Source organism: Pistacia vera, unplaced genomic scaffold (assembly GCF_008641045.1).
Source record: "Pistacia vera cultivar Batoury unplaced genomic scaffold, PisVer_v2 Contig212, whole genome shotgun sequence".
Lineage (NCBI taxonomy): Eukaryota > Viridiplantae > Streptophyta > Magnoliopsida > Sapindales > Anacardiaceae > Pistacia > Pistacia vera.
Window position 1 is genome coordinate 666,349 of NW_022196016.1, and position 105,835 is coordinate 772,183.

The 105,835-nt window shown below is 36.3% G+C and overlaps 14 protein-coding genes, 1 long non-coding RNA gene and 3 pseudogenes across 24 annotated transcripts; 12 read left to right on the top strand and 6 right to left on the bottom strand.

Annotated features, from left to right (window-relative positions):
• The first annotated feature begins 1,205 nt into the window (after positions 1–1,205).
• Positions 1,206–5,404, top strand: LOC116129499 (GDP-mannose transporter GONST2-like). The gene is made up of 10 exons (XM_031415236.1): positions 1,206–1,243; positions 3,084–3,257; positions 3,378–3,588; positions 3,700–3,839; positions 3,929–4,058; positions 4,140–4,238; positions 4,350–4,504; positions 4,585–4,701; positions 4,792–4,889; positions 4,991–5,404. The coding sequence occupies exons 1-10, from the start codon at positions 1,206–1,208 to the stop codon at positions 5,032–5,034; spliced, it is 1,206 nt and encodes a 401-aa protein (XP_031271096.1). The 3' UTR covers positions 5,035–5,404.
• Positions 5,405–7,247: 1,843 nt separating this feature from the next.
• On the bottom strand, positions 7,248–9,220 carry LOC116129500 (transcription factor MYB64-like). The gene is made up of 3 exons (XM_031415237.1): positions 8,769–9,220; positions 8,536–8,662; positions 7,248–8,066 (listed from the first exon to the last, which is right to left on the bottom strand). The coding sequence occupies exons 1-3, from the start codon at positions 9,218–9,220 to the stop codon at positions 7,248–7,250; spliced, it is 1,398 nt and encodes a 465-aa protein (XP_031271097.1).
• Positions 9,221–16,041: 6,821 nt separating this feature from the next.
• Positions 16,042–18,500, bottom strand: LOC116129524. The gene is made up of 2 exons (XM_031415257.1): positions 16,715–18,500; positions 16,042–16,344 (listed from the first exon to the last, which is right to left on the bottom strand). The coding sequence occupies exons 1-2, from the start codon at positions 18,025–18,027 to the stop codon at positions 16,086–16,088; spliced, it is 1,572 nt and encodes a 523-aa protein (XP_031271117.1). The 5' UTR covers positions 18,028–18,500; the 3' UTR covers positions 16,042–16,085.
• A 9,742-nt stretch (positions 18,501–28,242) lies between these two features.
• On the top strand, positions 28,243–32,005 carry LOC116129501 (cell division control protein 6 homolog B-like). The gene is given in 16 exon segments (XM_031415238.1): positions 28,243–28,452; positions 28,592–28,694; positions 28,796–29,016; positions 29,167–29,241; positions 29,322–29,431; positions 29,688–29,772; positions 29,774–29,954; positions 30,300–30,373; positions 30,562–30,612; positions 30,713–30,762; positions 30,887–31,010; positions 31,142–31,231; positions 31,352–31,414; positions 31,512–31,607; positions 31,728–31,817; positions 31,957–32,005. Coding segments are annotated over 16 exon segments (1,656 nt in total). The 3' UTR covers positions 31,990–32,005.
• A 4,115-nt stretch (positions 32,006–36,120) lies between these two features.
• Positions 36,121–39,708, top strand: LOC116129634 (cell division control protein 6 homolog B-like). The gene is given in 17 exon segments (XM_031415363.1): positions 36,121–36,364; positions 36,519–36,602; positions 36,704–36,924; positions 37,075–37,149; positions 37,230–37,339; positions 37,595–37,701; positions 37,806–37,865; positions 38,212–38,238; positions 38,241–38,284; positions 38,469–38,519; positions 38,620–38,669; positions 38,793–38,886; positions 39,047–39,136; positions 39,255–39,317; positions 39,406–39,469; positions 39,472–39,500; positions 39,613–39,708. Coding segments are annotated over 17 exon segments (1,479 nt in total). The 5' UTR covers positions 36,121–36,150.
• A 2,289-nt stretch (positions 39,709–41,997) lies between these two features.
• On the top strand, positions 41,998–48,065 carry LOC116129591 (anthranilate synthase alpha subunit 2, chloroplastic). Of its 3 annotated transcripts, none has more exons than XM_031415310.1 (11): positions 41,998–42,275; positions 43,960–44,144; positions 44,229–44,418; positions 44,886–45,037; positions 45,570–45,685; positions 45,786–46,032; positions 46,118–46,174; positions 46,370–46,522; positions 46,690–46,770; positions 47,079–47,165; positions 47,328–48,065. In XM_031415310.1, the coding sequence occupies exons 1-11, from the start codon at positions 42,254–42,256 to the stop codon at positions 47,649–47,651; spliced, it is 1,614 nt and encodes a 537-aa protein (XP_031271170.1). In that variant the 5' UTR covers positions 41,998–42,253; the 3' UTR covers positions 47,652–48,065. The 3 variants fall into 3 exon arrangements, with proteins under 3 accessions (XP_031271170.1, XP_031271169.1, XP_031271171.1); XM_031415309.1 differs by having other exon boundaries at positions 43,994–44,144; XM_031415311.1 differs by having other exon boundaries at positions 43,994–44,144; positions 47,290–47,388.
• Positions 48,066–48,889: 824 nt separating this feature from the next.
• Positions 48,890–56,045, top strand: LOC116129468 (probable NAD(P)H dehydrogenase (quinone) FQR1-like 3). Of its 7 annotated transcripts, XM_031415212.1 has the most exons (7): positions 48,890–49,012; positions 53,902–53,989; positions 54,127–54,220; positions 54,332–54,597; positions 55,231–55,415; positions 55,761–55,836; positions 55,935–56,045. In XM_031415212.1, the coding sequence occupies exons 2-6, from the start codon at positions 53,964–53,966 to the stop codon at positions 55,799–55,801; spliced, it is 612 nt and encodes a 203-aa protein (XP_031271072.1). In that variant the 5' UTR covers positions 48,890–49,012; positions 53,902–53,963; the 3' UTR covers positions 55,802–55,836; positions 55,935–56,045. The 7 variants fall into 7 exon arrangements, with proteins under 7 accessions (XP_031271072.1, XP_031271071.1, XP_031271066.1 ...); XM_031415211.1 differs by having other exon boundaries at positions 55,761–56,036; XM_031415206.1 differs by having other exon boundaries at positions 55,231–56,036.
• Positions 50,481–51,674, top strand: LOC116129472 (annotated as a pseudogene).
• On the top strand, positions 52,747–57,218 carry LOC116129471 (pleckstrin homology domain-containing protein 1-like). The gene is made up of 2 exons (XM_031415214.1): positions 52,747–53,249; positions 57,130–57,218. Exons 1-2 carry the CDS (start codon positions 52,842–52,844, stop codon positions 57,154–57,156), a joined length of 435 nt encoding a protein of 144 aa, XP_031271074.1. The 5' UTR covers positions 52,747–52,841; the 3' UTR covers positions 57,157–57,218.
• On the top strand, positions 56,587–57,218 carry LOC116129470 (pleckstrin homology domain-containing protein 1-like). The gene has a single exon (XM_031415213.1). The coding sequence runs from the start codon at positions 56,722–56,724 to the stop codon at positions 57,154–57,156; it is 435 nt and encodes a 144-aa protein (XP_031271073.1). The 5' UTR covers positions 56,587–56,721; the 3' UTR covers positions 57,157–57,218.
• A 1,218-nt stretch (positions 57,219–58,436) lies between these two features.
• LOC116129474 lies at positions 58,437–60,458 on the top strand (annotated as a pseudogene).
• Positions 60,357–64,137, bottom strand: LOC116129473 (probable LRR receptor-like serine/threonine-protein kinase At3g47570). 2 transcript variants are annotated; one of them, XM_031415217.1, is made up of 3 exons: positions 62,653–64,137; positions 61,417–62,562; positions 60,357–61,342 (listed from the first exon to the last, which is right to left on the bottom strand). In XM_031415217.1, exons 1-3 carry the CDS (start codon positions 64,082–64,084, stop codon positions 60,969–60,971), a joined length of 2,952 nt encoding a protein of 983 aa, XP_031271077.1. In that variant the 5' UTR covers positions 64,085–64,137; the 3' UTR covers positions 60,357–60,968. The 2 variants fall into 2 exon arrangements, with proteins under 2 accessions (XP_031271077.1, XP_031271076.1); XM_031415216.1 differs by having other exon boundaries at positions 60,360–61,342; positions 61,417–64,137.
• A 2,064-nt stretch (positions 64,138–66,201) lies between these two features.
• On the bottom strand, positions 66,202–67,457 carry LOC116129475. Its single transcript, XR_004127926.1, has 3 exons — positions 67,231–67,457; positions 67,027–67,102; positions 66,202–66,571 (listed from the first exon to the last, which is right to left on the bottom strand). It is a non-coding gene; the product is annotated as an uncharacterized LOC116129475 (long non-coding RNA).
• A 2,577-nt stretch (positions 67,458–70,034) lies between these two features.
• On the bottom strand, positions 70,035–72,254 carry LOC116129502 (LRR receptor-like serine/threonine-protein kinase EFR). Its single transcript, XM_031415239.1, has one exon. It carries the CDS (start codon positions 72,252–72,254, stop codon positions 70,035–70,037), a length of 2,220 nt encoding a protein of 739 aa, XP_031271099.1.
• A 6,578-nt stretch (positions 72,255–78,832) lies between these two features.
• LOC116129506 (probable LRR receptor-like serine/threonine-protein kinase At3g47570) lies at positions 78,833–82,269 on the bottom strand. Its single transcript, XM_031415245.1, has 4 exons — positions 82,173–82,269; positions 80,405–81,832; positions 79,369–80,268; positions 78,833–79,293 (listed from the first exon to the last, which is right to left on the bottom strand). The coding sequence occupies exons 1-4, from the start codon at positions 82,267–82,269 to the stop codon at positions 78,917–78,919; spliced, it is 2,802 nt and encodes a 933-aa protein (XP_031271105.1). The 3' UTR covers positions 78,833–78,916.
• Positions 82,270–83,108: 839 nt separating this feature from the next.
• LOC116129508 lies at positions 83,109–94,745 on the top strand (annotated as a pseudogene).
• LOC116129440 (villin-1-like) lies at positions 89,622–94,283 on the top strand. Its single transcript, XM_031415174.1, has 12 exons — positions 89,622–89,745; positions 89,925–89,994; positions 90,265–90,364; positions 90,537–90,605; positions 90,749–90,985; positions 91,448–91,625; positions 91,699–91,828; positions 92,188–92,353; positions 92,716–92,866; positions 92,968–93,053; positions 93,145–93,309; positions 94,095–94,283. Exons 2-12 carry the CDS (start codon positions 89,939–89,941, stop codon positions 94,281–94,283), a joined length of 1,527 nt encoding a protein of 508 aa, XP_031271034.1. The 5' UTR covers positions 89,622–89,745; positions 89,925–89,938.
• A 6,099-nt stretch (positions 94,746–100,844) lies between the features above and the next one.
• LOC116129608 (pentatricopeptide repeat-containing protein At2g29760, chloroplastic) lies at positions 100,845–103,590 on the top strand. The gene is made up of 2 exons (XM_031415332.1): positions 100,845–103,110; positions 103,222–103,590. Exon 1 carries the CDS (start codon positions 100,845–100,847, stop codon positions 103,053–103,055), a length of 2,211 nt encoding a protein of 736 aa, XP_031271192.1. The 3' UTR covers positions 103,056–103,110; positions 103,222–103,590.
• Positions 103,591–105,835: the final 2,245 nt, after the last annotated feature.

A 105,835-nucleotide genomic window follows, 5' to 3' on the forward strand; every position in this document is an offset into this window, starting at 1 on the left:
CACCCTTGTCACCGCCATTCGAACCCTCATCCTCCCCTCTACAAAACCGTACCCTTGACAGCCCCTTATCACTCGTCGAAATCGACCAGAATCCAACGAAGAATGAAAAAAACCTAACCCTGACGACGCCGTCGATTGGAGAGGTCAATAAGTAGGGAATCAGAGGGGTTTTGGACGACAGACGATGGGGAAGCTGATGGAGGTGACCAGGGGTTTCGCCGCCATCAGAAATAGCCAAGATCCGATGAAAATCGAGACAGTGCGCAGTCATTGAGGGGGTAATTGAAGTAATTTCAAAACAAGATGGTTAATTTTATAATTTTAGTAATTTAGGGGCTAAAATATAATTTACTAATTTAGGGTTAAGGGCATTATGATAATTGCACCTTCACTACCCCAAAAAATGTTAACAGTATTATTTTAAGAGTGGAAATCTAGAATAAATAGAACTTGGGGTACCAAATTAGAATTTCATCAAACCTTGGGTGAGAATATGTCGTTTACTCTATACTTTTAGAGTGAACGAGATCTGTTAACTTTAACTAAAGAATGACAGGATGATAAATTCATTGAAAATCGAAAAATCAACGATTAAAAAATTTCTCTCTCAATCAGCGTAGCAAAGCTTCCCAAGATGGCTTAGTGCCGCTCATGTCGATCCGTGTGGAAGGGTTTAAGGGTTGCTTTTAAGCAATTTCACGTAATTAATAATAAAATTAATGTATTAATTGGTTTTTAATTAAGTTTTGGTTCTTGGGTCTTGGCTATAAAGTAAAGTTATGTATTATTGTTTGTGCTCTCTTTCCTTTCTCTTTAATATTTGCTAAAGAATTTCTTCTTTCTTATCTTTAAGGTGAATTGAGTGGTCACTACTAGTTGTTCTATTCTTTTTATTCGCTTGACTTTATTTAGTTTTACGTTGTAATTTTATTTATTTTATATTGGACCTACATTTTGGGACCCTTGTCTACTCAATTTCCAAATAGTGGGTAACACCATCAATTATCATATGGCCCAACCAAGGCCCATAATAGAAAAATAGAGTTTATTTAGTCTTTTGGTATTTGGTCAATTGGTCAAGGTTTATGGTAAACAACTATTTGTAGATGTTGACTTGAGTTGCACCTTCTTTTTTTTTTTTTTTTTTTTTTTCTAATAATTGAGGTATTCGGGCACAATTTCTAGCCGAGCCCGCCTAATTCTCAATGTCATGGAACACATCTTATAAGCCCAATGGACCAAGGTATGTAATTCGAACACAAAACCCTTGAGTATAGCTAACTCTAGTGTCTAAAAGGCTTGCCATCTGCTGCAAGAGGAGAGGTTGATGTTCATTTTTTTTTTTTTTTAAAGTAAATAATATTGTTCATATATGTTATGCCTAAAAAATTAGAGTTGATATTAGCCTACGTTAGCAAACACCAATCAGAGTTCAAAAAGGCTTTGCGTTGTCTTGGAGCTACCACGTTGCTCCATGACAAAAAAAACTATGGTTGTCACCAACCTAGCACGTTCAGGTTTTGTCTATGAGTGACTGATGACTGCACACATGTCCAAACCCTAGATAATTTGAGGATATTTCCTAAGTTATCAGCCAATGGGAGGCAATGAAGAACTTGTACGACATCTATCCACCTGTAGATTTGTGATCATTACCTTGAATTTCTCTACTATAAATAGAGGACTCCCCCTCTCATTTTCCGGATTTTGATACTGAACTCTCATTCTAATTGTAACATTTATTTTTAGAGCAAAAATAACCCACGGGAAAGAGACTGACTTAATATTCTCTCTGAATACTCAATTATTGTACCTCTGTTCACTGTTCGCTATACACAACATCTTGTAATCTCTCATATATAAAAGAAACAGTAGACGTGGGATTCACTTCAAGCATCCAAACCACTTTAAAAATCATAACTCTTATTTATTATTCAGTCTTTGTATCCGATTATAATAGTTCACATGTATTTTCTAAGAACAACTTAATACTTTACACGTGTGAATCGTTAGTATCAAAATCACGCATCAACAATACAGAAGTAAACCAAAGTCTTCATACAATTGAATTTGAGTCAAGGCCGTGAGCCCAAAGGTAGCTTGAATGGGTAAAAGGCCCTTGTATTTGCATTCATATTTTCTATTTTTTATTTCCTCTTTTCTTTTTTTAAACAAAGCTTACAAATTTAAATTAAATCCTTCTTGGACAAGATTCTAATATGAGGAGATCGTGCAACAAAAAATATACATTCGAGATTAATAAAATAGGATTAAAATCACACCATATAAAGAGACTTATAATAGAGAAATAATTATTATTTAGTTAAAAAATCCAAAAAAAAAGACGTATAAATAAATAAATAAACCTAAAGAAAAAACAAAAGAAGAAGTGGTAATTAAATCTTTGGGCTTACTTCGTAATGGGCTGCTTCATGGCCCATTATAACAGCCGGAGCAGCGCCTAGATTTCGGTATTATGTCAAATTTTGCGCGCAAAGAGCTCAATATTCAAACTTTCATTACCTGGTTCAAGTGCGTCAACTTTGCTGCTGAATCCAGTTTCTATTTTTTCAAGGAATAACTCATAAATGTACATGGATCAGTGTTTGACTTTGAAGTAATCTCGAAAACTGTACAATATATGTATTACTTAATCTAAGTATTTAATTCTATGGACGGTTCTCTCTCCTGGAATCTCGTCGTTCTCCACTTATTCTTCTCTTTCTCTTCATATTCCATCCTTTTTTTTTTTTTTTTTTTTTTAATCAAAATAAAATCTTTAGATCCACCCTTTTGCTTACTTTGCGTGCTCTTCAAAAAGATATACCATACGCCTGCTGTCCTTGTATCCAAATTATTTTTGTCTACTTTCTGGAGTACCTTTGATCGTTTCTTTATTGCGCTTCTGGACACTTTAAAAGATTGTTGAAGGGAAAGGGTATATATCAAGCTGTAAACTGTACTTGTTATTGTCTTCTTTGTCAACTCTATGGCTTGTTAACTTAACTTCATGAAGTTTTGTTCATTCTTAGTATTGTCAATTGTTTCAATTAGCTGTTTTTTTTTTATTTATTTATTCTCAGGTTGGCGATCAATATGTCATCCGAGTTCAAGTTGGATGTGATTATGTCTCGTGATCCAGAAGAACCTGAATCAAGTTCTTCTAACGGAAAAATGATATTAAGTGAAAGTAAAAATGGGTTACACAGGATGATTAATGGCATTCAAAAGCAAGGATACAGAGGATTAAGTGACAGGTAGAATCTCTTTTAGTCTTTATGCAATTATTTCTTGATAATATGCTTCAATTAAAACATCTGCAATATCTATGATACGATACATGGTTGAAGCTTGCAATTCCATAATCGATTAAGCAGGTTCTTTAGAGGGAATCGAGCAGCATATGGTGGTGCTGTAAATATTGCAGTAGACATGGACGAAAGGAGAGAACATGGATTAGGAACAAAATCCGGACCTCTTCTGTCTGGAGCTGCTTACTGTGTTTCTTCCTGCAGCATGATTCTTTTAAATAAAGTTGTTCTGTCAAGTTATAATTTCAATGCTGGAATATCACTGATGTTTTATCAAGTATGTTACTTGTCTCAATCCGAATGTCGCATGTTGAGTGATCAATTTTCTTCCCCGCAAGGTTACAAATTTATCCAGCAATGAATTTTTTTTTTTGGTTTTGAACTGCAGAATCTAATTAGCACTCTAGTAGTTGTCATATTTGGGCTCTCCGGAGCAATTTCAGTGGAAAAGCTAAACTGGAAGTTGATTAAGCTTTGGATTCCTGTCAATATAATCTTTGTTGGCATGCTTGTTTCAGGCATGTATAGGTATGTCATAAACTGCAAAATTTTTGAGGGCATAAATAATGTTTGTGCTCAGCTTAATATTTTCTGGTGAACTGCATATTTCTTTTCAGTTTGAAATACATAAATATTGCGATGGTGACAATCCTGAAGAATGTGACAAATATTTTAACAGCAGTTGGAGAGTTGTATATATTCCGGAAACAACAGAATCAGAAAGTCTGGACTGCAATGTTTCTAATGGTAAATGATGCAACCTGCCAATGTTTTTTTTTTTTTTTTCATTTCTAATCTATTTTTAATGAATCTCTTCATGCTTTGCAGATTATCTCTGCTATCACTGGAGGCATCACAGATCTCTCATTTGATGGAACTGGATATGCTTGGCAGATTATAAATTGTGTTCTAACAGCAAGCTACTCGGTAAAATTTTTACTTTCTTTGCGAATTCCCCAAGTTTGGTTTACTGATCTCTTATTTCTAAAATTTCCCTTTCAAAGTAAAGTATCATTTAACATTTGCATATTGTGACAGCTTACCCTGCGGCTCGTCATGGACAAAGCGAAGCAGGCAACTAGATCAGGATCTCTAAATGAGTTCTCAATGGTGTTGCTGAATAACTTATTATCTCTTCCTTTTGCCATCTTATTGATTCTTTTATTTGATGAATGGAGATATGTAATGACTGTGTAAGTCAATTCCTTCAATTTTTATTAATTATTTTTCTTGCGTCTTTTCTGTTCTGATGTTTGTGGTTATTATTTTGCAGGGATGTAATAAATCTGCCTATGTTCTGGGTTGCTGCAACAGCCAGTGGGTTTCTTGGACTTGCAATTAGCTTCACCTCTATGTGGTTTCTAAAGCAAACTGGTCCAACCACATACAGGTAATCTTAAATCTCCATTTTATGCTGAAATTTTTGAACTACATACAATTAACTGCTAACTTCTGTCAACAAATTCATGGGTATTGACAGTTTGGTAGGTTCATTGAACAAGATTCCATTATCAATTGCTGGTCTAGTATTGTTCAAGGTTCCACTCAGTTTGCCAAATATGTTCAGCATACTTTTTGGTAATCAGAAACTCAAATATACTTATATTATGAACTCTTAAAAAGTTGCAAGGTTCTGTAATTTTCATCTGATACCCACCAATTTATGCTTTCTCTCTCAGGTTTATTTGCTGGCATATTCTTTGCCAGGGCCAAAATGTCCTGATTCAAGAACTGGGCACCAATCAAATACATTCCAGGAAACAATTTTTATATATATATAGGTCGATCATGCTGTTGAGATAATGAAGCTGGAAGAAACAGAAGATGAATTTACAAACAAAGAACATCCAAATATCAAGGGATTGGGAAATATTGGAGCTTCCTTAAGAATTACAAGTTCCACTACTTGAACCCAGCCCTATTTTCATACAACACAGATCATGAGAAATAATGTTTTAATTTGATTACTTATTATAGGAGCAAAATTCTCAAAAATGTATTCTTTTTGGCGGAACTAGCTGTTTTCTTTAATTGAGATTGTGGAATATGGACTAAAGCCATTTATGTTCTCTCCATTCGATCGGTTTTTTTACGTTGATCTTATATCACTGGAAAATGCTTCAATGGCTTGAGCAATTCAATAAAATTCCAAAAGAAAAAGGCTGAAATTTGGGGAATACTGTGAACTTAATTAACTTTATATGAAATAGTGAATGATGTCTCTCTTATATATGTCTTTAATGTGCCACCCAATACGACCTGTTGTCTGTCTATTTTAGATTCAAGTGTCACTTCGATTAAACAGGCTCCTAAGGCTAAGAGTAAATGAGTTTTTTCCACTCAAATAATGGTTTAATAACACTTTTTCACCCATAAATTTTTTAAATAATATTTGACTACTCAAATTTATATTAGGTTTCTAATTCCGACATCATTGAGACCCCACAACACCACAATTTTCTTCCCCGATCATCATTCATCAAAACCACTCAAACCCTACTCCCGTCACCCCCCCAATCGCCGACGATTGAGTGATTAGGGTTTGCGTAACCATTTCTCTCAAGCCAAATTATGATCAATCCCAAACACCAAAATCTAACTTTCCACCACCAAAAAACTCGTAAACATCTCCTCTTCAAAAACCCCAAAAACCTAAACTGAGCTTGCTCTTTTTTCATTGTTAAAATATAATTTTGAGTAGTAAAGTGGTACTTTAAAAGTCTGTATATGAGAAAGTGTCGTTAAACCATTATTTGGGTGGAAAAATGTCGTTAACTCAGCTCCTAATTGTAAAGTTTGCAAAACATGATACACTCAACTCCTAATCGTAAAGTATGCAAAACATGATACAGTTCCTATCTCCATCTTTGATATTATTTTTTCAATGGCATCAATTATTCTGTCAATTATATCCCATACTGTCCGTCAAAAAACAATTAATAATACAATAATTTTTTTTTTTTTATAACTGAGTTTTACAAACAGACAAAAATTGCATAAAATTTATGTAAAATGACTAATCTATCTTTTGTTCTTTGTCTGTTTGTATAATTCAGTTGTAAGTATATCATTGTTTTTAATAATATCACTTATAATACATTGTTGTAAGATTGGACTGGGCCTTGACCCGGTCAAGGGGCCAATTCCCAAATCGATCGGTCGGACCAGTGACCTTAGCATGCATGGCATAATAAAATTTTAAAAGTCTAGTAAATTTCCAAAACAATTCCATTAAAATCTAAAATCCAAATAACAATGTAACATAAATAAGATAACCCGAAAATCCAAATCTAAAGATGAAATGATAAATAAAATAAACCCAAAATACCAAAAACAATTTAGGGATTTTAATTTGGGGAATTTGGATTACGATTTAACCATCGGTTCTTTGACCTGGCGATTTGGCACTGTTCCACTGGTTTAACGTAGGTCAATTCGGTCTAACTACTATAACCGGATTTAGGATATACTAGGACCGGATAAGGGTCTATTTGGACCAGCCGATCCGATCTAGGTTTTAAAACAATGGTATAATAGCTTTTTATATAGATTAATTAATTTATGTATATGATGTGATTAAGATAATAAAAATTGAAATAGATTACGTAACCTTCATAATTAACTACGTAATAAAAATATTAAGTAGATATTCGTAAAGGAATGAAAAGATGAGGAGAAAGTAAAGAATAAGACGAAAAAAAAATTAATAGGCGACATGAAAATGATATCAGTTCCAACTAAATAAAACATAAAACAAGCACCATCTGTTTCCAAGTCATTGCCAGAAAACCATAAGAAATAAACGTTCATGGACAACCTAAGCACAATCCAAATTCCATTTCTAACCACTCTTGTTTCTCAAATTTTCAGTAACCGAACAAATATCCTGAACCCACTAACAGAATTAGGATGCTTGGTGAAAGCACAAGAGCAATATTACCTAGAGAACAGATGAGAAGAAGAAACCATCTCAATCAAGTCCATCTCTTTCTTTCCATATTGAAGGGCCTGATGATTATCTCCCTGGAAGTACTCCATGGTCGTGTAACTATTGTAGCCATAATCAACGGGAGATGAAGAAATGTTGGCTCCGTTCAACAGATGAGACAAGCCAAGATCAGAATACAGGTGGGTAGTGTGAGTGTCTTGCACTTGAAGGCCATTAAGGGATATGTTTTGGTTTAGAGTGGAAGAGAAACCACATTGATAATCAGCGACGTCGGTGAGTTGTTGATGATCAGAAGAATCGAAACCTGATGAGGAAATCATTAGATTCTTGGTTCCATCATATTGAATGGAGGATTGATTGTAACAGTTGTTGGCAAAGAAGTTTTGCATGAAGACTAGTTCTTCATCATATGTTTCAGTAATCATTGGTGGAGAATCATTGGTGGTGGTTTCAGATAAGTCCGGAAGACAGTAATTGAAATACGTTGAGGGGTCTTCCGATACGGTGGAGCTAGCTGGGGTGGCGGCAGCGGTAATGGTGGTATGTGTGGTGTTGATTAGATTTATCTTGCTTCTTATGTAGTCTTGAAGCACAGAAGATTGAGGCTTTGAATTTGAAGCCTTTTGCTTTTGTGTTTGTTTGTTTTTTCTCCTTGAATTCTGCCTTCTTTTTGTGGCATTCCAGTGGTTTTTTATGGCATTTTCAGTTCTTCCAGGAATGCACTTAGCAATCTCCGCCCATCGATTCCCAACTTTGCCATGAGCTTCAACTAACAATCTCTCTTCTTCTTCACTCCAGCTCTCTTTCTGAATCAAGAAATAAAAACACACCAAATTAAAGAAGCAAAAAAATGCATACAATAATAATTAAGACTAAAGCTCTAGCCTTATGGTATGCACGTTGACACTAATTGACAGAGATTAAAACAAAACCCTAGACACTTAATTTTCAAAAGATGCTACTTCAAATACAGCTTTCTATATAAATATACAGGAAAACTACCTATGATTTGTTCGTGGGAAGAATTATTTTTCAAATAAATCTAAACCCTAGTTCTAGAAATGAAATATCTGAAATATATGATCAAAGGTTTCTCATTCTTAAAGAAAAATATCTGAAATTATGTGATCTCTTACGTTAATTGAATATATAATCTAGGGTTTGATTATATACTTATATAATACACTTGAAATTGACAATAAAATATCTGAAAATCTAAATAAAATTTTATTCTTTTAATTAACAGAAATGATAATTGAGAAATTAGAAACAAACCTTAATATCAGGGCGCAAATGATTGTGCCATCTCTCACGACATTGCTTTCCCGCTCTACCAACCATCTTCTCAGCTATTTGAGCCCATTTTCGTATTCCATATTGCTTCACCAACTTTATCAGTTTCCTACAAACAAACCAACGAAACCCTAACACAGTTTAGCTTCAACTCAAGTACCGAAACCAAAGATGATAAAGAAATTATATAGAACCAGTTTTCCGTAGAATATCACCTGTCTTCTTCATCAGTCCATTGCCCCTTGATCAAAGCTTGAGAAGATCCTTTCTTAGCCTTTTTCACAGTCCCTTTAGAACTACTCTTTGGTGCAACTTTTGTTTCTTCTTTCGAATGCACGTTAAGGTTTCTACCATATGAACTGTTTATTAGAGCACTCTCACCATCAACAAAGCTCAACTCTTGGATGTTTGGCCACAAAACTTCACCTCCATAACCACTAATTGCACCACTAAATGAAGAAAAAGTACCACCACCAGTCAATCCATTCGGTGTTGTTTCTTTGTTTCTCGCATTGTTTTGTGGCTGCTGCTCGAAATTGGAATGACAGCTTTGACCCCATAAGAACCTGTCTATGGCTGTTAATGGAGGAGTGGATCGATATATGAGAGGCTTATTGCTTTGTAAACTTTCGTACCCAAACCCACCTCCCCTTCCTCCTGGTTCCATGACAGGAGCTTGAAGAAGATTAAAATTAATAAGAAAAGAAAGGACTAATATTAAAGGCGTTGAAATATGCTTGAATTTTGGGAGAGGTTTAAGTGACAATTTTTCTTTCTTCTTCCCTACTTGCAAGAAAACTCCACAACAGAAGCTAGACATAAAGCTTGTCCTAAGCCTTGTAAAGTGCCACATGACATCATAGCCGTCCATCTGGAGATGAATCCAACGGCTGAGAATTGTCCGTAGCTGTAACTCCTGAGCTTCCTCCCTCGGACAAAAGTAAATACGAAGGGAGACATTAGTGGGTTCGTTATTAAGCTCATGATAAATAATAATTTTTATTAAAATTCCAAAAATATTAAAGAAAATTAGAAAGTGCTCTTTGATTATGTTTAAAAGACGATTTAACCCTTGCTAAGTAAAATTGACAAAGGGTAGAATTTGTCCTGTAATTAATTAATTAAAATTGGAAGTTGAAAAATTCCAAATTATGGGGTGCCCAATTCATTTAATAACAATTATTGGGGTGATGAAATTCAGGAGAATTCCAAGCCCTGGTTTTAACTGCTTTAATGGCTACCAAATAAGGCATATTGCTTACGTGTCTCTCTCTCTCTCATTTATATGTACCACGTGTACAAATTAGGATTTAGTTTGCTACATCTTTGCAATTGTGTTGACTCAGTGATTGACCAATTGACCAAAGTTGACTTGCCAAGTATTGGCGTCAAAATCCTATGTCGTTAGGGGGTCTTACGCTCCGTTTGATTCATTATTCTGATAATTTTTAGAATAATATTTTGAAAAAAGTTAAATTAGGTGGGTATTACGATATAGGATTTAGAAATTAACAAAAATACTCGATGTTTGTTTATTTACTAAACACCCCTATAATAAAATATTAAAAGTTAACAAAAACACTCCCAACCCACCCATTAAATACGGACAACCGGCCACCACCGCCGGAGGGTGGCCGGAGTGTTTTTGTAATTTCTAAAAAAAAAATTTGGGAGTGTTTAGTTAAATTAACAAATTTAGGGAGGTTTAAAAGAAATTGAAAAATATATAATAATATTTTGAAAATAATGACATTTTAATGTTTAACTTTATTAGAAATACTAATAATAGTATTTCCAATAGCGTAACAAACGAAGCCTTAGTTACTGATATATCCTCACAACCCGGAGGTGTCTTTTCAATACAAAATCCTACGGACTTCAAAGCCCAAAGCAGACAATACTTCTAGAAACTCACTTACCATTTGTTTGGATCCTACATACATCAACACCGAGATTCAAATAAGACTTTCTTGTTGACAATTTGTAAATTGTCATACGACTGGTGAAATAGTTTAATAATTTTGATTATTAGAAAAAAAAAATAATAATATTAAAAACATTCAAAATTTGACCTTAGAGATCTCATAAATTATAGTACGTGTTGCGGACAGTCTTTTAATCACTTAAATGCATGCCTTTAATGAATCAACTATCTATAATAAAACTTTTGCTGAACGGTTACCAAAGTTAAATGGTAATATATTAATTGTGCAAGTTTTACTACATTTTTTAGGCACAATTTGGGTAATTAGGTCCAATGTTTTAGCCTTTGACTAGCTAAGTTAGTTGTATTTCTAGGCCCAAACTGCTTCCTTTCTGCGTTATTCGATACAAAGATTTTGTTAGGAATTTATGTCTTTTGGAAAATTCGGAAAGTGACAAAGCCTATATCGCCAATTTCTGCTCGATGATATGAAAAATGCGAAATGAAATGGTGTTTAGGGGAGCAAAAAATAATCCAATACAGGTAGTTCAACAAGTTAAAATGCTAAATGTGGAAGTCTGAATTATACAAGCCAACTTTAAATACGATTGAGCACCCAAATTCCACCTTCTTCTGTAATAATTGGATTTAAATTAATTGTGACGCAGCATTTAATGAGTACTCTCATAAAGCAGTGATGGGAATTGTAGTAAGAGACAACAAGGGTGTGCTAGTAAACAACAATGGGTTGGCTGAGTGGTAAAAGGCTTGGGACTTAGGGGTTTGCTCCCCTATGGTTTTAAGTTTGAATCATAAGAACGGTTGTTAATATTGTTGGCCATAGATCGCAGGATTTGCCCTATTTCAGAAACCTTATTTGAAATCAGAAAATTAATTAAGATGCACATAAGCTCTCTTGAACACCCTCAATAACCAAAAAACAAAAAAGGGTGTGCTGGTAACTAGGCGAACATCCAAATTTTTTGCTGCAATACTCCTTGTAGTAGAGGGGTTAGCTTTTAGAGGAGCTATAGCTTTGGGTTGCAATATGGGTTTGAATAAGGTCTTGCTAGAAACATACTGTTTATATCTTATTTAGGCTTACAGGGGGGAAAAGGTTTTTTAAAAGACAGGTGGAATTGTGAGAGATATTCACAATCTAGTCTAATTTATTAGCACATGAGGTTGTTGGGTTGGCAACATCAGATTCTCTACCTACGAATTGGTTGACTTCTTACTCAATGATTGAGAATTTATCTTTAGAATAAGCCATGTTAATATCTATTTGAATAGTTTGTTTGGTTTCTAGCTTATGGTTTTCATATGTATGATGTAATCTCATATGTATGTCATGTTTGTTTTGAAAATAATTTTTTATTTTTTTAACGATCGAGAGTGTTTGTACTAACTCGCACACATCTTAACTAATCCCTTAGACTATGAAATTATCAGCTAGGTAAGAACTCTAATAATTGCTCTATTAGCAGCCAAGTGAATCGAACTCAAGATCAATGATAACAAATCAAGTTAACAAAGTCCATATTTAAAAAAAAACTGGAAATATCGGTAGAAGACATGTACAAATACAAATATTAAATATAATGTAATAAGTAGAAGAAAGAATAAAAATCGGAAGTAATAAATGCGGGTATGCATTGTATAAAAATATATAATCTTAAAGGGAACTATAACCTATAACCATAAGGGTGCGTTTGGTTAAGGGAATGTTGGATTACTGAAATCTTATATTACCTTGAAGATTATTAGGAATCTTTAGGAAAATGTGTTTGGTTAGTTGGTAGGTATGTTATACTAATATGTTTGGTTAGGGGGAATAAATTGGTAGGTATGTTATTTAAATTACATAATTGCCCTCTTTTTAAATATTACTATAATATTATTTTCATTATTAATTTTGGAATAATTTCTTTTAACCCCCAATATTTCATATTTAGTTAAAGTACCCCCGCTTATATAAAACTTTAATTTATGACAAAATCACCCCTATCCCTGCCGCCACCGCAAACCACTGTCGGAAGTCTCCGAAATTCATCGTGAGTAGCTCACCGTGACCACAAGGCTCCGATATGGCAGTTTTCGACCATATTGATGGAAGAAAATGGCCATGTCCATGGTCGTTAACGGCCAGATCTGGCCTAATATGGTTGAAAATTGTCATATTGAAGCCTCTCGGAGCCTTCTAGCGAATCTTGGCCATTTTTAGGGACTCCGACGACTTTTCGGCGGCAGTTCATGGTGGTTGGTTTGCTATTGGCGGTGGTGGCGACGACGATGGTCTGTAATTTGTTTTAAATATAAGGGCATTATTGTTCAAAAACTTAATTAAACAAGGGTAAAATTGAAATGGTATATTAATGTAAATTTATTTCAAAACAAGGGCATTATTGTTCAAAACTTTTATTAATAAGGAATATAATTGTAACAAAAATAAAATTATCTTGATAATCTTACAATACCTAAAAAATAGAGGTAATCAGATTACCTCCAATATTACTACAGTAAACTATTGATAATCTTGATTACCTCCAATATTACTATAGTAAACTATTGATAATACAATATTACACTAAAATCTTATATTATTTAACAACCAAATATGATAATCAAGTAATATAAGATAAGATAACCCATTAATCTTCCAACCTCCGATCAAACGCGGCCTAAGAGATTTGGTGCAGAGTTTTGATAATTTGAAAAACTTGGATACATCATACATTGCACCAATCCAAACACGCAATAAATAAAAAACATTTTAGAGACAGAGGACAGGTGGCTAGTGATGGGTGAGAGTGAAGAGAGCCATAGCAGTAGCTTGGTTTCACCGTCTCTTCACGTGACAAATCGTCATTTCGCTGTTGGCCCGACTCAATCCCGAGACCGAGACCTGTAAAATTCTGCATTAGGACTNTGCTGCAATACTCCTTGTAGTAGAGGGGTTAGCTTTTAGAGGAGCTATAGCTTTGGGTTGCAATATGGGTTTGAATAAGGTCTTGCTAGAAACATACTGTTTATATCTTATTTAGGCTTACAGGGGGGAAAAGGTTTTTTAAAAGACAGGTGGAATTGTGAGAGATATTCACAATCTAGTCTAATTTATTAGCACATGAGGTTGTTGGGTTGGCAACATCAGATTCTCTACCTACGAATTGGTTGACTTCTTACTCAATGATTGAGAATTTATCTTTAGAATAAGCCATGTTAATATCTATTTGAATAGTTTGTTTGGTTTCTAGCTTATGGTTTTCATATGTATGATGTAATCTCATATGTATGTCATGTTTGTTTTGAAAATAATTTTTTATTTTTTTAACGATCGAGAGTGTTTGTACTAACTCGCACACATCTTAACTAATCCCTTAGACTATGAAATTATCAGCTAGGTAAGAACTCTAATAATTGCTCTATTAGCAGCCAAGTGAATCGAACTCAAGATCAATGATAACAAATCAAGTTAACAAAGTCCATATTTAAAAAAAAACTGGAAATATCGGTAGAAGACATGTACAAATACAAATATTAAATATAATGTAATAAGTAGAAGAAAGAATAAAAATCGGAAGTAATAAATGCGGGTATGCATTGTATAAAAATATATAATCTTAAAGGGAACTATAACCTATAACCATAAGGGTGCGTTTGGTTAAGGGAATGTTGGATTACTGAAATCTTATATTACCTTGAAGATTATTAGGAATCTTTAGGAAAATGTGTTTGGTTAGTTGGTAGGTATGTTATACTAATATGTTTGGTTAGGGGGAATAAATTGGTAGGTATGTTATTTAAATTACATAATTGCCCTCTTTTTAAATATTACTATAATATTATTTTCATTATTAATTTTGGAATAATTTCTTTTAACCCCCAATATTTCATATTTAGTTAAAGTACCCCCGCTTATATAAAACTTTAATTTATGACAAAATCACCCCTATCCCTGCCGCCACCGCAAACCACTGTCGGAAGTCTCCGAAATTCATCGTGAGTAGCTCACCGTGACCACAAGGCTCCGATATGGCAGTTTTCGACCATATTGATGGAAGAAAATGGCCATGTCCATGGTCGTTAACGGCCAGATCTGGCCTAATATGGTTGAAAATTGTCATATTGAAGCCTCTCGGAGCCTTCTAGCGAATCTTGGCCATTTTTAGGGACTCCGACGACTTTTCGGCGGCAGTTCATGGTGGTTGGTTTGCTATTGGCGGTGGTGGCGACGACGATGGTCTGTAATTTGTTTTAAATATAAGGGCATTATTGTTCAAAAACTTAATTAAACAAGGGTAAAATTGAAATGGTATATTAATGTAAATTTATTTCAAAACAAGGGCATTATTGTTCAAAACTTTTATTAATAAGGAATATAATTGTAACAAAAATAAAATTATCTTGATAATCTTACAATACCTAAAAAATAGAGGTAATCAGATTACCTCCAATATTACTACAGTAAACTATTGATAATCTTGATTACCTCCAATATTACTATAGTAAACTATTGATAATACAATATTACACTAAAATCTTATATTATTTAACAACCAAATATGATAATCAAGTAATATAAGATAAGATAACCCATTAATCTTCCAACCTCCGATCAAACGCGGCCTAAGAGATTTGGTGCAGAGTTTTGATAATTTGAAAAACTTGGATACATCATACATTGCACCAATCCAAACACGCAATAAATAAAAAACATTTTAGAGACAGAGGACAGGTGGCTAGTGATGGGTGAGAGTGAAGAGAGCCATAGCAGTAGCTTGGTTTCACCGTCTCTTCACGTGACAAATCGTCATTTCGCTGTTGGCCCGACTCAATCCCGAGACCGAGACCTGTAAAATTCTGCATTAGGACTCCCATGTCCATGTGTTCACTAATGCTTCTTTCTTCCTTCATTTATACGCATATGCACAAATGAAGCAAAATAAATAGATTACCAATTAGATTGCAGCGCATGCTTTCGATTGTTTTCTAGAACTAGAAAAAGGGGATTTAGGTTTGATCTTGAATCTGTCTGTGGGTTCAGCTTTATCTTTATACGTATATTTTTTTTCTGGGTATTTCATCCAAACAAAGGAAAAGAGATAAAAGAGGCATGAAAAACACGAGGATGTTTGCCGAATTTTATATTTGATTTCTACGAAATATTAACAAAAGTTTAATTACAATTTTGGAATATGATTGTGTCACCAAAAAACTGTGCGAAGGAAAAAAGCAAAAACCCAGCTAGCAAACACCGGCCACTCCCACTGATGCAACTTGCATATTCCAAGAGGCACCTCCAGTGGCAGTGGCAGAGACAAACACAATACGCCAGTCTTAACACAAATTGCCCCCACCACGGTCACGTCACGTGCAACCCTGTTCCCAAACACCCACTACTATTACTCTCCTAGATATTTCCCAAAACTAATTTTTAAAAAACTCTTCTTTCTCTCAAATTTTTTTTTTGTGTGCATATTTTTATTGTTCTTTAGAAACTCCCGGAAAATAACCGGAGAGGGTAGTGATATGCTTTGGTTGGTTGTACTTTTGTTGTGTATGTGTTTTGAGATTTTTTTTTTTTTTTTTTTTTTTTCACGTGACAGGATTAAGCTTCTTCTTGAGTGGCATCTGGAGAGTCGAGAGGGAAACACGTGTCCTCCGCACCAGTGTTCCATAAAAAGTGGGCGTAATTAGCCGCGTAGTAGGAGTTTGTTGGGTCAGCAGCAATGGCTTCCAGGAACGTCTCTTCAGCTGCCCATAAATCCTTCCTCGCTTTCCATAAAAAGCTTGCGTATTTGTTAAATGCCTCTGCATCTGCATCTGCTGGCTCCACCCCAATTGCTCTCTTGAAATACTCCTCCGCTCTGCAAATCACAAACAAACAAACAAATCAACATCTTGTCTTAATTACAGATTAACTAACGGGTGGTGATCAAATAGTTTAAACAAACCAAAGTCAACAAAGGGTTTTCCACTGGTCTAAGGTAGGTGAAATGAACAAGATCTTTCTTGTGAAAACGTGGTAAGTCACGCCTAAAGGTGTGATAGCTTGAAGAAGAAGAGCTTTACACCACTGATTTCGCTATCACTTTTTAGAAAACACCAACCCAAATATGAACAAACGACAAGTTTAATAAAACGAAGAGATATTCGCGACTGTAAAGTATCAAGATTCGAATGGCTACCACTGAAATTTAATTAATTAATTAGATAAATAAAAGAAGAGATTTATACCTGTCGTAGTCATGAGCAACGAGGTAGAGAAATTGAGCATAATTGGCGAGAAGAAGAGGGTTCTGGGGCTCTCTCTGCAAGCTTATTTGATAAAGGAGCTCTGTTTTGAAATAATCTGCGTACTCATCAGATTCAATGTTGGCCTTGATTGGTGAAACGAATCTTTGCATGGTCTCATGATCGAGAGACTCGTCTCCTCTTACTGAAGCTTGCATTTGAGAAGCTTCGTTAAGAATTGAATTCCACAAATTCATCTCTTCTTCTTTAACTAATTGCTCTGACACCGACTCTGCCTCTCTAGTCGTCCCAAGAGATGACAACTGTGAAGCACCGTCAGGCACAATTGTTCTAAAATGGTCAATCCGGTCAAACCCTCCATCCCCATCTGTGCCGCTAGCCACCGGCCGGATTTTCCCGCCACCGCCATTGTTATTTCCTCCAATTGACGTGGCTTTCCCACTTGAGGAAGACACTGTAAAGCTCTTAATCGATGAAGAACCAGAATTTAAATTCCTGTTTTCCTCAACCTCAATCACCGAAGCAACTTCAGTTGTTGGTGGAGAAACTGAAACTGCGAGTGCAGGGTTACTAGCCATTGAATATACTGTAAAATTCGCTAAAAGTATCATAACATACACCATTAAAGTTGGTGTATGAGAGAACACTTGTTGAAACAACCACACAAAAGAAGCGTGCATCTCTCTTTGAACCCTTACAAGAATCCCTTGTAAATCTTCGTAATACAGAATCTCTCTCATATGTAAAGTGAAGCTATGAAGCTCTCGGATTATAAACACCATGGATGAAAACGCTTTTTTAACTGAAGAATAGGCTGATTCTCCTGCTTCTATAAACCCGTCTTGCCATTTTAACTTTCTCTTTATCATTCTTAGCGATATCGGAAGGTCCACACTGTTAGCCTTCCGTTCAATACTCTCTGGTGGTTCATGGGCTTGCCATGAAGGATCTACGCCGTTACTGTTATCATCACTGTCGCCGTTTTCATCCCCGTCATCTTGGAACCGGAAGGCGTCCAAGCTGGCACTGTAAGTTCTTCTTAGTACGGTGAGTTGTGGTTTTGATTGTGGGTACTCGTAAGACTGGGACCTGCGGAGCTTCGTTAATTTTGCTCCGAAGAGAGATGATCGGTCAAGTCTCTGCACGTACCGGCACACCAGAGCTGAACCGTCGTGACGGCGTCGTTTCGCAGAAGGTGAAGAGACCGCTGAAGCTAGTGTTTGAGAAGACGATGAAGAGTGAGGAACAATCGGTTGTGACCAATGCAAACATGTGCTCGCTACTTTTATTCCCATCCCTCTAAAGATAAGATGAGAAAAATTGAATCAAAATTTTCTCTTTTGACAAACAGGAATCTGAATAACTTTTTCAACTCAGATCCATGAAAAAGTATTCTACTTTGCTCCCCTTTCACCTGAAAATGAACAAACAAATAAACAAAATGAACAAATGACAAAATTTTCAAACGAACTCGTTCCCTTCCACCACCATTTTCCCAAAAAGTAGGAAGTTTAAAAAATCAGTTCTGGTTTCCCAGATCGAGACCGGCTAAACCAGCACGACAACCGAAAAATCGAAGGTAGATCCGAGAAAATGAAAAATTCAAGAAAGATTACGCGGCAACACTTACGTTTGATTTAAACGTTGTTCAATGTTAACTCTCGCTTTCTCCGATCAAGATCCGGCGAAGAGTTCCAGTGAAGACTCGAAGCGAAGTACAAAGTACAAACCGTAACTTCGCTTTATCAATTCAGGAACACAAGAGCCCTACGAGTCTTATATATAAACCGAAAAATTGTTTTTTAAAATTTAAAAAAAAAAAAAATATCAGAATCTAACTTAAACTCAGAATAAAAGAAATGGAAAATAATACCGTATATAAATACAGTAAAAGACGGGGAGTTCCGGTCTAGTTAACAGAGAACTATAAGTGTGTTTAGTTTGGGGGTCCGGGTCAGTAGCCGGTTACAATGGAAACTACTTTCTGTGATATTTTACTCCAAGGCGGCTAATTTCACGGACCCAAGTGGATCTGATCTGGCCGCTTAGAATGCGCCACGTGTTGACACCGACCACCAGCTACAGCTAGTATTAAAATGTGGTTAGTGTTAAGATGAAACCGTGAGTCACACACCGACTCTGTTTGTTGAATGGTTGAAACGTGCCAGTTAAGACGGTATTTATTTAGCAAGTACAGTATTTTGTTAATGGCGGTGGAGCTTAATACGTAAAAATGGACTATTCTTGTTCAGTAATGTTAACGTAATACTACTTGAGCTTTACTTTGACCTTAATTCAGTCGCTATTCAACTGAAATGTCAAAACTACCCTTCCTTATTACCAAAGACTAAAGATAATTATTCTTTAACATAATTAGTTAATTACACTTAAATATAAATTATTGAATAACTTAAAATTTGTTACGTGTTGCACTTACCCTAACCAAATTACGTGATTTAGATTTTATTTATAACAAAAATTGAATTGAATTTCACATTTTTATTATAAGAAAAGTAAATATAGATGTGTGGTGTAACCATCACTAGGTGCCCTGATAGTAAAAAAGTAAATGAGGATCTAAAATAGTTTCTTAAGCTCGAATCCCTTTTATGGTAAAAGAGCAAGAGAAGGATCTGACATGGTATTTTGAGTTCGAGTTCCCACGACCTCTAATAGGGGTATCCATTGGAGCTCTTATTTGACCGTATATCTAGTGTTTTAGGGATTAGTTGAGGTGTGTGTAAACTGACTTGAATACCTTCAATCATAAAAGCGATCGGACATCCGTTCATAAAAGAAATATAGATGTGTCGTGAAAATGATTTGTGTTGTCTCTAACTGAATTATATTATTCAAATTACAACTAAGCAATGTGAGTTTATTATATGGGTTATTTTTAATGTTTGAATTGAATAAAGTTATTATATACAAATAATAAAAAAGGAATTTCTATATATGTTTAGTCTTCTTTCTAATTATCATAAGCAAGATGGATTATAGAAATTGCTTTAATTAAATGAAAGGAAAATAAATCGAGGGTGTAATGGTAAATGCGTATCTCAAGTGCTAATATTTTTATATTTTTAATAATTTATCCGGAAGATGACAGGAGTATGGAAAAATATCTGTTTGTGGCGAAAGGGTAGCGGTGAGAATTCGACGGTCCAAAATGAAAGCACAGGGAGCCAGCTTGCTTTATGAAACGAGAAACGACCGCTGATGGTGACACCAGTCGAGATGAACGGTTGATAAATAAGAGAAATGAGAAATCAACGGTCATGGTGACTCCACTGGACATGTACGGTTCATATTAACTGATTGAAATCTTTTTCAACGGCCGATATTCTTTCTCTCACATTGTCTTTTCTGTTTTCTTATTATTGGCGAGGGAGATTCTAATAATTATCTTCAAAGAAAAAATAATAAAGAATACCACAAGTCGTGTGCAAGTTGTACTAAGATGATCCAAGTCGCATTAATATGATTATGGTCCGTTTGATGCAGTATTAAAAAAAAGAACAAAAAAAAAAAAAAAAATTAAGAGTTGTGGGGGTAACAACGAGCTGGTAGGATTTAAAAATTACCAAAAATATTCATTTAGGTTTGTTAATTTGTTAAATACCTCTGTAATAAAAATTTTAAAAATTATAAAAACACTTTTATCTACTTATTAAATACTGGTAATCAGCCACCACCATCAGAGGATGGCCGGATTCCCTGTATCGATATATGACTAGCTGGATCTGGTGGGTCATGCATTGAAATGACATTTTTCAATCAGATCCATCGTGGATCTGGTCGCGTTTGGTCGTCAACGACGACCACATCTTGGCCGTCGTTTATGACTAGTTACAGTAAAAAATCTGGCTGTCAACAACCAAATCTTTAGTCGTAGATCTGACATTTTTCGGTCAGATCCACGATAGATTTGTCCGAAAAAAACTATATCGGTGTACTACTGGCCAGATCCAGTCGCTAGTACGATATTATACCAGATCCTGGCCACCTTCCGACAGTAGTGGCCGAAATCTGGCAAATATGGGTGATAGGGATGTTTTTGTCAATTTCTAAACTTTTTATTTAGTTAAATTAACAAACCTAGGGATTTAAAAGTAATTGAATAAAATATAATATGATTTTCAAAATAGGGAAACAAACATGTATTTTTAGAATTATAAGAATAGAATAGTGTAAAAATATTAAAACAAACAGAGCGTATAATGTTAATACTAATTTTCATATTATCATAATATAATATAGTTATGACAATATGACTAGATGACAATCCATTATATCATTGAGGTTAGCTATATGTAAGGGTCAGTCGCAAGGAAGATACCTATCATATTTTTGGACTATATCGAACATCGACAAAAAATCTTGTTACCGTGCTCGATCGGAGCTCTCTTTTGAGTAAGGAAATAGCTCACAATCTCGTTATCAGTCTTGTGTATAAATTCACTTGGACAATTGTGTACGAATACCTCTTTTGTAAGAAAAAAAAAAAATTAGGTAAAAATATTTGTTGAGGTAACAAAAGGGTGTGTTTGGATCGCTTTAAACATTATTAAAAGCATTTTTCTTTATACTTTTGTCAAGGTGATTTTCTTTTACCGGCTTAAAGTATATCTTTAGTGCCAATGTTTTTAACACTCTGTAAGATTATCAAGTACTCTCTTTGATTGTAAAAAGTGCTTCTTGTTTATTTATTTATTCATTTTATGTATATACACGAAATATACGTATAATTGTAATCCCATGTCAAATAAAAATAAAAATCTAAACCTTTTATTAGAATCCACTTGAATATCGTATAAATATTGTTATAAAAAACAAGAACAAATACAAATAAGTATTAAATTTAATAAAATATGCAAAAATAAAAAAAATATTATACACGTAGAAATATATAAATTTACGATATGATCAACGTGATGCACGTGAGAATTTAGACTTTTGGTATTAGTGCGAGAGGGGTTTACATATTAAATGGATGGTGTGTTATTAGTAGTGAGGGAGGTCAAAGTTGTAAACCCATACAAAAGGTTAGTAGTGAGAAAGATACCTATCATATTTTTTGACCATATCGAACGTTGATAGAAAATCTTGTTGTCGTGTCTGCTTAGGACTCTCTTTTGAGTAGGGAAATAGCTCATAATCGCGTTATCAATCTCGTGTATAAAACAAATACAAATAAGTATTAAATTTAATAAAATATGTGAAAATAAAAAAAAAATTATACGCGTATAAATATATAAATTTATGATATAATCAACGTGATGCACGTGAGAATTTAGACTTTTGGTATTTAGTGCGAGGGGGGTTTACATATTAAATGGACGGTGTGTTATTAGTAGTGAGGGAGGTCAAAGTTGTAGGCCCATGCAAAGGGCCCAATCAAACTAAAAGGCGAGGTTCGTTCGTCGCTGTTTCAACACACGACAATCATTCGACACCAACAATTGATAGACAGGCTGGCGCACCATAAGTGAATATGTTCCTCCTCTCTCTTTCTTCTCTCTCGACTCGAGAATTGATGGCAGATTTTTTCACCTCCCAATGGCGAAGCGTATCTCTTTGTTTGTCTTATATTCATTTAGATACTGACCCCGTATCAAATTCAGTGCCTGTTCTTAAACTCAAATCGCCACCCTCTTCTGTCCTTCATTTTTTTCCACAAATTAAGTTGTTGATGTTTGATTTTAGATACCAACGATTTATATGTATAAAATATTAAGAGAGTTTTAGAAATTATATATGATGGATTCATAAGATTTGAATATGGTGTTGAAACTATATATTTTATAGAAACATAAATAATATACTGACAAGAGAGGATTTTATAGTGGTTCAGATGCTTAAAGCAACTCCTACATCTACTGTTATTTTATTATTCTATAATTATTTCTATGATATTGTCTGTAAAACATACAAAGATTAAGAAATACTTTGTTTATAGAGAGAAATAATGAAGCTCAAATCTATGTCTAGCTCTCGTATGCCCAACCCCCCTTTCCGTGAAGAGAAGTGCTTATTTATACACATTTTAGGTCAATGTAATGAATATTTTTGTAAGTTGCCCTGACATGTGGGGATCACTTCTTAATCCTTATCAACTTTATTTTGATAAAGTTGAGACAGGTGTGCGGTCCTCATCCACTCACAGACAAAACTTGAATTTGCTGGGTTGGTGATACCCGTATCCCTTCTGTCTTAGGGTGACGTGGCAACTTCTGAATAGTACAAAGCCTTCATGAACTCTGATTGATTGGTGCTGACATCAATGCGATTTTTTAGACACAACAAATGTGATTTGACTCAATAGCAAAATTTTACACCCTTCTTCCTGTGATGTGTTTGTGTTTGAAGTTTTTTGCCCTACCTTCGATATATGGTTTTCTCTCAAATAATTAACTCACACATAGTCTACCACAGTGGAAATTTGTTCTTTATCAAGATAAATGAATAGAATCAAATCTAGAAATATTAATACAAATTTTACGACGTTATTTAAACGTTGTTGACCATGCAACGACTGAAAAAAAAAAAAATTGTACCACTTCAGAGCTTTCTGATGATGCAATAGTTGCCTTGGGAAAAAGCTTAGAATTTGCTCCGATGCAATGTTTGTGCGTTAGGCCTAGTAACACGATATTGACATTATAGTTGTCTTACACTTTATAGTTTATACCAACGTTAGGATATATTACTTTTAATTTCCTGCAAGCAGTGGAATTTGAACCTTAAAATCCTGTTTGACATTTAAGAGAGGCAAGCATGCATGCGTATGATAAATCAGTCACAGTGGGGAAAATAGTCACCCCCACTAAAACGCGGATCGCTAACACTAAACAAATAATGTCAAACAAAAAAGACTCGCAGAAAGAAAAAAAATGCCAATTTAGATGCGTATAACAGAGAAAATAATGAGAAGAAAACAACCAATAATTATCAAGAAATGGGAACAGAAAAGAGAAAGAAACATGCATCATGGAGTGATGAGAATGTGGTGGAGCAAGTTAATGTTTAGCTTTTCTTTTTCTCTCTCACTGTTAGGTGGGATAATTTGAGAGAAAGTGAAACGAACAAGATCATGTTGAAGAGACAAGAATTGGGCCATGGCGAAATAAAGACTGCGAGCTTAAACTTTTCACACTGTGAATCACGATTTCTGGTGATCTATATATATCTAGAAGTGGCCAGTAAGCAATAACTTTAAGTTCAAGAAATTGAATTATCATGTGATGAATATGTCGTATTGCAGATGGATGGCTAGCTCTTCTTGCTACTGTGCATTATTTTATCCTTATTGAAATCAATTCTCATAAATGTTGGAAAGAAATGGAGACATATGACAAAAGGTGAAGAAACAGAACCACGTGGCATGCAATGCGGTTTTCCTAGGGTTTTGTATCAACATCATGTGGAGCTGAATCTGGTACGAGACAGCAGCAAAAAGTATAAAGAACCCATTAGGGTTTTGCCTTTTCTTTTTTATACGAAGTGGAATCCAACCAGTCACTCTAAAGGAAGGAACGAAACCGAGTAAAGAAATTTAGTAAATGGAAGCCATGAGACATAGAAGATGCTAAAATACTGGGAAAAATGTTGTAAGCACACAGTACAGTGAGCATATTAATAGCCGTTTAATTAGATCGTTAATCTAGGTACTGGGGAGTCGTTGCACATGCCACTTACGCATAATTAGTATTAATAAGGTACTTAACCCTATTTAATTTGGGAAAGCTTCAAGGGACGACTTTCTTTTCTTTGAATTTAATTAACATAATGAAACTTTTTTTAGAATACAGTATACATTAATATCAAATTATAGAAACTAGTGAATAATGAAATTGTTGTGCAAGGATGCACGGTCAGTTCGGAGCAGGAAGTAGCTCGAGGCGACGATTAGATTGGAGCAAGTTGTTGAGTAGTTATTCTCCAAATCATGGATTGTATTATGTCCTAAAATTAAGCAGAAGATCACGAGAACACTCTCGAAAATTATGCCATTGTCCCTAAAATTTCTCTTGTGACTGTTGCAATTTCGTAGTATAAAAACCCCTAAAAATCATAGTAAAACAGTTGGAAAATCTTGAGAGGAGAGATAATTTTATTGTAAGGCAAAAACACTTTAATAACATGAGGTAGGCTTGATTTGAACTCACAGAACCATTTTAAAAATCTTCTTTGATTATTTTTCTTTGCAATTTAACTTATTTCTTGTTGATTACTCACATCTTACTCAATCCCTCCAAGGTCAATTAGGTATTGCGGATTGTTGTGGATTTTCGTAACAACATGTATCAATAACTATTAAATAGTAAGACTAAATTAAGTGGAAAAGGTTTTGTTTGAGACAAACAAACCAAAACGATTTGGAAGAACAAGCTGGAGTTTGAGAAAATCTTTAATCATTCAGTTGTTTGTTTAATTGATATGGTGTTGTAGAGAAGAGATGGAAGATTGGAAGGATTCGTGTAGCTAGACTCGATTGTTGGCATTAAGAGAACAGCCAAAACAAGAAGGAAAACGCCGTGAGGGACCTCTAATTCACATGGGCTAAGATCGGACAGAGACATGTAGACGCCAAGGCCACGCCAGTCTTCTTATCTTCTCATCTTCTCTCTTTCTCTCCCACTCACTTAATTAATAAAAAAATGCTTTGATTTTGATCTCTATCTTTCTGTCCCTCTCATATTTCTTCTTATCCTTCTCCTTCCCACTCTAAATTACCAATGTACTTTCTACTTACACCCACAACTTGCCATTAATTAGAAAACAAATTGATGAAAGTCTCTTAAATAATATACTGTGTTTCATGCATGAAGAAGAGGATATTTTGGGGAGGTTGAGAAACAGTGAAAATGTCTAAGAGGGGTGGTCCTTTTCGACATAGAAATTAATGGTCATTTTCACCGACTGAAACAAGTCAGTGTAGACGGGCCAGCTCTTGTTTTTGATTGGTTTCTTTGAGTGATTATACGCCACCGAGTTTAGGGTTGTTTGGCCATTCAAATCCATACAGAATCTACAGATATCGCTAACTCATGCGAGCCAGTTTATGAGTTTTTGGAGTAGTTGATGTGCTTACACGCGTGCATGTATATATATATATATATTGATGCTTGATTTTGACACTAACGACTCACACGTATAAAGTGCTAATCGGTCTTAGAAGTTACACGTGATATGGAAATATATAGCAAGAGTAAATAAAATATGGTTTTTAAAGTAGTTTTGATGTTCAAAAGCGATTCATATGTCCATTGTAGTTATATTAATAGATGGTTATAGTCAGGTCGCATGTAACGAGCTGAGTTATAATCTAGAGATAATAGAGAGAGAGAGAGAGAGAGAGAGAGAGAGAGAGTATGCTGTTTAAGATTAAAGATAAGTCAATCCTGTAAATGAGAGAGGAGTCCTCTATTTATAGTGGAAGGATTCAAGGAAATAATCATTAGTCTGCAGTTTGGCAAGTGGGGTATAATTCCTAACCTGCTTCCCATTGGTTGTCTGCACAAGAGATATCCTTAAATTGCATAGGGCTTGGGCAGGTGGACGATTCTTAGCCACTCGCAAGCCTGACACTTCCATCATTACGCAACGTAGCAACGTCTAGACTGTACAAAGCTAGAAAGCCTCCTTGAATTCTGATTGGCTCTTGCTGATGAAAGTCTACATCAGTTCTGAATTTTTAGGCATAACAATATATATATGATCAATTCTTGTTTTAGAATCTTATCAGTATCCAAGCATTTCCATTCATATATTTATGTAAATATATATTCATTATCTCACGTAACATCGATCTTCCTCTATTGAAAGCTCAGGGATGTTGTAGCAGAGCCAGACAAGTATTCTTCAATGACCAAAATTTATTCCTCTAGTTTAATGAGAACTAAAATGAAAGCTTGAGACTTGAGATTTCTACTTGTTCTTCCTTTCTTGAAGCTTAATATATTGGATGGATGAATGGATCCTACTCATTCACAACTAGTCTGTATCTTTATGTATTCTTCAATTGTCTAAATCAAAGGATGCTTGAGATTTGTATATTGCGTGGACAGATTCATTGATTCATATATAATTTTATTGTTTGTGGTCTAAATATGTGGTAGAAAGATGGTAGTGGTGACCACTACTGGGTGGCCGGGTGAGACGATAGAGACTTTTAGATGTATTACTCAAAATGTTTTAAGTTCAATTCGCTTTGATTGCTAATAGAAGTGGTCATCGGAGGGTTTACCTAATTGTTAACTTCAGAGCTTTTAAGGATTAGTTAAAGTGTGTACAAACTAGCCCGAGCACCCTTAGTCATCAAAAAAATAAAAAATGTGAACGGTCGATCATATATCTTTGCTTGGTTGTGTTATCTTTGAGTATTGGCATATTAATAAAGTTGAGTTCGGTTTTAATTTATGTGTGTTAGTATCAAATTGATTATAAATTAAATAACATTATTTCCCATATATATTTTAATTAATGTGATATTGTCTAGCCAATTGCTACACCATTAGAGATTTAAAATTGATATTTCAATTTTGTATTAATAGTTTTATCGATATATTTTCAAAAAAATCTATAATACTACCAAGTATCACGTTTTTCATATTATAATTCAATCACTTTATGCCATCCACATATTCTTTCTACTTTATCTACCCTTTTATTTTTTATTTTTTATCGGAGGTGTTCATACTAGCTTGCACGTATTTCGACTACCCCCGGGGGGGAAGTTCTAAAGTTAAATGAAAAATTGATTTTTTTTTTATTTTTTTAACCAAAGTGTTTAGGCTAATTTACGTACACCTTGACTAATCATCAAGAGAGCCTAACACATCAATCCACCTCCACAACTCTTCACTTAAATCGTAACCAATCTTTAGGGTAGACTAGAGCAACAATCCACTACCATGCCCTCCAACTCAAATCTCATATGCGCAGATGAGGAATCGAACCTGAGACCATATATCTATTTACACTATCTTTAACGAGTAATGCTATAGTCACCGAAGTAATGCACCGAATGATGTGACAAAATCAACGGTCAGGATTTTGTCACGTTTTTTGGTGCATAAATTTGATACACTACCTTCGATGACTGTATTATTTTCCATCTTTAACATAATATGTTATTATCTTGTGCTCTCGTAATATTATATTATTTATTTTGAAATTTTACAAAAATTAAGGAGCATGTCAAAGTACTTACATATGCTTTAATAGGATAATGAAAGAGAAATGCTTATGGGCCTAACCCAAATTCTGTCTAGCCTATATACGGCCCAGTCAAATCTCCGGCCCATTACTGTAAATACCTTGCTTCAAAAATACTTAAACGAGAGCGCGGGACTGAATTTGTTGCGTTTACATTTTCCCGCGAAAACAAGCCATTTGTCGACATTTTCCTTTTTGTTTAAACCCTTATATATACATAAGATTTTCTCAGAATCCAAACACATTTCCCACCATTTTACCCCCAAAACAAAGAGAATCAATTCCCAACAATGCCTGCAATTGCCAGTCGCGATTCCATCTCGGCCATCAAATCGGAGAAGTCTGGTGAGATCGCCAGATCCAACGGTGATTCAACTCCTCAGAAGCGGAGACTGAGATCTGATGCGGCAGCGGAGCAGAACAAGAGCCCAACTTCAACGCCGATGAAATGGAAATCTCCTCGCCGTAGCCTCAATTCCAGTCCAAACACTCCTATTAATGTGAGTTTTATCATTTAGTAATTTTATCCTATGTCAAAGTAAGTCAATTAAATAGATGCACAGAATTAGCTAATTATATCATGCTGTTTGTTTTTTCTTTAATTTAATTTCGCTTTGCAACTTAAAACAATTAATGCAGGGAATTAAAAAAAGTTCAGATGAAAAACTCGTGACGCGCAAATCACCGGTTAAGAAGAGATTATTTGAGAGTCGTAAAGCCAAACCAAATTGGAATCCTCAAGGCAAGTTTTATAAATTATATGAATACTTTTTATGTTTTTGTTTTAATTTTATGTTTAGGTGTTAATTGGGGTTTTGTTTTATTTTTGTTCTTTCTTTTCAGATGTGGAGCAAATGAGTGCAGTAAAGGAGGCTCTACACGTGTCAACAGCGCCATCGACGGTTGTCTGTCGTGAGGAGGAGCAGAAAAGGGTTTTGGAGTTCTGTAAGAAGCATTTGGAACAAGAGAAGGCTGGGAGTTTGTATGTGTGTGGTTGTCCCGGGACAGGGAAATCATTGTCCATGGAGAAAATTAAACAGCATTTGCTTGACTGGGCTAAAGAGGTATATGATCACAGCTGATATATTGCTTGTTTTATGGCTCTTTTTGCTGCTTTATGATGGGTGCTTTCAGAATCATTTGCTGTGTAGTGTTTAATTTATCACTTACTTTTCGAATGTTACTGTTCGCTGATCTCTTGATTTCTCTGCCAGGAGGGTTTTCAGGTGCCAGATGTATTAGCCATTAATTGTACTTCACTTACAAACACATCTGAAATTTTCAGCAAGGTACAGAGAACGGAAGGGTAATCCAATTTTTGTATAAGACTGAGAGACATCAGGTGCTAATATGCTAATTGTGTTGACAGATTATTTTTAAAATGCAAGGAAGGAAGAAAATCAGTGGCTCCACTTCACCTTTACAACAACTTCAGAACTTGTATTCTCAAAAGCAGCAGTCATCTGGCTCAAAAATGATGTAAGATAGTTTTCCTCAACCAAGTGTATCTTTTTCTTGTAAAATTCAGCGCGACATTAGTGATAGAATATGTGTAGCTTACAGAGCGTGTGCACAATGCTAATATTTAGCCGTAAAATTCACGATTACAATCAATTTATTTCGGAATTCGATGAATAATTTGTTGGTTGTTTCAGCAAAATTTATGGCATTTATCAAAATATAAAAATGCATGCCACCATAAGGATTGTTCTTTTGACCAATCTCGCTTTTGCAGGCTAATTGTTGCTGATGAGTTGGATTATTTGATTACCAGAGACCGAGCGGTCCTTCATGATCTTTTCATGCTTACAACTTTTCGTCTCTAGATTCTATAATAGTGTACTGTTTGTGGCAACTATCTCATTGACATGTTTCGCTCCCTTCTGTTTTCTCTATCTTAAAACTGCATGCCACTTTTGCTTACAATATCTTCGCTTTACAGGAATAGCAAATGCCATAGATCTTGCAGATAGATTTCTTCCAAGACTTCAGTCACTGAATTGTGAGTCATTACTTTATATCATAATGTTTTATGTAAATAAACATTTACTTTTGCTGGATTATGCTTTGGCCGAGATATTTACCTAGATTTTCTTCATAATGCTTATCCTCGCTTCCAAACGGCAATTTCATAAGGCAAATTTTCCATTTACTTCATCCATCATGATTCTCCCTGTTTGGCGTCGTCATCAATTTTAAATTAGTAGTGCAAATAATGGAAACTCATTTTTTTTCATACTGACAGCTGCATTTTGTTGAAGTGGAATCAGTAGCATACGTGCTCTCTGGGGTTGAAAAAATTTCCTTAATAGTACTGAATGGTCTGGTTCTACATTTCTTGTGTTAGGTAAACCTCTTGTTGTGACATTTCGAGCTTACTCTAAAGATCAAATCATCAGAATACTTCAGGAGAGGCTCATGGTAATTCCTTTGGTTTCCAACAAACAGATAGTTTGCTTTCTGTTTTATTTATAAAATGATAATGTGTTGGCATAAAAATAAACAGAGATACTGGCATCCTCTGAAATGCTAAACTTGAAATCATATTGGAGCAAAGTATTTCCTACATTCCTCGTCTTTTTCTCACAAATGTTATATTCTTCCAACAGGCACTTCCTTATATTGTCTTTCAGCCACAAGCATTGGAACTCTGTGCCAGAGTGAGTCACCATGCATAATACTTTAGTGTGCTGCAGTAAACCAGACTTTCTTTCTTCTGTTGTGCTATTATTAATTGATACTGACTATTAAATTCGACAGAAAGTTGCTGCTGCTTCTGGAGACATGCGGAAAGCTCTGAGTGTTTGCAGGTCAGTGTTTATTGCACCTCTTCTTTAATTATATGAAGTCAGATATGAACAGTGTAGGCTTCCTTGCTTTGAGCCTTTGACCTCAATAAAATCTTCAACATTTATGTTCTTGAATTTGTTTCAGGAGTGCAATTGAGGTGCTAGATACGGAACTGAGAGAGTCTGCAAGCAAAATAAACTCAACATCAGTCGAGAAAGGGTCCTTTGATCAACAGGCAGCTCCAGCTCTTGAATTCTTCAATTCGCAGGCAAATTATATTTTCGTGCTATTCGCCTCATATTTATCTATTCTTAGTTTATATTTGTTATGAAGACATTGTTCTCTAACAATAACAAAATTTGCACTGTTGCCTAATAACTTCTAAACCATGCTCTGCAGGTGAGGGTTGATCATATGGCTGTTGCTTTGTCAAATACATTTAAATCTCCAGTAGTCGACACCATACAGTCTCTCCCTCAACATCAACAAGTAAGTTTGGACTAAACACATATTAGTTTATATACAAAACATTACACAAATAACACATTGACATTTGTATCTCATCATTCTTCTTAGCTTCAATTTCTCATGATGACACTTTAATGACAGATTATACTTTGCTCTGCGGTGAAGTTCTTCCGCAGAGGAAAGAAAGATACAACTGTTGGGGAGGTGAGTTTCCTTCTATTGCTTACCGGTAAATTGACGAGGGGAACTGGTAGTATATTTTCAATATTTTCAATATTTGAGTTTTGTTTCTTGGATGCAGCTAAATAAATCATATATGGAAATCTGCAAAACGTCCCTCATTCCACCAGTTGGAATTCTGGAATTTTCGAGTATGTGCAGAGTGCTAAATGACCAGGTAACTAAAACTAAAAGATTATTGTACGGTAATTTACGTAGAGCACAATGACTTCCACTTTAGAATGGGATTTCGGGTAATATCCCATTGATAATATAATAATGGAAATGATGTTGGCAGGGGCTTCTCAAATTAGGCCAGTCTCGTGAAGATAAATTGAAAAGAGTAACATTAAAAATAGATGAGTCTGATATCACTTTTGCATTGCAGGTATTGATCAAACCTTCTAAGTTTTCTGCGTTTATGTGTTCCTTTTATTTATTTATTTCAATTTCAGTTCTGTTTCTTCTTCCTATCTTTGTTTATTTGAGCACCCTTTTATGATTACTCGTATTGTTTCCTGTAACAGGGAGTTCGTTTCTTTCGGAATTGTCTTCAATAATTTTGCTCTTAAGTTGAACTAGTGGATAATCCCTTGCTCTCTTCTTCGCTTGTCGCCAAATATAAAAGGTTGGAAGCCATTTCTATTTCTGTGCTCTTATATTCAATCAATGATTTGATACTTCTAATAGCGTCTTGGGATTGTTCTGGTTATCAAACAGATGAGTGACTCCGCCGTTTGCCGGCACGGATACTTGTTTCAGACGATTATAGTCATGTGAAGTGATGGTGAAAAGAGCTGTTGGAGAGCCTAGCAAAATACGGTGCTGATTCCAGGGACAAGCAACTCGTATTTGCTATTGCAGAAATGCCGATACAAGATTGAGTAATGTTAGCTTTACTCACAATACGAGTACCATATGCATAGTATGGGTACCATATGTTATTTTAACAACTGTGAGTAAGAGAAGTAACTAAAGGGAGTGAGTAAGATTAGCATTTTTTTACAAGAATAGATAAAAATTCGATACAGCTTTATATTTTATACATTACCTGTAACTCTATTCCTTTTTGGATTACAATTTTTTTTCTTGTTGTAAGTTGTAACTAATAAAAGAGTAATTCAATTTTTCAATTTTTTTCTTGTAACTAATAAAAGAGCCATTTCAATTTTTTTGTATGCTCTTTGGTTATCTCGGGTAGAATTCTTAGGTTCGAATCTATTTTGTTTTCAAGATTTAAGCATTGTTAAACCCGGATTGGAGAGTAACTTGTTTTGTTGTCTGGGCCATCGGTTCAAACCGATTGGACCGATGATGTCGAATATTGTTTATTTAAAAAAAATTACATATTAATCCCTTAAATTTTAATATATTATAAAAATTCCCCTAAAAAAGTTTAAATTAGTCTCTAAAATTTTTATTTATGGTTATCTCGGGTAGAATTCTTAGGTTCGAATCTCTTTTGTTTTCAAGATTTAAGCATTGTTTTAAAACCTGGATTGGAGAGTAACCTGTTTTGTTGCTCGGGTCAACCGGTCCAATCGGTTGGACCAATGATGTCAATGACAATTTTATTTTAAAAAAATTATATATTAATCTCTTAAATTTTAATATATTATAAAAATTCTCCTAAAAAAGTTCAAATTAGTCCCTAATTTTTTTATTTATTTCACAAATGCCCAAAAAAATTACTAATTAATCTCTAAACTTTTGACATATCTCCAAAATACCCCTATAAAATTACAAATTAACCTTTATAATTTTGAAATATTACAAAACTCCCTCTAAGACCTGAACCGGACTGGAGAAGCTGTCGGGTCCCGGTCGAACCGGCCGGTCTAGTCCGGTTTTTAAAACAGAGATCATTTAAGTTGGTGATTATGACAGTGGATACCCTGTTTCAAAAGAAAAAAGGCGTAGAATTCATTGTCAACAAATAGTTTAAGGAAAGACGAGTTTAACTATATATATTATAACAATTTATCAAATTGATGATATGTGACAAATTTTTAATAGGTAAAACAAAACCTAACATAAATATTAAACATGTTAAAGAACATAAATTAAAACATATATGAAATCTTTTGCTATCTATAACATTTTCAGAGTATTATATCACCCTTGAGGTTGAAGAAAACTTAGAAATATGAAAGAAACTATAAAAATGCATGCCACCATAAGGATTGTTCTTTTGACCAAATCTCGCTTTTGCAGGCTAATTGTTGCGATGAGTTGGATTATTATTACCAGAGACCGAGCGGTCCTTCATGATCTTTTCATGCTTACAACTTTTCGTTCTCTAGATTCTACTAATAGGTACTGTTTGTGGCAACTATCTCATTGACATGTTTCGCTCCCTTCTGTTTTCTCTATTCTTAAAACTGCATGCCACTTTTGCTTACAATATCTTCGCTTTTACAGGAATAGCAAATGCCATAGATCTTGCAGATAGATTTCTTCCAAGACTTCAGTCACTGAATTGTGAGTCATTACTTTATATCATAATGTTTTATGTAAATAAACATTTACTTTTGCTTGGATTATGCTTTGGCCGAGATATTTTACCTAGATTTTCTTCATAATGCTTATCCTCGCTTCTCAAACGGCTAAATTTCATAAGCAAATTTTCCATTTACTTCATCCATCATGATATCCCCTGTTTGGCGTCGTCATCAATTTTAAATTGTAGTGCAAATAATGGAACTCATTTTTTTTTCATACTGACAGCTGCATTTTGTTGAAGTGGAATCAGTAGCATACGTGCTTCTGGGGTTGAAAAAATTTCCTAATAGTACTGAATGTCTGGTTCTACATTTCTTGTGTTAGGTAAACCTCTTGTTGTGACATTTCGAGCTTACTCTAAAGATCAAATCATCAGAATACTTCAGGAGAGGCTCATGGTAATTCCTTTGTTTCCAACAAACAGATAGTTTGCTTTCTGTTATATTTATAAATGATAATGTGTTGCATAAAAATAAACAGAGATACTGGCATCCTCTGAAATGCTAAACTTGAAATCATATTGGAGCAAAGTATTTCCTACATTCCTCGTCTTTTTCTCACAAATGTTATATTCTTCCAACAGGCACTTCCTTATATTGTCTTTCAGCCACAAGCATTGGAACTCTGTGCCAGAGTGAGTCACCATGCATAATACTTTAGTGTGCTGCAGTAAACCAGACTTTCTTTCTTCTGTTGTGCTATTATTAATTGATACTGACTATTAAATTCGACAGAAAGTTGCTGCTGCATCTGGAGACATGCGGAAAGCTCTGAGTGTTTGCAGGTCAGTGTTTATTGCACCTCTTCTTTAATTATATGAAGTCAGATATGAACAGTGTAGGCTCCTTGCTTTGAGCCTTTGACCTCAATAAAATCTTCAACATTTATGTTCTTGAATTTGTTTCAGGAGTGCAATTGAGGTGCTAGATACGGAACTGAGAGAGTCTGCAAGCAAAATAAACTCGACATCAGTCGAGAAAGGGTCCTTTGATCAACAGGCAGCTCCAGCTCTTGAATTCTTCAATTTGCAGGCAAATTATATTTTCTTGCTATTCGCCTCATATTTATCTATTCTTAGTTTATATTTGTTATGGAGACATTGTTCTCTAAGTTGAGTTCGGTTTTAATTTATGTGTGTTAGTATCAAATTGATTATAAATTAAATAACATTATTTCCCATATATATTTTAATTAATGTGATATTGTCTAGCCAATTGCTACACCATTAGAGATTTAAAATTGATATTTCAATTTTGTATTAATAGTTTTATCGATATATTTTCAAAAAAATCTATAATACTACCAAGTATCACGTTTTTCATATTATAATTCAATCACTTTATGCCATCCACATATTCTTTCTACTTTATCTACCCTTTTATTTTTTATTTTTTATCGGAGGTGTTCATACTAGCTTGCACGTATTTCGACTACCCCCGGGGGGGAAGTTCTAAAGTTAAATGAAAAATTGATTTTTTTTTTATTTTTTTAACCAAAGTGTTTAGGCTAATTTACGTACACCTTGACTAATCATCAAGAGAGCCTAACACATCAATCCACCTCCACAACTCTTCACTTAAATCGTAACCAATCTTTAGGGTAGACTAGAGCAACAATCCACTACCATGCCCTCCAACTCAAATCTCATATGCGCAGATGAGGAATCGAACCTGAGACCATATATCTATTTACACTATCTTTAACGAGTAATGCTATAGTCACCGAAGTAATGCACCGAATGATGTGACAAAATCAACGGTCAGGATTTTGTCACGTTTTTTGGTGCATAAATTTGATACACTACCTTCGATGACTGTATTATTTTCCATCTTTAACATAATATGTTATTATCTTGTGCTCTCGTAATATTATATTATTTATTTTGAAATTTTACAAAAATTAAGGAGCATGTCAAAGTACTTACATATGCTTTAATAGGATAATGAAAGAGAAATGCTTATGGGCCTAACCCAAATTCTGTCTAGCCTATATACGGCCCAGTCAAATCTCCGGCCCATTACTGTAAATACCTTGCTTCAAAAATACTTAAACGAGAGCGCGGGACTGAATTTGTTGCGTTTACATTTTCCCGCGAAAACAAGCCATTTGTCGACATTTTCCTTTTTGTTTAAACCCTTATATATACATAAGATTTTCTCAGAATCCAAACACATTTCCCACCATTTCACCCCCAAAATAAAGAGAATCAATTCCCAACAATGCCTGCAATTGCCAGTCACGATTCCATCTTGGCCATCAAATCGGAGAAGTCTGGTGAGATCGCCAGATCCAACGGTGATTCAACTCCTCAGAAGCGGAGACTGAGATCTGATGCGGCAGCGGAGCAGAACAAGAGCCCAACTTCAACGCCGATGAAATGGAAATCTCCTCGCCGTAGCCTCAATTCTAGTCCAAACACTCCTATTAATGTGAGTTTTATCATTTAGTAATTTTATCCTATGTCAAAGTTAGTCAATTAAATAGATGCACAGAATTAGCTAATTATATCATGCTGTTTGTTTTTTCTTTAATTTAATTTCGCTTTGCAACTTAAAACAATTAATGCAGGGAATTTAAAAAAGTTCAGATGAAAAACTCGTGACGCGCAAATCACCGGTTAAGAAGAGATTATTTGAGAGTCGTAAAGCCAAACCAAATTGGAATCCTCAAGGCAAGTTTTATAAATTATATGAATACTTTTTATGTTTTTGTTTTAATTTTATGTTTAGGTGTTAATTGGGGTTTTGTTTTTTTTTTGTTCTTTCTTTTCAGATGTGGAGCAAATGAGTGCAGTAAAGGAGGCTCTACACGTGTCAACAGCGCCATCGACGGTTGTCTGTCGTGAGGAGGAGCAGAAAAGGGTTTTGGAGTTCTGTAAGAAGCATGTGGAACAAGAGAAGGCTGGGAGTTTGTATGTGTGTGGTTGTCCCGGGACAGGGAAATCATTGTCCATGGAGAAAATTAAACAGCATTTGCTTGACTGGGCTAAAGAGGTATATGATCACAGCTGATATATTGCTTGTTTTATGGCTCTTTTTGCTGCTTTATGATGGGTGCTTTCAGAATCATTTGCTGTGTAGTGTTTAATTTATCACTTACTTTTCGAATGTTACTGTTCGCTGATCTCTTGATTTCTCTGCCAGGAGGGTTTTCAGGTGCCAGATGTATTAGCCATTAATTGTACTTCACTTACAAACACATCTGAAATTTTCAGCAAGGTACAGAGAACGGAAGGGTAATCCAATTTTTGTATAAGACTGAGAGACATCAGGTGCTAATATGCTAATTGTGTTGACAGATTATTTTTAAAATCCAAGGAAGGAAGAAAATCAGTGGCTCCACGTCACCTTTACAACATCTTCAGAACTTGTATTCTCAAAAGCAGCAGTCATCTGGCTCAAAAATGATGTAAGATAGTTTTCCTCAACCAAGTGTATCTTTTTCTTGTAAATTCAGCGCGACATCAGTGATAGAATATGTGTAGCTTACAGAGCGTGTGCACAATGCTAATATTTAGCCGTAAAATTCACGATTACAATCAATTTATTTCGGAATTCGATGAATAATTTGTTGGTTGTTTCAGCAAAATTTATGGCATTTATCAAAATATAAAAATGCATGCCACCATAAGGTTGTTCTTTTGACCAAATCTCGCTTTTGCAGGCTAATTGTTGCTGATGAGTTGGATTATTTGATTACCAGAGACCGAGCGGTCCTTCATGATCTTTTCATGCTTACAACTTTTTCGTTCTCTAGATTCATAATAATAGGTACTATTTGTGGCAACTATCTTATTGACATGTCTCGCTCCCTTCTGTTTTCTCTATTCTTAAAACTGCATGCCACTTTTCTTACAATATCTTCGCTTTTACAGGAATAGCAAATGCCATAGATCTTGCAGATAGATTTCTTCCAAGACTTCAGTCACTGAATTGTGAGTCATTACTTTATATCATAATGTTTTATGTAAATAAACATTACTTTTGCTTGGATTATGCTTTGGCGAGATATTTTACCTAGATTTTCTTCATAATGCTTATCCTCGCTTCTCAAACGGCTAAATTTCATAAGGCAAATTTTCCATTTACTTCATCCATCATGATATCTCCCTGTTTGGCGTCGTCATCAATTTAAATTGTAGTGCAAATAATGGAAACTCATTTTTTTTTCATACTGACAGCTGCATTTTGTTGAAGTGGAATCAGTAGCATACGTGCTCTCTGGGGTTGAAAAAATTTCCTAATAGTACTGAATGTCTGGTTCTACATTTCTTGTGTTAGGTAAACCTCTTGTTGTGACATTTCGAGCTTCTCTAAAGATCAAATCATCAGAATACTTCAGGAGAGGCTCATGGTAATTCCTTTGTTTCCAACAAACAGATAGTTTGCTTTCTGTTATATTTATAAATGATAATGTGTGCATAAAAATAAACAGAGATACTGGCATCCTCTGAAATGCTAAACTTGAAATCATATTGGAGCAAAGTATTTCCTACATTCCTCGTCTTTTTCTCACAAATGTTATATTCTTCCAACAGGCACTTCCTTATATTGTCTTTCAGCCACAAGCATTGGAACTCTGTGCCAGAGTGAGTCACCATGCATAATACTTTAGTGTGCTGCAGTAAACCAGACTTTCTTTCTTCTGTTGTGCTATTATTAATTGATACTGACTATTAAATTCGACAGAAAGTTGCTGCTGCATCTGGAGACATGCGGAAAGCTCTGAGTGTTTGCAGGTCAGTGTTTATTGCACCTCTTCTTTAATTATATGAAGTCAGATATGAACAGTGTAGGCTCCTTGCTTTGAGCCTTTGACCTCAATAAAATCTTCAACATTTATGTTCTTGAATTTGTTTCAGGAGTGCAATTGAGGTGCTAGATACGGAACTGAGAGAGTCTGCAAGCAAAATAAACTCGACATCAGTCGAGAAAGGGTCCTTTGATCAACAGGCAGCTCCAGCTCTTGAATTCTTCAATTTGCAGGCAAATTATATTTTCTTGCTATTCGCCTCATATTTATCTATTCTTAGTTATATTTGTTATGGAGACATTGTTCTCTAACAATAACAAAATTTGCACTGTTGCCTAATAACTTCTAAACCATGCTCTGCAGGTGAGGGTTGATCATATGGCTGTTGCTTGTGCAAATACATTTAAATCTCCAGTAGTCGACACCATACAGTCTCTCCCTCAACATCAACAAGTAAGTTTGGACTAAACACATTAGTTTATATGCAAAGCATTGCACAAATAGCACATGACCATTTGTATCTCATCATTCTTCTTAGCTTCAATTTCTCATGATGACACTTTAATGACAGATTATACTTTGCTCTGCGGTGAAGTTCTTCCGCGGAGGAAAGAAAGATACAACTGTTGGGGAGGTGAGTTTCCTTCTATTGCTCACCAGTAAATTGACGAGGGGAACTGGCAGTATATTTTCAATATCTGAGCTTTGTTTCTTGGATGCAGCTAAATAAATCATATATGGAAATCTGCAAAACGTCCCTCATTCCACCAGTTGGAATTCTGGAATTTCGAGTATGTGCAGAGTGCTAAATGACCAGGTAACTAAAAAGATTATGTACAGTAATTTGCATAGAGCACAATGACTTCCATTTCAGAATGGGATTTCGGGTAATATCCATTGATAATATATAATGGAAATGATGTTGGCAGGGGCTTCTCAAATTAGGCCAGTCTCGTGAAGATAAATTGAAAAGAGTAACATTAAAAATAGATGAGTCTGATATCACTTTTGCATTGCAGGTATGATCAAACCTTCTAAGTTTTCTGCGTTTATGTGTTCCTTTTATTTATTTATTTCAATTTCAGTTCTGTTTCTTCTTCCTAGCTTTGTTTATTTGAGCACCCTTTTATGATTACTCGTATTGTTTCCTGTAACAGGGAGTTCGTTTCTTCGGAATTGTCTTCAATAATTTTGCTCTTAAGTTGAACTAGTGGATAATCCCTTGCTCTCTCTTCGCTTGTGCCAAATAAAAAGGTTGGAAGCCATTTCTATTTCTGTGCTCTTATATTCAATCAATGATTGATACTTCTAATAGCGTCTTGGATTGTTCTGGTTATCAAACAGATGAGTGACTCCGCCGTTTGCGGCACGGATACTTGTTTCAGACGATTATAGTCATGTGAAGTGATGGTGAAAAGAGCTGTTGGAGAGCCTAGCAAATACGGTGCTGATTCCAGGGACAAGCACTCGTATTGCTATTGCAGAAATGCCGATACAAGATTGAGTAATGTTAGCTTTACTACAATACGAGTACCATATGCATAGTATGGGTACCATATGTTATTTTACAACTGTGAGTAAGAGAAGTAACTAAAGGGAGTGAGTAAGATTAGCATTTTTTTACAAGAATAGATAAAAATTCGATACAGCTTTATATTTTATACATTACCTGTAACTCTATTCCTTTTTGGATTACAATTTTTTTTCTTGTTGTAAGTTGTAACTAATAAAGAGTAATTCAATTTTTCAATTTTTTCTGTAACTAATAAAGAGCCATTTCAATTTTTTGTATGCTCTTGGTTATCTCGGTAGAATTCTTAGGTTCGAATCTATTTGTTTTCAAGATTTAAGCATTGTTAAACCCGGATTGGAGAGTAACTTGTTTTGTTGTCTGGGCCATCGGTTCAAACCGATTGGACCGATGATGTCGAATATTTGTTATTTAAAAAATTACATATTAATCCCTTAAATTTTAATATATTATAAAAATTCCCCTAAAAAAGTTTAAATTAGTCTCTAAAATTTTATTTATGGTTATCTCGGGTAGAATTCTTAGGTTCGAATCTCTTTTGTTTTCAAGATTTAAGCATTGTTTTAAAACCTGGATTGGAGAGTAACCTGTTTTGTTGCTCGGGTCAACCGGTCCAATCGGTTGGACCAATGATGTCAATGACAATTTTATTTTAAAAAATTATATATTAATCTCTAAATTTTTAATATTATAAAATTCTCCTAAAAAGTTCAAATTAGTCCCTAATTTTTTTATTTATTTCACAAATGCCCAAAAAAATTACTAATTAATCTCTAACTTTTGACATATCTCCAAAATACCCTATAAAATTACAAATTAACCTTTATAATTTTGAAATATTACAAAACTCCCTCTAAGACCTGAACCGGACTGGAGAAGCTGTCGGGTCCCGGTCGAACCGGCCGGTCTAGTCCGGTTTTAAAACAGAGATCATTTAAGTTGGTGATTATGACAGTGGATACCCTGTTCAAAAGAAAAAAGGTTTGCGTAGAATTCACTGTCAACAAATAGTTTAAGGGAAGACGGAGTTTAACTATATATTATAATAACAATTTATCAAATTGATGATATGTGACAAATTTTTAATAGGTAAAACAAAACCTAACATAAATATTAAACATGTTAAAGAACATAAATTAAAACATATATGAAATCTTTGCTATCTATAACATTTTCAGAGTATTATACCACCTTGAGGTTGAAGAAAACTTAGAAATATGAAAGAAACATAGAAGAAGTATAGTAAAGATGTGTAGAGAAAGTATGGAAGTGTAGAGAAAATATGGAAATGAAGAGTGAGAGAAATAAACAAAAGTGTTTTCAAAGTTCCAGATGTACCTCCTGAATTCGATAACCTTGTTCAAACACGTACCATTGATGAAAAGCTACCACCCTCATGTTTTCTTACCAACTTCAATGCATTGAAAAATGTGATCAATCCATGTATGTATGTTAGGGGTCCATCTAGATTATCCTTTTTCAAATATTAATATGGATGCTCTTTGCCAGTAACCCATACAGCTAGATGACCAAATCAGGGCTATATCAATTTATAAGATTATTGTAAACGAAAACATTATTCCAAGTGTTTTTTTTTTAAATATTTTGAACTTTATTTTTATGAAAAATAAAAAAAAATTTTTATTTTCCGTACAAACATATTGCTATAATACTTTACAAATAAGAGCCCAAGCCCAATCAAAAAGACTTTTAATTAGGCCATATAACCAAGTCCATGAACCGATTAAATTTTTGTTCGGAGCCGCAAATACTTAACAAATTCCACTTTTGACGAACTGCGAACACCTGCTGGAAGAGTTCTATGTCTCCAATTTTTCCTCCAGTAAAAAACAAACTAACAAATGCTATGAACATGGAAACCCTAGCCGTTACGCGTCCTCACTTTCCCTCAACTCTTCGTTTCTCTGCAACGCCCTCCATCAACTTTAAAACCAGAATCTCACACTCAAGGTGGAGCTTAGTGAGAGTTCAAGGTCTCTCTGTCTGCGCAGCTCCGGCTATCGTTTCCGTACTCTCAAATGCACAGCCTCTCCTTCTTAGGTATTATCTCGCATTTTAAATTTAAAAGTAATTAATGCGCACTTTGAGTTGCCTTGGTTTGAGGTTGTCTGGCTGCTGAGTAAATTTACTTAGATGAGAAAATATTAAAATCGACGTTTGAGTGTGTTTGATTCTGTTTAGTTGGCGAAAATTGGAGGAAAAAGGAAAGTAATGGAATTCTGGAGTATTGATGGTGCTGATTAGTATCAATAGAAAATGAGAAAATGAACCGAGAATTTTTCACTTTGGTTGACGAGAATTTGAAGGAGAGAACGTAAATTGAGGTTTGGAGGGGCGGATTCAGCCCCTTTGAGGGTAGGCCCTACCTCAGATTAAAAATTTTTTTTTTAATATACAGGCCATAAAAAATTGTTAATTAACATATATACCCAGTTCCACCTTTAAATTTTAAAAAAATAAGAACAACTATACATCCTATATATCTAGGCCTACAAAAAAACTTGTTTTATATATATATATATATATATATATATTCCAAGCCACATTATATTAAAAGTTTAAAACCCTCTCTAGTGTCTTTCTACACAGCTTTACCTGTTTTTTATGATTTTATCCCCAAATTCTTTACTCTCTCTTTCTCTCTCATGTTATTTGCTCTTAAAAAATTTGAAGATTGAAATTGTTAAATTTTCACTACTCAAGGTATCATAATTAGCTCCGTTTTCTGTTTTATCGATTTTAGGTATGTATATTGTTCATTTCAATTTAGTTTATTTAAGGATTGAATCAATTTTTTTCTTTTTGAGTTTTTTTATTCTAATTTGAGAGAAAAAAATATTAATCTTGTGAGTTTATTTTGTATTTTCTTTTTAAGAATTAATCTGCTTTTTCAAATTAAAACCTTAACTATATTTTAAAAGACGTTATTCTTCACCCTTCACTCACCATTTTCCTACATTTTAAACGTCACCGTTCAGTTGTTCAAAATTATTAAAGAAATTTGAGTTACTATCTATGTTTATACTAAAAAAATTTCCCATCTTTTATTAATTCATATTAAAAGTCAACGTAATGTTGACTTTATTTAAGTTTTGGTTGACTTTAGCTTAATTAAGCTAGGTTTGATCAACGTTATGAAAATTTATATTATAATATTTGAAAGCCAAAAATAAAAATATTAAAAGAAGATTTTGTTCAAGGTTTACTCAATACTTTTACTCAAAATTTTGCTTCTCATAGATTTATTCAAATAAGAAAATATTGTGTTATTATATATTCTTTTTTCTTAGGTTCTTAATATTGTATTATTTTTTTATTAAGGTTTGGTATTTTTTAAAGTTTTCACTAGTTATTTGACAAATAATGACGGAGCTGCGGAGGCACCCCTGGACAAAAATCCTGGATCTGCCAGTACTACAATTATATTTATGTGATTTATGAAAAACGAGAAGTTTGACTCAGGAAAAAATTAGGAAGAATAAAGATATAAATTGATACTTTTGATCTTTCTCCTCTGTTTTCTACTTGCCAAGAATTAGAGGCAAAGGAAACATGAGGAACTTTTGTTTCTATTAATTTGATGTTGATTTAATGATAATAAAATGGTAAATTTGGTCCCTGCTATTAAAAGGCAATGCATCAATATATGAGTCCTTCCCTGCTAGCACCCTTGTCTTTACTAATCAATTTGTTGGATTTGTTTATTCCTACTGGGATAATCTAGTAGAGCAGTTTTCTAAATTTCAAGAAGCTTCCAGGAGGGGGAATTTGATTCCTTTGTACCGATGCATATTCTCGGACCATCTAACTCCTGTGCTAGCATACCGGTGTTTGGTTAAAGAAGATGATAGAGATGCTCCAAGCTTTCTGTTTGAGTCAGTCGAGCCTGGTTTGCTGGTTTCCAGTATTGTAAGCCTTTTAGTTGGTTTCTTCTTTGTATTTATCATTATGCAGTGTGGATTAAATATATTTGGTTTGTTTTGATCGTGTTAGGGGAGGTATAGCGTTGTTGGAGCTCAGCCAACAATTGAAATTGTGGCAAAAGAGAATATGGTTACAGTCATGGACCATGAGGAAGGCAAGATGACAGAGGAGATTGTGGAGGATCCAATGGTGGTTCCGAGGAGAATCATGGAGGGATGGAAACCCCAACTTATTGATGAACTTCCAGAAGCATTTTGTGGTAAGAGAATTAGATTGATAATCTGCTTGGTTTTTTCATGACCATACACTGGTGTTATCATAATTCACCAAGTTACATGTGAGGCAGAGCTCTATTTTATTTATTTATTTTATTTTTTTCTGGTTAGATCCTTAGAAATGATGATAAAATAGAGGTTAATTTTTTAGCCTCTGAAACCCTTTTATATGTTTCCTTTACATTGAGTTTCTTAGCTCTGAACCAACTAGGTAGAATGTTTTTTTTTTATTAGACATTGTATTCATCAATGTAACTATGTAGATTTTCTCTCTGGTGATTAATATTAAACTGTGTTTAGTCATCTCGACGTAACTGCAAAAAATTATTTATTGCACTTACTGCAAAAGTGATATTTAAGTCTTATTGCCTAATTCAGTCCTGAAATATGGAGCTTTTTTAAGAGGTAATTATTATGTATAAGTTGAACAGTGATACATTGTCTTGGCCAGGTGGATGGGTTGGTTACTTTTCATATGATACTGTCCGCTATGTGGAGAAGAAAAAGCTGCCCTTCTCTAGTGCCCCACCAGATGACAGAAACCTTCCTGATGTTCATCTTGGCCTTTATGATGATGTGATTGTGTTTGATCATGTGGAGAAGGTACTTTTACTCTGACCATAGATTGTTTAATTGTTATGAAGCAAATAAGTTATTTCTTGGTTTTTTATTTTTAACCTGTCACATTCATTTCAGGTATGTACATCTCATTCTCATGTGTCCTTCTTGCTTCTTGGTATTTCCTTGACGTAAATGAATGGAAAAAATCTCATTTTGAAGCTTCTTTTACATTCTGGACAATTACCTGTAAAAGCCGATGGACAGTGATAGGAACCCACACCAATAACTCAACAATTTGGGCTGGGCCATGGGTCTTTCATGGTCTTGGGTAGAACTCTCTTTGGAAAACTGGCTTGCCAAGGGAGGGTGCCCAAGCCTTGATAACCCACATGCCTTACCTTTTTCCCTTTCAATGTGGGATCCTAACAGACAGTGAGATATATAATGTATTATACGCAACTATTGGAGTAGTTGGTTGCATTTAGTTTTTGAATGTAACTCTTAACTGCTGTGGATTGGTTTATTGCTTTTGAGTAACACTTGTGCCTTGATTCTGTAATTTTCTTGGCCTTAGAAAGCATACGTGATTCATTGGGTGCGATTAGATCGATATTCTTCTGTTGAGGAGGCCTTTAATGATGGAATGAACCGGTTGGAAAACTTACTATCTAGAGTTCATGATATAGATCCGTGAGTTATTATTTATAAGCTGATTGTTCAGACCATTTACTCTATTGATTTTTCCTGTTAAGTTTGATTTGTGAATATCTTATTTAAAATTGAATTTCAGACCAAGGCTTCCAACTGGTTCAATAAAGTTATACACTCACCTTTTTGGCCCTAAATTGAAGGCATCAAGCATGACAAGTGAAGAATACAAGGAAGCAGTATTGAAGGCTAAGGAGCATATCATGGCTGGTGATATTTTCCAGATTGTATTAAGTCAGCGTTTTGAAAGAAGAACTTTTGCTGACCCATTTGAAATCTATAGGGCACTGAGGATTGTCAATCCAAGTCCATATATGACATATTTACAAGTTAGTCTGCTTTCTCTGAACTATTTGTTTGAAATGTTAATGTTTAATTCACGAGCTTTTTCTTTCTGTATTTATCTCTGTTCAGGCTAGAGGGTGTATACTGGTTGCTTCAAGTCCAGAAATTCTTACACGTGTAAAAAAGGTAAGTATAAAACAAAGTAATTATTTAATAAGTCATTGACATCTGTTTCCCCTTTCCCCTTGAAGTTTTGATTGTACGAAGGTGTAATGACATGCTTAAGAATTTATAGCGTATCCTCTGTTCTTCTGCAAACTGATCTGGAAACTTTTAATTTTTTTTGTCGACTGCAGTCTTATTTTTTATTCTTGTTTACAGAATAAGATTACAAATCGACCCCTTGCTGGAACTATTAGAAGAGGGAAGACACCTAAAGAAGATCTAATGTTTGAGAAGGAGCTTTTGAATGATGAAAAGCAATGTGCAGAACACATTATGCTAGTTGACTTGGGGAGGAATGATGTTGGAAAGGTTTATATTTAATTTTATCTATCCACGCTAGTTTAATTGTGGGGAATAAGCAGCAAATTTCTTTTTTTTTTTAATTCTGTTTAAGGATATCAATTTTATGTGTATTATTGTCTTAGAACTTATCTCTATGGCCGTCGATTTTTATTTGAGACATTCTGCAAATGCAGGTCTCGAAACCTGGTTCTGTGAAGGTTGAAAGGCTTATGAATATTGAGCGGTATTCTCATGTTATGCACATAAGCTCAACAGTAAGTATTCCTTATTGCAATTTGTGAATGTCCTATCTTTTACATCGCATCATTATTGGCCATTTGAATGAATAATTTACTTCAATAGACACAGATTTGGAATCTACGATTGTTGCATATAAATGTTTGACATGATATGGATGGCATTCTTCTTCTTTTGACCAATAGTTTCTTCTGATTACTTTTATAAGCTTTGAGAACAGAATGTGCAAACTTCAAAGCAATATCCATATTAGTTAGATTTAGAATATAACGGAAACCCACTGTGAATCTCTTTCTCATTTAGTGAAAACTATTTGTCTTTGCAGGTGACGGGAGAGTTACTTGATCATTTATGCAGCTGGGATGCTTTGCGTGCTGCGCTACCTGTTGGGACTGTTAGTGGAGCACCAAAGGTTTATTTTATTTTATTTTTTCATGTTCTCTTCTACTTACAGGATTACATGTTCCTGATTGGTTGGTTCTTAATTCTTTGGATTACTAATTCTCTGTTTGTTGATTGTTGTTGGATATCCCAAGGATGATCAAATCCCTAACCTTATGTTGGGCTAACACAGGTAAAAGCCATGGAGTTAATTGATGAGCTGGAAGTCACACGTCGTGGGCCATATAGTGGCGGATTTGGAGGCATTTCGTTTACTGGTGATATGGACATTGCCCTTGCTCTTAGAACTATGGTTTTCCCAACTGGCACACGCTATGACACAATGTATTCATACAAGGATGTGAACAAACGCCGCGAATGGGTTGCTCACCTCCAAGCTGGGGCTGGAATTGTGGCTGACAGTGATCCTACTGATGAGCAGAGGGAGTGCGAGAATAAAGCTGCTGGCCTTGCCCGTGCTATCGATCTTGCAGAATCCTCATTTGTCAACAAATGATTAAAGATTGGAGTCTTTCGACTTTATCAAAAGTTCCCGTTCGAATGCAAGTTCTGAGTAAGTCGCATTTGCTTGCAGTTGCTGTGAGTATTTCTCCAAGGGGAAAGGAGATGCCGATCGGCGAATCAGAAGCAAATGGGAATTAGCACTGGGCTTAAATGGTATTTTGGGACAGGAGCTGTTTTCTTCGGAGGAGAAACGAAAATCCAAATGTCAAGAGACTTACGTGCTAGTGGGTGAATTTATGTTAATTTTGTTGAATAATTTGCAGAATATGGAGAGTACTCTGCTAAAGTTTCATGTATGTAATGCGGTTAAGCTGAGTATAAGCATTCATGCTAATTGCTAAGCTTCTGTGTTGAACATAAAGATAGCTAAACATTTTTGTTGTAATTCCTTTTAAGAACTTTTCCTCATCATTCAATTAATGATAGTTCTTAAATTACAAGTTCTTAAACTTATTAAACTGAAAAGTAAAGCAAGGGCCCAATATCCACTTTTCTGAAACCTCGCCCGGTAGGTTTAACTGGTCGGATTGAATCATGATCAGCGAATGGAGGGTTACGAAGTGTCGGGGTTAGATGAATTTTGTAAAGCGAAGGCTAGTGGTGTTGGATAGAATTTTGGCCGTCGGAATCAGTTAGAATTTGGCATAGAAAAGTGAAATCCTAATTGTGCGGTCATATTATAAGGATGTTTTTGTTAGATTTTAAACTTATAGGAACTGATACGAATTTATAAGAGGTATGTTTGTTAGATTTCAAACTTGTTCGATCAAATTGTATCCTTTAAGAGCTGTACAGGCACATTTTGATGCATACAGTTCAACATGCGAAAAAAATCAATGTGTAAACTCCAGCCCTCTTTCTTTTTTCCCAGTATTTGGGTGTTTTTGTTTGAGCTGTACGAGATGAAATTGTCATAAATGGTTCTCTCATTGAAAACTGTCGGTTTAACCAATCCGACTGGTGAACCCAGGACCCGAAACCTTGGCCACATGACACCCCGGTTTGGCTTTCAGAACACTGCCAATATCCCTTTTTCATGTTCTGAATATACAATTCTCATATATATATATATATAAAAAAGAAACTGCTAAGTTGGTTACCAACAAAACAAAAAAATTGCCAAGTACACATGATTATATCAATAATTAAATAATAAAAGCTGATCCATACGGATACGGCTTTTTAGATGGCGACTCCTAACTAAAACACCCAACAGGCTCATTGGATAAGCTTTTGCACGTCAACAACTTGTTTATCTGACACGTTACTCTTTCAGTGAGGACATAAACATCACCTATTTATTGTTTGCTTCCTCCGTATGGTTTATCCGTTTAACCGCATTTTCGTTACAAGGTCCTATTTCTGAACCCGCTCTTCTCTTTTCTTCACTTCATTTTTAATCGGTAATGCTTTTTCTGTTGTTTGGAATGTATTGATTATGTGGGTCATCTTCTTTGACTGTCCTGCTATTCTGTGATGTATTTGCGAGTATAACATAACAGCCCAGTATTTCTGGGGCTTTAAATAATAAATTTAAATTTTTTATAGTGTTCGACAATCGTTAATTGTGTGGGAAGTGAATAGAAATTGGTGCGAAGAGAAGGGAGTTGAAAGTATTTTTCTTTTTCTATGTTTTGTAGTTCAGAGAAATACAGAAAGGAAATATGGAAAGAAAAATGATGATGTAACATTGAGCTTAATCACATGGGCTTTCTCATTTAGTGCGTTATCTATTCTTTTTGGGAGAGATGTGAATTGGTCGGGAGGGATATTTAGGCTTTCCATTCATCCATTTCTTGTTCTCATGTTTAGTTTTGAATAAAAATCAAAACCTTGCTGCTTCTGATGGTCTGCAAACTTGGTGTGGCTAATTTTTTTTTTTCCCCATTAGTCTTGACGATTTAATCTCTTCTTCGCATGGATTTTTTTTTTTTTTTTTAAGGGTGCTGAATCTCCATTTATGTTTCTTGCTCTGATTACTGGTTTCAGTGAACATACAACTTATTTGATTAAGTTTCTGCCAGAAAGTAGACTTTTTTAAGTTGGGTTAAATTTGGGTGGGTATGTTGTAAAGTGGGTCCTACTGTCTAGTGCGAGTAGGAATATCTTTACAGGGAGTTTGTTTGCAGTAGGTGAAATTTTGTATCTCGATTTTGACTCTTTCTTCATAGCTCTAGATCCTCAACTGTATAATATTTGTCTAATATCAACTTTTTGCCCCCTTTCTGTTTCTTTTTTAATTCATAACCATAACCACAGTTTACTCCATGTTTGGACGACCTTAGGTTTGCATGAGGTCAAGTCTTTAAATCAATTGATAAATTTGTACTTTGAATATGTTATGGCTATTGTTGATATATGTTTATTTGTTTTGCTTTCAATATAGGACAGCAGTTGAATCAGTATACAAGTATATTTAGTCTTATCAAGCACTCCTATCGGCGATTATAAATGGCTACCCCCAAAGTCTCTAGTGTAATCTCTTCTGCCTCTCACACAACACCACAATACACACTCTCACATGTGCTAGCATTCACAATGTGCTAAGTTTGGTTCATTTTTTTTTCTTTTCAGTCACCTGTTATCTTAGGTTTTCTTCTTTTCACAGTTTTTCCTCCTTGTATGCCATGTGGAGTTATGGCACGGAGGTGCAGCGAGGAGCTAATACTATTCAAGTGTTGAAGCAAACCTTGGCAGGTAGTTTTTAATGGGGAGAATTGTAATTGTAAAAGAAATAGTAGCTTGCAGAAGAGACCCTTATGATAATGTAAGTTTTCTTCAACTTGATTGGAACAAATAGGTACCTGAGACACTTTCCAGCCTGATTTTACAAAAGATGAAAGCTCTCCTAAACCATGATGTGCCAGAGATCAAGCCAGAGCAACTTGTGGAGGCTGATGGTTTATCTTTGGATTCCTTCCCGTTTTGGTGTAATGGCAGCCCAGTTCAAGGCCTTCTTTGATGCTACTGGTGACTATGGGCATCCCAAGCACTTGCTGGCAAGCCTGCCGGAATCTTCTGGAGGTACTGGTTTTCATGGGGAGGCCAGGAACTTACTGCGTGAGTTCTTTTTTCTTCTGTCTCTCCTCTTGAACCCTCTTTTTTAGCATATCAATTTACACTAGTATGGATCTTGTGGATGGTAAGTCCTTTGTGTCTCAATATTTTTGTTCTGCGACTCAGTTTTATGCATCTCACTTTAGCTTCTTTGCCAATCATAAAATGAGATTTAAGCATTCAAATTTGGGAAACGATTGAGTTTCCCCTCCATTATCCAGTTCTACTTATGTAATTCTCAAAAACTGTCATTTCCTTTTTATTTCAATTGAGTTTCACTTATAGTTCAATTTTACTGATAGTGGTTGGATATGGATTATTTCTGATCAACTTACCTAATTATTCTTTTAAAGGTTCAGTTAACTGCTCTGCACATATTGTCTTTGGTGTTCAGTTACCCCACAATTTGATGAGGGGCCTCAGTGTTGACTGTTTTTTTTATTTTTGTCATTCTTTATAATGTTTGTGTCAAGTATTTTCTTTCGACCATATTCTAATTGTCAATAGATATTTAAGGATTGCTGCTACAAATATACTATCTCCTTGATCGTGAATCATTGATTGCTTGTTTAAGTTAGTTTCTATATGGAGGAGTGGTATGTGATTGTTTTCCCTTCTACTTTTTTCTGCAGATTGACTGCCGTAACACAATTAGCACATCATGGTATGTTGTATGTCCCACTTGGTTACACATTTGGGAGTGGCATGTTTGAGATGAATGAGGTGAAGGGTGGTTCTTCTTATGGAGCTGGAACTTATGCGGCAGACGGAACCCGTGAACCCACAGAGCTAGAACTCCAACAGGCCTTTCACCAGGGTAAGTATGTTGCTGAAATAACAAAGAAGCTCAAAAAATAAACCTTTCCAGCTTAACAAAATATGTCTTTCAAGTTGTAAATCTGATAATGTAAAGAATACTCAACTGGAATATAACAAAGGAAGAAGATCTTTAAATTTATTCTTCTGTCTCCACTATGTACTTCTGGAGTCTCTATGTACACATATTTAATTTCCATGTAATTCAACCAAGCAAAAACATCAACAAGATAACCAAAAGAATGCAGTTATTTTATCATCTAGATTGATGCTTCTGGTTCTGGGCCATTATTATGTTTGATGCTTCAACAGAGGCCTATTGACTTGTATTTGCATTGAAATGAAGGTTTTGAGCACCTTGCTGACAATCTTTGCCAAGATATCTGAAAATTCAAATGCAGGGTCTTGATGATTGTTACAGAGTAAGAGACAGATAATTTATAAGTGTATATGTTTCTATATTCATCTTCTTGTAAACTAACATTTTTTTTTTTCCTTTTTCTTATTAATTTGGATCAAGATTCCTTTATGATTCAGGATAAGGATATAATTTTATTCTTTTTAATTGCCTAAATTAGTTGGTAACCAGCTATTTATCTAAGTAAATACTGACTTGTAGCCAGTTGTGTATTTTATTTTTGTCTATCCGGGAGAAGTCTAAATGGTTAAGGCGAATCGGAGATTGTGTGGATAGGCGTACGGTCTCAGATTCGATTTCCCATTTAAGCATTTTTGATTTAAGTGAGAGATCATAGTGGTAGGTTGCTTTGTTAGTCTCTCCAGACGATTAGTTAAGGTTTTAGACACCTTGGTTACTAAAAAAATATGTATTGTATTTTTATTTTTTTAAAAGATATAATGTTTTTAAGTATTTGAATATAACTCTAAAATCTTCACATAATAATTCAAATAATATAAGAATAGATAATATTAACCTATAATTGGGAAAATGATATAAACAAATAATATGGTATAATAGGTAGAAGTAATTAATTATATAATTTAAGATTAAAATTTGAGATAAATTAGAATTAAATAACATTCCGCTAATAATTAAGATCAACATCAATATTTAATTGAAAAATACAAATTAAGTGTTGTACTTTTTAGAAAACTTCATTAAAATAATACAAATAAAAGAGAAAAATCAAAACAGAGTGTTTCGAAACGGCGTCGTTTCGGATAGAGCAACGTGCCGTGACAGCCCAACTAATTTCTGTATTTCATATTCCCAACGCTACAAAATTCTTCTCTCTCTTACACTACTCAAAATCTTCAGGCACACAACACAATACAGCTCAACTGATTAATGGAAAATCTGTGGCGGGCCGCGACGGGCCAGGATCCCAATCCTGACGATTACAACGGCATCGAGTTCTGGTCCAATCCCGAACGATCCGGCTGGCTTACGAAGCAAGGCGACTACATCAAAACCTGGCGCCGCCGCTGGTTCATTCTCAAACAAGGCAAGCTCTTATGGTTCAAAGACTCTTCCAACATCACCCGTGCCTCCACGCCACGTGGCGTCGTCCCCGTCGGCACCTGCCTCACTGTTAAAGGCGCTGAGGACATCGTCAACAAGCCGTACGCTTTCGAACTCTCTACCGGCGAATATACGATGTACTTCGTCGCCGATACGGAGAAGGAGAAGGAGGAATGGATCAATTCGATTGGTCGAGCGATTGTTCAACACTCGCGGTCGGTTACAGAATCAGAAGTCGTTGATTACGATTCTCCATTTCAATCCATTTCTTGTTCTCATAGTTTAGTTTTTTGAATAAAAATCAAAACCTTGCTGCTTCTGATGGTCTGCAAACTTGGTGTGGCTAATTTTTTTTTTCCCCATTAGTCTTGACCGATTTAATCTCCTTCTTCGCATGGATTTTGTTCTTTTTAAGGAGTGCTGAATCTCCATTTATGTTTCTTGCTCTGATTACTGGGTTTCAGTGAGCAATACAACATATTTGATTAAGTTTCTGCCAGAAAGTAGACTTTTTTAAGTTGGGTTAAATTTTGGGGTATGTTGGTAAAGTAGGTGCCTACTGTCTAGTGCGAGTAGGAATATCTTTACAAGGGAGTTGGTTTGCAGTAGGTGAGAAAATTTTGTATTATCAAGATTTTGACTCTTTCTTCATAGCTCTAGATCCTCAACTGTATAATATTTGTGTCTAATATCAACTTTTTGCCCCCTTTCTGTTTCCTTTTTTAATTCATAACCATAACCACAGTTTACTCCATGGTTTGGACGACCTTAGGTTTGCATGAAAGGTCAAGTCTTTAAATCAATTGATAAATTTGTACTTTGAGACATATGTTATGGCTATTGTTGATATATGTTTATTTGTTTTGCTTTCAATATATGACAGCAGTTGAATCAGTATACAAGTATATTTAGTCTTATCAAGCTCGACTCCTATCGGCGATTATAAATATGGCTACCACCAAAGTCTACATAGTGTAATCTCTTCCTGCCTCTCACACAAACACACATATACACACTCTCACATGTGCTAGCATTCACAATGGTGCTAAGTTTGGTTCATTTTTTTTTTCTTTTCAGTCACCTGTTATCTTAGGTTTTCTTCTTTTCACAGTTTTTACTCCTTGTATGGCCATGTGGAGGTTATGGCACGAGAGGTGCAGCGAGGAGCTAATACTATTCAAGGTGTTGAAGCAACACTTTGGCAGGTAGTTTTATTAATGGGGAGAATTAGTAATTTGTAAAAGAAAATAGTAGCTTAAGCAGAAGAGACCCTTATGATAATGTAAAGTTTTCTTCAACTTGATTGGAACAAATAGGTACCTGAGACACTTTCCAGCCTGATTTTACAAAAGATGAAAGCTTCTCCTAAACCAAATGATGTGCCAGAGATCAAGCCAGAGCAACTTGTGGAGGCTGATGGTTTTATCTTTGGATTTCCTTCTCGTTTTGGTGTAATGGCAGCCCAGTTCAAGGCCTTCTTTGATGCTACTGGTGACCTATGGGCATCCCAAGCACTTGCTGGCAAGCCTGCCGGAATCTTCTGGAGTACTGGTTTTCATGGGGGAGGCCAGGAACTTACTGCGTGAGTTCTTTTTTCTTCTGTCTCTCCTCTTGAAACCCTCTTTTTTAGCATATCAATTTACACTAGTATGGATCTTGTGGATGCTAAGTCCTTTTGTGTCTCAAATAGTTTTTGTTTTGCGACACAGTTTTATGCATCTCACTTTAGCTTCTTTGCCAATCATAAAATGAGATTTAAGCATTAAAGTTTGGGAAACGATTGAGTTTCCCCTCCATTATCCAGTTCTACTTATGTAATTCTCAAAAACTGTCATTTCCTTTTTATTTCAATTGAGTTTCACTTATAGTTCAATTTTACTGATAGTGGTTGGATATGGATTATTTCTGATCAACTTACCTAATTATTCTTTTAAAGGTTCAGTTAACTGCTCTGCACATATTCTCTTTGGTGTTCAATTACCCCACAATTTGATGAGGGGCCTCAGTGTTGACTGTTTTTTTTATTTTTGTCATTCTTTATAATGTTTGTGTCAAGTATTTTCTTTCGACCATATTCTAATTGTTAATAGATATTTAAGGATTGCTGCTACAAATATACTATCTCCTTGATCGTGAATCATTGATTGCTTGTTTAAGTTAGTTTCTATATGGAGGAGTGGTATGTGATTGTTTTCCCTTCTACTTTTTTCTGCAGATTGACTGCCGTAACACAATTAGCACATCATGGTATGTTGTATGTCCCACTTGGTTACACATTTGGGAGTGGCATGTTTGAGATGAATGAGGTGAAGGGTGGTTCTTCTTATGGAGCTGGAACTTATGCGGCAGACGGAACCCGTGAACCCACAGAGCTAGAACTCCAACAGGCCTTTCACCAGGGTAAGTATGTTGCTGAAATAACAAAGAAGCTCAAAAAATAAACCTTTCCAGCTTAACATAATATGTCTTTCAAGTTGTAAATCTGATAATGTAAAGAATTCTCAACTGGAATATAACAAAGGAAGAAGATCTTTAAATTTATTCTTCTGTCTCCACTATGTACTTCTGGAGTCTCTATGTACACATATTTAATTTCCATGTAATTCAACCAAGCAAAAACATCAACAAGATAACCAAAAGAATGCAGTTATTTTATCATCTAGATTGATGCTTCTGGTTCTGGGCCATTATTATGTTTGATGCTTCAACAGAGGCCTATTGACTTGTATTTGCATTGAAATGAAGGTTTTGAGCACCTTGCTGACAATCTTTGCCAAGATATCTGAAAATTCAAATGCAGGGTCTTGATGATTGTTACAGAGTAAGAGACAGATAATTTATAAGTGTATATGTTTCTATATTCATCTTCTTGTAAACTAACATTTTTTTTTTTCCTTTTTCTTATTAATTTGGATCAAGATTCCTTTATGATTCAGGATAAGGATATAATTTTATTCTTTTTAATTGCCTAAATTAGTTGGTAACCAGCTATTTATCTAAGTAAATACTGACTTGTAGCCAGTTGTGTATTTTATTTTTGTCTATCCGGGAGAAGTCTAAATGGTTAAGGCGAATCGGAGATTGTGTGGATAGGCGTACGGTCTCAGATTCGATTTCCCATTTAAGCATTTTTGATTTAAGTGAGAGATCATAGTGGTAGGTTGCTTTGTTAGTCTCTCCAGACGATTAGTTAAGGTTTTAGACACCTTGGTTACTAAAAAAATATGTATTGTATTTTTATTTTTTTAAAAGATATAATGTTTTTAAGTATTTGAATATAACTCTAAAATCTTCACATAATAATGCAAATAATATAAGAATAGATAATCTTAACCTATAATTGGGAAAATGATTAACCAAATAATATGGTATATAGGTAGAAGTAATTAATTATATAATTTAAGATTAAAATTTGAGATAAATTAGAATTAAATAACATTCCGCTAATAATTAAGATCAACATCAATATTTAATTGAAAAATACAAATTAAGTGTTGTACTTTTTAGAAAACTTCATTAAAATAATACAAATAAAAGAGAAAAATCAAAACAGAGTGTTTCGAAACGGCGTCGTTTCGGATAGAGCAACGTGCCGTGACAGCCCAACCAATTTCTGTATTTCATATTCCCAACGCTACAAAATTCTTCTCTCTCTTACACTACTCAAAATCTTCAGGCACACAACACAATACAGCTCAACTGATTAATGGAAAATCTGTGGCGGGCCGCGACGGGCCAGGATCCCAATCCTGACGATTACAACGGCATCGAGTTCTGGTCCAATCCCGAACGATCCGGCTGGCTTACGAAGCAAGGCGACTACATCAAAACCTGGCGCCGCCGCTGGTTCATTCTCAAACAAGGCAAGCTCTTATGGTTCAAAGACTCTTCCAACATCACCCGTGCCTCCACGCCACGTGGCGTCGTCCCCGTCGGCACCTGCCTCACTGTTAAAGGCGCTGAGGACATCGTCAACAAGCCGTACGCTTTCGAACTCTCTACCGGCGAATATACGATGTACTTCATCGCCGATACGGAGAAGGAGAAGGAGGAATGGATCAATTCGATTGGTCGAGCGATTGTTCAACACTCGCGGTCGGTTACAGAATCCGAAGTCGTTGATTACGATAGCAGACGGTGATCTGATTCATTCTTAGCTTTGTTAAACGACATCGTTTTCTTTACTGATTTTTTTTTTTTTTTTGTTTGCTTGTTGTGTTCGTATTACTGGCGCTTCTTTTTCTGGGAATTTAATATGTTGTATTTCAACTCTATCACAATCACCGCTTCTTAAAAAGACTCTTCGTTACCATTTCTTTCCTTAGTGATTAAGTTACACAGTTTTTAGTTGCTCTGGATAATATTATCCGCGAACACGGTACAGTCTTTCACAAACTATGGTGTTGTTGTTTCATCACATTAATTCAAGGTCACACTGCAATACCGGCACGGTAACGTTGTTAGTCATGTCTTGCTCCATGTACTATCATGTATGATAGTACATAGAACAGTTACATATATATAGTATATGGGTAATTGAAAAACTGTTTATAGTAATTACAGTATTATTATACATCATAAAAAATTGGTGGCATTAGTTTTGTATTTCTCTCTTTGTTTACTCTTTTTAATTTTTGGGACAATGTTATTTACCCACATGTGCAAATCTATAAATTCTGAGAAATGGTCAGATATTCAAGAGGCAAGATCCAGGAATATTTGGCTATATTTACTTTTTCCTACTTTTTGGGTTGAGGAAGAAGAAGCATTACATAACATATGCTGATTATAGAAAGAAAGACTTGAAAGCTGAGATGAAGAATGCAGAGCTCATATTCATCCCATCACCAGCAAATAGCAATTGGTCACTTGCTGCCAACTCTTGAATTTGTGAAGCATCTGATTGATCCGTATGATCGAATTTTGATCACTGTCTTGTCCATGAAGTTTCCTTAGGCTCCCTTTGTTGATCCATATACCAAATCAGTCACAGCCTCCCATCTGAAAGTCCAACTGATAGACCTCCCTGAAGTAGACCCTCCTTCAGAAAGTTCAGAACGTTTAAAGAGATCCCCAGAATACAACTTCAGTCTCTTTGTAGAAAGAAATGTGCCCCACTTCAGAAACATTGTATCATCTTGCTTGAATTCAGAGTCTGTCAGAGTTACTCGGTTTGTTATTGATTTCTTTTGTGTATCCATGATTGATGTTGCTAGTGAACTGGGTCTACCGTCTTATATATACTTCTAATGCTGGATTCTTGGCTCTCATGCTGCATCTACTAACTTGCCATGATCAGATCAGTACTGAGCTTGTATCTTCAAATACTGAGTTGTTAGTGCCAGGTTTTGTCAACCCACTTCCTGCATGTGTTTTGCCTTCACCTTTATTTAACAANAGTGATTAAGTTACACAGTTTTTAGTTGCTCTGGATAATATTATCCGCGAACACGGTACAGTCTTTCACAAACTATGGTGTTGTTGTTTCATCACATTAATTCAAGGTCACACTGCAATACCGGCACGGTAACGTTTTTAGTCATGTCTTTCTCCATGTACTATCATGTATGATAGTACATAGAACAGTTACATATATATAGTATATGGGTAATTGAAAAACTGTTTATAGTAATTACAGTATTATACATCATCAAAAATTGGTGGCATTAGTTTTGTATTTCTCTCTTTGTTTACTCTTTTTAATTTTTGGGACAATGTTATTTACCCACATGCCGCATGTGCAAATCTATAAATTCTGAGAAATGGTCAGATATTCAAGAGGCAAGATCCAGGAATATTTGGCTATATTTTCTTTTTCCTACTTTTTGGGTTGAGGAAGAAGAAGCATTACATAACATATGCTGATTATAGAAAGAAAGACTTGAAAGCTGAGATGAAGAATGCAGAGCTCATATTCATCCCATCACCAGCAAATAGCAATTGGTCACTTGCTGCCAACTCTTGAATTTGTGAAGCGTCTGATTGATCCATTTGATCGAATTTCGATCACTGTCTTGTCCATGAAGTTTCCTTAGGCTCCCTTTGTTGATAGATACACCAAATCAGTCACAGCCTCCCATCTGAAAGTCCAACTTCTAGACCTCCCTGAAATAGACCCTCCTTCAGAAAGTTCAGAACGTTCAAAGAGATCCCCAGAATACAACTTCAGTCTCTTTGTACAAAGAAATGTGCCCCACCTCAGAAACATTGTATCATCTTGCTTGAATTCAGACTCTCTCAGAGTTACTGGGTTAGTTATTGATTTCTTTTGTGTATCCATGATTGATGTTGCTAGTGAACTGGGTCTACCTTCTTATATATACTTCTAATGCTGGATTCTTGGCTCTCATGCTGCATCTACTAACTTGCCATGATCAGATCAGTACTGAGCTTGTTTCTTCAAATACTGAGTTGCTAGTGCCAGGTTTTGTCAACCCAGTTCCTGCATGTGTTTTGCCTTCACCTTTATTTAACAAGGATGGTGGTTATGAAACTTATTTCAAGTTTGTTCAAAGCTTCAAGAATGCCAATGTTATAATTGTAAATACTTTTTCTGAGCTAGAGCCATATGCAATCAACTCATTTTCTGGTAGCCTAAACCCTCCAGTGTACCCAGTTGGACCAGTGCTTCACTACAGAGTTGGCCTAAGGTCAATGCTGATGTGGAAGGGGCTCAACGCCAGAGGATCTTAAGATGGCTTAATGATCAGCCAAAATCTTCAGTTTTGTATTTATGTTATGGAAGCTTGGGGAGGTTTGGTACAGCACAAGTTAAAGAGTTGACAATGGGACTTGAGCGTAGTGGGTAATGTTTCTTGTGGTCTATATGTGTCTCACCACCAAAAGATGAACCATCTGTACATAGCACAAATCATGATGTTTTACCATAAGGATTTTTGGAGAGGATCAGAGGAAGAGGAATGATATGTTGGCGGGCTCCTCAAGTGGAGATCCTGGCACACAATGCAATTGGAGGGTTTGTATCTCATTTCAGATGGAACTCAATCTTAGAGAGCTTGTGGTATGGTGTACCAATTGTAACGTGGCCCATGTATGCAGAACAACAGATTAATGCATTTAGGATGGTGAAGGAGCTGGGATTAGCTGTGGAGATGAGATTAGATTATAGGAGGGTGGGTTGAGATGTTATACCAGCAAACGAGATAGAGAGAACCTTGAGATGCATAATGGATGGCGAGAGTGAGATTAGGAAGAAAGTTAAGGAAATATCAGAGATTGGCAGGAAGTCTCTGATAGATAGTGGATCTTCATGCATTTCAATTGGAGAGTTTATTGATCTAAATTTCTAATTTGTTGTGTACTTAATGTTGAAGTAACAGAGAAAGTTGAATTGCCAGAAGAAAATTTTCAGATTCTGGTCTTATGAACTTTGAGCTTGTGTTGTTATTTCAAAGGAACAGTAGAATTGAATTCATTTCACTCTGTTGCTGCGATTTCCCTTCAACTAAAGACTATTGAATTGACAGGAAACATCAAAAGATGGTGTCTCATAAGCACAGGACTGCAGGAGTTACAGGCTATCTTATGTTAAATTAATCCCCTTAATTATACAATATAGAATGCATCAAATCTTATTATTGGGAAAGTTATTCCTAGCGGTGCATAATTTTGCTATAACATTTGTCATTTGAATTTCTGCAATCACTTTTCAACTGAATAATGCATGTTAGCAAGTTCTAGATGGACATCCTTGAGTTGTACTTAAATCTTGGAATCGTATCTCATTTATAATATCTTGGAATACTGTCTTAATACAAGCAAAAACTGCAATATCAACCACTTGCTTGTGGCCGGATGACAAGGCCTTAGATTATCCCGAGGTCTTGTGTTTGAACCCCACAAAGTGATCATCTAACATTTATCACATTTGTGATTTACTTGGTCCTTGACATATATTTTTTGAGCACTTTGCTTAACATCCTTAATCAAGTGTCAGATATTGCTATCAAGAAAGCTCTTCCTAGCAGCACACAAGTTTGCTACAACGTCTGTCATCCCCATTCTGTCTGTTGGAGATTCTACAGAGCAGAGAACTCCAGTTCTCACTACAGAAATCAAGCACTCCTCAATTCTTTCTCTTTTTTCAGCATGACTTGCAGAGTTGTCAACTCCTATTCCCAACACAATTGAAGGTTCAACAATCTCCATCACTTTTTCTGGCAAAGCCATGGTGGCAAATCCATGGAGAGTTAACCCATCGTTAAACATGCTGTCAGTAGGTCGCCTTCCTGTGAACATCTCCAATAACAAAATTCCAAAACTGTACACATCTCCTGGTGTCGAAGCTTCACTGCCCAAACCATACTCTGAACAAATATCAAACATGAGCCACATGGTATTATTAAAGATATAATTAAAATATCAAACTTGAAGTGTTTACCTGGGGCAACATAGCCTACAGTGCCTTTTATTCCAATTGTGCTTGATTGAGTTTCAGGGGCGGCGGTGCTTAGCGGGCGATCAGATAGAAATCTTGCTAGGCCAAAGTCACCCACACGAGCCACCATGTCATGATCAAGCAGAATGTTACTGGGCTTTAGATCACCATGAACAATTGGTGATTGGCACTGGAGGTGAAGATATTCAATTGCCGAAGCCACATCGATGGCTATGTTTAATCTTTGAAGAAGACTTAGATTACTAACATGGAGTTGATCATAGCTCTGGTGCAGCCACTTCTCTAAACTTCCGCTTGGCATATACTCGTAAACTAGAGCCTTAAAGTCAGCCCCTTTGAAATCTATGCTCGAGCAAATAGTGACAATTTTGATGAGATTTCGATGACGAATGCTTCTTAATGCTTCACATTCAGCCCTAAAACTCTTGGAAGCCCATTTTTGCGTAAGATTAAGCACCTTCACTGCAACTAGCATTCCATTTTCACCCAGAATTCCCTTGTATACAAAGCCACAGCTTCCCGTGCCAATCATGTTTGAAGATGAAAATTCATTAGTTGCTTTCCTCAGCTCTGAATAAGATACCATTGGAAACTGTTCTTCCAAGCGCGGAATACTACAAGAGTTATGAGCAGAATTCCTTCGTCGAGTACAAACAACAATGAAGCATGATAACAAGATCAAGCATGAAAGTATCACTGGTATTATCACCTTCAGGAGAGGGACTTTTAGCTTCTTGGATACTTTGGACTGACAAGGTTGCAAATGCAGTTCATCTAAACCCCCGCAAAGTTTCTCATTCCCAGCAAGTGCAATTTTTGTTGAATTGCTGAAAGCTCCTTTTTTTGGTACCTCGCCCTCAAAGTGATTGTAAGACAGGTTTAAGTATTCCAAAAATGATAGATTCTCCACAAATTCTGGAATCCCGCCTGACAAGTTGTTGCTTGAGAGATCTAGCTGTTTAATGCTTTTCAAAGAACTTAAAGACTGAGGAATGCCTCCAAGAAAAGAATTGCCCTGTATATTTAGATACTCTAAAGTAATACAAGCACCAAGTGTATTAGGAATCTCACCAGAAAAATTGTTTCTTGATATATCCAGCCGATCAAGATTGATCAATTTATCCACTTCTGAAGGAAAAGGGCCAGTGAGAAAGTTATTAGAAATGTCGAGGTGAAGTGCAAGGGTGGTAATGCCAAGAATTTGTTTAGGGACAATACCAGTGAGCTTATTTCGGGAAATGTTCAGCAGCATCAAATTTTGACAATTGCCAAGGGAAGAGGGTATGTTGCCTTGTAACTTATTGGATGCCAACCAGAGGCTGTTTAGAAGTGTTAGGTTACCTACAGTGCTGGGGATGCTCCCTTGTAGATTGTTATCAGAAAATGCTATAGCTTGTAAGTTCTTGAGCTGACCAATAACTTCTGGAATATTGCCTGTTAATTGGTTTGACTCAATACCAATTACATTTAGTCTGATAAGATTTCCTAATCCCAGTGGTATTGTACCAGATATTTGATTGGCTCCTATGGCTAGTCTAGTCAATGTTGTTGACAGATTGGCTATAGAGTGCGGCAGCAGCCCTCCAAATTGATTGTGATATAAACCAAGCACTTGCAATTTGCTACAGTTTGTTAGAGAGGTCACAAAATCAAGATCACCTGCTTTCCCAGTTCCCAAATTATTATCACCCAAATTTAGCCATGAGAGATTCTTAAGAACACTAAAATCAGTCAATACTTTCCCACTGAGTTGATTGTCAGAGACATCAAGCGTTTCAATATTTGGAATGCTGGATAATGAATCTGGGAGAGAACCGGTAAAATCATTTCCATGAATATTGTATCTTCTCAGGTTGGGAAGGGTGAAATTTATGTTAAGTGGTAGATTTCCAGTAAATCTATTTGATAGTAGAGCAAATGTGTCAAGGGAAGAAATGTTATATATTGAAGGAGGAACCGCACCAGAGAAATTATTTTGACCCAGGTTAAAAAAATCTAAGCTTCTTAGTTGGCCAAATGTATCAGGAATCCTCCCGTCCAAGCTGTTGGCTTTTACATCAAATCCCAGCAGGGCTGAAAGATTCCCAATGGAAACTGGAAGTTGTCCTTTTAGATTATTGTAACCAAGGGACACCCTTACGAGATTCGACAAATGGCCAATCTCTTCTGGGATTTCTCCAGTAAGCTTGTTTTTATTCGCAAAAAAAAGGACAAGGTTAGAACAATTGGACAGAGAGGTTGGTATTGTACCTGACAAGGAATTCTGGTTCAGAATTAATCTTTCAAGCCTGAATAGACGCCCGATTTCATTTGGAATTTGACCATAGAAGCTGTTGTTTCTGAGGTCGACGGACCTGAGGAAGCTGAGGTTCCCAATATATGGTGATAAAGAACCTGCTAGGCTTTGGTTTCTTAGATCAAGCTTAGTGACCCTTTGGTGCCGACGACCACAAGTTACACCTCTCCATAGGCAGAAGCTTACAGAGCTGTTCCATGAACTCGTAAATCCTAGTGGATCCTGGAGCTGTGACTTTATGGCAAGTAAAGCAAGGCGGTCTGTCTCGTTTGCGCTAATTGTGACGAAGCTACAAGACAGCAACAAGGTGATGCACCATGGTGGAATGGCAGGGCAGCTGATTGAACTAAGCATTTTTTATGACCTTCGAATTAAAGAAAGACAAAATGTTGAGCTCAAAATGTTGATACTGGTTTCAAGCTGCTGCAAAGGACCTTTATATAGAGTATTGGACGGGCCGTCCATTTCTCTATTTAATAGCACCTGCTTTTTACTTTATTTTCATGGCGCCTGCTTCTTGTTTTTTTTTTTTCCAGGGAAGTATTCCCAAACCTGTAAAGAGTCACCCTTTCAACAACTAAAGTTTCTCTGACATTTTCAACAAACAACACTCAAATTCAGGCCTGCTTTTTCAGCTTACACAACTTTGATTGGTGATTTTCTGCAGTTCATGAATCTGATCTCATGCTTGCAGGCTTTTTGCAAAGAAAAATGCTTAGTATGGACATAGACTGACGTCTAAATTTTTTTTTATTTTTTAAAAGCATTGTTAATGGCGAGTCCATTAATTTTGTTTAATAAAATTTTATTATTAAAATATTAGACATTAGTCCAGTAGATGTTAGTTTCTTAATTTTGTTTATATTTTTTATTCTATTTTACTAAAATGGGGACATAGACTGACATCTAAATTTTATTCTATTTTATTTATCTCATAAAACATTAATAATTATATTTTCGTAAAGATAACTTAATTTTAATTATTTTAATTTTTTTTAAATATTATTTTAAAAATCATCAAATAATGAATGAAATGAAGCCGGCTTCTCTTTCTTTTATTAAAAAATTGTATCCTTTAAATGAATAACAGAGAATTAACTCAATATATGAGTAAACGACATGTTCCCACCAAGTTTGGCGAAATGCCAAGTTTCCATCCCGTTTAATAAATTTCATATTCTTACCCTTAAATTGACAAAAAAATCCATTTAATAAAACGTTAAAATGGTCATTTAACTATTTTAAAAATAAAAGTTTCAAAATAACCCCCAAAGTCTCAAAATAAGTTAAATAACCCTCACAGAAAGGGATGGTCAGTCGTGGGCGAGAGGAAATCGGCTAGGAAAAAAGCACCCAAACAACACAAGCTAACATGCGCCATCTCCTGCTAAAATGGTAAAAAGAAGGTTGGAGAGGATGGTGGGGACGCTACTGGTGGTGAGGTGGTTGTGGCCGTGGAAGGTGTTGGGGTGGTGGCGGCGGCTAGGAGAAGGTTTATGAGAGCGCAAGTTGGAGGGCAGGTCGCTGATTGCGACCTTTTATCGAACAGGTTGTGTTTGTTTGGAAAGAAGGTCAAAGGAGAGAGCTTTCAGAGGAGTTGGCGATCGGAAAAATCCAACAAGTCACAAACACTTCTAAAGAATCTCAATTTGCGTCCAAACATCCAACAAAATCAGCCCAAAACAATCCTTCAAACTCAAACAAAACCCAAGGAAAATGGCCTTCAAGATCGTGAAAAAGGAGCAAAGAGGGTTGGGGGATAAGGGGGTTTTGGAGAGGGTACACCAGGGAGTGGAATGGCTGGGTAGAGGGCCATTTCTAGTGGGAAGGGCGCCCGGATAAAGGCTCGAAAGTTGCGGCCCAAAAAAGGCTTGGAAGAGGGGGTGGGGGTTAAAAGAATTTAAAAATATTTTGTAAAGGGCAGTATGGTAATATCACTTTCTGTGCTTGTGTCAGAGTCTAAAAGTTGCTAAAGATGTTGGTTTAAGGGTGGGAACATGAAAACTGAAAACTTAGGCTCCGTTTCACAATTTTGTGTTTTTGGGAAAAGTTTTTTAAAAAAAGTTAATAAAAAAGTTGAATTGGGTGGGTATTACGATGTAGGATTTACAAATTATAAAATACCCCTTATGTTTGTTTTTTTACAAAACACCCCTTATAATAAAACATTAAAAGTTAATAAAAACACCCCCAATCCACCCTCAAATATGGACAGCCGGCCACCACCACCGGAGGGTGGCCGGAGTCACTGTAACAAAAATATTAAAAATATTTAGGGGTATTTAATTGAATTAACAAATTTAGGGGGTTTAAAAAATATTGAATAAAATTNACAATTGGACAGAGAGGTTGGTATTGTACCTGACAAGGAATTCTGGTTCAGAATTAATCTTTCAAGCCTGAATAGACGCCCGATTTCATTTGGAATTTGACCATAGAAGCTGTTGTTTCTGAGGTTGACGGACCTGAGGAAGCTGAGGTTCCCAATATATGGTGATAAAGAACCTGCTAGGCTTTGGTTTCTTAGATCAAGCTTAGTGACCCTTTGGTGCCGACGACCACAAGTTACACCTCTCCATAGGCAGAAGCTTACAGAGCTGTTCCATGAACTCGTAAATCCTAGTGGATCCTGGAGCTGTGACTTTATGGCAAGTAAAGCAAGGCGGTCTGTCTCGTTTGCGCTAATTGTGACGAAGCTACAAGACAGCAACAAGGTGATGCACCATGGTGGAATGGCAGGGCAGCTGATTGAACTAAGCATTTTTTATGACCTTCGAATTAAAGAAAGACAAAATGTTGAGCTCAAAATGTTGATACTGGTTTCAAGCTGCTGCAAAGGACCTTTATATAGAGTCAGAATCGTCTATACAATCAGTTAAAAGGATCTGTTACCATCAATATGTAATCCGAACGCTTGAATAATATGTTGGTGTTCTTTTTAATATTGATCTACGTACACATTTACCTAATACTTATAAAATTAAAGTAATTCTTGTTGAAGAAAAATCCATCACCATGATTATGTAATTTGAACCCTTGAATGGTCGAAATTCTGATGTCTGAAACTAGCTTGATGGTTTCTTTGGGATTAAGCTCGTAGACGTATTACTTAAGAGGTTTTGAGTTTGAATATCTACGACTACTAATAACGGATAACTATGGAGGCTTATCTGGCTGTTAACTTCAAGTCTCTAGAAGACTAGTTAAGGTATGCACAAGTTAACCTGATTAACAAAAGAAAAAAAAAGAAATTCTGATGTCTGAAATCACTTAATTAATTTATAAAATTGACTTACATTAACGCGGTGGATCATTTGTTGAAAAACAAAACGCGCTCCCTTTGACTTGTTTGAGCTCTTCTGCTCTTTTCAACTTTAGGAGAAATAAAATATTCAGTCAACACTAATTCCTTTCCACTCCACGGAAATTTTTAAACATCTAGGGAACTTCGAGGAAATCCACATTATTTGAAAATACGATAAAAGAAGACAGGAAAATACCTGGCAGACGCAGGAAATGACATAGCAAGATGATCACTCAAAGCTTGTAGTTTTTCTTCTACGCCGACATAGAACAGAGACACCACGACAGTGTTTGAAACCACGAAGAAAAAATGTCGCAGAAAAAAGATACTCAACTTTTAAAAACCCAGTTGAACTTGACTGAATTTGTTAATTTGTTATCATCTCAATTTCTGCAATTACTTTTTCAACTGAATAATGTTATATTAGCAAGTTCTGGATGGGTGTCCTCGGTAAATTTGTAAAGTTTGAATATATACTTTTCTTTCTTCTATTAAAAAAATGTACCGTTCAACTGAAGAATATTGAATTGACTCAGTATATTAACAACTAATAATGTCTTAATACAAGCCCAAGATTGTATTATTGCAATTCGATCGAACCTGAAAATTTTCATTGGTTTCATGCTAACTTTGATCGGGTTCTTTGATATTGTTGTGACAGAACCAACCCCACGGATAAAATTAACGGTAAAAAAAAAACAAGAAAAAATAATAACGCATACGATATACACTATAATTTACATGGTTTGGTTTTTTAACCTAAGTCCATGGGCGAAGATAGAAGAAGAATTTCACTAACAAAATAGAGTATACAATATTTGGTGAAACTCTCAATCTCAAATCCCAATTACACCCAATATCTCTCACACACTCTAATTTCTCGAACTCAAGTTTTCCGTCTCTAGTGTTTGTATTGCTTGAGAATGTGTGTTGTTCTTCCCCTCAAAATGCACCCATATTTATAGTGAAGGGAAGCCATTTCATGTCAAAATTTACGGGACAAAATAAGGGATCTGTAAAGACTTGTAGCTGCCATCTTAGCTTGAGAATATTTATGGCTGCGTTTGGTTCAGTATTTTGGATAGGATTTTAGGGATAGGATTGGATAGTTGGATAGGGTTATGATTACGAGAATAGGATTTACAGAATATGTGTTTGGTTAAGTATTTTGACTTTGATATTTGTGTTGAATATTTGATTAATATATATTTTTTATAAATAATTTATTAATATAATATTTTGTTGAATTTTGTTAAAATAATATATTATTATATATATAACTTATCAAGTTACATTTTAATAATACTAAATATTTTATTGGTAATTTTGTCACCCGTAGATATTAAGAAACAAAAACCCATATTAATTTCAAGTACTAATCCAATTGTCTAAAAACATCATATTAATACATATATGACAAAAGTACTAATTTAGAAACATACAATCTCTCTTAAACATATACTTCATTAACAACTACAAAAAAAAAAATTCAACGTATCATAAGTGTCAAAAGAGAACGCATGAAAAAGAGAAAGACTGCAAAAAAAAAAAATTCAAACGGTCAAGTGTCAGAAAAGTGTTGGAATAGAATTTTGAAAATCCTAGTCTAAATATTGAACCAAAAACTATTCTCAAAATCTGACTCAAAATATGGATGAAAATATTCATCCAAACGCAGCTACGTTATTTGAGAGACATGAAGCTAAAATTTTGCTTCTAATTTGTGGCATTAAATTTCTCTGTAGAAGTCCAATTTCAAGTCTTTGAACATGTGTGAATGTGAGACAAAAATGTTCATGGTATTTATGAGCTATAGACCAAACCATGTGAACTCACCTTTGAACTATTAAGCAACTTTTCTACAGATATCACTAGTAATATAACGCCATAAGTTACGGCCTTTCATGAAACTCCTCATGGCTTGATGATATTCGTATAATTAATTCAATCAAAGACAACATCAATAAGCTGACAATCTCAGAAGGAGCCATAAAACAGTAGAACCCATTAACGCACCAGCAAATAACACTTGATTAAACATAAATACTCCCAAAGTGCAAATTACTGCACCGACCAAACAACAATAACAACACCAACAAGCAACAAATTTAAAACAGCCTTGCAAATTTCTAATCTTACACAACACCCTAAATAAAATCCTGTAGGTTTGAAAACTTACAATGTGTACTGCTATTACTCGGTACAATCTCTTAATGGTCTAAAATTGAAGTCTGCAAGAAATACAGTCTGCTTATTGGTAATTATTTGATCCCTTAATACAAACACAGGACCTTTTATGTCTAGCATCTGACAATTTCAATTAATCTGTTTCCAAGAAACTTTTTTCTGATTGCACATAATTTTGTTAAACATCTGTCATCTCCATTCGGTCAGTTGGAGATTCCATTGAGCAGAGAACTCCAATACTAACTACGATTCCAAGCACTCCTCAATCTCATCCTTGCACCTCTAGTCCTTCCTTCACACAGCAGTGAAGTTTCATAATCTCCAGCACTTCTCTGGCAAAGCCATCTTGACATATCATGTAGAGTCAATCCATCGCTAAACATGTCTTCAGTGGGTCGCTTGCTGTGAACATTTCCAGCAACATGATTCCGAAGCTGTACACGTCCCCTGACATCGACAAATCACTGCCCATACCATACTCTTGAAAAACATGTGTATTTATTGTTTCAGTTAACATTGGAGAGGTAACTTATTCTTAATGAATCTATGGCAAATATAAAATTAAAAGAATCAATACTGTAATGAATAGTACTGGTGCAACATAGCCAACAGTTCTTATCCAAACTGAGCTTGATTGAGTTTCAGAGGTGGTACTAACTGAGTGATCAGATAGAAATCTTGCTAGCCCGAAATCACCACATGAGCCACCAATCATGATTAAGTAGAACATGCTTGGCTTTAGATCACATGAACAAAGGTGGTTGGCAGTTGTGGTGAAGATATTCGATCGCAGAAGCCATCACATGGCTATGTTTAGTCTAAGCCCCTTTTTGCATAAGATTGCACCTTAACCGCAACTAACATTCCCATCTCCCTCAGAATTCCCTTGTACACAGTACCATAGCTTCCCCGTCCTATCATATTTGATGAAGAAAATTCATTAGTTGCTTTACTGAGCTCTGCGTAAGAAACCCTTGGGTATTGTTCTTCCATTTGTGACAGATTTCCAGATTTCCTTTTTCGTGTAAGAACAAGAATGAAGCATGCTGATACGATCAAACATGAACCAATAACTGGAATCAACACTTTGAGAAGAGTGATTTTCAGTTTCTTTGATCCTTTGGATTGGCATGATGGCAAATGCAGTTCATCTAAACCCCCACAAAGCTTCTCATTGCCAGTTATTGAAAATTCTGTTGTGTTGCTGAAAATTCCTTTAGTTGGTACCTCACCCTCAAACTGATTAACGGACAAGTTTAAGTACTCCAAAAAAGAAAGATTCTCCAGAAATTTTGGAATCTGGCCTGACAGATTGTTGCTAGAGAGATCTAACTTTTTAATGCTTCTCAAAGAAATCATAGAAAAAGGAATGTTTCCGTTGAAAGAATTGTCTTTCATAGAAAGAGATTCCAAGCTTGTACAACCTCCTATACTATCCGGAATCTTGCCAGAAAAATTGTTTTTAGATACATTCAAGAAAACAAGATTCTTCAAGTTGCCAACTTCTGAAGGAAAAGGGCCGCTGAGAAGATTATCATAGAGGCCCAAGTAAGTTGACAGGGTTGTTATGCCAAGAATTTCTTGAGGCACGGAACCAGTGAATTTATTGCTGGAGACAGACAACATAATCAAATTCTGACAATTGCCAAGGGAGGAGGGTATATTGCCATGCAAAAAATTCGATCCCAAATCAAGATGGTATAGTAGTGTAAGATTTCCTAGAGAGGTGGGAATGCTCCCTTGTAAATTGTTATCATTCAGGTAGAGTATTTGTAACTTTTTAAGCTGACTAACACCATGTGGAATAGTGCCTGATAATTGGTTAACGTCCATAGCTATTCTATCTAGTCTGAAAAGATTAGCTATTCCTGGAGGTATGGAGCCAGATATTTGATTCTCTGTAAACACAAGGAATGTCAATGTTGTTGAGAGGTTGGCTATAGAACTTGGCAGCACTCCTCCAAATTGATTCTGATAAAAAGCAAGCAGTTCTAATTTGCTGCAGTTTGTTAGAGAAGTTAAAAACTCAAGATCATTGGCTTCCCCAGTTCCCAAAAGATTTGTCGCCACCTGTAACCAACTCAGATTCTTAAAGGCACTAAAATCAATCGACAGTTTACCAATGAAACTGTTTTCAGCAACGTCAAACTCTACCAGTTTTAAAGCATTGGAAAACGAATCTGGGAGAGGACCAGTAAAATTGTTATCATAATTCCGAAATACTTTCAGATTGGGTAAAGTGAAACCGATGTTAAGGGGTATATTTCCAGTGAAAGCATTTCTCGATAAAGAAAGTGACTCAAGGGAAGAGATGTTATAAATTGAAGGAGGAACCATACCAGAGTAATTATTACTATGCACGCTGAGATAATACAATTTTCTTAGTCGCCCTAGGCTGTCAGGAATCCGTCCTTTCAGATTATTCTCTTGTAAATCAATTCTTTGCAGAGCTGAAAGATTTCCAATGGAAGCTGGGAGTTCTCCTGTCAGATGATTGTTAAGGATGTGAAGTCTCTCCAGCTTCAACAAGTAGCCGAACTCTGGTGGGATTAATCCTACAAGGTGGTTGTAATCGGCAACAAAGTCCGTGAGCTTAGAGCAACGAGACAAATTTGATGGTATGTTAAACGAGAAGGAATTGTTGGCCAGTACTAGAATTTGAAGCCTGGACAGACGACCAATTTCCTGAGGAATTTCTCCATATAAGCTGTTGCCGTCAAGGTATATGGATCTCAGGAAGCTGAGATTCCCTATATAAGGTGACAAGCGACCTCTTATGCTTTGGTAACTTAGGTCCAACACAGTGACCCTTTGGTGCCGTCGGCCACATGTTATGCCTCTCCACTGGCATAATTTTACAGAATTGTTCCAAGAGCTTGTGACTCCTCGTTGATCCTGAAGCTGTGTCTTTATGGCTAGCAAGGCTAGACGGTCTGTCTCGTTTGCATTAATTGTGGGGGTGAAAAAGCTAGAAAATAGAAGGAAGCTGCCGCACCACAGCAGAATGGCATGGCAGCTAATTGAAGTGATCATGTTTGAAGGCACAGATTAATTAGAAAGACAAATGTTGTTCCCAAATTGTTGATGCTGATTTAAAGTTGATGTTGAAGGTTGATGCTGTGCTGGAAGTGCAATCTGCTGGAACCAAAAGCTTGAAGATATTTTGATGCAAACAGAAATGGCGTGCATGGTGCTGTTTTTAGTGCAGTAGTTTAGGATGATTTGTCAACTTTTGTGTTATATTTGGCTTAGGTAAACTCAGCTTATTTTGAGGCTTTGTGTCTCCAATGTGTAATGTAGTTGTTAGATTTGTGTGGATTAGCTGGGATTATGTAAAAGACTTACTGACAGTGGTTGTAACAGTAAGCAAAAGGCATATTATATTCAGTTTTTGTTGGCTAATGAAATACAGATTAGTTCTCTTCAGTTCTTCTTTTCTTTGCACATCCGGCATAAGCTTAAACACTGACATGGTATCAGAGCTTGATTAACAAACCATCATCTAAGAAACTCAAAATCAACCTGCGAATCACCATCAAACTTCAACCTTTTGAAAGAACAACTCTGTCCTAAAAACTGCAACCTGGTTTCCATGGCAGCTCAGTCGGCTTCTCTCTCACCTCTAGTGTTTAATGGGGACCAATATCACATTTGTGCTGTTAGAATGAAAGCCTATCTAAGAGGGCAAGGGTTGTGGCAGTATGTGGAAGAGGAGCAATAGCCACCGCAGCTTGGTCCAAACCCCACTCTGAATCAGATGAGGATGTATGAGGAAGAGATGTCAAAAGCTCCAAGAGCCCTTTCTCATATACACTCTGCAGTAACAGACCTTGTGTTTACAAGGATAATGGCGTGTGAAACTGTAAAAGAAGCATGGGATAGGTTGAGGGAGGAGTTCATGGGAAGTGACACAACCAGAAATATGCAAGTGATGAACCTGTGGAGAGAGTTTGAGATGTTGAGAATGCAGGAGATGGAGAAAGTTAAAGAGTATGTAGACAGGCTTATGAGTGTGGTGAATAAGATTAGATTGTTGGGAGTTGAGATGAGTGATAAGATGATAGTTGAGAAAGTGTTAGTTAGCTTACTCGAAAGGTTTGAGTCCAAGATATCTTCCTTAGAAGATTCAAAGGACCTCTCCCAAATCAGCCTCACCGAATTAGTCCATGCACTGCAGGCTCAAGAACAGAGAAGACTGATGAGACAAGAAGACTCCAATGAAGGTGCAATGATGGCTGCTCAAAAGGGAATGAATATGCAGGGAAGCAATAGGAAATATGCTAGAGACAAGAGAGGAAAAGAGAGAACTGGTGGACAGTGGGGAAAACCGAGTGGAGGAAGGAATTATCCACCATGTTCCCACTGCAAAAGAAAGGACATCCAGAAAATAGGTGATGGTTTAGACCTAGGATCCAGTGTAGAGGATGCAAACAGTTCGGGCACATTGAAAAGGTGTGCAAGAACAAAGGTGCACAACCATCACAACAAGCACAAATTGTAGAGGATCAGCAGCAGGGCAGTGAACCTGAGCAGTTGTTTGTAGCTTCATGCTACTCAATGCAGACCAACGATGATGTTTGACTGATAGACAGTGGTTGTACTAACCACATGGCAGCAAATTTGGAGAACTTTGTCAGGCTAGATAGAACCTACAGGTCCAAAGTCAAGGTTGGAAATGGTTATTATGTGGAAGCAAAAGGGATTGGAGATGTGGCAGTCCAAACTCAAGTAGGTACTAAGATTATTTCAAGTGTTCTATTTGTACCAGAAATTGCACAAAATCTGTTGAGTGTAGGTCAAATGTTAAAGAAGAATTACACTTTACATTTTCAAAACCATGCTTGCATTATAAAGGATTGTGAGGGAAATGAATTAATGTGTGTTAGAATGCTGGGAAAAAGCTTCCCGGTAGAGTGGAAAAGGATAGAAAATTTAGCACTAACTAGTAAGGTTGAAGAGTCAGAATTGTGGCATAAAAGGTTTGGCCACTTTTATTACTTGGGAATCAAAGAACTCAAGTCAAGAGACATGGTGTTGGATCTGCTCGAAATAGAGGAGAAAAGGACCTTATGCACTGCCTGCCAACTTGGAAAACTTAGCAGGCCATCATTCCCTTCGGATCAAGCCTGGAGAGCAAGTCACAAGCTGCAATTGATCCACACTGATGTGTGTGGTCCTATGAAGACTGAATCTTTAAATGGTAGTAGGTACTTTGTACTCTTCATTGATGATTATTCAAGGGTGGCCTGGGTGTATTTTCTAAAGCAGAAAAATGAGGTGGCTGCTGTGTTTAAAAGGTTCAAGCTGCTGGTGAAGAATGAAGCTGGAACATTGATCAAGACCATAAGGAGTGACAATAGGACAAAATACACCTCAAATGAATTCAGCACAATTTGCAATGAAGCTGGAATTCAGCATCAGTTCATAGCCCTGTACACTCCTCAGCAGAATAGTGTTTGTGAGAGAAGAAACAGAAGCATTATGGAAATGGCCAGATGTATGATGGCTGAGAAGAATCTTCCTAAAGTGTTTTGGGTTGAGGTTGTTAATACATCAGTTTTCCTCCTGAATAGGTTGCCCACCAAGGCAGTCAAACACCAAACACCAATTGAGGCATGGGGTGGAGTTAAACTAGCTGTGGGGAGTTTGAAAGTATTTGGAAGCATAGCCTATGTCATGATTCCAACAAGCAAGAGATCCAAGTTGGATGATAAGGTTGAAGTTGGGATATTTATAGGTTACAGCAGCAACACTAAAGGCTATAGAGTCAAGGAAGATTGTAATCACAAGGGATATAAATGTTGATGAAAGTGCAGTCTAGAACTTGGAAGAGAAAAGAATTGATGTGCAAGCTAAATCAAGATAGGAAGAGATGAATGAGGGGCTATTCCGAGAGGTAGATTCTGATGAGGATGAAGAACATGCGGTAAGAGGGACTAGATCCCTGGCTGATGTGTACGAAAGGTGTAATGTGGCAGTGGTGGAACCTAGAAACTACTATGAAGCAGCCAAGTCTGAATTGTGGAAGGCTGCAATGCAGGAGGAGCTCAGCATGACTGATAAAAACCAAACCTGGAAATTGGTACCAAGACTTGAAAAAAGGAAAGTAATTCAGGTGAAATGGATCTTCAAGCTAAAAATCAATCCTGATGGCTCAATCTACAAGCACAAAGCAAGGCTGGTGGCCAAGGGTTTTGCACAGCAACCAGACATTGATTTTTCAGACACATTTGCCCCGGTAGCCAGGCAAGACACAATCAGGATGTTGCTAGCACTTGCTGCCCAATTTAACTGGAAAATTTTCCAGCTAGATGTCAAATCAACATTCCTGAATAGGTGGATATCAGAAGAGATTTATGTGGAGCAACCTGAAGGCTACAAGGTTGAGGGAAAAGAGGATCATGTGTACCTGCTGAGGAAAGCTTTGTATGGTTTGAACCAGGCCCCTAGAGCCTGGTACAGCCGAATAAATGACCATTTGTGCAGTCTTGGTTACACTAGAAGTCCCAATGAACACACTCTCTACATTAGGAAAACTGAAAGGGGATTGGCTGTGATCTCTCTCTATGTTGATGATTATTGGTAACAGGGAGCAATCCTGAAGAGTTGGACTGGTTTATGTCAGCCATGGAAACTGAATTTGAAATGACAGATTTGGGATTGCTGAAATACTTCCTAGGCATCAAGATAAGTCAAACTACAGATGGGATTTTTGTGTGCCAACAGAGGTATGCAACCGAGATTCTCATGAAGTTTGGAATGGAGAATTGTAAACCAGTGGATACCCCACTGGTTCCCAACCTGAAACTGAGCAAAACTGATGGTGCAGAGAGAGTGGATGAAAGGAATTATAGGAGTTTGGTGGGATGTTTGCTATATTATACAGCCACCAGACCTGACCTTATGTTCACTGCAAGTTACCTTTCCAGGTTCATGAGCAACCCAAGTGAACTGCATTTTAAGGCTGCTAAACGTGTGCTGAGGTATGTGAAAGGAACCATCATGTTAGGCATTTGGTTCAAGAAATCCGAAAATCTGAAATTGTTGGGGTATACTGATGGTGACTGGGGTGGATCCCTGGATAATGCAAAGAGTACCTCTGGCTATGTATTCTACTTAAATCAGGGTGCAATTTGTTGGTTGTCAAGGAAGCAGGAGACTGTGGCACAATCTACTGCTGAAGCTACATATGTTTCTGCTACAGTTGCAGTGAATCAGGTTGTATGGCTTAGGAAGATGCTGGATGATTTGCAGCAAGTGCAGGGTGGTCCTACATTAATCTTGTGTGATAACCAGTCAGCTGTGGCCATGGAAAAGAATCCTGTACTCCACGGCAGAACTAAGCATATCAAGATCAAGTATCATGCAGTAAGGGAAGCTGAACAATATGGTGAAGTGAGCTTAGTGCAATGCAAAGGAGAAGATCAAGTTGCTGACATTATGACAAAAGCTTTGTCCAAGTCCAAGTTTGAAGACTTAAGACTAAAACTTGGTGTTTCCAGCCAAAGCATCAAGGAGGAGTGTTGAAGGTTGATGCTGTGCTGGAACCAAAAGTTTGAAGATATTTTGATGCAAACAAAAATGGCGTGCATGGTGCTGTTTTGAGTGCAGTAGTTTAGGATGATTTGTCAACTTTTGTGTTATATTTGGCTTAGGTAAACTCAGCTTCTTTTGAGGTTTTGTGTCTCCAATGTGTAATGTAGTTGTTAGATTTGTGTGGATTAGCTGGGATTATGTAAAAGACTTACTGACAGTGGTTGTAACAGTAAGCAAAAGGCATGTTATATTCAGTTTTTGTTGGCTAATGAAATACAGATTAGTTCTCTTCAGTTCTTCTTTTCTTTGCACATCCAGCATAAGCTTAAACACCAACAGTTGAATTGAAGGACTTTATAGAGAAAGCCATGCAAGAAAAAAAGGGGATAAAATATTGTTGGTTCATATGGTTCTACTGGAGACTGATGAGGAAGAGAGATTTTGCAAAGGAAAGAGATGGCAGCAACATGAAAATGAGTGCTCTCTTTTTCATTCATAGAAAATGGATAATATATGTACAAAACCAGTCCACTGTTTTACCTAAAACATTGGATAATTTTTACACATTTGAATTTGAAATAAACTTACAACAAAATATGTCTTAATCACAACTAAAGTCAACTAAACATATCATAAAAACATAACAATAATTCATCAAAACAGTAGCTTTATACACAATAATTCATCACGTCTTAGTCATATATTTTTCCTTCTTTTTGTTTTTTTTTTCATAATTGTACAGTAGAAAGCAAAGGAGAAATTAAGCACTAACAACCACCCCATTTCATCCAAAACTTTATACCCACCATTGTCCATTTCCTGTGTGCAAGTGGAAACCAAGTGAGCTTCATCATCGATGAACACACACGACGGAATCATTATTTATATTATCCTTATGAATATATTCAAAAGCAGTGAGAAAGTGGAGAATGCGGGTGCCAACCCTTTCCAAAAACATAATTAAAAAAGTTAAAACACGGTGGGCTGTTGATAGTAATCAATAATGGAAGACTGAAGCCCTAATGGTTCATTTACTATAGTGATCCTTGAGGCATACATAGTCAACTGAGCTTATAATGAGTTTCAGAAGTGGGTAGTGAGTAGTGAGTAGGCCATTAGATAGAAATCTTGCTGATCCAAAATCACCCACTTGAGCAATCTTATCATGATCAAGGAGAACATTGCCTGGCTTGATATCACCGGTTGATTCGATTGCAGAAGCCATACCCTTTTTATCATTGTTATTCTGGTGCAGCCACTCCTCTAAACTTCCATTTAGCATGTACTTATAAACCAGAGCCTTAACTTCATTTCCTTCAAAGTTTATGCTTGAGGAAATAGAGATCAACAGTCGTAAAGGTTTTCTCATAAGAATGAAGTAATGAAAAGAAATGCAACTTAAATTAGATTTGCAATTCAGATAGGACCAGAAAAGAAATTATTTCTCAATCCTAGAGTTTGAAGGCGGGGCAGAATTTTTCAGAAGTACAGAGTTTCAAAGTTTTCTTAGGAGAATGATGAAATGAAATCTCAGAATAGATTATTTGAGCATTTAGCTTAAATTTCCTAATGTTTCATAATATATATATTTTTTTTAATTCTTAACTCACTAATACATTTTTATGCATGGAATGATTTGGGTATGGCATATAGGGCTTTTGTTATGATTGGTGTTGTTCCTTGGAATTCGATGAAATCGGGTTTTCTTCAAGGAGGTTGTTTTGCGATGACATTAGACTTGTTTAGAGAAATACCAATAGCTCCTACTGCCTCTGTATGGGAAGCCTTATTTGGGGACTGCAAGATTCATGACAATGTTGAGCTTGCAGGTGTTTGTAGCAGTTTGCCTGAGTTGGTACCTGAAAATCATGGAAGTTTAGTGCTTCTATTTAATGTGCATGCCAATACATGGACATGGGATAGTGTTTCTGAAGTAAGATAGTGTATGAGAGTTTCTGGACTAAAGAAAGAGCCGGGTTGTAGCTCAATCGAGGTAAATGGTATAATTCATAAGTTTCTAGCGGCAGATAATTCTCATTTCCTCTGCAAAGGAAATTGAAACTTCAATGGGTTAATATCTAATAAGCACAAGACTCAAGAAAGTAGAGGCCACGTTATGGTATCTAACATAGGCTTTGGGTACAGTACAATAATCTAATCTATCGAATCATAGTATTAAGAAACTTTTTCCTAGCAGTGCATAGTTTTGTCACAACATCTTTCATCTCCATTCTCTCTGCTGCAGATTCCATTGAGCAGAGGACTCCAGTTCTTACGACACAGATCAAGCACTCCTCAATTCTCTCTCTTCCCCCTTTATGACTAGCAAAATTGCCAACTTTCTCATCAAACAGAAGTGAAGGTTCAACAATCTCAATTACTTTTTCATCCAAAGCCTTCATAGCAAATCCGTGGAGAGTTAACCCATCGTTAAACATGTTATCAGTGGGTCGCCTTCCCGTGAACATTTCCAGTAACAGAATTCCAAAGCCGTACACATCTCCTTGCATACACACTTCACCGCCCATACCGTACTCTGAAAGAATAGGTGCATTCATTGTTTTAGCTGCATATGATAAAAAAGATCAAACCATAAACATGAAGTAGTTACCTGGAGCAACATAGCCAACAGTTCCTTTTATCCCAGCTGAGCTTGATTGAGTTTCGGAAGAGATACTAAGTGGGCAATCAGATAAAAATCTTGCTAGCCCAAAGTCACCCACATGAGCCACCATGGCATGATCAAGGAGAATGTTACTTGGCTTTAGATCACCATGAACGACTGGAGGTTGGCAATGATGATGAAGATATTCAACTCCATGGGCCACATCAATGGCTATGTTAAGTCTTTGAATGAGACTTAAATTACGCAGGTCAGGTTGATCATCGCTCTGGTGCAGCCAGTCCTCTAAACTTCCATTTTGCATGTTTTCATAAACTAGAGCCTTAAAGTCAGACCCTTTATAGTCTATGCTTGAGCAAATAGTGATAATTTTGACAAGATTTCGGTGACGAATGCTTCTTAGTGCTTGGCATTCTGCCAAAAAACTCTTGGAAGCCCCTTTTTGCTCAAGATTAAACACCTTCACTGCAACTAAGATTTTATTTTCACCCAAAGTTCCTTTGTACACCAAGCCATAGTGTCCCTGACCAATCATGTTTGATAATGAAAATTCATTAGTTGCCTTACTCAGCTCTGCAAAAGAAACAATTGGAAATTGTTCTTCCATCTGCAGCACGCTAGAAGGTTTCCGTGCCAATTTCCTTCTTCGAGTAAAAACAACAATGAAACATATTAATAAAATTAAACAAGCAGCAATCACGGAAATCAGTACTTTAAGCAAAGTGCTGGTTGATTTCATCGGTCTGTTGGTTTGGCTTTGGCATGATGGCAAATGCAATTCAGATACGCGCCCACAGAGCTTCTCGTTGCCAATTAGTGAAACATTTTCTGCCTTGCTGAAAACTCCTCTTGTTGGTACCTCGCCCTCAAAGTGATTGTAAGACAAGTCTACGAATTCCAAGAAGGATAAATTCTCGAAATATTTTGGAATCTGGCCAGCAAAATTATTCCCGGAAAGATTTATGCCTATGATGCTTCTCAAAGAACTTAGAGACTTGAGGAATACTTCCACTAAAAGCATTACCTCCCACAGCTAGAATTTCTAAGCTTGTAGAACCACCTAGAGTAGCAGGAATCCCACCAGAAAACCTGTTGTTAGATACATCCAAATATAACAGATTCTTCAAATTGCCCACTTCTAAAGGAAAAGAACCACTGACAAGGTTATCTGATAGGTCCAGCTGAAGAAGGCTTGTTATGCCAAGAATTTGTGGAGGCACAGTACCATTGATCAACTTATTTCGGGGTACCGACAACAGTATCAAATTCTGACAATTTCCAAGAGAGGAGGGTAAATTGCCTTGCAAATTATTGGATCCCAACGATAATTTGGTGAGTATTGTTAGATTACCAAGGGAGTCGGGAATGCTCCCTTCTAAATTATTATCTTCCAAGTTCAGAGCTCCCAAGTTTTTGAGTTGCCCAATACCATAAGGAATAGGGCCAGTAATAAATTTGTTAGACTCCAGACCAAAGGCATTTAGATTGACAAGATTTCCTATTCCAGGCGGTATGGTGCCAGATATTTGATTATACCCCATCGCTATTATTGTCATCGTTCTAGAGAGGTTGGCTATGGAATGAGGCAGCACCCCTCTAAATTGATTATTGTATAAACCCATGGATACGAATGTGCTACAGTTTGTTAGAGAGGTCAAAAAATAAAGATCATGTATCCCACTTCCCAAATAATTATCCCCTAAATTTAGCTCTACTGGATTCTTCAGACCGCTAAAATCAATTGACACTTCCCCACTAAGTTGATTATCAGCAAGGTTAAGCTCCACAAGATTTGAAGCATTGGAAAATGAAACGGGGATAGAACCAGTGAAGTTGTTTGCAGCAATACTAAATACTTTCAGGTTTGGAAGTGTGAAGCCTATATCAAGAGGTAGACTTCCATGGAATTCATTTAAGAGCAGAGCAAGCATCTCAAGGGAGGAAATGTTATAAAGTGAAGGAGGAACCATACCCGAAAATTTATTTGCAGCTGCGTTAAAAAAAGTTAAGCTGCTGAGTCGGCCAATGGTATCTGGAATTTTCCCGTTCAAGTTGATATTCTCTTTTATATCAATTCCCTGAAGAGCTGAAAGATTCCCAATGGAAGCTGGGAGTTGGCCATTTAGATGATTGTTATTAATGGACAGTATCTTAAGATTCAACAAATTTCCAATCTCCGCTGGAATTTCTCCCTCAAGGTTGTTTCTGTTGGCGAAAAACTGGATGAGGTTAGAGCAACGAGATAAATTGCTTGGAATTGTTCCGGAAAAGGAATTGTTGTCCAGTGCTAGAGTTTCAAGCGCAGAAAGACGACCGATTTCAGGGGGAATTTGGCCGTAGAGGCTGTTGTTTTGGAGATAAATGGACCTAAGGAAGCTGAGGTTTCCTATATAAGGTGATAAGGTACCTCCAATGCTCGACCGCTCAGGTTCAACTCCACGACTCTTTGGCGCTGTAGGCCAGCAGTCAACGAAATAGAGACAACAACAGGAACAAAATATTATAGTAAACAAAATCAAACAGTAACAAAAAAATAATATGCACCAATTTACTCTGGTTTACCTAATATGGGCTACGTTCAGCTGAGTCAATATTATACAATATCCTCACCTCTCCGTTTACAATAAATGAATTACTCTCACACGCATATAAAGAGAAAATATGTTTATATACTAGGTTTAAAAGATAAAACTAGTTTTACAAGGATTCTATTCCTAAGCTCAACTTAAAAAGAGTTAGTAACTTAAAAGAAATCTACAGCAGTTATACATGGAAAACCCAAAACCGCCTACGGGTCAAGGGGCTGCCCCTGTGACCCCGTCTGATCAATGGGAGGGGGCACCCGTTCGCTGACTGGGAACGGGACCCCGAGTGCGTCTCCGTTACCATTAATGCTGAAGTAGTCGACAACTCCAATAAGAAGTAACACTTTTCCGTCGCACAAGTCCACAAACCGTTCCATGAACTCGTGGCTCCAAGTGGATCGTGAATGTGATTTATGGCCAACAATCGAGACGATCTGTTTCACTTGCTTTGGCTACGGTAACAAGCACAGAGGAGGATGACTAGGTCTCTCATTGAATGTAGAGTGCCAAGGAGCTTCATCAATTACAGTAGAAAGGAACTTGAATACTGAGCTGGACACCATTTGCATTTCATCCCAAGCTTTATAGAGCCCAGCTGCCGACAATATATATTTTTTTTTCCCCAGTGTTGGGAAACTCAAGGCAGCCTCCCCTTCAATATAACTTTTTCAGTTGGCTATTCTGATATAAGATTTCCTGATGAAATGTAAAACAAAACATGATAGATAGGCTTATAATTTTATATGATTATCCAATCATCAATGGAGACTGCCCCGCATGAAGACTCGCCTCGGCCTTACATTGTTGAATTTATGAAAGAAAATACAAACTTGTCATGAATAAGGAAACTTTGAAGCCGGCTGCGGTGAGGATCCCTTACTTTATCAATATAAATGTTTTAGGTTTGGAAGACTGAAGCTCCTCTATACAGTAGATTTCCATCTCCACAGTGGAACAAGGTCTAGAAAGATACAACACGACTTATTGTTTGGCTTCTAAACTAGTAAACGACGTGTCATTTAATAAATTAAGCGAGATGTATCACGTCGTTTGTCGAAGATACAGAACGACAAGTCTCCACTCTTTCCGAAAACAAAAACCGATAAAAGCGCAAGTTGGTGGCTGAGGATAAACCCACAACTCATGGAAACTCTGGGACCCCACTTATTTCTCTTCCACGTCACCAAACCCAATTCCTTAACTGTCGATAACGGTCATCGTGACCACCTAGTTTCTCTCTAATCAGTCAATGCTCAACTATAAAACAAACTAAAGCAAATCCATCATGCTCCGTAAGGCCTGTTCTTTGACCCTTACTCGGCCAGCAAGCTCTTCAAAGCCTCTCTCGTCATCTTTTTCCAGCCTTGAGTATGCTCGAAAGTGTTCGATCATATTCCCAGCCAAATCTCTACACATTCAACACCCTATTCGCGTTTATTCGTCGAGCTCTGAACCCATTCAAAGTGTTAAAATCTTTTTGGAAATGCTTATGAGTCTCCTTATTATCCAAACAAATTCACGTACCCTTTTAATCAAAGCGGCTGGGGACTTAGTGGTTACATGTAGGGCAAGTTTTTCATGGAATGGTAATTAAGTCCTCTCTTGCTGATGATATATTTATTCTTAATTCACTAATACATTTTTATACGTCATGTGGGGATTTGGATATGGCATATAGAGTTTTTGTTGATTGATAAAAAGATGTTGTTTCTTGGAATTCAATAATCTCGGTTTTGTTCAAGGAGGTCGTTTTGAGATGGCATTAGAGTTGTTTAGAGAAATGGAGGTAGCGAATGTTAAGCCTAATGATGTAACAATGGTGGGTCTTTTATCAGCTTGTGCAAAGAAAAAGGATTTGGAGCTTGGGAGCTGGGTTTGTTCTTATATTGAAAAAACGAGATAAAAAAGGACTTGACTATGAGTAATGCGATGCTTGATATGTATGTAAAATGTGGAGTTTGGAAGATGCAAAAAGATTGTTTGATAAGATGAAGAAAAGATATATTTCCTGGACGACCAGTTGATGGGTATGCAAAAAGGGGGAGTACGATGCGCTAGATGTGTTTTAGATGCCGTGCCAAAACAAGAGATTGCTATATGGAATGCCCTCATATCAGCTATGAACAGAATGGGAAACCGAAAGAGGCTTTGGCCGTTTTCCTGAGTTGCAGCTCAGCAGAATGTGAAGCCAGATGAGGTCACTTTTGTGAGTATTCTGTCGCCTGTGCTCAGTGGGAGCAATGGATGTAGGTGGAGCGATCCATGCCAACATAAAGAACCAAGTGTAAGTTAATTGTTATCCCACCTCACTCATGACATGTATCGAAGTGTGGGAATCTTGAGAAGGCTCTTGAGGTATTTATTCAGTGAAGAGGAGGAGTATTTGTTGGAGTGCCATGATTGCTGGTTTGGCTATGTATGGGAAGGGGAAAGCTGCTATAGATTGTTCTTTAGAATGCAAGAAGCTAAGGTCAAGCCCAACGCTGTGACTTTACCAATGTACTATGTGCCTGTAGTCACACAGGTTTAGTGGAGGAAGGCAGGATGTTTTTAATCAAATGGAGCCAGTTTATGGGGTTGTGCCAGGATTAAGCACTATGCTTGCATGGTTGATATTCTTGGGCGTGCAGGTCTTCTGGAAGAAGCTGCTGAACTCATTGAGAAAATGCCAATAACTCTAGTGCCTGTATGGGGGCTTTACTTGGGGCCTGTAAGATCATAACAATGTTGAGCTTGCTGAACAGGCTTGTAGCCGGTTGCTGGAGTTGGAACCTGAAAATCATGGAGCTTTAGTGCTTCTATCTAAATATATGCCAAAACAGGGAAATGGGACAATGTTTCTGAACTAAGAAAGCGTATGAGAGTTTCTGGACTTAAGAAAGAACCGGGTTCTAGCTGTATTGAGGTCAATGGTATAATTCATAAGTTTCTAGCAGCAGATAACTCTCACCTCTCTGCAAGGAAATCTATTCGAAGCTAGATGAGATATGGCAAGATTAAATCCTTGGGGTATGTACCGAACAAGCCACCTTTTGCAACTTGTTGAAGAAGAAGACATACAAGAGCAAGCCCTAAACCTTCAAGTGAAAAGTTAGCTATTGCATTGGGTTGATTAGTGCGAACCATCTCAACCTATCCGGATTGTGAAGAATCTTCGTGTTTGTGGGGACTGCCACTCAGTTGCTAAGCTCATATCTAGGCTTTATGATAGAGAGATATGTTGAGGGATCGATATCGATCTCATCATTCAGTGGAGGACAGTGTTATGCATGGATTATTGGTGAATATGGGAAAAATTGGCTGCAACAATCATCTCGAACCAAAAAATGGAAACTTGGTAGTTTTCTGAAGCATCAGGAAATCCTCAGAATTTTAGTATATCAAACAGATGAAAAGGATGATTAAGAAAGAAAATAATTTAATTTTTCCCTGAATTTTGTAGAAGTAAAAACAGAGGCCAAGTTATCTAATTGTCCGACTCTTGAAGCAATTCAAGGTGAATCAGTTGGAAGTATGTAGTATGGAGAGTTGAGTTGCCCACTGTGAGGAGTTGAGAATTTCTTCAACTTCTATAGTAAGTGCTAAGAACTCTCATAGCATAAATTTCACTTAATGCAGTTCTTCCTCTGAAACATGTATTCGATCTCTGTATTCAGACTGTGCATGCATGACTGGCATTCATATTTAGTCAAATCAATGCATGCCCCCTTTAGTTTGGAGGAATCTGTAATTATGCAAGTTGTACCCGGCTTTAACTGTGATGTTGAACAAAGAAACAAAAATTAAAACTGTAGATACTCTTCCTTGATGTCTTTCTTGTTATTTCTGAAAACTGACTATCTATACTTCAATCCCATTTGTAATTTTAAGTAAACCACACTCACTCTCTGATTAAATGTAATGATCCCATAGACCACTTAAATGACCCTTTACAATCAAACTGATGGTAATGCTTAGAAATCTAGTTCTTGAAGCAGAGTTGTAGAGAGCTTTGAACTGAACAATAAAGATATGTCGTAAACCAACTTAGAACATAACAGCGTGTCTTGACATAATGCTCTTCTCATTCATCCATGATTAATTTTTATTTATATTTTCAATAAGACTCATGAGATGGGAACAATTTAGACAGACTAGATGGAATTTCCTTGTCAAATAAAGCATTGCTCAAGCTCAAATTTCAAAGCCTGGATGAGCGGCCGACTTCTGGAGGAATTCCTCCAGAGGAGTAGTTGTTTGCAAGGTTCAGGTACTCAAGGAAAGAAATATTTCCGATAAAAGGTGATACAAATCCAACTAATTTCTGCTCACTCAGGTCCAACCCAGTGACCCTTTGGTGTTTGCGGCTGCCAGTGACTCCAAACCATTGGCAGAAATGGAGAGACTCATTCCAAGGGGAGAAATCAGTTACTACGGACTTGAACGTGAGCAGTGCAAGTCTATCAGTCTCATTTGTGGCTGCCAGAGTAGAGACCATAACCAATGATTTTAACAAGAAGAGAGTATTGAAGGTAACTGAGAAGAAGAGGCTTAGACTCATCCCGGGAAAGGATGAGCAAGTCTTTGCTGCTGAGTGGAGATGAATATGTTACAAAATCATGGATATGTATAGGCAACTAAACAACTTTCTACTGAAAACACTCTTCTCAAGAGACTAGGTACCAACCACTAATACAAAAGGTCAGTACCAATCTCATCTGTTTTTTTCCAGGGAGAGAGATATCTCTGAGGGGGCGTTTGGTTGGGGGTTAAGTGGGATTACTGGGGTAATGTCATCTTATAGTACATGATTACCATATTTAGTTGTCAAGTAATATAAGATACCGGTAATCTTTAAATACCAATAATGGTTACTATTGGTAATATCAGAGGTAATCTGATTACCTCAATTTTCTTAGGTATTCTGAGATTACCAGGGTTATTTTTTTTATTACAATTTTATCCCTTATTAATAAAAGTTTTGGACAATAATACCCCTACTTTAAAACAAATTTACATTACTATCCTATTTCAATTTTACTCTTGTTTAATTAAAATTTTGGACAATAATGCCCTTATATTTAAAATCATTTACAGGCCACCACCACCACTGCCACCTAGCCACCACCAATTTATTCCCCATAACCAAACATATTAATATAACATATTCACCAACTAACCAAACATATTTTTCTAAAGATTTCCAGTAATCTTTTAAGGTAATATATCTTTCCAGTAATCCAATATTCTCAGTAATATAACATTCTTGAACCAAACGCCCCCTCAGGGTATCAATGCATTTTTCCAGCCGCAATCTTAAAAAAAAAAAAAAATGGAAAATAACCAAATAAATGTTGACACATTCTTAAGAGAAACGTTAGAAGTTGTATTTGTCTCACATCTCTAATTTGACAGATTTTTGTGGTGTATATACGTGGTTGGACTCTTTCCTCTCCTAAACTAGTTTTGGTTGGGCTCCTTCCTCCATTGAACTAGTTTTTTGGAGTGAATTCTACCCAAATCCGTTAAATAGGGCTTTCAAAGGGTTCCAGTACTGAATTTCTTTCCAGTTGAAGCTAGCTCTTTAACTAATGCATTCATTCATCCAGATTCTTTCACATAGCATTTCCAGAGTATATTTCAGTCTTAAACAAAAGTATATCTACGCCCCAGGAACTGATAACTATGGCTCTAGAAACTTGACATAGTAAGAACTGCTTCCTATATCCATCAGCCAAGGATACAGAACAGAAAAGCCTGAATTTTTTCTTAGAGTAATTGCTCATATGAAAATTCCTATTTCATTAATCTTTTAAGTCAGAGAGTTGCTTCCACAAGACTAGAGACTTGAAGCATAGGCAATTTTCTTAGGATGTGAAAGCTCTATACTAGAACCAGTCAAAAGATTTTGTATTAAATAAAATTTAACCTGCTTTTGACTATGTAAACTTGAGCAGCACCGCCCAGAGGTCACACTGAAAGGTACAGGACAAGAATACTAGTTAGTTTATAAATTTCTGCCTCCACTTACCCAGAAATTAAACAACTCTTCTTGGATGAGCTTAATTTTTTAACGGGTCAGCATTTGATCCAGGAATAATTCGTCCGTGCATCCAATGCACGTACAATAGTCGCATGAGTCAGAAGAATTGTTCCTGATCCAGGCAGAAAATAAGCTCCAGATGCACCTTTAAGCAGCTGTCCAGTTCATGGTAGCTGGGTAGGTGTTGTTTCAACATCTTACTCTAAACACAAGTTAACATTGAAAAGGTGAAAACGGAAGAAAAAAGACTGCACTAAATTAAACCTTAACGCCACTTTTGGGAATTTCTGATTCACAGGTCGGTAGGATTTGGTGGCTTTTAGTTTTCACAAGTGCATTTCACTTATTAAACAAGGAAATGTTTCGTTTTCTGCAATTTTCTTATCCCCCAAACAGACTCCTCGGGCTTTCTGTCCTCGATTTTGATGCAACTGGACAGTATTCAGAGATGAACTGAAGTGAATTACAACTAGTAGAATGACAACAATATCAAAAGCATAGGACCAAAAAAAAAAAAAAAAAAGAAGAAAATCGACCATTATTCCAAAACTTTATAAAATAGTAGTGCTTTAAATAATAAGGGTCACTTGAATTAAGGCTCCAATCGAGCCGAGGTGAGCTGAGTATTGAAAGCTCGAGCTTGGCTCGATTGAAATAGTCAAAGGCTCGAAGCATGTAAGCTCCATCAAATTTTAATTGTTGAGCTTGATAGATATATGATATGTTCGAACTCGACTTGAGTGCAACCGAATCAAAATCGAACTCAAGTTCAATGTGATTATAATCGAGTTTGAATTTAAGTAATTATTATTTAATCTATATATATAATATTAATATAAATTTTAAATTTTATATAATATGTTGAGCTCGAATAGGTTTACAAACTGCTTCAGTCGAGTATTATTAAAATTGAACTTGGCTCGATTGAAATAGTCAAATGCTCGAAGCTTGTGAGCTCGATCAAATTTTAATTATTGAGCTCGATAGATATATGATATGTTAGAACTCGACTTGATTACAATCGAATCAAAATCGAACCCAAGTTTGATGTGATTATAATGGAGTTCGAATTTAAGTAATTATTATTTAATTTATATATATAATATTAATATAAAATTTAAATATTATATAACATGTTGAGCTCGAATAGGTTCAGGAACTGCTTGAGTCGAGTATTATTAAACTTGAACGCGGCTAGACTTGACATGTAAACTCCTCGAGCTCGATTCAAGTTGAGTTCGAGCAGCTCTCTAGTGGTTCGGTCCGTTTGAAGGCCTTAAGGAAGTTTGATAGTAATCCAATGGCCCCGGGACGGTCCCATCAGTGCCCAACTTAAATTGGCTTTTATTATTATATTATTAAGATGATATCCTACGTGGCATGACTGACCAGTCAACATGATTGAGAATCCAAAAAAACGCATGCCATCCATGCCGTATGGTCAAACAGCCGAAATTCAAAGGGGCGGGAAACGCCTGTGACGTGGCAAACACCTGAGCCCACTGCCCACTTCCTCTCTTCAAGCTTCAATCACCTTTCCTTTTCATCAAACCATGAAAATGAATAATCAAAAAAGTTGATGCTCACCACTAAGTGGAACCCACGCATTAGCTGGATGATAAAGCCAAACATGTCATTTTTCTCTCTCTTTCGGTTCCTAACTTTTTTATTGCTTCATCTCTCTTTCCATTTCCGCCATTATAATTTGTTAGTTGACTATCTTAACTGTTATTCATGTTCAGAATCATCAAGAATTAGGTATATTCTCATTGTTTGTTCCCATCAGATCTTGTTTCTCACTTAAGACACAGGAGAGAATGTACATGACTGAGACGCGTGCTTTATTATTTATTATTATTTTAATTATTTTTTAGTTTTTATTTTTAAGCTGAATATACGTTAAAGTTTATTAAGTCGTTTGTTTGGTGGAGTTTCAGTGCAATGAGAAAAAATGGCTCTGTACAGTAAGGACGTGGATTCAGCATTCGAGGGTGCAGGAGCTACGGCGTATCCTTGTTATAAATTTGATTTTAGTTTAATCTTGTTCTTAAGTAGTGTAGCTTTTGTTTTCTGTTTAATCAGTGCGGATTTAATTAATGAGGTTTATTGTTTATTGGAAGATTAGATAAGTACTATAGCAATTTGTCTTGAAGCAATTAAAGTTCTTAATTTAGAAAAGTTTGGTTTTTGTCAGCACTTGATATTCTAATGTTGTTAATTGATGGATCATGATTTGTTTTGAAGTATGTTTTGTATCCTTAGCTTAATTATATATAGTGGTTTGGAAATTTGGTGCATTGAGAAACTGCGGTTGGTTCCTGTTCCTAAGTCCTCACATGGCAAATTCTATACTGGAAGTGCTTATATCGTTCTTAATGTAAGTTGTTATCAGATTTGGCTGATTTTTTCTACGAGTAGTGAGCATTGAATGTAGTTAGAAAATCGACGTTTACTTGATGTTTGAGGATTTTTTATTTTCTCCGGAATTGTTCGCTTAGTATGCATTCTGATGAAGTTTGTTCCACTTGTTTGTGGTTCATCTGGGACAGACCGTCTTGCTAAAAAGTGGCCCTCCTCAGTATGACATACATTATTGGCTGGGAAATGATTCCAACAAGGTAGGTTACAGTTTCCACTAAATTGTGTGGTTTTTAGTAGTTGATATGAGAGTTACTTGACATGAAATTTGGTTACTGGGTTTACATTTGACATCTTCATTCATATGTTAACAGTGTTTTAAGGCTGCATATTGTTTTGGCAGGCGGACTCAGCCTTGGCTTCAGATAAAGCCCTTGAACTAGATGCAGCTCTTGGCTCCTGTGCTGTGCAATATAGGGAAGTTCAAGGCCAAGAAACAGAGAAATTCTTGTCATACTTCAAACCTTGTATTATACCAGTTGAAGGAATATATTCTTCAGAAACAGGGAAATTGAATGGTGAAACATACAAAATCAGCTTATTGACATGCAAGGGAGACCACGTTGTTCATGTTAAAGAAGTAAGCTTGGTTTGATTTTAAATAGATGACTTGGTATGAACTTAAGTACACCGGTTAGCTGCCGTGTGCTGATCAAAAGAAAAAGGATTTAGCCAACTGCGTCGTAAAAGAAAAATCTGAGTTCACTGATTGAGACAATAGTCCAGTGATTCAGCTGCTCTTATGTAGTGTTTCTCGATGCCATTGTATTAATACTCCAATAAAAAATTATAAATTTATTATTGTTGATAGCTTATGAGTCATAGATTTGTGTTGTGTCCTGCATTCTTGTTACATCATACAACTTGTATGATGAAATCATTGGGTTTACTAAACTGTCTTATGCCTTGAAGCCAGATAATTTTGAGCCATGTGTTTCTTGTCTTGATGATGATATTGATCTTTCACTTTCACTTATTATACATACCTGCAATTCCAATATATTGACATGTTCTGCATGTTTTGTATCCTAATTCATAACAGGTGCCTTTTTCTCGATCATCCTTGAACCACAATGATGTATTCATACTTGACACTGCATCAAAAATTTTCCTCTTCAGTGGTTGCAATTCCAGCATACAAGAGAGAGCTAAAGCTTTGGAGGTTGTTAAATATATTAAAGAGAACAAGCATGGTGGAAACTGCGAGGTTGCAACTATAGGTTGGATTCTTTCCATTTCCAGATTTTCCTCAACTAAAGGATACTGCAGTTGTTAATTTTTTTGTTGCTACAGAGGATGGAAAGTTTGTCGGTGATTCTGATGTTGGTGAATTCTGGAGTTTATTTGGTGGTTATGCTCCCATTCCCAAGGACTTGCCTTCAAATGTTGAGCAATCCCAAACACCATCTACAACATTATTCTGGTGAGTTTTGCCTTGTTATTTGAGAGGCATCATTCAGAGTGTCAACTTGTTTTTGTTCCTCTGTACAGTAAAACCTGTACATGCAGAAAAGTGCAAATAGATTTCTTGTGGCTGAGATAAGAGAAGGAAGTTACATGTATATGTAAATTGAAGCATGTTAAATGGCTATATTAATAAATTCAGAAATGGATTTTTTTTCAAACCCAGTAACTTGTCTAAGATTGTCATCAACTCCCCCAGCTAGTTCTGTTCAGATTTGTTATGATCCAACTTATGTCTCTTCTTCTAAATTTTGTCTTTATTTTAAATTTAATGACATGCCTTACACTCAGTGATGCTTAAGGAGTTTTCATCTATAGGATAAATCTTCAGGGAAAATTATGTCAAATTGGAGTAAATTCATTCAACAAAGATATGCTTGAAAAAGATAAGTGCTATATGTTGGACTGTGGAACTGAAGTTTTTGTTTGGATGGGAAGAAATACCTCAATTACAGAAAGGAGGACATCAATCTCAGCTTCAGAAGTAAGAACTCTCTCCTTCTCCTCCAAATACATACACAGACTTGCTAGAGCTCTTTTGCCTTTTTACAAGGACTTCCCAACATACTGTGTTCTTTCTTATTCTTTAACTTCAAAATATCAGAGTCAAACTCTGTATTCAACCTCTTGAACGGTCACCGTATGGTGGAACAAAAATTTGTATTTCTGAAGAATCACTACAATGGACTGTGAGGTTACTCATTGAGAATAAACATGGAAATCTGTTGAATGTTTTGAGAATGTGTGATAAATACATGGAAGACTGTGCAAGTTGATGAATGTGATTGCTTACCTGCATTCTGGAGGGAGTGGTTTATGACCTACCATCTAGCTACTCTTTTACAGGATTTTCTCAGAAATCAGGGCAGGTCAACTGGGACACATTTAACCTTTTTAACTGAGGGATTAGAAACTGCTGTTTTTAAGTCTTACTTTGATAGTTGGCCTCAAACAGTGGAACCCAAGCTTTATGATGAAGGTCGAGAAAAAGTAGCAGGTATTGTACCTATTGTGGTAAAGAAAAGAAATTGGCTTTGTTACTAGTAGTTTTACACTCATTATTATATTTGTAAATTCCACTTTTACTTTTTTTCCCAGCAATATTCAAGCAACATGGTCATGATGTTAAGGAGCTTCCAGAAGAAGACTTCGAGCCTTATATAAATTGCAGAGGCATACTGAAGGTACCTTCTAACTTCTTTTCTGTTTTAAAGCCCATCTCTCTGAGTAAAGCATCTGATCCTATTTCTGTGCGGATGCAATGGTGAATATCAGGTTTGGCTGGTAAATGGTGATGAATTGTCCCTTCTTCCATCTCAAGAACAGACAAAGCTTTTCAGTGGGGATTGCTATATTATGCAGTACACTTACCCCGGCAATGGAAGGGATGAAAATCTGTTTTATGCATGGCTTGGTCGTGGGAGTGCAATGGTAGGCATGGTGTATCAGTAGAACACTTTTTATTGAATCCAAACTTTTAGCTGTGTTGCTTAACATGCTTATTGGTTTATGAACTATGTGTTTGAAAATTTGCATTGAAAGAGAAATTTTTTGCGATTAGAGACATCTCTTGATGAAAGGATGGAACATAGTGAATGAGAACAATTTGTTCTAATTCTATACTTCTTGTTTCTATAGCCCTCAGTTCCCTTTGGAAAAGCACAAAGTTTTAGGAATTACCCCCTTAAAGTGTATTAAGCTTCATGTTTCTAGTTAGTTGTAAACACTACAATTCGGCTTATCTTGGAACTTGAATTGAAATGAAGGCTAGTGTGGAACATCAGTAATTGTGCTCATCTACTTCTGAAAATGGATAACAAGAATTAGGACTTATTAAAAAGGAAGTATTACAAATATTTTGGAACTGGAACAGATGTGGGTTTGGTGTGTTATTCAATCATTTGTAAAAGACAAATGATTGGAAACTTTATATGGGCAGATCTTTTGAAAGACAACTTTACATGATGTGGTAAATTTGCTTAGAATGATGATCTTGTACTTGGTAGCTGGCTATCTGTACCAATAACATTTGGTGCGATCATGCAAAGCACATAATTTTTCTTGATAGGATAAGCATGAACTTATACCGCTCCTTTATTGCACATTGTTTATGGAAATGCCCCAATCTCTATTGATATTGAAAACTTTAGAAAAAAGACAAGAAGAAAGAACAATACTGCCCGCATAGATTTACTTGTAATACTGATTGCATTGAATATGAACAGGCTTGTAGCCGGTTGCTGGAGTTGGAACCTGAAAATCATGGAGCTTTAGTGCTTCTATCTAATATATATGCCAAAACAGGGAAATGGGACAATGTTTCTGAACTAAGAAAGCGTATGAGAGTTTCTGGACTTAAGAAAGAACCGGGTTCTAGCTGTATTGAGGTCAATGGTATAATCATAAGTTTCTAGCAGCAGATAACTCTCACCCTCTCTGCAAGGAAATCTATTCGAAGCTAGATGAGATAATGGCAAGATTAAAATCCTTGGGTTATGTACCGAACAAGTCCCACCTTTTGCAATTGTTGAAGAAGAAGACATACAAGAGCAAGCCCTAAACTTCATAGTGAAAAGTTAGCTATTGCATTTGGGTTGATTAGTGCGAATCCATCTCAACCTATCGGATTGTGAAGAATCTTCGGGTTGTGGGGACTGCCATCAGTTGCTAAGCTCATACTAGGCTTTATGATAGAGAGATATGTTGAGGGATCGATATCGATTCCATCACTTCAGTGGAGGACAGTGTTCATGCATGGATTATTGGTGAATATGGGAAAAATTGGCTGCATACAATTCATCTCGAACCCAAAAAATGGAACTTTTACTTGGCTAGTTTTCTGAAGCATCAGGGAATTCCTCAGAATTTTGTATATCAAACAGATTGAAAAGGATGATTAACGAAAGAAAATAATTTAATTTTTCTAGAATTTTGCTAGAAGTAAAGCAGAGGCCAAGTTATCTAATTGTTCCGACTCTTGAAGCAATTCAAGGTGAATCAGTTGGAAGTGTATGTAGTATGGAGAGTTGAGTTGCCCACTGTAGAGGAGTTGAGAATTCCTTCAACTTCATATAGTAAGTGCTATAGAACTCTTCATGACATAAATTTTCACTTAATGCAGTTCTTCCCTGAAACATGTATATTCGATCTCTGTATTCAGACTGCGCATTCATGACTATGGCATTCATATTTAGTCAACAATGCATGCCCCCTTCTAGTTGGGAGGAATCTTGTTAATTATGCAAGTTGTACCTTGGCCTTATACTTGTAAATGTTGAACAATAGAAACAAAAAATTAAAACTGTAGATACTCTTCCTTGATGTCTTTCTGTGTTATTTCTGAAACTGAAACTATCTATACTTCAATCCCATTTGTAATTTTAAGTAAACCACACTCACTCTCTGATTAAATGACTCTTTACAATCAAACTGATGGGAATGCTTAGAAATCTAGTCTTGAAGCAGAGTTGTGGAGAGCTTAACAATGAAGATATGTCGTACGAACTTATAACATAACAGCGCGTCTTTACATAATGCTCTTTCATTCATCCATAATTAATTTCTATTCATATTTTCAATGATAGAGTGTCTCCTTCACCATGAATATGTTTCTTGTAGCAGCATTTTTCTTCTATCTATAGTCTCAAATACATGTATACATGTCCCATATGCCATCAATACATTATACACATGTACATACATAATACAAAGGTAACAAATGATTAGATTGACGCAGCTTCACGATATCTACCACCATTTCACAAACTTCAATAGATTATATGCAGGTAGAGATCTTATTTTCATCATGGGAGCACCATTAGGATGAGCAAGTCTTTGCTGCTGAGAGGAGATGAATAAGTTACAAAATCATGGATAATGTATAGGCAACTAAACAACTTTTAACTGAAAGCACTCTACTCGACATAGTAGAGCTGCTTCCTATATCCATCAGCCAAGGATACAGAACAGAAAAGCCGAATTTTTTCTTAGAGTAATTGCTATATGAAAATTCCTATTCATTAATCTTTTAAGTCAGAGAGTTGCTTCCACAAGACTAGAGATTTGAAGCATAGGCAATTTCTTAGGATGTGAAAGCTCTATACTAGAACCAGTCAAAAGATTTGTATTAAATAAAATTTAACCTGCTTTTGACTATGTAAACTTGAGCAGCACCGCCCAGAGATCACACTGAAAGGTACAGAACAAGAATACTAGTTAGTTTATAAATTTCTGCCTCCACTTACCCAGAAATTAAACAATCTTCTTGGATGAGCTTAATTTTTTAACGGGTCAGCATTTGATCCAGGAATAATTCGTCCGTGCATCCAAGCACGTACAATAGTCGCATTGTCAGAAGAATTGTTCCTGATCCAGGCAGAAAATAAGCCCAGATGCACCTTTAAGCAGCTGTCCAGTTCATGGTAGCTGGGTAGGTGTTGTTTCAACATCTTACTCTAAACACAAAGGTAACATTGAAAAGGTGAAAACGGTAGAAAAAAGACTGCACTAAATTAAACCTTAACGCCACTTTTGGGAATTTCTGATTCACAGGTCGGTAGGATTTGGTGGTCTTTAGTTTTCACAAGTGCATTTCACTTATTAAAAAGGAAATGTTTCGTTTTCTGCAATTTCTTATCCACCAAACAGACTCCTCTGGCTTTCTGTCCTCGATTTGATGCAACTGGACAGTATTCAGAGGATGAGGGTGAATTACAACTAGTAGAATGACAACAATATCAAAAGCATAGGACCAAAAAAAAAAAAAAAAAGAAGAAAATCGACCATTATTCCAAAAATTTATAAAATAGTAGTGCTTTAAATAATAAGGGTCACTTGAATTAAGGCTCCAATCGAACCGAGGTGAGCTGAGTATTAAAGCTCGAGCTTGGCTCGATTGGAATAGATAAAGGCTCGAAGCTTACGAGTTCGATTGAATTTAATTGTTGAGTTCAATAGATATAGATATGTTCGAACTCGGCTTGATAACAACCGAATCAAAATCAAACTTTAATCGAGTTCGAATTTAAGTAATTATTATTTAATTATATATAAATATTAATATAAAATTTAAATATTATATAATATGTTGAGCTCGAATAGGTTCACGAATTGCTTAAGTCGAGTATTATTAAACTTGAACTCGGCTAGACTTGACATGTAAACTACTCAAGCTCGATTCAAGTTGAGTTTAAGCAACTCTCTAGCGGTTTGGTCCATTTGAAGGCCTTGAGGAAGTTTTATAGTGATCCATAATGTTCCGAAAACTGGACCGGACTATGACCTGCTCAAGGGTTCGGTTTTGGTTTGATCGGTTTGATCGGTCGGTTGGACAGTATTCTGTAAAAAAATTTTAGTCCCTAAATGTTTGAAATTCATCAAAAACACCCCACAATACTCCTTAAGGTTTAAAATCTATCCAAAACACTCTGTCGCTCGAAGAGATTGGTGATGTGGTGGGCGGCAACGACAATCGACAGCTAATCGAAGTTTGGAATCCTGGGGCTTTGATGTATAGGTGTCGGCAAATTGATGGTGGTGCTAGGGAGTTCCATCGGCACTAGAACTTGCTGGAATCATGAAAGAAGTCCGACGGTCGCATGAATTTAGGTGGACGGCGAGCGACGAAGGCTAGACGACAGACACTGAAAATGGTGGGTTTTGTGTGGAGATGCTATCAAGTCTAATGGTGGTGTTTTCTCCCTCAAAAGATGTCGGAATCCGGCGGGATGAGTTGCGATTAGACCGTGATTCGACACCATTTTAGCGGTCCAACCGCGACTCAATCCGGTTTGATTGAAAATGGCGGTTTTCAGAGGATACTGAATTGGATATGTCATCGGCTACCAGTCGAATCGGTCCGATTGGACGATCTAGTCCGGGCGATTTTCATAGCATTGGTAATCCAATGGCCCATGGTCCATCAGTGCCCAACTTAAATTGGCTTTATTATTATATATTAAGATCATTCCTACGTGGCATGACTGACCAGTCAACTTGATTGACAATCCAAAAAAAAGCATGCCATCCATGCCGTATGGTCAAACAGCCGAAATTCAAAGGGGCGGGAAACGCCTGTGACGTGGCAAACACCTGAGCCCACTGCCCACTTCCTCTATTCAAGCTTCAATCACCTTCCTTTTCATCAAACCATGAAATGAATAATCAAAAAAGTTGATGCGTCCACCACTAAGTGGAACCACGCATTAGCTGGATGATAAAGCCAAACATGTCATTTTCTCTCTCTTTCGGTTCCTAACTTTTTATTGCTTCATCTCTCCTTCCATTTCCGCACTATAATTTGTTAGTGACTATCTTAACTGTTATTCATGTTCAGTCAGAATCATCAAGAAGAGGTATATCTTGTTGTTCCATCAGATCTTGTTTCTCACTTAAGAAAACAGGAGAGAATGTACATGACTGAGACGCGTGGCTTTATTATTTATTATTATTTTAATTATTTTTAGTTTTTATTTTTAAGCTGAATATATGTTAAAGTTTATTAAGTCGTTGTGTTGGTGGAGTTTCAGTGCAATGAGAAAAAATGGCTCTGTACAGTAAGGACGTGGATTCAGCATTCGAGGGTGCAGGAGCTACGGCGTACTTGTTATAAATTTGATTTTAGTTTAATTGTTTCTTAAGTAGGTAGCTTTTGTTTTCTGTTTAATCAGTGCGGATTTATAATGAGGTTTATTGTTTATGGAAGATTAGATAAGTACTATAGCAATTGTTTGAAGCAATTAAAGTTCTTAATTTAGAAAAGTTTGGTTTTGTCAGCACTTGATATTCTAATGTGTTAATGATGGATCATGATTGTTTGAAGTATGGTTTGTATCCTTAGCTTAATATATATAGTGGTTTGGAAATTGGTGCATTGAGAACTGCGGTTGGTTCCTGTTCCTAAGTCCTCACATGGCAAATTCTATACTGGAAGTGCTTATACGTCTTAAGTAAGTTGTTATCAGTTGGCTGATTTTTTCTACGGAATGTAGTTAGAAAATCGATTTATGATGTTTGAGGATTTTTTATTTTCTGGAATTGTTTCGTAATGCATTCTGATGAAGTTGTTTCACTTTGTGGTTCATCTGGGACAGGACATCTTGCTGAAAAGTGGCCCTCCTCAGTATGACATACATTATTGGCTGGGAAATGATTCCAACAAGGTAGGTTACAGTTTCCCCTAAATTGTGTGGTTTTTAGTAGTTGATATTAGAGTGTACTTGACATGAAATTGGTTACTGGGTTTACATTTGACATCTTCATTCATATGTTAAGAGTGTTTTAAGGCTGGTTATTGTCTGGTAGGCGGACTCAGCCTTGGCTTCAGATAAAGCCCTTGAACTAGATGCGGCTCTTGGCTCCTGTGCTGTGCAATATAGGGAAGTTCAAGGCCAAGAAACAGAGAAATTCTGTCATACTTCAAACCTTGTATTATACCAGTTGAAGGAATATATTCTTCAGAAACAGGGAAATTGAATGGTGAAACATACAAAATCAGCTTATGACATGCAAGGGAGACCACGTTGTTCATGTTAAAGAAGTAAGCTTGGTTTGATTTAAATAGATGTCTTGGTATGAAATAAGTACACTGGTAGCCGTGTGTGATCAAAAGAAAAAGGATTTAGCCAACTGCGTCGTAAAAAGAAAAATCTGAGTTCACTGATTGAGACAATAGTCCAGTGATTCAGCTGCTCTATTGTAGTGTTCTCGATGCCATTGTATTAATACTCCAATAAAAAATTAAATTATTATGTTGATAGCTTATGAGTCATAGATTTGTGTTGTGTCTGCATTCTTGTTTCATACAACTTGTATGATGAAATCATTGGGTTTACTAAACTGTCTTATGCCTTGAAGCCAGATAATTTGAGCCATGTGTTTCTGTCTTGATGATGATATTGATCTTTCACTTTCACTTATATACATACCTGCAATCCAATATATTGACATGTTGCATGTTGTATCCTAATTCATAACAGGTGCCTTTTTCTCGATCATCCTTGAAACACAATGATGTATTCATACTTGACACTGCATCAAAAATTCCTCTTCAGTGGTTGCAATTCCAGCATACAAGAGAGAGCTAAAGCTTTGGAGGTTGTTAAATATAAAGAGAACAACGGATGGGGTGGAGAACTGACCGAGGTTCGTGGCTCCAAGTGGATCGTGAATCTGTGACTTTATGGCCAACAATGCGAGACGATCTGTTTCACTTGCTTTGGCTACGGTAACAATGCACCAGAGGAGGATGACTAGGTCTCTCATTGAATGTAGAGTGCCAAGGAGCTTCATATCAATTACAGTAGAAAGGAACTTGAATACTGAGCTTGGACACCATTTGCATTTCATCCCAAGCTTTATAGAGCCCAGCTGCCGACAATATATATATTTTTTTTCCCCAGTGTTTGGGAAACTCAAGGCAGCCTCCCCTTCAATATAACTTTTACAGTTGGCTATTTCTGATATAAGATTTCCTGATGAATTGTAAAACAAAACCATGATAGATAGGCTTATAATTTTATATGATATATCCAATCATCAATGGAGACTGCCCCGCATGAAGACTCGACGTCCGGCCTTGCCTCATCCATTGCATTTTGGACGAATGACACCTATATGCATACATTTGAATCTTTTTGAAAGAAAATACAAACTTGTCATGAATAAGGGAAACTTTGAAGCCGGCTGCGGGTGAGATCCGATTACTTTATCAATATAAATGTTTTTCAGGTTTGGAAGACTGAAGCTCATCCTATACAGTAGATTTCCATCTCCACAGTGGAACAAGGTCTAGAAAGTATACATACACGACTTATTGTTTGGCTTCTAAACTAGTAAACGACGTGTCATTTAATAAATTAAGCGAGATGTATCACGTCGTTTGTCGAAGATACAGAACGACAAGTCGTCCACTCTTTCCGGAAAACAAATCCGATAAAAGCGCAAGTTGGGTGGCTGACGGATAAACCACACAACTCATGGAAACTCTGAGCACCCCACTTATTTCTCTTCCACGTTACCCAAACCCAACTTCCTTAACTGTCGATAACGGTCATCGTGACCACCTAGTTTTCTCTCTAATCAGTCAATGCTCAACTATAAAACAACTAAAGCAAATCCATGCTCATATGCTCCGTATAGGCCTGTTCTTTGACCCTTACTCGGCCAGCAAGCTCTTCAAAGCCTCTTCTCTGTCATCTTTTTCCAGCCTTGAGTATGCTCGTAAAGTGTTCGATCATATTCCCCAGCCAAATCTCTACACATTTAACACCCTCATTCGCGTTTATTCGTCGAGCTCTGAACCCATTCAAAGTGTTAAAATCTTTTTGGAAATGCTTTATGAGTCTCCTTATTATCCAAGCAAATTCACGTACCCTTTTTTAATCAAAGCGGCTGCGGGACTTAGTAGGTTACATGTAGGGCAAGTTTTTCATGGAATGGTAATTAAGTCCTCTCTTGCTGATGATATATTTATTCTTAATTCACTAATACATTTTTATACGTCATGTGGGGATTTGGATATGGCATATAGAGTTTTTGTTATGATTGATAAAAAAGATGTTGTTTCTTGGAATTCAATAATCTCGGGTTTTGTTCAAGGAGGTCGTTTTGAGATGGCATTAGAGTTGTTTAGAGAAATGGAGGTAGCGAATGTTAAGCCTAATGATGTAACAATGGTGGGTCTTTTATCAGCTTGTGCAAAGAAAAAGGATTTGGAGCTTGGGAGCTGGGTTTGTTCTTATATTGAAAAGAACGAGATAAAAATGGACTTGACTATGAGTAATGCGATGCTTGATATGTATGTAAAATGTGGGAGTTTGGAAGATGCAAAAAGATTGTTTGATAAGATCGAAGAAAAAGATATTATTTCCTGGACGACCATGATTGATGGGTATGCAAAATTGGGGGAGTACGATGCAGCTAGATGTGTTTTAGATGCCGTGCCAAAACAAGAGATTGCTATATGGAATGCCCTCATATCAGCTTATGAACAGAATGGGAAACCGAAAGAGGCTTTGGCCGTTTTCCGTGAGTTGCAGCTCAGCAAGAATGTGAACCCAGATGAGGTCACTTTTGTGAGTACTCTGTCAGCCTGTGCTCAGTTGGGAGCAATGGATGTAGGTGAGCAGATCCATGCCAACATAAAGAACCAAGGTGTGAAGTTCAATTGTTATCTGACCACCTCACTCATTGACATGTATTCGAAGTGTGGGAATCTTGAGAAGGCTCTTGAGGTATTTTATTCAGTGAAGAGGAGGGACGTATTTGTTTGGAGTGCCATGATTGCTGGTTTGGCTATGTATGGGAAGGGGAAAGCTGCTATAGATTTGTTCTTTAGAATGCAAGAAGCTAAGGTCAAGCCCAACGCTGTGACTTTTACCAATGTACTATGTGCTTGTAGTCACACAGGTTTAGTGGAGGAAGGCAGGATGTTTTTCAATCAAATGGAGCCAGTTTATGGGGTTGTGCCAGGATTCAAGCACTATGCTTGCATGGTTGATATTCTTGGGCGTGCAGGTCTTCTGGAAGAAGCTGCTGAACTCATTGAGAAAATGCCAATAACTCCTAGTGCTTCTGTATGGGGGGCTTTACTTGGGGCCTGTAAGATTCATAACAATGTTGAGCTTGCTGAACAGGCTTGTAGCCGGTTGCTGGAGTTGGAACCTGAAAATCATGGAGCTTTAGTGCTTCTATCTAATATATATGCCAAAACAGGGAAATGGGACAATGTTTCTGAACTAAGAAAGCGTATGAGAGTTTCTGGACTTAAGAAAGAACCGGGTTCTAGCTCTATTGAGGTCAATGGTATAATTCATAAGTTTCTAGCAGCAGATAACTCTCACCCTCTCTGCAAGGAAATCTATTCGAAGCTAGATGAGATAATGGCAAGATTAAAATCCTTGGGTTATGTACCGAACAAGTCCCACCTTTTGCAACTTGTTGAAGAAGAAGACATACAAGAGCAAGCCCTAAACCTTCACAGTGAAAAGTTAGCTATTGCATTTGGGTTGATTAGTGCGAATCCATCTCAACCTATCCGGATTGTGAAGAATCTTCGTGTTTGTGGGGACTGCCACTCAGTTGCTAAGCTCATATCTAGGCTTTATGATAGAGAGATATTGTTGAGGGATCGATATCGATTCCATCATTTCAGTGGAGGACAGTGTTCATGCATGGATTATTGGTGAATATGGGAAAAATTGGCTGCATACAATTCATCTCGAACCTAAAAAATGGAACTTGGTTAGTTTTCTGAAGCATCAGGAAATTCCTCAGAATTTTAGTATATCAAACAGATTGAAAAGGATGATTAACGAAAGAAAATAATTTAATTTTTCCCTAGAATTTTGCTAGAAGTAAAAGCAGAGGCCAAGTTATCTAATTGTTCCGACTCTTGAAGCAATTCAAGGTGAATCAGTTGGAAATATGTGTAGTATGGAGAGTTGAGTTGCCCACTGTGAAGGAGTTGGAGAATTTCTTCAACTTCTGATAGTAAGTGTTACAGAACTCTTTCATAGCATAAATTTTCACTTAATGCAGTTCTTCCTCTGAAACATGTATGTCTGATCTCTGTATTCAGATTGTGCATGCATGACTATGGCATTCATATTTAGTCAACTCAATGCATGCCCCCTTCTAGTTTGGAGGAATCTAGCTAATTATGCAAGTTGTACCCTGTCATTATACTTGTGAATGTTGAACAAAGAAACAAAAATTTAAAACTGTAGATACTCTTCCTTGATGTCTTTCTTGCTTATTTCTGAAACTGATACTATCTATACTTCAATCCCATTTGTAATTTTAAGTAAACCACACTCACTCTCTGATTAAATGTNGTAAGTGCTATAGAACTCTTTCATGACATAAATTTTCACTTAATGCAGTTCTTCCTCTGAAACATGTATATTCGATCTCTGTATTCAGACTGCGCATTCATGACTATGGCATTCATATTTAGTCAACTCAATGCATGCCCCCTTCTAGTTGGGAGGAATCTTGTTAATTATGCAAGTTGTACCTTGGCCTTATACTTGTAAATGTTGAACATAGAAACAAAAAATTAAAACTGTAGATACTCTTCCTTGATGTCTTTCTTGTTTATTTCTGAAACTGAAACTATCTATACTTCAATCCCATTTGTAATTTTAAGTAAACCACACTCACTCTCTGATTAAATGACTCTTTACAATCAAACTGATGGGAATGCTTAGAAATCTAGCTCTTGAAGCAGAGTTGTGGAGAGCTTAACAATGAAGATATGTCGTACGAACTTATAACATAACAGCGCGTCTTTACATAATGCTCTTTTCATTCATCCATAATTAATTTCTATTCATATTTTCAATGATATGAGTGTCTCCTTCACCATGAATATGTTTCTTGTAGCAGCATTTTTCTTCTATCTATAGTCTCAAATACATGTATACATGTCCCATATGCCATCAATACATTATACACATGTACATACATATATACAAAGGTAACAACTGATTAGATTGACGCAGCTTCACGATTATCTACCACCATTTCACAACTTCAATAGATTATATGCAGGTAGAGATCTTATTTTCATCATGGGAGCACCATTAGGATGAGCAAGTCTTTGCTGCTGAGAGGAGATGAATAAGTTACAAAATCATGGATAATGTATAGGCAACTAAACAACTTTTAACTGAAAGCACTCTACTCGACATAGTAAGAGCTGCTTCCTATATCCATCAGCCAAGGATACAGAACAGAAAAGCCTGAATTTTTTCTTAGAGTAATTGCTCATATGAAAATTCCTATTTCATTAATCTTTTAAGTCAGAGAGTTGCTTCCACAAGACTAGAGATTTGAAGCATAGGCAATTTTCTTAGGATGTGAAAGCTCTATACTAGAACCAGTCAAAAGATTTTGTATTAAATAAAATTTAACCTGCTTTTGACTATGTAAACTTGAGCAGCACCGCCCAGAGGTCACACTGAAAGGTACAGAACAAGAATACTAGTTAGTTTATAAATTTCTGCCTCCACTTACCCAGAAATTAAACAACTCTTCTTGGATGAGCTTAATTTTTTAACGGGTCAGCATTTGATCCAGGAATAATTCGTCCGTGCATCCAATGCACGTACAATAGTCGCATGTGTCAGAAGAATTGTTCCTGATCCAGGCAGAAAATAAGCTCCAGATGCACCTTTAAGCAGCTGTCCAGTTCATGGTAGCTGGGTAGGTGTTGTTTCAACATCTTACTCTAAACACAAGTTAACATTGAAAAGGTGAAAACGGAAGAAAAAAGACTGCACTAAATTAAACCTTAACGCCACTTTTGGGAATTTCTGATTCACAGGTCGGTAGGATTTGGTGGCTTTTAGTTTTCACAAGTGCATTTCACTTATTAAACAAGGAAATGTTTCGTTTTCTGCAATTTTCTTATCCACCAAACAGACTCCTCGGGCTTTCTGTCCTCGATTTTGATGCAACTGGACAGTATTCAGAGATGAACTGAGGTGAATTACAACTAGTAGAATGACAACAATATCAAAAGCATAGGACCAAAAAAAAAAAAAAAAGAAGAAAATCGACCATTATTCCAAAACTTTATAAAATAGTAGTGCTTTAAATAATAAGGGTCACTTGAATTAAGGCTCCAATCGAACCGAGGTGAGCTGAGTATTGAAAGCTCGAGCTTGGCTCGATTGGAATAGATAAAGGCTCGAAGCTTACGAGTTCGATTGAATTTTAATTGTTGAGTTCAATAGATATATGATATGTTCGAACTCGGCTTGATAACAACCGAATCAAAATCAAACTCTTAATCGAGTTCGAATTTAAGTAATTATTATTTAATTTATATATATAATATTAATATAAAATTTAAATATTATATAATATGTTGAGCTCGAATAGGTTCACGAATTGCTTAAGTCGAGTATTATTAAACTTGAACTCGGCTAGACTTGACATGTAAACTACTCAAGCTCGATTC

Bases quoted from the DNA above. Each gene is read 5' to 3' on its own strand.
- LOC116129524 (XM_031415257.1), bottom strand. From the start codon at position 18,027: ATGGGAATAAAAGTAGCGAGCACATGTTTGCATTGGTCACAACCGATT. The intron at 16,345-16,714 runs GTATAAATCTCT...TGTGATTTGCAG, and splicing joins GTTGCTCATGACTACGACAG to AGCGGAGGAGTATTTCAAGA.
- LOC116129473 (XM_031415216.1), bottom strand. From the start codon at position 64,084: ATGCTTAGTTCAATCAGCTGCCCTGCCATTCCACCATGGTGCATCACC. The intron at 61,343-61,416 runs GTAAACACTTCA...ATATTTGTTCAG, and splicing joins TGTAGGCTATGTTGCCCCAG to AGTATGGTTTGGGCAGTGAA.
- LOC116129468 (XM_031415212.1), top strand. From the start codon at position 53,964: ATGGCTACCACCAAAGTCTACATAGT. The intron at 54,221-54,331 runs GTAGTTTTATTA...TGGAACAAATAG, and splicing joins TTGAAGCAACACTTTGGCAG to GTACCTGAGACACTTTCCAG. The intron at 54,598-55,230 runs GTGAGTTCTTTT...TTTTTTCTGCAG, and splicing joins GGAGGCCAGGAACTTACTGC to ATTGACTGCCGTAACACAAT.
- LOC116129500 (XM_031415237.1), bottom strand. From the start codon at position 9,220: ATGGAACCAGGAGGAAGGGGAGGTGGGTTTGGGTACGAAAGTTTACAA. The intron at 8,663-8,768 runs GTGATATTCTAC...GTTTGTTTGTAG, and splicing joins TGGACTGATGAAGAAGACAG to GAAACTGATAAAGTTGGTGA. The intron at 8,067-8,535 runs GTTTGTTTCTAA...TTCTTGATTCAG, and splicing joins ATTTGCGCCCTGATATTAAG to AAAGAGAGCTGGAGTGAAGA.
- LOC116129502 (XM_031415239.1), bottom strand. From the start codon at position 72,254: ATGATCACTTCAATTAGCTGCCATGCCATTCTGCTGTGGTGCGGCAGC.
- LOC116129591 (XM_031415309.1), top strand. From the start codon at position 42,037: ATGTCTCCAATTTTTCCTCCAGTAAAAAACAAACTAACAAATGCTATG. The intron at 44,145-44,228 runs GTAAGCCTTTTA...TGATCGTGTTAG, and splicing joins GTTTGCTGGTTTCCAGTATT to GGGAGGTATAGCGTTGTTGG. The intron at 46,523-46,689 runs GTTTATATTTAA...CTGCAAATGCAG, and splicing joins GGAGGAATGATGTTGGAAAG to GTCTCGAAACCTGGTTCTGT.
- LOC116129440 (XM_031415174.1), top strand. From the start codon at position 89,939: ATGGCTCTGTACAGTAAGGACGTGGATTCAGCATTCGAGGGTGCAGGA. The intron at 89,995-90,264 runs GTATCCTTGTTA...AATTATATATAG, and splicing joins GAGGGTGCAGGAGCTACGGC to TGGTTTGGAAATTTGGTGCA. The intron at 90,986-91,447 runs GTAAGCTTGGTT...AATTCATAACAG, and splicing joins ACGTTGTTCATGTTAAAGAA to GTGCCTTTTTCTCGATCATC.
- LOC116129471 (XM_031415214.1), top strand. From the start codon at position 52,842: ATGGAAAATCTGTGGCGGGCCGCGACGGGCCAGGATCCCAATCCTGAC. The intron at 53,250-57,129 runs GTCGTTGATTAC...ACAGAATCCGAA, and splicing joins GGTCGGTTACAGAATCAGAA to GTCGTTGATTACGATAGCAG.
- LOC116129499 (XM_031415236.1), top strand. From the start codon at position 1,206: ATGTCATGGAACACATCTTATAAGCCCAATGGACCAAG. The intron at 3,840-3,928 runs GTATGTCATAAA...ATTTCTTTTCAG, and splicing joins CTTGTTTCAGGCATGTATAG to TTTGAAATACATAAATATTG. The intron at 4,239-4,349 runs GTAAAATTTTTA...ATATTGTGACAG, and splicing joins TTCTAACAGCAAGCTACTCG to CTTACCCTGCGGCTCGTCAT.
- LOC116129506 (XM_031415245.1), bottom strand. From the start codon at position 82,269: ATGGTAACGGAGACGCACTCGGGGTCCCGTTCCCAGTCAGCGAACGGG. The intron at 80,269-80,404 runs GTAATGCTTTTA...TGGAATTCGTAG, and splicing joins AGAAATTCTAGCTGTGGGAG to ACTTGTCTTACAATCACTTT. The intron at 79,294-79,368 runs GTAACTACTTCA...CTATTCTTTCAG, and splicing joins TGTTGGCTATGTTGCTCCAG to AGTACGGTATGGGCGGTGAA.
- LOC116129608 (XM_031415332.1), top strand. From the start codon at position 100,845: ATGGAAACTCTGAGCACCCCACTTATTTCTCTTCCACGTTACCCAAAC.
- LOC116129470 (XM_031415213.1), top strand. From the start codon at position 56,722: ATGGAAAATCTGTGGCGGGCCGCGACGGGCCAGGATCCCAATCCTGAC.